The sequence below is a fragment of the Phalacrocorax aristotelis genome, chromosome 21, assembly GCF_949628215.1.
Source record: "Phalacrocorax aristotelis chromosome 21, bGulAri2.1, whole genome shotgun sequence".
NCBI lineage: Eukaryota > Metazoa > Chordata > Aves > Suliformes > Phalacrocoracidae > Phalacrocorax > Phalacrocorax aristotelis.
In genome coordinates, this window is record NC_134296.1 from 8,668,544 (window position 1) to 8,807,577 (window position 139,034).

Here is a 139,034-nt window from a genome sequence, read left to right on the forward strand (position 1 = left end):
GTCGTGCAGGGCGACGGAGGGGAACTGAGGGGACCGATGTAAGCGGGTGAGTCGGTGCGTGGTGTATATAGAGGGAAGATGTGACCGATGCCTCTATGACTCCATTGCTCCTTGCGTTTGTCTTTTGTTTTGGTTTTGAAGTAGCGTAGCAATGAGCAAAGGAGGCAAGTCGAGCAAGGCGAGTGGTGATTGGTGGGCTGAAGTAGCAGCTCTTTTCTGAGGTGTTGTGTTGCTGGTGAAGTTATAAGCAACGCGTGTCGTTTGGGTGTTACGGACGGCGGGCGAGGTGCCGTGTTCAGCTGCAAGTGACGTAGGCCGGGTGGGAGGCTGTCGAGGGAAAGGGGTGCGAGACGGGGATCGGTGCGGGCAGGCTGTGTCATCGGGCAGCATCTCAGGAGGTGCCTTTTCGCTTGGCTTTTTGCAGGTGCCGCTGGCAGGCTCGGAGTGCTGCTGCCGCACGCCTATGAGAGGTCTGAGAAGGTGGGGCAGCGGCCAGCATCTAAGACCAGAGAATGCCGTGGTCCGTCGTCGAGCTCTTCCGTTTTGTAGGTAACACGTGGGCCGTCTTTGGAACGGCGTATGAGCATTAGAAGTGAGCTGGGTAGTAATGAGGAAGTCACGGGGCGGTGATTTCTCACGAGCGTAACGGTAGTTTACTGTGTGTTGATACGTTTGGTGCCACAAGCGATGACGGAAGCGGGGTGTGATGCTGGAATCTGTGCAGAGCAGGTGAGCCGATGGGCATGTTCGTTTTGATGAGGGGGGTGCTCTGGAAGAGATCTGTGTTGACCTGTGTGATACTTATTGCTGGCTCTGGGTTTTTTCCTTTTTTACATGATGAAGAGGCACCTGGCCACTGCAAGAATATCCTGGTTAGCTGGTGTGTTTCTTGTTGTGAAAGGATGCATAATCTGACCCATCTGAAAGCCCCACAGTGTGACTTTTGTTAGGAAGAGATTTTGAAAAATTGAGATATTTCTTATTCAGTGAGGTTGCATTCTATGAACTTGCCATCAGAGTGCATCTTAGAGACAGTGTCTTTGTCAGCAGAACTCATCAGCACAAGACTTGCAAAGTATTGCTTTTTTTTAAAGACAAAAAAATCCATGGTCCTTGCGGAGATCCAAGCACAGCACATACTCCAAAGGTTGATGGCATTGGTAGTGCTTGGGTTCTCAGTTGTAACAGTCGAGATACCATAAAATGCGGTTCGCCTGCATGCTTCGGTACAGCCGAACGCATTAGCAGGTCTGCCGGTCCTTCTTGGTAGCCCCGTGTATTGCAACACTGGGGATTTGATTTGTGTGGTTTTTTGTTGTGGTATTATTTTTTTCCCCCCCCAAAAAAGTAAAACTGTATCGGGGATCTCTTCACTCACCGATTCTTCTGTCATAAATGAAAGTTTAAAAAAAAGCTAACATCGTCTGATTTACGACGTGACTTGCGCTCTTTCAGCTGTAACTGCCAAGCAGATGTAGGGTACGATTTGTTAGGTGTACTTAAGCAGGTAGGTATTTGTTGTAAATATTTAATGAGGGGCGACTGAATGTTGTGGGGGGGTGTTTCCTGCCGGTATTTTGAGGGAGCGCTCTTAAGTACTTTATTTCAGTCTCGCTTTCGACGCGCGTTTCCCTGGCAGTTCAGCAGCATCTCTTGGGCGGGGCAGCCGGGCGGACGTCCCTCCCGACTCCGTAACACGCCAAAACCCCCCAGTCACGTTGCTGCTGTGTATTTTGGAGATAGATAATCTTATGGCGGGCGTGAACGGCTGTGCGAGTTGAATGAACGCAGAAGGAAAATGGAAAGCTTTTAGAGCCTAGACGCTCATATTGGATGTGCGTAAACACGCGCCCGCCTTCTCAGCACAAAGTGAATTACTGAGACTTATTCTTAATTTTTTACGTTACTCTTTCAAGTTTGACACGCTTCACTTCAGGCTTCGTGGAGCCAGGCAGCAAGACGTGCGGCGGCAGGGCGAGGGCTGTAGCTGCTGCGGTGGGTCTGTAAGCGGAGGTTCCGGTTCCGGTACAACTTTGCCCCGCAGCCTCACGGGGTTATCTCCCCGCAGCGGTGCCGTAAGGAAGGGATGAGACGTTTTCCAGCACCAGCCAGAGCGTTCAGTGTTACGCGAAGGATCTGTTCAAAATGGTATCGGTTAGTCTTAATACCGTTTTCAAGCGTTCCAATCACTCTAGCTTTTAAAGGATGTGTTGTGTTTTGACGTGACCCGTTTGCCTGGAATCTTGCTGCGGCTCAATTTCCTTCCTACCCCTTATGCTGACTGAGCTCCTCCATTTTCTTCTGTGCTATTTTATTAACGTGCTGAAATATAGTTTGGGATTTCTGTTTTTCAGATGTCGTCTAAGTGTCTCGTGATGCTCAAGAGATGCCTGCCGGTCGTTAAGCGTGGTGAAGGTAAGGGGCCATCCCTCGGCCTGGAGGCTCCTGGCTCTGTCTCCAGCGGGTGCCCCGCAGGTGCGGCCGCGAGGGCTGCCCGGTGGGGAGAGTCGGGGCCCCCAGGGACCGGGGCTGTTTGTCACCCCGGGGAGCCCGTCCCAGTGCGGGAACATGTCCGAGCGGAGCCCGAGAGAGACGTGACACCGTCCTCTGGCACGCTCCTGCTCTGCCGTGGGGCAGCCGCCAGCCTGCGGACAGGGGCTGGGGGGGCTGCAGCTGTTTGGGGGGCTGCCCCACCTTTTAGATTTTAGCAGAGCTCCCCCTTTTCTGGGGGGTGTGGGAGGGGTGTGCGTGTACCTTTGTAAATGGCACTATTAAAGTAATGAGCTGCAGGTTGGAGCAGGTTCCCTTGTTTAGTGCCCTTCTTGGGGGTGAATAAAATTGGGGGAGTCCTGGGGGGGGTGTGATGATGTCACGTGGAGTGCCCCGGTGTCACTGGGGGAGCTGATAATGCGTCAGAGGAACAGGTGAGTGGGGGCGTCATGTAGGGGTTCCCCCCCAAAAAGGGGGGTTACAGCCCCAAAATGCCTGAAAATTCAGGGGGGCTATTACAAAAACCTCTTATATATATTGACATGTGTAATATTAATTTATAGATGCATAAAGGGATTTTGAGATAAGAACTTATCTCTCCTATATTATATAACGGATTTCGGGATACAAAAATTCTGCATCGAGATGCAGGGTTTTAAAACACAAAAGTAACTCGACCGTCTATATATCTAGATCAAAAAATAAAGGAGTTTAAAGTGAAAAGGATAGATGAAGGAATTCAAAGCAGAAGAAAGTCTGACTAGAGCGAGCATCTACGCTTAGTGTGTGTTACATAGTCTAAGTAGATGTGTAATCTAAATAGAGGTTATATAGAGTGAAATAAGCCGAGGTATAACTGTAAGTAGATGTCTAAATAGAGAAGTCGAAAAAGATTGAAGTGTCAAAGGGTAAGTAAGCAGATAGCTAGCCTAAATAGCTGTTTTATGTACGTGTTAATATGGAAGTCTAAACAGGTATGTGTAAAGAGATATTCTGTGTAAGTGTAAATATAATAGCTAAGTCTAAACAGATGTTGTATGTAAATGTAAAACAGATAGTATATATAAAATATAGATGTACTCCGTAAGGATGTGTAAGTAGACACATAGTGCAAATGTCTATGCTATGTAAGGTTTTAAAATGCAAAGAAACCACGTTGATAGAGATGTTTATAGAGAAGATTTAAAAATTAGACACACAGCCCACCCCCCAATCAACTGAAGGCACAAAAGCGCTTTCAAATGCTGCCCCTTCCCCGTTCTCCTTCTCCCATCCCGATTTGGGGCCGATTCCCCCAAATGGGGACTTTCCCCTCTGGGGCTGCGTAGGCAGCCTGGGAGCTGCTGCCAGGGCAGACACACACTCCAAAGCCCCTGAGTCTGGGTCTGCAATGGGGGGTGAAAAACCCCAAACAGGTTTGGGGGAAAGAAAACAATTTGGGGCTCTTGGGAAAGCCCACTCCTGCTGGGTTTGTGCAGTTGGAAAGGAGGGGGGTAAAAAAAGCGGGGGTGGGGGGGCGGAACCCTGCTAACCATTCTCATGCACAAAAGCAAAAAATCGCCAATTTCAATGTTGTGGAAAGGGTGAAAAAAACCCGGAAGTGAACCGTTTGGAAAAGCAATCCCAACTTTTACCTTATGGAAAAGCAAAAAAAAAAAAAACCCCAAACGGACAAAACCAAAGTAACCCGAACAACAACAAAAAAAGCCAAACCATCCAACCGGAAATCACCAAAACTAAATAAACCCACCGAAAACCCTAAACTGGGGAAAATTTGGGGTGAAACACCGGCAGTTTGAGGGGCATTGCTGGGGCTTATCTGGAATGGATTCGCCGGAGCGGGTCAGTTATCTGGAGCGGATCATCTGCTGCAGGTTAGCCCAGGTGAGTTGCCCGTTGTGGATTATCCTGGGGGGACCCCCTGGTGTCAGTCATCCCCATGCATGTTCCCTGTGGCGTGTCTGCCCAGACATGCCCCTGTCCAGCGGTGTCCGCCTCCTCCCCCGCCCTCCCTCTGCGTGTGTCTGTGCCCTCCCAAACGCTTTCCCCTGACATGGCCCCCCCGCATGACTCTTTTTTCCCCGGTGACGTCCTCCCTCTCCCTGGCCTCCTGTTCTGTGCTCGCTGAAGCCTTGTGCTGACGCAGGATGAGCAGAGCAGGGTGCTGGCAGTGCAGAGGCGAGGCGAGGCGCTGCCAAGCCAACGAAGCCCAAGGCTCAGCAGCGCACAAGTCCTTTGCAGGTCAGCCACTGGCACCTGGTCTGCCTGGCTGCCCCGTGCCCTGACGCACAGCTGCCCCCCTCACCCCAGGCAGCCTGCCTTCGGAAGGGCAGCTGTGTTCCCCTGATTGATTTTCTTCTTTAACCCTCTAGGACCTGTTGACTTGCTGCTCTCCCTGTCACAGCCCTGATGCCGCAGGCCTACAGCAACTGATGGGGCTCACTCCGGGGGGGTGGGGGGTGGGAAAGGGGACCTTTCTCCCCAGGTCGTTTGTGCTGCTTCTCCTCCCTAGGGCGTGGGGTGGGGGTGAGTGGGGCAGGAGGGAGGACGGTAACGGCCACCTGATTTTTAAAGCAGTCGAGACGGAAGGACTAAAATGCTCGAGGCACTTTGGTGGTGGGCGGTGCGGAGGCAACGACTGACACTGCTGGGGCTGCGGGAGTGGGGAAGGTGCAGAGAAACATGAGCTCTGCGCACGCAGTAACAGTTCCGTTATCCCGGCGAACGTGACCCAGAGCCGGCGCGGGTCTTGCCCCAGAGAAGAGTCACGGACGTCGTGCCGCTGCCGCCGTGCTGTGCTACGGCAGCCGGGAATCGCGCATGCGGAGTGGCGATGGTGGACCCTGCTGACACCGTGCGGCCAAAGTGCGGTACCGCACCCGGAACAGACGCATGCGCAGTGGCGACGATGTGTCACTGCTCGCTGCTGCCACCGAGCGACCGAACCGCGGAACAGCGGGGGCCAGCTGCGCTACCCTGCTCGCGGCAGTCACCGAGCGATCAAAACCGGGTACTGCAGACGGGCAGCCGCCCGTTCCCGAGGGTGAAGTTTTTTCGCTGGTCGCTGCTGCCACCGTGCAAGCAGATGCCGGTACTGCAGCCAGGCAGTTCCGTATGCACAGTGGCGCTTTACTTTCTGCCCCTGCTTCCACCGACCGCCCAAACGCTCGCAGTGCAGGTGGGCAGCCGCGCATGCGCAGTGGCGCCTTTTTGTGCTCGCTGCTGCCACCGTGCGACCAAAGAGCGGTACTGCAGTTGGGCAGCCGCGCATGCGCAGTGGCGCCTCTTTCTGCTCTCTGCTCCCACCGTGCGATCAGACCGCGGTACTGCAGCTGGGCAGCCGCGCATGCGCAGTGGCTCCTTTTTGCTCTCTGCTGCCACCGTGCGACCAAACCGCGGTATTGCAGGTCGGCAGCCGCGCATGCGCAGTGGCGCCTCTTTCTGCTCTCTGCTGCCACCGTGCGATCGAACCGCGGTACTGCAGGTGGGCAGCCGCGCATGCGCAGTGGCGCCTTTTCTGCTCTCTGCTGCCACCGTGCGATCAGACCGCGGTACTGCATGTGGGTGGCCGCGCATGCGCAGTGGCGCCTTTGTGCTCTCTGCTACCACCGTGCGACCAGACCGGGGTACTGCAGGTGGGCAGCCGCGCATGCGCACTGGCGCCTTTTTGTGCTCGCTGCTGCCACCGAGCGACCGAACCGCGGAACAGCACGGGGGGGAGCTGCGCTACCCTGCTCGCGGCAGTCACCGAGCGATCAAAACCGGGTACTGCAGACGGGCAGCCGCCCGTTCCCGACGGTGAAGGTTTTCCGCTGGTCGCTGCTGCCACCGTGCAAGCAGATGCCGGTACTGCAGCCAGGCAGTTCTGTATGCACAGTGGCGCTTTACGTTCTGCCCCTGCTTCCACCGACCGCCCAAGCCCTCGTAGTGCAGGTGGGCAGCCGCGCATGCGCAATGGCGTCTCTTCCTGCTCGCTGCTGCCACCGTGCGATCAGACCGCGGTACTGCAGCTGGGCAGCCGCGCATGCGCAGTGGCGCCTTTTCTGCTCTCTGCTGCCACCGTGCGATCAAACCCGGGTACTGCAGGTGGGCAGCCGCGCATGCGCTGTGGCGCCTTTTCTGCTGGTCGCTGCTGCCACCGTGCGATCAAGCCCGGGTACTGCAGGTGGGCAGCCGCGCATGCGCAGTGGCGTCTTTTCTGCTCTCTGCTGCCACCGTGCGATCAGACCGCGGTACTGCAGGTGGGCAGCAGCGCATGCGCAGTGGGCCTTTTTGCTCTCTGGTGCCACCGTGCGACCAAACCGCGGTACTGCAGGTGGACAGGCGCGCATGCGCAGTGGCGCCCTTTTGCTCTCTGCTGCCACCGTGCGACCAGACCGCGGTACTGCAGGTGGGTAGCCGCGCATGCGCAGTGGCGTCTCTTCATGCTCTCTCCTGCCACCGTGCGATCAAACAGCGGTACTGCAGGTGGACAGGCGCGCATGCGCAGTGGCGTCTCTTTCTGCTCTCTGCTGCCACCGTGCGATCAGACCGCGGTACTGCAGATGGGCAGCCGCGCATGCGCAGTGGGCCTTTTTGCTCTCTGCTGCCACCGAGCGACCAAACCGCGGTACTGCAGGTGGGCAGCCGCGCATGCGCAGTGGCGCCTTTTCTGCTCTCTGCTGCCACCGTGCGATCAGGCCGCGGTACTGCAGGTGGGCAGCCGCGCATGCGCAGTGGCGCCTTTCTGCTCTCTGCTGCCACCGTGCGATCAGACCGCGGTACTGCAGGTGGGCAGCCGCGCATGCGCAGTGGCCACCCTTTGTATTCTGCTCGCTGCTTCCACCAAGCGACCGAACCCCGGGACTGCAGGCGGGAGCTGCGCTACCCTGGTAGAGATTTCTACCCGCCCCTTACCCGATCGCGGCAGTCACCGGTCGATCAAAACCGGGTACTGCAGACGGGAAGCTGCCCGTTCCCCAGGCTGAAGTTTTCCTCTGGTCGCTGCTCCCACCGTGCAAGCAGATGCCGGTACTGCAGCCAGGCAGTTCCGTATGCGCGGTGGCGCTTTATTTTCTGCCCCCTACTTCCACCGAGCGCCCAAACCCTCGTACCGCAGGTGGGCAGCCGCGCATGCGCAGTGGCGACCTTTTAGCTCTCTGCTGCCACCGTGCGACCAAACTGCGGTACTGCAGCCAGCAGCCGTGCACGGGCTGTAGCGACATTTTGCCGCGCTCACTTCTCCACGCCACTTAGTGACCCCCCGCACGCTACGTGGTGACGTCACCGTGGGGGCCGGAACCGTGTAGGCACAGCCCCTAGCGACAGGTGTTGACCCCTTGCGATAGCCCGTTGAGGGCGGTCCTGATACCCCTCGCCACGCTCTTAGCAACGGGCCCTGCCCCCGGCGATGGGCAGGCGGGCCGTCTGATGTCCGACCCACCTGGCCCCACCCACCCACTTTGGTGCTGTGCGGTGCACTTTGCTCTCTGCTGCCACCCTGCGAGCCTTCATCCCTCGGGGGGGCTCGGCCCGCCCCTTTTGCGGGGCGCTGTGGGAAGGGCGGGGGCGGGGCCCGGGGGTCGAAGAGCCCCAGCTGGGGCTCGGGCAGCTCTTGCTGCCCCTGGGCTTCTCTGCCGTCGGTGCTCCCGTGTTCCCTCGGGCGGTCGCAGCTTTGGGGCTGTCTCAGCCCCCCGGGCAGGCGTGCTCTGGCGTTTAGAGAAGCGGAGGCGTTGCCTGAGGTAAGGATTCCAGAGCTTGGCACTCTTTGGCAGCATCTGTACTAGAAAGGTCCCTTGTGGCCTGCTTTGCTTTTTTTCTCCCGGGATGTTGTTTTGGGCGCTGAGGGGGCGGTGAGACGGTTTAGTGGTATGGTGTTCTGTTTGGGGTTTGTTTTTTGCTTTGCTGGTTTTCTTCCCCCTTGTGAGATCATTTCATTCATTTATCATTTCATATTATCATTTACCCCGCGCCATTTCCGTCCCCTTTGGGCAGCAGCGGATCTGCTGCCGCTTCAGGCGGCCGCTTTCTCGAGGGCGAGGAGCTGGGACGACAACGGGCCGCTGCAGGCTCTGGTCAGGGTAAGAGGCTGTTCCCTGGGGAGCCGGCGCAGGGGGAGCGGAGGTACGCACGGGCACTTGTCGGTGCCCCTGGCCGGTAAAGGGAAGGTTAAATTGTTAGAGTGCAAATAAATACATTTTATTTAGGGAGGAGTCGTGACTAAATTTAATCGCACCTATTACTGAGCAAACCAGGCAGTCATTATTCCTAATCTGTAATTAAAAAAAAAATAAAGGCAGTCCTTTTTTATGCCATAAATAGAGTTGCGAGTCATTAATAGCTCAATCTAAATACAGCCGTTATTACATCAACTGCAGGCATTAATGACTCCTGATCAGAAACAAAATAAGGACAGTTTTAGAATCTACAATGAAAATTGAACTGGAAAGCTAAATTGGGAGTGGGTAATACTGAAATTGTAACAGGGCTGTTAGAAAGTTCAGAGGCAGCGACAGCTCCTGCTTCCAACCCAAGCAGTAAACGAAGCTTTAGATTCTTAAATGAACAGAAATAAAGGTGAGCTGTTAAACAGTGGCTGGGTTCAAGCGTAGGCATTAAGAAAATTTGCAGGTGCGGGTGATTCCTGACCAGAACTAACAATTCCAGAAGATTTAGATTTAAAATGACAAAGCTAATGGAGTGCCACAACCGCCCGGATGTAACTGCAGCCGCTTTGGGGGAATGCCCCAGCCCTCCCCAACCACTGCTATTAATTACTGCCAAGGAGAGCGAAAGTGAAAGTAGAAGCAGTGCAGGTGAAATGCGAGCAGTACGCTTTTCCTAAGTCATCTCTTCGTGTCAGGAGAGGAAAGAAAATGGAAAGAAGATGTTTGCAGGGGGTCTGTGCTGGGTTGCCTGCGCGTCTCTTCCGTGCGTCCTTGAGGAGACATTTAGCTCCTGTTGGGCGCTCGCAGGTGGAGACAGGGCGAGCTGGAGGCGGGATCGGTGCTGGCCCTGAAAAAGGGATGGGCAACGAGCTGAGAGAAGAGGGGGCAAGGGCTGAAAAAGGGTCTCCAGTTCTGCAGGGAAGGCAGCGGGATGTGACTCGGCAACCGCTCTGAGGAGTGCAGGGTCATTCGCTGCGATGAAGTCAGGGTCTGCGGCTGGCCCGGAGAGGCAGCAGAAATCCCAAACTCTTTGCAGGGGTACCGGCCAGATTAGGGCAACACCTGAACAGTAAAACCATTTAGGGGAAGCAGAGCTGGGCTGTACCGCGTGGCCAACCTCCCTCTTCTCCATGAGTCCCAAAGGGGCAGCTCCAAGAATGTGCTGAGAATTCATCCCTTGCGCTAAAAATGAGACGCAAGTAGCACCCACCCGTGAATTTTATTTTCTCTCTCGCTCTGCGGCTCCTGCCTGCTTGTCTCTCCTCAGTGCTCACCTGCACCCGTGCTCGGATGGGGCAGCTGAGGGAAGGTGCTGCCATCTCCCCAGCCCCGGCGGACCGCCCCTCAGCTGTGTCCTCTGTCAGGGAGCGTTGTCATCTCTCCTGCCTCCCAGAGCGTGTCCTGTAGTGGCAGATGCGCGGGCTTTTCCCTGCACGCGCATACGGGAAGGGAAGCACAGTGAGAGCTGGGCTTGTCAAAGAGTAACGGGGGTGGTGGGAAGCGTAGCTAGAACCGGAGAGCTACAGCGCAAAAGCAAAGCAGACGGGACACAAAAGTAAAATGGTGCACAGGAATGCTGAGGCGAGAACTCCCGCAGCACACAGGAAATCAGTGTCGGAATCTATTTTCTTCTGACTGCCAAATTAAAAATAATGGCACGCTTTGCAACGCTAAGCTCGCTCTGATCGTCTGAACTGTTTCTTTCCAACTCCCCACCGCCCCCAGCACACCGTTCAGCCTCCTCAGCCTGAAATGCCTTGTTTTCCTTCTTTTTTTTTTTTTTTTTTTTTATGACAGGGCAACTTCTGTTCCCGAGGTGGTGCCTACGGTACAGCTATCTCTTCGAAGGCAGTTTGGTTTAGGTCAGAGAATGTTTAGCCTGGACTGAATCAGCCTCTGTTTCTATTTCTGGAAATCATCGGTCCTGTGCATAAAGCCCGGAAAAAAGGAAATATGAACCAAAGGACGTGGGGCCTGCAGGGGTAGGAAAATATTTGAGAAGAGGTTCAGTGGGGAAATGATTGTTTGTCTGTGGGGCGTCCAGGCAAGCAACCCAGCTGCTAGAAAGCGGCGCTGTCCCCAGGATGGCCTCGGCGGTCCCGTCGGAGTCGGGGGAACAAGGACAAGGCAGGGTGAAGCATCTGACCTGCCGTGTGGAACGTGACTGTACAAAGCACGTGTGATGCACTGCAAGTTCATTTGTTTAAACTGTGAGTTAAAGAAGGTGTGCAGTTGCTTTGTAAACAGCCGACGCTCTAAAGCTACACCCGTCTAACTGCTAGCTGTATTAAATCTATCGTATTGCTGTTTCTGCATTAAAAAAAGTAACAAACCAACACACCTATGTAAGCACGTCTAAGTACAATGGAAAACCACTGTTTAACGCGTGGCATGTGTGGGTTGTTTTTTTGGGGTGGGAGGGTGGGGTGTATGACAAAAACCTGCGAGAGACACACGCGCATACGCACATGTCATGTTTAGCGCTCACCTAAACCCAAAAAAGAAAATCCACTCTTTATTTTGCAGCATTAGCATTAGCTTCCAGCGCACAGCCTGAGCGCGTACCTCTGCTCTCACCATCTGCTCCCTCTTCAACCGTGTGTGGCTGTCATCATCAGCTTGCACAGGCTTTCCTCGTGCAAGTTTCCGCGACAGCTTACGAGAAGGCAGGGAAACAAACCCAGCAAGACGCGTAGTGCCTTCCTCTATGGGCTCCGTCCAGCCTTTGTTAAAATGAGCAGAAAAGAAATCTGCTGCTGCCTTTACCCTGACTCGCTCTTACAGAGAGCATCTGACTTGACCCGCAGCAAAGCGATGCCCCAGGCAGCAGCACGTATTGGCGCGGACCGCGGTTTCACCCACCTGTTTTACTGCGCCGGTCCTTTCCCACGGCCGATGCCGCAGATGTGGCGCGCCCCACCCCCAAACCTCTTTACGAGGGTTCCCTGGGCTCTGCAAGTCGCCTGCTGGACGTGTTGCTGATTCAGGCACGGGCAAAGTCAGCTTCTTCGCTGGCCTCGGGCCAGGGCAGCCACATACTCGAGGGAAACTCAGAATATCTCCAGCGAGATCTCACCGGGAGGCTGGGACCTCGTCAGTAGGGGAGAAAGCCAAGCGACTGACACTGAAAGGGAGCTCTTTGCTAGGCTGTAGATCGTAAAGTTAACAAAGAAAACAAACCTGCCTTTTTAAAAATGCCCTCTTTTGAGTCTGCCACGTTTGATACAGATTTTTAAAATTGCAGGGTATATCTCCTACAGGCCTCATGCAAAGGGAAGTGAGTACCTCTGGCTCTCAGGACAAGGGGGTCCCTCAGGAGCCCAGGCGCTCACGCCAGCCGGCATCTGGCACAGCACAGGGCAGGAGCTTTGGCAGTAGTACGTGAGCTGAGAATGAGAGTCAGGCAGCACTGCACGCTTCTCCTGTGAGCCGCCGAGGCTCGCGCGCTGTACCTTCCACAAATAAAAGGCCAGAAGAGTCAGCATTTCTGCTAGTTCCAGCCTCATCCGTACCCTCGTTAGTGTAACTGTAAGCGAGCGTCCCGTAGCGACTGGGAGCGTGGCAGCTGGGCTTCCTGCGCTGCCTTAGGTTGTGCCCTTGGAGAGACCCTTCTCCGAGCCCCGGGCTGGGTGGGCTGCGGTGCCGTTCAACGCTGAATAGGCACGAAGGCCTATAAACAAAATGTATTTATATTGCACCCATACCCGGCAGCCAACCGCCGCTTTATTTACGTATTCTGCACCTCCTGCCGACGCTTTTAAACTTAGCCGATATTGCCGCAGTTTTCTCTGACGGGGCAGGGGACTGCCACGCAGCAGGGGGAGTTTCTGGGTGCCTCCCACGGACACAGACGTCCTCAGCTGGGTAGGGACAGGGTGAGAGCTGGAACAACTCTGCTGACATGTAAGGGCCGTCCCAGGGCAAGGCTCCTCGGTCTGGGGGCTGAAAGGCGAGCCGCGCTGGGTGGTTGGTGTGGGAGTTGTGGAGCAAGTAGGGGAAAAAAAAAACAACAAGAAAAAACCATCCAAATGTTTCACAGCAGGTAGAAAGCTTGGCAGAAAGCAAACTGAATGCTGTAAAGACAAAAGCCGAAAGCCGGCTATGGACTGTACGAAAAGAGTCAGTGCCACGGAAAGAGGTTATTTCTTCAACTGACCATAGGAGGCTTTTTGTGAGATAACACAACACCTCTTCTTTCTGCTACAGCGCGGCACCGCAGCAGTAATGGGCCAGAGCGTGCGAGCGCCTTTGGCAGGATCGGTAACGGCCGGGGCACGGCCGACCGGCCAGCCCACCTTCCGCACAAGGAAAACACCATTCCCCTGGAACGCCACGCAGACCCAGGACGGGTAAGGCGGAGGCCGAGCCCAGGCGCCCCCATTGCCAAGGACCACCTTGGCCTTGCAGCGTCTCACGCTTCGGGGTGTTCTGCTGGCCGTGGCTAAGCTCAGGCCCTCTGCTCGTGGCTGCCCCCGGTCCCCCGGCGCCGGTCGGGCCCCAGCCCCCAGCGCGGTGCGGCGCAGGGCAGTGACCCAGCAGGGCGGCCCCACGGGCCCCAGCCCCCCACCCCCCGCCGTGCCTGCGGCCAGGGCCCCGCGGCCGCCGGCCCCTTCCTCCTCTGCCCGCTCCCGTCGCGGACGGCTCGGTATGTGTCACGAGGGGCAGCCCCGTTGAGCAGCTCTCGGAGGGCGCGCGGCTCTGCCCGGCCGTGACCGGGGCCCGCAGGGGTTTCCCGCTCGCTCGCTCGCCCCGAAAGGAGCTGGCCCCGAGCCGGCGCGTCCCCCCCCGCCCGGCCCACGGCGCCCTCGCGAGCTGAGCGCGGCCCGGCCAGCAGGGGGCGCTGGCGCTCAACGGCTGGGCGCGGGGGCGGTCCGGCGCGGGGGAGGGGCCGGTGGGGGCCGGTCCTTCCGGCCGCCCTCTAAGGGCCGCCCCGCGGGGCTCCGGCTTCCGGTGGCGCAGCGCGGCGGAGCGGAGGTGGGAGCGGTGCGTGGGGCGGCTGCGCCGCGAGGTGTCTCTTTGCGGTGCCGGGGCCCCTCTGCGGCCCGGCGTGGGAAGCCCGTGGCCGGCGGAGACTGCTCGGAGCTGGGCGGGGAGCACCGCGGCAGTCCGACCGCAGGCAGCCATCCCCTGCGGTGGCCGCCAGCTCCTCAGGACTCCTGGAGGCCTGGCAGCGCCCGACCCTCGCCTGCGGCAGCCGCCTGGGAGAGCAGCGCGGCCGTGGCCAGGGGCCGGAGAGCGCTGGTGAGTGAGTTCGGGCAGCGGTGGAGGCTCCGTGCCGGGCCCGACCCCGGGCCGGGGTGGGGGGGGGCGGCTCCGTGCCGGGCCCGACCCCGGGCCGGGGTGGGGGGGGGCGGCTCCGTGCCGGGCCCGACCCCGGGCCGGGGTGGGGGGGGGCGGCTCCGTGCCGGGCCCGACCCCGGGCCGGGGTGGGGGGGGGCGGCTCCGTGCCGGGCCCGACCCCGGGCCGGGGTGGGGGGGGGCGGCTCCGTGCCGGGCCCGACCCCGGGCCGGGGTGGGGGGGGGCGGCTCCGTGCCGGGCCCGACCCCGGGCCCGGGGCCGGGGCCGGGGTGGGGGGGGGCGGCTCCGTGCCGGGCCCGACCCCGGGCCCGGGGCCGGGGCCGGGGTGGGGGGGGGCGGCTCCGTGCCGGGCCCGACCCCGGGCCCGGGGCCGGGGCCGGGGTGGGGGGGGGCGGCTCCGTGCCGGGCCCGACCCCGGGCCCGGGCCCGGGGCCGGGGTGGGGGGGGGGCGGCTCCGTGCCGGGCCCGACCCCGGGCCCGGGGCCGGGGTGGGGGGGGGCGGCTCCGTGCCGGGCCCGACCCCGGGCCGCTCCGGGCCGGGGTGGGGGGGGGGGGCGGCTCCGTGCCGGGCCCGGGCCGCTCCGGGCCGGGGTGGGGGGGGGGGCGGCTCCGTGCCGGGCCCGGGCCGGGGTGGGGGGGGGGGGCGGCTCCGTGCCGGGCCCGGGCCCGGGCCGCTCCGGGCCGGGGTGGGGGGGGGGGCGGCTCCGTGCCGGGCCCGGGCCCGGGCCGCTCCGGGCCGGGGTGGGGGGGGGGGCGGCTCCGTGCCGGGCCCGGGCCCGGGCCGCTCCGGGCCGGGGTGGGGGGGGGGGGCGGCGGCTCCGTGCCGGGCCCGGGCCCGGGCCGCTCCGGGCCGGGGTGGGGGGGGGGGGCGGCTCCGTGCCGGGCCCGGGCCCGGGCCGCTCCGGGCCGGGGTGGGGGGGGGGGCGGCTCCGTGCCGGGCCCGGGCCCGGGCCGCTCCGGGCCGGGGTGGGGGGGGGGGGCGGCTCCGTGCCGGGCCCGGGCCCGGGCCGCTCCGGGCCGGGGTGGGGGGGGGGGGCGGCTCCGTGCCGGGCCCGGGCCGCTCCGGGCCGGGGTGGGGGGGGGGGGGCGGCTCCGTGCCGGGCCCGGGCCGCTCCGGGCCGGGGTGGGGGGGGGGGGCGGCTCCGTGCCGGGCCCGGGCCGCTCCGGGCCGGGGTGGGGGGGGGGGGGCGGCTCCGTGCCGGGCCCGGGCCGCTCCGGGCCGGGGTGGGGGGGGGGGGGCGGCTCCGTGCCGGGCCCGGGCCGCTCCGGGCCGGGGTGGGGGGGGGGGCGGCTCCGTGCCGGGCCCGGGCCGCTCCGGGCCGGGGTGGGGGGGGGGGCGGCTCCGTGCCGGGCCCGGGCCGCTCCGGGGTGGGGTGGGGGGGGGGGGGCGGCTCCGTGCCGGGCCCGGGCCGCTCCGGGGTGGGGTGGGGGGGGGGGGCGGCTCCGTGCCGGGCCCGGGCCCGGGCCCGCGGTGGGGGGGGGGGCGGCTCCGTGCCGGGCCCGGGCCCGACCCCGCGGTGGGGGGGGGGCGGCTCCGTGCCGGGCCCGGGCCCGGGCCCGACCCCGCGGTGGGGGGGGGCGGCTCCGTGCCGGGCCCGGGCCCGGGCCCGACCCCGCGGTGGGGGGGGGCGGCTCCGTGCCGGGCCCGGGCCCGACCCCGCGGTGGGGGGGGGCGGCTCCGTGCCGGGCCCGGGCCCGACCCCGCGGTGGGGGGGGGGCGGCTCCGTGCCGGGCCCGGGCCCCGCAGAGAAGCCCTGGTCGGGCATCGTTCGCTTTTGCACAATGTAGGGCTTTCCCCGTCTATTTTCTGTGTACTGTGTTTTGGGCCACCTGAAACCCTTTGGCCGGGTAGGTTTGGTGCGGGGAGATGGCAGGTCTGGAGCCTGTAAGATCTCGGGTGGGGGGCGGGGGAGGTATTTTTGCCTTAAAACTCTGAGCCCACCTCGTGTGTCATGTCGTGTTATCACGTCGTGAGTCTGGTGACTGTGGCAAATGGCTCAGTTGGGCGTTTTCTGATAAATAACTTCTGAACGTGTGCGTGTGTAGGCACGGGGAGATTTGTGCAGGGTGACAGAGCCCTTTGTGCTTCTGTGCTAATGTCTACCTGTTCTAGACCTCCAGTGTTGGAAAGCCTTTGTTTAGTGCCTAGTTGTGCCTGCGTAACAAATGTTTTAGCTGCTGATGTGTTATACCTCTGCTGTGAACTTTTTCCTGGGTGGCTTGATTGTTTCTGGTTGTCCGTGTAAATCTAGGCAGATATTTTCTGCCCGGTGGTGAAGTCTATCGCTTTGGATAACAAAGGGCAGGAGAGCAATAAAGAAAAAGGTGATTCGTCTGCTGCAGCTCCTTGGAAACGATTCGTTCCTTATTTTCTGCCGTTGGGGAGGTGTTGTGCTTTCCAGATAATGCAGCCTCTCCTGTGCCTGTCCACGCCGTGCATTTTTGTCCTGCCCTTGCTTGAAAAGGCTCTCCTTGCCTTCTTCCTCTGTGCTGCAGTTGGCTTAATCTCTCGCTGCTGCTGCTGGAAGAGGGATAAAGAGAGTGTTGTTGATCGGGTTGTTAAAAGCTTTTTCGCGGGCTGTAACGCGCGGGAAGGGGTGGGCGGGGGGGGGGCGACTCAGTACGGGGGAGGGGGAGGATCAGGCTGCGGGGAAAATGGGAAACCAACATCACCCTTCCCTCCTACGGCGCAGCCCGGCTGCACGGCTCCCCGGGGATGCCCCTGCCCCGCGGGTGTACCGTGTGTGCGCCCCCCGCGTGGGGCGGGGGGGGACGACACCCCCCCACACAGTCGGCGGCACTGGGGCAACCCCTGCCCCAGGGCTCCGCGCTCGTACCCGGCTCTCCCCGCTCCGGCACGGCACGGGGCTGGACGCACCGAGGAGACCCCGGGGCGGCTTCTCGCGGCTGGGCGAGAACAGGGCCTGGCCCCGAGCAGCCGAGCGGGCACCGCCGGTAGCTCGGAGGAGCGGGGCCGGCTCGGCTCGAGGCGTCAGAGCGAAAAGGGACGAGAACCGTCCCGGAGCGTTGGGGGGGCGGCGGATGGTCCGGTGGCCGGGTTCGGCTCCGTGCCGGGCCGTGGGGCAGCCGGAGCCGCGCCGGGGGGCAGGTGAGGAGCCGCGTGGCCGGGCGCGCTGTGGGTCGGCGGGTTTCGGCTGTGGGGTCTCCCGGTCCGCGGAGTCCCCGGGGGGGGTTGCGGGCAGCAGTGGCCCCGGGCCGAGCGCTTTCGTGGGTCGGTGGTTGTGTTTTGGGGCCGAGCCCGTGCCCGGCCGTGGGGAAGTAGGGGCAGCCCCACCCGGCTCTCGGCTGCTCCTCGTCGGGGTCGGGCGGCGGCGGCGACCCCGGCGGGGGCTCCTGTGGTGCCGGGCGGGTCCCCCCTTGCCCGCGAGGCAGGCAAGGACCCTGGCTGCTGCCGCCGCGGTTTGCTGGAGGCGGGCTGGGCCCGGCCCCCTGTGGGGTTGGGGTGCGGGCCCGGCGCTGCCGGGGAAACGCGGCCTGCGAGAGCAGGAAGAAAGCGCTGCCGGGCCGGTGCTGGGCTGCCCCGCCGGGGTGCGGGGCCGGGCCCGCGCAGTTCAGTTCCCAAGGCCTCCCCGACAGTGCGCGCGTGGGCCGTGGGGGTGCAGGGCTGTGGGGTGGCTGCGCTCTCCGCGCCCCTGAGCGTTGCCCGTGGGGACTGCGGAGGGGGCCGGGACGCAGCCAGGCTCAGCTGGTTTGGTCCCTGAACGGGGAGAGCACAGCTCTTCTGTTCCTGGGCCTTGAGAGCAGGCTCCTGTGGCTGATGCCGGGGCCCTGAAACAGATCGAGTCGTGCGTTTTGAGGGCCTGAGCGAGGGGACTAAGTCGTGTGGTTTTGGGCTGAGGAGCAGAGGTCAAGTGCTGCATTTTTGGGACTTGAGAACAGGCTCAGCAGCTGGGCTTTTTGGCTCAGAACCGGTCCCAAAGTGAGCTGGTTTGGGGGCCAAAAGCAGCAGCCGGTTTGGCTGCTTGTGCAGGCTGGGGGGTGGGGGCATTGGGGGCTGCAGGGGAAAGCAGGGGTTGGGCAGGGTACGAGGACCCTCCCCGGAGGTGGGGGTCCGGTCACATCGGACCCCGAAGTTCGGGAGGCCGGCATGCACCAGAGCGAACTCGCCACCTGAGGCGGGTCTCTGGAGGAAGGGTGCTTTTTGGATCCAGCGCAGCGCACCCTCTTTGGGTCCAGCTCTTCTTTCTGCGCTGCTTAGAATAGTTATTAACCAATTAATTAATCATACAAACTAAGTCACAACAGCTCTGTCGGCTCCATCATGGTTCGGAGCTCTGAATCGGTTTCACTTGGTGTCTAACATGTTTTTTCCCCGAGGAGAGGCTAAGTTTCAAAGTTAATTAGTTTTCTCATAAGTGTGTCAGTCAATAAAATTGAGTTACGATTGTTAAAACCACAAAGGTGACAGGAGTCTCACGGATCTGGTCTATTTCTGAAAATGTATTAATCCCATGCAAATGTCATCGGGATACAGATCATCTGCACTTCATGCTCTGACAAGACAAGATGCTGAGACAGGGATGAGCTCCAAAAGGACTGCTGAAAAGAAAAAAAACGCATTCCACAGTCATGGGGTTTTTTTGTTTGCGTTTGGGGGGGCGGGGTGGCTTTAACAAAAGAGTGCAGTGTTGGCCGGCAGCAGCCTGCAGAGCACTTTTGCTGCCTGATCTCTCCTTTTCTTCTCTTCCACTCCTCTTTCAGGGCTGTAATTGTCATTTGGATAGTTTTAGAAGAGCAGTTAAGTTGCTCGCCTGTGTCAATGTGCTGGTAATACCAGGAAGGTGAATGCTTGAACCGGTCGGGCGGGTAGGAATGAATAACTTGGCTGCAGGTAGAACTTCTGAGGGAAGACCAGCAAAACCAGGAAGCAAATAGCAAGTTCCCAAAAAATGTGCGGGTGTCAAACACAAAAGTTTTATTGCCGAATGTTTTTGGGAATATGTTCCCAATGGCTATTTTTAGTAAACATAAATTTTCAGGAGATTCAGGGTTGTGCGTGGCAAAACATGTCCCTCTGTTTTTGTGTCCTGCCGCACAAACGGCCGGCGGCAGGGCTCTTGTTCCCTGCTCTCGCTATTGCCACAGCAGGGCTGCGATATTTAGACCTAAGAGATGGGTTTAGGAATGGAAGGAGAGAGAACGCCTGTGTTCTGTAAGGGCTATGAATGCTGACCCTTTGTCTCCGTCTGCCGCTTTTCCTGTGCGGGTGATGAAGCTGTTTTACTTTTCTCTGTTGTTCCAGGTCTAAATAGCTGCGAAGCTGTCGCCGCTGTGGGTGCGCAATTTGTGTTGCTGTGTTTCTGTGGAGTTCTAGCTACGGCTCGCTTCTAGTGTGGCCAAGCGTCAAGGTAGGGCTTTCAGCTTAAAGCTTCAGAAGCGCTGCGCGCCGAGATGGGTGTAGGTGAAACTGCTGTTGCGCCTGCAGCTGTGCTCGCAGGGATGCTGGGTGGCTCTGCATCAAACCGGCGAGGTGCGCGTGGACCTCCGTTGGGCTGCGCCCTGGGTGCGCGAGCGTGCGGTGTTTTTGCTGTTCCGGCTTGCATGTGCGAGGGCTTAACGTTTGATTTAATGCATTTCCTTTAACGGCAGGCTGTAGTTGGGCTCTAGACGGTATTCCTACGTGGGCACAAGAGCTGTGGAATGGTTAAGCTGTTGCTGTGCCTCCAGGTGACTTGTTCAGTAACGCTGTTTTTCCAGGTGCAGATGGATGAGTCGTGCAGGGCAACGGAGGAGGGCCCAGGGGAGCGCTGTAAGAAGGTGAGTCTGTGTAGTACTGGAGGGAAGATGTGACTGATGGCTATAGGGCTCCATTATGGGTTTTACTCTTTTTTTTTTTGTGATCCGAGGGTGCTAAGCGATGAGCCGAGCGTGATGTGGGCCGTGGAGGTGAGTCAGGCAAGGTGACCGGTGCTTGGTGGGCTGGAGTAGGTGTTCTTTTTCAGGTTATTCAGGGTTTTTTCTCCTTCTCTTCACTTTCCCATCCCAATTTGGGGCCGATTCCCTCAAACGGGGACTTCCCCCTGTGGGGCTGCTTATGCAGCCTGGGAGCTGCTGCCTGGGCACAAAAATACCTCAAACCCCTTACTCTGGGTCTGCAATGGGGGGTGAAAAAACAGAAAGAATTCTGGTGGAAAGAAAACAACTTGGGGCTTCTGGGAAAGCCAACTCCAGCTGGATTTGTGCAGCTGGAAAGGAAAAAAAGGGTGGTGGTGGGGAAGGAACAACCACCTAAAAGCACCCACCAACCATTCTCATGCACAAAACCGAAAGTGAAAATGACCATTTTTTTGTAGGGTAAAAGCACAAAAAGTCCCCACAGAACTCAGTAGTTTGGAAAAGCAACCCCAATTATTACATTATGTAAAGAAGGCGGGGAAAAAAAGAAAACCAAAACAAAACCCTATCACAACCCTGATGCCACATGCCTACCAGCAGTTCCTGGGGCTTATTCTGCGGGGGTGGGGAACCCAACCTTGTTCCCCAGGTTTGCTGTGCTGCTTCTCCTCCCTCGGGCATGCGGGGGGCAGTGGCATGGACAGTAGCAAGCACCAGACGTTTTTAAGCGGTCGAGAGGAAAGGACAAATGCTCGAGACGCTTTGCTGTTTGGTGCAGAGGCAATGAATGGTGCTGCTGGGGCTGCGAGGGGGAAAGGTGCAGAGGAATAGAAGCTCTGTGGATGCAGCCAAGTTATGGTTTCTGGATGGTATTAATCGAGAAGAGTAATTCAGATAATGCTGCTGCCCAGCGACCAGAATTGGGTACTGAGCCCGGGAGCCGCGCACGCGCGGTGGCGTCCCTGTGATCCCCATTGCTCTCTCCGCAGGTAACAGCCCTGCGATGCTGCGGTGCCTGCGAGGTGATGCCGCCGTGCTCGTTGCTGCTTCCTGGTAAGGAAAGGCCTCCTCCGCTCCTGCTGCAGCGTGGTGGTGTGTCGGACACGATTCCCTGTGTCGGGTGAGGCCTAGGGCTGCCGGCGAGGTGAGCGAGCGCCTTTGGTGGGTGCAGGGGTGTCTCCTTGTGTGCCTGCACTACTGGGGCTGGTGGGATGGGAAGCTTCAAACGACCCGCCGAGGCAGGCTTCTGGTATGCTAAAGGCGAGTGGGTGAGGGCAGCCCTAGGAGTTACTCGGGAGCTGATAGAAGGGAAGAGGGAAAGGAGGAGGAGGATGATGACCTTTTCCCCCTGCCCAGGGTGCAGAAGATGGCCGACTCTCCAGCCCACCAGAGCTCCCCCTCAGCCTCCCCTGGCCCCCCTTGCCCAGTGCGCCTGCTCCCAGCTCCAGCACGAGCGAGCTAGGCTACGTGCCGAGGAAGCCTCATCTCGTAAGAGCTGTAAGACACCCATGTGTTCTCTTCAGGTGGAGGACGGCCTAGAGTCTGGAGCTGCAGAAGAGGCAGGGAGGAGAGAAGGGGAAAGAAGCATCTGAACGGCTAAATTGTGCCAGCAGCACTGAGAGCGAGAGTCGCGGTGAGTCCTGGGCCAGTGGGGCCCCGTTGCCTCTCTTGTGCGTCCTGGGCCCTCCCTGTCTCTCCCCCGGCCCCCTCTCTTTCCTTACCTGCTGCAAAATTTTATTTTTTCTTTTGGGCCCCCCCCGCACCTTCTTTCTCCATCTCGCTCTGAGTGGCTCCCTGCCTCCCCGTCTTTTTCAGTCCTCCCTTTCTCTGTCCTGTAGCCTGTGGCTCCTTTTTCTATCTCCGCCTCTCTCTGCCTGGCTCTGGCTCCGTTTTTTTATTCCTCCTGCTCTGTCCTGTAGCCTGTCGGTATTTTGTCTTTCTCTGGCCCTCTTGGTCTGACTCCCTGTGTTACCGAAAAACGCGGTAAAATCGGAAACGACTCCTCAACGCCAATTTAGTATTAAAGAGCAGGCATTCTTTATTCACGGCGCCGGATGCACGGGGGATCGCTCCTCCTGGCGTGCGTACCTCACACACCTTTCCCGTACAATTTGTAGATCAAAATTTTACGTATTCATATATATTCATTATTGCCCTGTCTGCTGATCGGTACAAACTTGCTCGTTCCGTATGTAAATCGCTGCGCAGGCTCGGTTGTCCTCTTCCGTTGTTCTCTTCTGAGTAGGTGGTATTACTTGGGTCGGTGGTGGTCTGTGAGTCGGTGGTCGTGATCTCCCCCTGCCGGAATTACCTTTTTACCTTCTTGGCTAGTTTTCTCAGTCCGCTCCACGAAAGCGCGTTTTGTCATCCTTTTCTGACAGAAGCACGTTGTCTGTTGTTCTGTTGACATTAACGATCGCCTAGGGACTAAAATGCAGATCGACAGACACACCGATTCGTACGCTCCATGTTCCCGTAATGGAACACCGTCTCTGGTTGGTTGATTTCATCGCTTTGGTTACACCTGTTCCTGTTGTTCAGTTTCTTCTTTTTTGGCTTTGTTTGATTCTCTCTGTGATTCTGTTTTTCTCTGCCTCGCTTTTCCCAGCTCCCCGTCCCTCACTTTGAATGCCCGTTATCCTTCAGCAGCTCACTCTCCCTTGGTTGCCATCCCCGTTTCTGAATTCCTCCTGCTTTGCCACGTAGCCCGTGACTTTTTCCTTAATCTCTCTGTCTGCCTCAACGCTCCCGCCGCGCTTTTTAATTCGTCTGCTCTGTACCCTGCTACTGTTCTTGCCTTTCTGAGTTCTTCTCTGTCCAGCTCCCTTTCCCTGTTCATGAATTCCTGTTCTTCCTGCACCCGCCGCTGTTCCCTGTGATCTCCGTCTCTCTCTGTCCAGCTCCCTGTCCCTAGGTTTTAATTCCTGCCTCTGCCCGCTGTAGCCCGTCTAGATTTTTCTCTCGGCCTCTCTCTCTGTCCGGCTCCCTCTGTCTGTGTTCTAATTCCACGTTCTCTGTCACGTAGACCCGTGCTATTTGTTTGTCCTCATCTCTCTCTGTCCAGCTCCTTGCTGCTATGTTTTATTTCTTCCCTCTCTCTCTGTCTTTGTAGCCCATTGCTGTTGTTGTGTTTTTGGTTTTTGGTTTTTTTTTCCCACTTGTTTCTTCGTTTGTCTCTGTCTGCCTCCCAGTGCCTGATCTTTAATTCCTCCTTCCCTGTTGGACCGCTGTTCCTTTTTTCCATTCTACGTTGTGTTCTCTTTGGTCTCCTGTTCTTATTCATCGGTTCCCTCCTCGCCGCCCTGTGGCTTGTCCCCATTTTAGTGTTGCCTCTCTCTCCCTCTCTCTGGCTTCTTGCCCCTGTTTTTAAAATTCCTCCCTCTCTTCTCTCTTCCCTGTTGGCCGTGTGATCGTCAGCCTTTCTCCACCTCTTTCTGCCCAGCTCTCTGTGTCTATCCATTAATTCTTCCCTCTCTGCCCTGTAGCCTGTAGCTTTTGTCCTTTCTCCATCTTGCTGTCTCTGGCTTCCCCGTGACCCTGTTTTAGAATTGTTTCTCTCTTCTTTCTGTACGCATTGCGATTCCTTTTGCTCCCCATCTCCCTTTGTTTTGGGTGTTGTTTTGTTGTTGTTTTTCTGGCTCCCTGTCCCTAATTCTTAATTCTCTGCCTTCTCGTGCTCTGTACCACGTAGCCCCGTGGTTTGTTTTGTGGTGTTCCCTCCCCGGCCCCTTCCCTCCGTCGTTGGCTGTCTCGGCTCCCTGTCCCCGTGGCTTCATTCTTCCCTTTCTGCCCTGTTCTTGTCGCTTATCTTGTCTTTCTCCATCGCGCTCGGTCCAGCTTCCTGCCCCTATTCTTCTTTCCTCCCTCGCTGTCGTGCTGCCTGCCCCAGGTTCTTTGTGCGTCTCCAGCCTGCTCCTCTTCCTTCTTTGTTGGTCTGTGTCCTGCTCTTCCCTCTTTCTGCTGCCTCTCTTCCCCTCTCTCTGCTGCTTTTATCTCCACCTCCGTCAGGCTCCCTGTCCTTCTCTGGCCGTCCTGTTCCCTGCCTCGTGCCTTCTCACTACACGCACACACGTCCCCCCCGCCCCGTCCAGCCGGATGCCGCTCTTCTCTTCTCTCTTCCTACTGTCCCGTGCCCTGCTCCTCACCTTTGGTGGCCTCCCCCTCTGCCCAGCAGCCCGTCGCCCCAGGAGCCAGGCGACGGACGGTCCGTTCCCTGCCAAACCGGGACAAGCGCGTGCCGTGGCTTAGCCCCAGCTGGCTATTCTGCACCAGGGAGCTGCTTGCTCACTCCACCCTCAGTGGGCTGGGGGAGAGAGCTGGAAGGGTAAGAGTGAGAAAAATCATGGGTTGAGATCAAGGCTGTTTAATAGGTAAAGCAAAAGCTGTGCGTGGAAGCAAAGCAAGGAATTAATTCGCTCCTCCTTTTCGGCGGGCAGGTGTTGAGCCACCTCTGGGAAAGCAGGGCTCTGTCATGTGTAACGGTTACTTAGGGAGAGAAATGCTGTAGCCCCTGCCCTCCCCCCCCCCCCCCCCCCCCCCCCAAGGACTCCCCCTTCTTCCCCCAGCTGCGTGTGCTGAGCATGATGTCAAATGGTATGGAATATCCCTTTGGTCAGTTAGCTGGGAAAGCTTTCCCAGCTGTGTCCTCTCCCAGCCTACCTGCTGGTGGGGCACTGAGAGAACCAGAAGAGGCCCTGACTGTGGAAGCAGTGCTCAGCAAGAACCAAAACATCTCTACATTATTAACGGTGTTTTGAGCATAAATCCAAAACGTATCCCTTCCTAGCTACTGTGGAGAAAATGAGCACTATCGCAGCCAACACCAGCTCCGTGCGGCTGCGGCAACGGCGGCCGAGGTGGCGTTGGGGCAGGGGGAGAGCGTTGGGGACCCTGACCCACGAATGGCTCCTGGGACTTGTTACGTGCGCGCCTGCACAAACACCTGCCCTCTCCTTTGCCCTCAGGGCTGCGTTTGCGCTGCCTTTGCGTGGGGCAAGGGGCTGTGATGGAGCCCAGGGGAGGAGGTGGTGCACTGTGGGGGTGAGGGGAGGGGGCCCCCCGTTGCTGCTGCGCCTCAGCTGATGGCGGGGTCTGGATGGAGGAGCCCCAGGTGCGGGCGGTGGGGCTGATGGTGCCGGCTCCTCCCTGGAAAAGGGGTGGTGCCCGGCTCCGGGGGGCCAGTGTGAGCCGAGGGCGGAGTGGAGCTGTGGCCGAGCGTCAGCGGGCTGCGACTGTAGCGAGGGAGGAGGTGAGCGGGGGCTGGGTGGTGGAGCGCTGCGTCCCGGGTCAAGCCCCGAGGAGGGCTGCGGCGGGGCAGCGCCGGGTCGGAGCGGGCGGTGGGGAGAGCGAGGCTGTGCTGAGGGCTCGGTGGGGCTTCCGGGTGCATCGGCGGCCGGGACGGTGGCCCGCAGGGTCCGAGAGCGGGGAGGGAGCGGGCTGGCGGCGTGCCGGGAGCTGTGGTGGTGCGCCTGGCGGCTGGCCGTGCGGCCGTGTTGTGGCGCAGAGCATGCCGGGAGGTGTAGTCCTTGCGGCGCGCGGCTGCCGGGCGGCCGTGTTGTGGCGCAGAGCATGCCGGGAGGTGTAGTCCTTGCGGCGCGCGGCTGCCGGGCGGCCGTGTTGTGGCGCAGAGCGTGCCGGGAGGTGTAGTCCTTGCGGCGCGCGGCTGCCGGGCGGCCGTGCCGCGTACGGTAGGCGCGGTGTATTTTTGGGGTTGGATTCGTGTTGATTTCTGGGGGCTTGCAGGTGCGGCCGCTCCCCGAGAAGCGGTGAGTTCCCCGGGAGCTGACAGAAGGGAAGAGGGAAAGGAGGAGGACCTTTTCCCCCTGCCCAGGGCGCAGATGATGGCCGCCTCCCCGGCTCGCCGGAGCTCCCGCTCAGCCTCCCCTGGCCCCCCCTTGCCCCGTGCGCCTGCCCCCAGCCCCGGCACCTCCCCTGAAGCGTGCTGCGTAGCCCTTGGCCGCCCCCAGGCCCTGTCGTGAAGGCAGCGAGCCGGCCCTCAAGCGCACTGGATTCCCCCTCGGCGCAGGGGCCCGTAGCAGTAGCGCGGGCAAGGGGCGCTGTGTCCGGAAGCCCCTGCGCAAGGAGGGGCTTTGGTCAGGGTCGATCGACGGTAATGACGGTCGCTGTTTCTTCTTTCCCTCTCCCAGAGACCGTGCTGAGGACGTGGTTGTCTGTCCTTCCCCCGGGGACGCCGTCGACTGTGGCCGTCTCAGGCTTGCGTGGCTTCTCTCTGCCCGGCTTTGCCATCCTCGCGGCGCCGGGGCGAAAAGGGACACACAGAGCCCTTCCCGGCTGTGGACAGGAGCTGCCTCGGCTGAAGCTGGAGACGCCAACGAAAGGTAAAGCAGAAGAAACTGAAGGCGCTCTGGCTGCCAGCTGCCTTCCTGCTGCAGGCAAGAGAGAGCCTGTCCCTGCAGGTGAGGGAGGAAGGATCCCCCTTCATAGTCCGCAGCGGGCCGGGCCACCAACGTGCACCGCAGGGTCCGTACGCGTAACCCGGAGTTGGGTACGGGCGTGTAGGGCACGAGCGAGCTAGGCTACGTGCCGAGGAAGCCTCATCTCGTAAGAGCGGTGAGACACCCACGTATCCTCTTTAGGTGGAGGTCGGCCTAGAGTCTGGAGCTGCAGAAGAGGCAGGGAGGAGAGGAGGGGAAAGAAGCATCTGAACGGCTAAATTGTGCCAGCAGCGCTGAGAGCGAGAGTCGCGGTGAGTCCTGGGCCAGTGGGGCCCCGTTGCCTCTCTTGTGCGTCCTGGGCCCTCCCTGTCTCTCCCCCGGCCCCGTCTCTTTCCTTACCTGCTGCAAATTTTTTTTTTGTTTGGTTTTTTTTTTTTTGCGCCCCCCCGCACCTTCTTTCTCCATCTCGCTCTGAGTGGCTCCCTGCCTCCCTGTCTTTTCAGTCCTCCCTCTCTCTGTCCTGTAGCCTGTGGCTACTTTTCTCTGCCTCTCTCTGCCTGCACTGGATTCCCCCTCGGCGCAGGGGCCCGTAGCAGTAGCGCGGGGAAGGAGCGGTGTGTCCAGAAGCCCCTGTGGAAGGAGGCTTTGGTCAGGGTTGATCTGCGGTAATAACGGTTGCTGTTTCCTCTTTCCCTCTCCCAGAGGCTGTGCTCAGGATGGGGTTGTCTGTCCTTCCTGTTCGTCTCTTCCTCTCTCTATTCCTTTGCGCTGGTCCCTCTCCCTATTGTTTATTGTTTTGCTTCTCTGAACCTTTTTTTATTCCCAGCGTTTTCCCGTGACAGGAGCAGCAAAGAAGGGAGCGGAGCATCGGGGTATCCATGGAGAGAGCATTGGGCGTTCTCCTGTCTTTGTGGGGCTGACCCTGAGGAAGTGTGGTACGTGGGTCGGTAGCATGAATATATATATTTTGTGGGTGCACAAACCCGTTTCAGAGTGTCAGAGGGTAAGGGTTTTGTTCTGTTCAGTGTAAACATTGTTCTGTTTGGTGAATTTGTCGAAGATGAGAGTTCAGTGGGGGAGGAAGTCAGCTCTCTGGCTGGTTTGAGGGTAAGGTGGGCTGTACGTGTTTGTCGGTCATCTCTCACCTGCCAGATGTTTTGAACTAGTTGTATCTGGTTTTCGTAGGGAGTCACGAAGGGGTTTGGGGCTCCCCAGTGGCGGGTGCTGTGGCCAAAAGAGAAAGCAGGGTCACAGAGTGCTTCATTTACGGGGCTGGCCTCGGCCATCTACTGCACAAACTTCTGGTATGTAGCAATCGGGACTCGATTTCCTGAAGGAGGAGAGGATGATGGAGCTCGTTATAAGAGCATAATCGTTTTGTCTTCTTTTGGCAGTACGGGCACCCGAGGACCAGCTTGCTTTTGAGGAACGGCACGAGGATGTTGGTGTCGACGCTCAGCAGAGGAAGGAAGCTTCTTTTGGAGGCCAAGAAGATGAAGTAGACTGCTTATTTGTTGTGTTTGATTTTCATTGCGGGGATGGGGAGGGGTGGAACATGCAAAACGCGGTCCTGGGCAGGGGAGGTTTCTGACGTGGGAGGCCGTGAGAGAGATCATGGACGCTGCTGGACAGGCGTTAGAACCCGTTGCTCAGGTTGGACGGACCCGGCAGAACCACCGCACCATCTTAAGTAATGCCTGCTTACGTACTGAGATTTTAGTAGTTGCCCCCGCATCAGCTTTGGCTTTTCCTCGTCGAGCTTGTGTTTTGGCAAGAAGCGTCTTTCGTTAAGCGTTTGGGTCTAAGGGGTGTCCGTGAGGCTACGTGGTGCCCATCGCCATGAGATTTTGTGACCATCAAGTGATATTCAGCATCCATCTTGTGCCCGTCTCCTGTAACTACTCTGCAGTTTTCGCTTAAGGCTTGATAGCGCAGCGTTAGCTGAGGGCGGCATTTCCCCCGCTGGCCCCTCCACGCCGACGGCGTTTCCCCTGCCGGCCGCTGTCCGTTCCCTGTAACTGTGACTCTTGTCCCGGCAGAACCTTTGCCAAAGCCACCTTTGTGCTCCACAGCAGTCTGTTTTCTGTCTCGAGTATGTTTCTTTTCGGTATCCGATACCCCAGAGCTGTGTACCGTTGGCTCAGGTCTCTTCTTGAGCTTCTGCGAGAAGAGAGAGCCTTCATCTGTTTTAATCCATGTGTCTCCTGGGGTGTTTTTTTGTTGTCCTTTACAATTTAGTTTTGCCCCAGCTACTGAGGTGTTAATTTAGCTGCTTCATACGGTTCCCGATACGCTTGTGTATTTCCACGTTTCTTTTCGTGTTTTTTGTCCTTTGAGACTGATCTAGTTCTGTTAAGGGACTGAGCGAGAGAGAGCGTTGAGGTGACTCCGAATGGTTGATGGCTTTACAATAAATGATTTACTTTATAACCAGAGATATTTTTTGAGAAGGGGTTCTTAAAAGATTTCGTTCTGCTTTGCCATTCCGCTGGGGTAGATGAGCCCCAGCCTTTTTTCAGGAGGCTCATTCTGCTCCTGGGCTTCTCTGGTACTGTTCCTTGAGTTGGTTGCAGGTTTTGAGCTGTCTAAGCTCTTTGGGTAGGTGTGTTTTGACATTCAGAGATGGGGAGGTTTCTGGTTGAGGTAAGAGATTAAGGAGCAGTCAAAGTTGAGCAGCAGATATATATTAGGAAGTACACTTGTACGAGCTTTTGTTTTCCCTTGGGTCAGTAAGTTTGTGTTGGGTGTTCAGGGGTAGCAAGATGGTCTAATAGTGTGTTTTGGATTATTTGGTTTTGTGGGGGTGTTATGGTTTTGTCTGGGTTTTTTTGTTTGTGGTTTGTTGGGTTTTTTTGTGTGTGGTAGGTTTTTTGTTTGTTTTGTCTTGTTTTCCAGGAATTTTGACTTGACTGAAGGTAGAACCTTATATTTTTTCCACCAGTTTTGCCTGTGTTGTGCAAGTTGTTGACGTTATCTCTCAATAGGACTGATGGTGAGATGCTGCGGTAGGGGTTAGGGTGAGTGTGTTGTACACATCTGTATATGGAGCTCTAGCCTTCCTTCAGAAAGCAGCAGGGACGTAACGCATAGTGTGTGTCGGTGTACGGGACTGCTCGTCGCCTTTCCCGATCGCCCGCAGAGTACCACGTTGTCCCGAGAACCTTTGCAGCTTGCGGCAGGTCCCTTGTAGATTATAAGCATCAGGGCTTCTGTTATTTTGTGGGCCTGTAGAGAGCACGGAGTCTGCGGGAAGCCGGAAGGTGGGAGGTGCTCGCAGAACGCGGGGCAGAGGTGGGAAGGGCGGCTCCCGAGGAGCGGCTGACAGAGGGGCTTTAGGGGTGCAAATACAGGGCAGGAGCTGTCGGGAAGGAGTGAGGTTCCTTCCCTGACAGTTCAGGAGGAGAGGAGGGGTTTTTGAAGTCTTGGTACCGGGGAATGGTTGGGAAAGGGGTGTTTAAGTGTTAGCTAATGGTCGTGTTCTGTGTGCAAGCAGCCTCCGGTAGCCCAGTCTCCTTCCCCGTATGTGTCAGCACGGCCACTCGAGCGTGCTGTCTGCCGAGAGGTTCTCCACGCGGCTGTTCATGGAGTCGCTCAGGAGTGAGTTACCTACAAAAGGAGAGTGTGTCGCTACACCAGCCACGCCTGTTTGCTTCCCGTATTGCTTTTGGCATTTGCCCTATCGGTGTCCGCCTGTGCTTGAGTCATCTGACACGAACTGTGATTTTTGTGTGTTGCGTGGTTTGACTTTTTCTTGCAGTTTAAGTAACAGGTCGAGGGTTAAGCAGGACAGTCGAGCGAGGCGTGACGGCAAAGGCGAGCAGATGGCGTCGTGTGCTGTGACGGGGCGGGCTGTGAGGTCACTCGTCTGGGATTTCTGCCTTTGGGGTCTCTGTGTTGCCGAGCAAGTCGGTCAAAAGGATTTGTTAGTTTGTTTTGCGTGGTGAGCTCTTGCTTTTGGAAAGCAGTGTCCAACATCTGTGTGCCTCTCCGTATTTCCCCAGAAGTGGGCCCGGCATTGAAGGTGACGGTTCCCCAGCCATCGGGGACGGACCGAGAATGCGAGCAGGCACCTGACGTGGCCACTGACCCGGGAGGCACGGATTGGGAGGTGAGCGGAGCCGTGTTGGCACGGTAGGGGAAAGGATGAGTCTGGAATGTGGCTGTTGGTGCAGATGCGCGGTAGGGAGCCGGACACGGAAGGGAGGGGGCGAACAGAGCATCGTGAGAAGGTAGGTCAGCACGTGACAACGGAGGGGTCGTGCAGTGTGAGCACCTATGTGACTAGTTAATGAAGGGACTCACAAAACTATGCAAAGCGGGATGTCTGCCCCGAGCTCGTTGGGCAAGGTGAGCGATGAACAGGGAGCCGTAGCAGCTGTTATTTTTGAGGTGTGGAATTGTTTGTGAGCGGGCGGCCGCTTCCAGGCGCAGGGGTCGCCTTGTCTCTCTGGTTCTCTAGGCACCGTAGGTGGCGGCGGCCACGACATCCAGCCTCATTAGAGCGTGGGGGAGCGGAAGTTCACGGCGCTTCCGAGGAGGCTGTTGTTGCGGAAGTGGCCGGCGTTGAGTGGTGCGATGCTGAGTGATGGCACCGCACGTTTGGAGATGAAGAGTATCCGTGTGACCGCAGCCCCATCCTACGTAGCCTGTGTGGCCTTTTTAAAGGATGGCTTTTGAGCCCCCAGATTTGGAAGGGAAGCTGAGGGGCCGATGCGGTCTTTGTGCGGGTGGCCGGTCGGTTGGGGGAAGCGCAGGTGGGGCAGGCAGGGGTTGTAAAATCAGCGGAGGGTACCGTTCAGAGACCGGACACGTTTGGGCCGAGAGAGATTGTGGTGTCCTTTCTGCAAAACAGAAGCATCTGCCAGGCAGGGGAGTTCCTGCCTGTGCTTGTGCTGTTGTGTGGATTTTGTAGTCTGTCTTTGTTCCTTACTGTACTCGGGTCTCGATGTGTCTGTTGTTCTCCGTGCTGAGCAGGCACCTAGGTAGCAATATTGAGGGTTTTGCAAGCCCTGGCTCATCGGCATAATGGTAACCGAGAGCTTCCTTTCTCGCATTTTAAGTCTACTGCATAGATTTGTCTTGTGTCTGAAATATTAGACCTTTATAGAAGGTCATCTTTTTGCAGCGGTGATTAAGGCGGCCTCGATACTGCTGCTGAGGAGCAGTCTGAATACGCAGAGCCCTTTTCTGGGACCTGTTCCCTGCACCTGAACGTTCTGAGGTCTTTAAGAGTGGCTTGTCGCTCGTACGTCGTCCTAGTTGTGGGTATATGGTTTTATTGCAGGTGATGATGGTACGTGACTTCTCTGCGGATGCTATAGCTTCTTCCTCGCTGCCGTATAGATCTTCTCGCCCGGTGGCATCTCTGGGCCGGAAGTCCGTCGTCTCGGTGAGAGTTTTCTTAGGTGCCTCGATCGCGTCGCTTGTAGTATTTGTGAGCGGTGTCGGTCCGTGCATGTCGATGCCTGTGTCAGAGCTGCTCCGCCTGGGGGTGTAGCAATGGTAGAGCGGAGGAAAGAATAGCAATAAGAGTATATGGTTAATGTTAATATGCATAGACTGTTTTGGCAACGCCCGTACAACCCTCGTCGGAGCGAGTGGCCGTTGGCAGCGGGCGAGGATGGTAATTTCCGGGGTGTTTTGTGGGTGCCGAGGGGATGACCGTAGCTGCCTGGGAGAGGCAGCTAGAGTGCTAGCTGAGCAGAGGGCACCTCTCAGCTGTTCAAGCTTGTACGTGCGTGGGGCTTAACATTTGATTGAAGGTATTTCCTTTAATGGCATGCAGTAGTTGGGCTCTAGATGGTATTCCTACGTGGAAGCAAGACCTGTGGAATGGTTAAGCTGTTGCTGTGCGTCCAGGTGACTTGTTCTATCATGCTGTTCTTGCAGAGGATGAAGATGGAGCTGTGCAGGGTGATGGAGCAGAGCTGAGTAGAGCACACTAAGGCAGCGGGTCCGTGTGCGGGATTAAAGGGAGGATGCGACCGAAGGCTATTTGAGGAGCATTTCAGGCGAGCTGGGTCGCAGTGAGGGGGCGCATGGGGCTGGTGACTGTTCTCTTTGCTCTCAGGAGCACAGCGCTATCCCTAGGGGCTGGCAAGGTTCTAATTGTGGGGCCGGCGCCCATCGGGTGCTTCTTTTTGCGTTACAGTTTAAAGCGTGGATCGCTCTGATGTTTGAGGAGTTTCTGGGCAGTTGTCGTCTGCGGCGTCGTTCCCAGATGCGTGAACAGCTCTGCTCTGTCGCTGTCTGTTTTCAGGGAGCGTGATTTCTTCCCTGCATCCTTACGTTCTTAGGTCTTGTAGCTGGGCTTCTTGTGCCTCCTCCCTCTCAGTTTTGAGAGGAACTTCTTGTCACGGGCCCTGACGCTCTTCTAATCATTTTGGATCTCGTTAGGGCCTCCTTGCATCCCTGTCAGGGTTCTGCAGGTCTTGTTGCTGGACGAGCTCTTCCGTCCAGTTGTCTCTGTGTTTGCCGAGAGCGTTCTCTCGTCTTGGAGGCGCGCAGTTTGTAGTGTTTCTCATAGCGTTGGTGTGTGCGTTTTGTGAGTTTGGCTCGGAGCCGCCTTGCTGGCCGTGTAGAGTCGGGTAGGTGGCACAGCAATGAGAGCTTAGGGTTCATCTGTTGCTGTGCTAAGGCTGTTGGGGGAAAGGTGGTACCGTCATCTCGGATGGAGTGGCCCTCCTCAGCAGGCAAGGACCGTAATCACCGTGACGTTTTGTGGGCTCGGAGGCCGTGACCGTGGCTATCTGGGAGAGGCAGCTAGAGTTCAGCTGAGCAGATTACCTCTGCAGGGTGTTCAAGCTTGTACGTGCGTAGGGCTTCATGTTTGATGTCATATGTTTGTTTTTAATGGCAGGTTATAGTCGGTGTTCAGGAACAGTTAAGGTACTGCTGTGCAACCAGGCGACTTGTTTCGTATTGGTTTTGGAGATGCCGAGGGACGAGTCGTGCAGGGCGACGGAGGGGAACTGAGGGGACCGATGTAAGCGGGTGAGTCGGTGCGTGGTGTATATAGAGGGAAGATGTGACCGATGCCTCTATGACTCCATTGCTCCTTGCGTTTGTCTTTTGTTTTGGTTTTGAAGTAGCGTAGCAATGAGCAAAGGAGGCAAGTCGAGCAAGGCGAGTGGTGATTGGTGGGCTGAAGTAGCAGCTCTTTTCTGAGGTGTTGTGTTGCTGGTGAAGTTATAAGCAACGCGTGTCGTTTGGGTGTTACGGACGGCGGGCGAGGTGCCGTGTTCAGCTGCAAGTGACGTAGGCCGGGTGGGAGGCTGTCGAGGGAAAGGGGTGCGAGACGGGGATCGGTGCGGGCAGGCTGTGTCATCGGGCAGCATCTCAGGAGGTGCCTTTTCGCTTGGCTTTTTGCAGGTGCCGCTGGCAGGCTCGGAGTGCTGCTGCCGCACGCCTATGAGAGGTCTGAGAAGGTGGGGCAGCGGCCAGCATCTAAGACCAGAGAATGCCGTGGTCCGTCGTCGAGCTCTTCAGTTTTGTAGGTAACACGTGGGCCGTCTTTGGAACGGCGTATGAGCATTAGAAGTGAGCTGGGTAGTAATGAGGAAGTCACGGGGCGGTGATTTCTCACGAGCGTAACGGTAGTTTACTGTGTGTTGATACGTTTGGTGCCACAAGCGATGACGGAAGCGGGGTGTGATGCTGGAATCTGTGCAGAGCAGGTGAGCCGATGGGCATGTTCGTTTTGATGAGGGGGGTGCTCTGGAAGAGATCTGTGTTGACCTGTGTGATACTTATTGCTGGCTCTGGGTTTTTTCCTTTTTTACATGATGAAGAGGCACCTGGCCACTGCAAGAATATCCTGGTTAGCTGGTGTGTTTCTTGTTGTGAAAGGATGCATAATCTGACCCATCTGAAAGCCCCACAGTGTGACTTTTGTTAGGAAGAGATTTTGAAAAATTGAGATATTTCTTATTCAGTGAGGTTGCATTCTATGAACTTGCCATCAGAGTGCATCTTAGAGACAGTGTCTTTGTCAGCAGAACTCATCAGCACAAGACTTGCAAAGTATTGCTTTTTTTTAAAGACAAAAAAATCCATGGTCCTTGCGGAGATCCAAGCACAGCACATACTCCAAAGGTTGATGGCATTGGTAGTGCTTGGGTTCTCAGTTGTAACAGTCGAGATACCATAAAATGCGGTTCGCCTGCATGCTTCGGTACAGCCGAACGCATTAGCAGGTCTGCCGGTCCTTCTTGGTAGCCCCGTGTATTGCAACACTGGGGATTTGATTTGTGTGGTTTTTTGTTGTGGTATTATTTTTTTCCCCCCCCAAAAAAGTAAAACTGTATCGGGGATCTCTTCACTCACCGATTCTTCTGTCATAAATGAAAGTTTAAAAAAAAGCTAACATCGTCTGATTTACGACGTGACTTGCGCTCTTTCAGCTGTAACTGCCAAGCAGATGTAGGGTACGATTTGTTAGGTGTACTTAAGCAGGTAGGTATTTGTTGTAAATATTTAATGAGGGGCGACTGAATGTTGTGGGGGGGTGTTTCCTGCCGGTATTTTGAGGGAGCGCTCTTAAGTACTTTATTTCAGTCTCGCTTTCGACGCGCGTTTCCCTGGCAGTTCAGCAGCATCTCTTGGGCGGGGCAGCCGGGCGGACGTCCCTCCCGACTCCGTAACACGCCAAAACCCCCCAGTCACGTTGCTGCTGTGTATTTTGGAGATAGATAATCTTATGGCGGGCGTGAACGGCTGTGCGAGTTGAATGAACGCAGAAGGAAAATGGAAAGCTTTTAGAGCCTAGACGCTCATATTGGATGTGCGTAAACACGCGCCCGCCTTCTCAGCACAAAGTGAATTACTGAGATTTATTCTTAATTTTTTACGTTACTCTTTCAAGTTTGACACGCTTCACTTCAGGCTTCGTGGAGCCAGGCAGCAAGACGTGCGGCGGCAGGGCGAGGGCTGTAGCTGCTGCGGTGGGTCTGTAAGCGGAGGTTCCGGTTCCGGTACAACTTTGCCCCGCAGCCTCACGGGGTTATCTCCCCGCAGCGGTGCCGTAAGGAAGGGATGAGACGTTTTCCAGCACCAGCCAGAGCGTTCAGTGTTACGCGAAGGATCTGTTCAAAATGGTATCGGTTAGTCTTAATACCGTTTTCAAGCGTTCCAATCACTCTAGCTTTTAAAGGATGTGTTGTGTTTTGACGTGACCCGTTTGCCTGGAATCTTGCTGCGGCTCAATTTCCTTCCTACCCCTTATGCTGACTGAGCTCCTCCATTTTCTTCTGTGCTATTTTATTAACGTGCTGAAATATAGTTTGGGATTTCTGTTTTTCAGATGTCGTCTAAGTGTCTCGTGATGCTCAAGAGATGCCTGCCGGTCGTTAAGCGTGGTGAAGGTAAGGGGCCATCCCTCGGCCTGGAGGCTCCTGGCTCTGTCTCCAGCGGGTGCCCCGCAGGTGCGGCCGCGAGGGCTGCCCGGTGGGGAGAGTCGGGGCCCCCAGGGACCGGGGCTGTTTGTCACCCCGGGGAGCCCGTCCCAGTGCGGGAACATGTCCGAGCGGAGCCCGAGAGAGACGTGACACCGTCCTCTGGCACGCTCCTGCTCTGCCGTGGGGCAGCCGCCAGCCTGCGGACAGGGGCTGGGGGGGCTGCAGCTGTTTGGGGGGCTGCCCCACCTTTTAGGTTTTAGCAGAGCTCCCCCTTTTCTGGGGGGTGTGGGAGGGGTGTGCGTGTACCTTTGTAAATGGCACTATTAAAGTAATGAGCTGCAGGTTGGAGCAGGTTCCCTTGTTTAGTGCCCTTCTTGGGGGTGAATAAAATTGGGGGAGTCCTGGGGGGGGTGTGATGATGTCACGTGGAGTGCCCCGGTGTCACTGGGGGAGCTGATAATGCGTCAGAGGAACAGGTGAGTGGGGGCGTCATGTAGGGGTTCCCCCCCAAAAAGGGGGGTTACAGCCCCAAAATGCCTGAAAATTCAGGGGGGCTATTACAAAAACCTCTTATATATATTGACATGTGTAATATTAATTTATAGATGCATAAAGGGATTTTGAGATAAGAACTTATCTCTCCTATATTATATAACGGATTTCGGGATACAAAAATTCTGCATCGAGATGCAGGGTTTTAAAACACAAAAGTAACTCGACCGTCTATATATCTAGATCAAAAAATAAAGGAGTTTAAAGTGAAAAGGATAGATGAAGGAATTCAAAGCAGAAGAAAGTCTGACTAGAGCGAGCATCTACGCTTAGTGTGTGTTACATAGTCTAAGTAGATGTGTAATCTAAATAGAGGTTATATAGAGTGAAATAAGCCGAGGTATAACTGTAAGTAGATGTCTAAATAGAGAAGTCGAAAAAGATTGAAGTGTCAAAGGGTAAGTAAGCAGATAGCTAGCCTAAATAGCTGTTTTATGTACGTGTTAATATGGAAGTCTAAACAGGTATGTGTAAAGAGATATTCTGTGTAAGTGTAAATATAATAGCTAAGTCTAAACAGATGTTGTATGTAAATGTAAAACAGATAGTATATATAAAATATAGATGTACTCCGTAAGGATGTGTAAGTAGACACATAGTGCAAATGTCTATGCTATGTAAGGTTTTAAAATGCAAAGAAACCACGTTGATAGAGATGTTTATAGAGAAGATTTAAAAATTAGACACACAGCCCACCCCCCAATCAACTGAAGGCACAAAAGCGCTTTCAAATGCTGCCCCTTCCCCGTTCTCCTTCTCCCATCCCGATTTGGGGCCGATTCCCCCAAATGGGGACTTTCCCCTCTGGGGCTGCGTAGGCAGCCTGGGAGCTGCTGCCAGGGCAGACACACACTCCAAAGCCCCTGAGTCTGGGTCTGCAATGGGGGGTGAAAAACCCCAAACAGGTTTGGGGGAAAGAAAACAATTTGGGGCTCTTGGGAAAGCCCACTCCTGCTGGGTTTGTGCAGTTGGAAAGGAGGGGGGTAAAAAAAGCGGGGGTGGGGGGGCGGAACCCTGCTAACCATTCTCATGCACAAAAGCAAAAAATCGCCAATTTCAATGTTGTGGAAAGGGTGAAAAAAACCCGGAAGTGAACCGTTTGGAAAAGCAATCCCAACTTTTACCTTATGGAAAAGCAAAAAAAAAAAAAAAACCCCAAACGGACAAAACCAAAGTAACCCGAACAACAACAAAAAAAGCCAAACCATCCAACCGGAAATCACCAAAACTAAATAAACCCACCGAAAACCCTAAACTGGGGAAAATTTGGGGTGAAACACCGGCAGTTTGAGGGGCATTGCTGGGGCTTATCTGGAATGGATTCGCCGGAGCGGGTCAGTTATCTGGAGCGGATCATCTGCTGCAGGTTAGCCCAGGTGAGTTGCCCGTTGTGGATTATCCTGGGGGGACCCCCTGGTGTCAGTCATCCCCATGCATGTTCCCTGTGGCGTGTCTGCCCAGACATGCCCCTGTCCAGCGGTGTCCGCCTCCTCCCCCGCCCTCCCTCTGCGTGTGTCTGTGCCCTCCCAAACGCTTTCCCCTGACATGGCCCCCCCGCATGACTCTTTTTTCCCCGGTGACGTCCTCCCTCTCCCTGGCCTCCTGTTCTGTGCTCGCTGAAGCCTTATGCTTACGCAGGATGAGCAGAGCAGGGTGCTGGCGGTGCAGAGGCGAGGCGAGGCGCTGCCAAGCCAATGAAGCCCAAGGCTCAGCAGCGCACAAGTCCTTTGCAGGTCAGCCACTGGCACCTGGTCTGCCTGGCTGCCCCGTGCCCTGACGCACAGCTGCCCCCCTCACCCCAGGCAGCCTGCCTTCGGAAGGGCAGCTGTGTTCCCCTGATTGATTTTCTTCTTTAACCCTCTAGGACCTGTTGACTTGCTGCTCTCCCTGTCACAGCCCTGATGCCGCAGGCCTACAGCAACTGATGGGGCTCACTCCGGGGGGGTGGGGGGTGGGAAAGGGGACCTTTCTCCCCAGGTCGTTTGTGCTGCTTCTCCTCCCTAGGGCGTGGGGTGGGGGTGAGTGGGGCAGGAGGGAGGACGGTAACGGCCACCTGATTTTTAAAGCAGTCGAGACGGAAGGACTAAAATGCTCGAGGCACTTTGGTGGTGGGCGGTGCGGAGGCAACGACTGACACTGCTGGGGCTGCGGGAGTGGGGAAGGTGCAGAGAAACATGAGCTCTGCGCACGCAGTAACAGTTCCGTTATCCCGGCGAACGTGACCCAGAGCCGGCGCGGGTCTTGCCCCAGAGAAGAGTCACGGACGTCGTGCCGCTGCCGCCGTGCTGTGCTACGGCAGCCGGGAATCGCGCATGCGGAGTGGCGATGGTGGACCCTGCTGACACCGTGCGGCCAAAGTGCGGTACCGCACCCGGAACAGACGCATGCGCAGTGGCGACGATGTGTCACTGCTCGCTGCTGCCACCGAGCGACCGAACCGCGGAACAGCGGGGGCCAGCTGCGCTACCCTGCTCGCGGCAGTCACCGAGCGATCAAAACCGGGTACTGCAGACGGGCAGCCGCCCGTTCCCGAGGGTGAAGTTTTTTCGCTGGTCGCTGCTGCCACCGTGCAAGCAGATGCCGGTACTGCAGCCAGGCAGTTCTGTATGCACAGTGGCGCTTTACTTTCTGCCCCTGCTTCCACCGACCGCCCAAACGCTCGCAGTGCAGGTGGGCAGCCGCGCATGCGCAGTGGCGCCTTTTTGTGCTCGCTGCTGCCACCGAGCGATCAAACCGCGGTACTGCAGGTGGGCAGCCGCCCGTTCCCGACGGTGAAGTTTTTCCGCTGGTCGCTGCTGCCACCGTGCAAGCAGATGCCGGTACTGCAGCCAGGCAGTTCCGTATGCACAGTGGCGCTTTACTTTCTGCCCCTGCTTCCACCGACCGCCCAAACGCTCGCAGTGCAGGTGGGCAGCCGCGCATGCGCAGTGGCGTCTTTTCTGCTCTCTGCTGCCACCGTGCGATCAGACCGCGGTACTGCAGTTGGGCAGCCGCGCATGCGCAGTGGCGCCTCTTTCTGCTCTCTGCTGCCACCGTGCGATCAGACCGCGGTACTGCAGCTGGGCAGCTGCGCATGCGCAGTGGCTCCTTTTTGCTCTCTGCTGCCACCGTGCGACCAAACCGCGGTACTGCAGGTGGGCAGCCGCGCATGCGCAGTGGCGCCTCTTTCCGCTCTCTGCTGCCACCGTGCGATCAGACCGCGGTACTGCAGGTGAGCAGCCGCGCATGCGCAGTGGCGCCTTTTTGCTCTCTGCTGCCACCGTGCGATCGAACCGCAGTACTGCAGGTGGGCAGCCGCGCATGCGCAGTGGCGCCTTTTCTTCTCTGCTGCCACCGTGCGACCAGACCGGGGTACTGCAGGTGGGCAGACGCGCATGCGCAGTAGCGCCTTTTGTGCTCGCTGCTGCCACCTTGCGATCAAACCGCGGTACTGCATGTGGGTGGCCGCGCATGCGCAGTGGCGCCTTTGTGCTCTCTGCTACCACCGTGCGACCAGACCGGGGTACTGCAGGTGGGCAGCCGCGCATGCGCAGTGGCGCCTTTTCTTCTCTCTGCTGCCACGGAGCGACCAGACCGCGGTACTGCAGGTGGGCAGCCGCGCATGCGCACTGGCGCCTTTTTGTGCTCGCTGCTGCCACCGAGCGACCGAACCGCGGAACAGCACGGGGGGGAGCTGCGCTACCCTGCTCGCGGCAGTCACCGAGCGATCAAAACCGGGTACTGCAGACGGGCAGCCGCCCGTTCCCGACGGTGAAGGTTTTCCGCTGGTCGCTGCTGCCACCGTGCAAGCAGATGCCGGTACTGCAGCCAGGCAGTTCTGTATGCACAGTGGCGCTTTACGTTCTGCCCCTGCTTCCACCGACCGCCCAAGCCCTCGTAGTGCAGGTGGACAGGCGCGCATGCGCAGTGGCGTCTCTTTCTGCTCTCTGCTGCCACCGTGCGATCAGACCGCGGTACTGCAGATGGGCAGCCGCGCATGCGCAGTGGGCCTTTTTGCTCTCTGCTGCCACCGAGCGACCAAACCGCGGTACTGCAGGTGGGCAGCCGCGCATGCGCAGTGGCGCCTTTTCTGCTCTCTGCTGCCACCGTGCGATCAGGCCGCGGTACTGCAGGTGGGCAGCCGCGCATGCGCAGTGGCGCCTTTCTGCTCTCTGCTGCCACCGTGCGATCAGACCGCGGTACTGCAGGTGGGCAGCCGCGCATGCGCAGTGGCCACCCTTTGTATTCTGCTCGCTGCTTCCACCAAGCGACCGAACCCCGGGACTGCAGGCGGGAGCTGCGCTACCCTGGTAGAGATTTCTACCCGCCCCTTACCCGATCGCGGCAGTCACCGGTCGATCAAAACCGGGTACTGCAGACGGGAAGCTGCCCGTTCCCCAGGCTGAAGTTTTCCTCTGGTCGCTGCTCCCACCGTGCAAGCAGATGCCGGTACTGCAGCCAGGCAGTTCCGTATGCGCGGTGGCGCTTTATTTTCTGCCCCCTACTTCCACCGAGCGCCCAAACCCTCGTACCGCAGGTGGGCAGCCGCGCATGCGCAGTGGCGACCTTTTAGCTCTCTGCTGCCACCGTGCGACCAAACTGCGGTACTGCAGCCAGCAGCCGTGCACGGGCTGTAGCGACATTTTGCCGCGCTCACTTCTCCACGCCACTTAGTGACCCCCCGCACGCTACGTGGTGACGTCACCGTGGGGGCCGGAACCGTGTAGGCACAGCCCCTAGCGACAGGTGTTGACCCCTTGCGATAGCCCGTTGAGGGCGGTCCTGATACCCCTCGCCACGCTCTTAGCAACGGGCCCTGCCCCCGGCGATGGGCAGGCGGGCCGTCTGATGTCCGACCCACCTGGCCCCACCCACCCACTTTGGTGCTGTGCGGTGCACTTTGCTCTCTGCTGCCACCCTGCGAGCCTTCATCCCTCGGGGGGGCTCGGCCCGCCCCTTTTGCGGGGCGCTGTGGGAAGGGCGGGGGCGGGGCCCGGGGGTCGAAGAGCCCCAGCCGGGGCTCGGGCAGCTCTTGCTGCCCCTGGGCTTCTCTGCCGTCGGTGCTCCCGTGTTCCCTCGGGCGGTCGCAGCTTTGGGGCTGTCTCAGCCCCCCGGGCAGGCGTGCTCTGGCGTTTAGAGAAGCGGAGGCGTTGCCTGAGGTAAGGATTCCAGAGCTTGGCACTCTTTGGCAGCATCTGTACTAGAAAGGTCCCTTGTGGCCTGCTTTGCTTTTTTTCTCCCGGGATGCTGTTTCGGGCGCTGAGGGGGCGGTGAGACGGTTTAGTGGTATGGTGTTCTGTTTGGGGTTTGGTTTTTGCTTTGCTGGTTTTCTTCCCCCTTGTGAGATCATTTCATTCATTTATCATTTCATATTATCATTTACCCCGCGCCATTTCCGTCCCCTTTGGGCAGCAGCGGATCTGCTGCCGCTTCAGGCGGCCGCTTTCTCGAGGGCGAGGAGCTGGGACGACAACGGGCCGCTGCAGGCTCTGGTCAGGGTAAGAGGCTGTTCCCTGGGGAGCCGGCGCAGGGGGAGCGGAGGTACGCACGGGCACTTGTCGGTGCCCCTGGCCGGTAAAGGGAAGGTTAAATTGTTAGAGTGCAAATAAATACATTTTATTTAGGGAGGAGTCGTGACTAAATTTAATCGCACCTATTACTGAGCAAACCAGGCAGTCATTATTCCTAATCTGTAATTAAAAAAAAAATAAAGGCAGTCCTTTTTTATGCCATAAATAGAGTTGCGAGTCATTAATAGCTCAATCTAAATACAGCCGTTATTACATCAACTGCAGGCATTAATGACTCCTGATCAGAAACAAAATAAGGACAGTTTTAGAATCTACAATGAAAATTGAACTGGAAAGCTAAATTGGGAGTGGGTAATACTGAAATTGTAACAGGGCTGTTAGAAAGTTCAGAGGCAGCGACAGCTCCTGCTTCCAACCCAAGCAGTAAACGAAGCTTTAGATTCTTAAATGAACAGAAATAAAGGTGAGCTGTTAAACAGTGGCTGGGTTCAAGCGTAGGCATTAAGAAAATTTGCAGGTGCGGGTGATTCCTGACCAGAACTAACAATTCCAGAAGATTTAGATTTAAAATGACAAAGCTAATGGAGTGCCACAACCGCCCGGATGTAACTGCAGCCGCTTTGGGGGAATGCCCCAGCCCTCCCCAACCACTGCTATTAATTACTGCCAAGGAGAGCGAAAGTGAAAGTAGAAGCAGTGCAGGTGAAATGCGAGCAGTACGCTTTTCCTAAGTCATCTCTTCGTGTCAGGAGAGGAAAGAAAATGGAAAGAAGATGTTTGCAGGGGGTCTGTGCTGGGTTGCCTGCGCGTCTCTTCCGTGCGTCCTTGAGGAGACATTTAGCTCCTGTTGGGTGCTCGCAGGTGGAGACAGGGCGAGCTGGAGGCGGGATCGGTGCTGGCCCTGAAAAAGGGATGGGCAACGAGCTGAGAGAAGAGGGGGCAAGGGCTGAAAAAGGGTCTCCAGTTCTGCAGGGAAGGCAGCGGGATGTGACTCGGCAACCGCTCTGAGGAGTGCAGGGTCATTCGCTGCGATGAAGTCAGGGTCTGCGGCTGGCCCGGAGAGGCAGCAGAAATCCCAAACTCTTTGCAGGGGTACCGGCCAGATTAGGGCAACACCTGAACAGTAAAACCATTTAGGGGAAGCAGAGCTGGGCTGTACCGCGTGGCCAACCTCCCTCTTCTCCATGAGTCCCAAAGGGGCAGCTCCAAGAATGTGCTGAGAATTCATCCCTTGCGCTAAAAATGAGACGCAAGTAGCACCCACCCGTGAATTTTATTTTCTCTCTCGCTCTGCGGCTCCTGCCTGCTTGTCTCTCCTCAGTGCTCACCTGCACCCGTGCTCGGATGGGGCAGCTGAGGGAAGGTGCTGCCATCTCCCCAGCCCCGGCGGACCGCCCCTCAGCTGTGTCCTCTGTCAGGGAGCGTCGTCATCTCTCCTGCCTCCCAGAGCGTGTCCTGTAGTGGCAGACGCGCGGGCTTTTCCCTGCACGCGCATACGGGAAGGGAAGCGCAGTGAGAGCTGGGCTTGTCAAAGAGTAACGGGGGTGGTGGGAAGCGTAGCTAGAACCGGAGAGCTACAGCGCAAAAGCAAAGCAGACGGGACACAAAAGTAAAATGGTGCACAGGAATGCTGAGGCGAGAACTCCCGCAGCACACAGGAAATCAGTGTCGGAATCTATTTTCTTCTGACTGCCAAATTAAAAATAATGGCACGCTTTGCAACGCTAAGCTCGCTCTGATCGTCTGAACTGTTTCTTTCCAACTCCCCACCGCCCCCAGCACACCGTTCAGCCTCCTCAGCCTGAAATGCCTTGTTTTCCTTCTTTTTTTTTTTTTTTTTTTTTTATGACAGGGCAACTTCTGTTCCCGAGGTGGTGCCCACAGTACAGCTATCTCTTCGAAGGCAGTTTGGTTTAGGTCAGAGAATGTTTAGCCTGGACTGAATCAGCCTCTGTTTCTATTTCTGGAAATCATCGGTCCTGTGCATAAAGCCCGGAAAAAAGGAAATATGAACCAAAGGACGTGGGGCCTGCAGGGGTAGGAAAATATTTGAGAAGAGGTTCAGTGGGGAAATGATTGTTTGTCTGTGGGGCGTCCAGGCAAGCAACCCAGCTGCTAGAAAGCGGCGCTGTCCCCAGGATGGCCTCGGCGGTCCCGTCGGAGTCGGGGGAACAAGGACAAGGCAGGGTGAAGCATCTGACCTGCCGTGTGGAACGTGACTGTACAAAGCACGTGTGATGCACTGCAAGTTCATTTGTTTAAACTGTGAGTTAAAGAAGGTGTGCAGTTGCTTTGTAAACAGCCGACGCTCTAAAGCTACACCCGTCTAACTGCTAGCTGTATTAAATCTATCGTATTGCTGTTTCTGCATTAAAAAAAGTAACAAACCAACACACCTATGTAAGCACGTCTAAGTACAATGGAAAACCACTATTTAACGCGTGGCATGTGTGGGTTGTTTTTTTGGGGTGGGAGGGTGGGGTGTATGACAAAAACCTGCGAGAGACACACGCGCATACGCACATGTCATGTTTAGCGCTCACCTAAACCCAAAAAAGAAAATCCACTCTTTATTTTGCAGCATTAGCATTAGCTTCCAGCGCACAGCCTGAGCGCGTACCTCTGCTCTCACCATCTGCTCCCTCTTCAACCGTGTGTGGCTGTCATCATCAGCTTGCACAGGCTTTCCTCGTGCAAGTTTCCGCGACAGCTTACGAGAAGGCAGGGAAACAAACCCAGCAAGACGCGTAGTGCCTTCCTCTATGGGCTCCGTCCAGCCTTTGTTAAAATGAGCAGAAAAGAAATCTGCTGCTGCCTTTACCCTGACTCGCTCTTACAGAGAGCATCTGACTTGACCCGCAGCAAAGCGATGCCCCAGGCAGCAGCACGTATTGGCGCGGACCGCGGTTTCACCCACCTGTTTTACTGCGCCGGTCCTTTCCCACGGCCGATGCCGCAGATGTGGCGCGCCCCACCCCCAAACCTCTTTACGAGGGTTCCCTGGGCTCTGCAAGTCGCCTGCTGGACGTGTTGCTGATTCAGGCACGGGCAAAGTCAGCTTCTTCGCTGGCCTCGGGCCAGGGCAGCCACGTACTCGAGGGAAACTCAGAATATCTCCAGCGAGATCTCACCGGGAGGCTGGGACCTCGTCAGTAGGGGAGAAAGCCAAGCGACTGACACTGAAAGGGAGCTCTTTGCTAGGCTGTAGATCGTAAAGTTAACAAAGAAAACAAACCTGCCTTTTTAAAAATGCCCTCTTTTGAGTCTGCCACGTTTGATACAGATTTTTAAAATTGCAGGGTATATCTCCTACAGGCCTCATGCAAAGGGAAGTGAGTACCTCTGGCTCTCAGGACAAGGGGGTCCCTCAGGAGCCCAGGCGCTCACGCCAGCCGGCATCTGGCACAGCACAGGGCAGGAGCTTTGGCAGTAGTACGTGAGCTGAGAATGAGAGTCAGGCAGCACTGCACGCTTCTCCTGTGAGCCGCCGAGGCTCGCGCGCTGTACCTTCCACAAATAAAAGGCCAGAAGAGTCAGCATTTCTGCTAGTTCCAGCCTCATCCGTACCCTCGTTAGTGTAACTGTAAGCGAGCGTCCCGTAGCGACTGGGAGCGTGGCAGCTGGGCTTCCTGCGCTGCCTTAGGTTGTGCCCTTGGAGAGACCCTTCTCCGAGCCCCGGGCTGGGTGGGCTGCGGTGCCGTTCAACGCTGAATAGGCACGAAGGCCTATAAACAAAATGTATTTATATTGCACCCATACCCGGCAGCCAACCGCCGCTTTATTTACGTATTCTGCACCTCCTGCCGACGCTTTTAAACTTAGCCGATATTGCCGCAGTTTTCTCTGACGGGGCAGGGGACTGCCACGCAGCAGGGGGAGTTTCTGGGTGCCTCCCACGGACACAGACGTCCTCAGCTGGGTAGGGACAGGGTGAGAGCTGGAACAACTCTGCTGACATGTAAGGGCCGTCCCAGGGCAAGGCTCCTCGGTCTGGGGGCTGAAAGGCGAGCCGCGCTGGGTGGTTGGTGTGGGAGTTGTGGAGCAAGTAGGGGAAAAAAAAAACAACAAGAAAAAACCATCCAAATGTTTCACAGCAGGTAGAAAGCTTGGCAGAAAGCAAACTGAATGCTGTAAAGACAAAAGCCGAAAGCCGGCTATGGACTGTACGAAAAGAGTCAGTGCCACGGAAAGAGGTTATTTCTTCAACTGACCATAGGAGGCTTTTTGTGAGATAACACAACACCTCTTCTTTCTGCTACAGCGCGGCACCGCAGCAGTAATGGGCCAGAGCGTGCGAGCGCCTTTGGCAGGATCGGTAACGGCCGGGGCACGGCCGACCGGCCAGCCCACCTTCCGCACAAGGAAAACACCATTCCCCTGGAACGCCACGCAGACCCAGGACGGGTAAGGCGGAGGCCGAGCCCAGGCGCCCCCATTGCCAAGGACCACCTTGGCCTTGCAGCGTCTCACGCTTCGGGGTGTTCTGCTGGCCGTGGCTAAGCTCAGGCCCTCTGCTCGTGGCTGCCCCCGGTCCCCCGGCGCCGGTCGGGCCCCAGCCCCCAGCGCGGTGCGGCGCAGGGCAGTGACCCAGCAGGGCGGCCCCACGGGCCCCAGCCCCCCACCCCCCGCCGTGCCTGCGGCCAGGGCCCCGCGGCCGCCGGCCCCTTCCTCCTCTGCCCGCTCCCGTCGCGGACGGCTCGGTATGTGTCACGAGGGGCAGCCCCGTTGAGCAGCTCTCGGAGGGCGCGCGGCTCTGCCCGGCCGTGACCGGGGCCCGCAGGGGTTTCCCGCTCGCTCGCTCGCCCCGAAAGGAGCTGGCCCCGAGCCGGCGCGTCCCCCCCCGCCCGGCCCACGGCGCCCTCGCGAGCTGAGCGCGGCCCGGCCAGCAGGGGGCGCTGGCGCTCAACGGCTGGGCGCGGGGGCGGTCCGGCGCGGGGGAGGGGCCGGTGGGGGCCGGTCCTTCCGGCCGCCCTCTAAGGGCCGCCCCGCGGGGCTCCGGCTTCCGGTGGCGCAGCGCGGCGGAGCGGAGGTGGGAGCGGTGCGTGGGGCGGCTGCGCCGCGAGGTGTCTCTTTGCGGTGCCGGGGCCCCTCTGCGGCCCGGCGTGGGAAGCCCGTGGCCGGCGGAGACTGCTCGGAGCTGGGCGGGGAGCACCGCGGCAGTCCGACCGCAGGCAGCCATCCCCTGCGGTGGCCGCCAGCTCCTCAGGACTCCTGGAGGCCTGGCAGCGCCCGACCCTCGCCTGCGGCAGCCGCCTGGGAGAGCAGCGCGGCCGTGGCCAGGGGCCGGAGAGCGCTGGTGAGTGAGTTCGGGCAGCGGTGGAGGCTCCGTGCCGGGCCCGACCCCGGGCCGGGGTGGGGGGGGGGCGGCTCCGTGCCGGGCCCGACCCCGGGCCGGGGTGGGGGGGGGCGGCTCCGTGCCGGGCCCGACCCCGGGCCGGGGTGGGGGGGGGCGGCTCCGTGCCGGGCCCGACCCCGGGCCGGGGTGGGGGGGGGGCGGCTCCGTGCCGGGCCCGACCCCGGGCCGGGGTGGGGGGGGGGCGGCTCCGTGCCGGGCCCGACCCCGGGCCGGGGTGGGGGGGGGGCGGCTCCGTGCCGGGCCCGGCCCCGGGCCGCTCGGGGCCGGGGTGGGGGGGGGGCGGCTCCGTGCCGGGCCCGACCCCGGGCCGCTCGGGGCCGGGGTGGGGGGGGGGGGCGGCTCCGTGCCGGGCCCGACCCCGGGCCGCTCGGGGCCGGGGTGGGGGGGGGGGGCGGCTCCGTGCCGGGCCCGACCCCGGGCCGCTCGGGGCCGGGGTGGGGGGGGGGGGCGGCTCCGTGCCGGGCCCGACCCCGGGCCGCTCCGGGCCGGGGTGGGGGGGGGGGGCGGCTCCGTGCCGGGCCCGACCCCGGGCCGCTCCGGGCCGGGGTGGGGGGGGGGGGCGGCTCCGTGCCGGGCCCGACCCCGGGCCGCTCCGGGCCGGGGTGGGGGGGGGGGGCGGCTCCGTGCCGGGCCCGACCCCGGGCCGCTCCGGGCCGGGGTGGGGGGGGGGGGCGGCTCCGTGCCGGGCCCGACCCCGGGCCGCTCCGGGCCGGGGTGGGGGGGGGGGGCGGCTCCGTGCCGGGCCCGGGCCCGGGCCGCTCCGGGCCGGGGTGGGGGGGGGGGCGGCTCCGTGCCGGGCCCGGGCCCGGGCCGCTCCGGGCCGGGGTGGGGGGGGGGGGCGGCTCCGTGCCGGGCCCGGGCCCGGGCCGCTCCGGGCCGGGGTGGGGGGGGGGGGCGGCTCCGTGCCGGGCCCGGGCCGCTCCGGGCCGGGGTGGGGGGGGGGGGGCGGCTCCGTGCCGGGCCCGGGCCGCTCCGGGCCGGGGTGGGGGGGGGGGGCGGCTCCGTGCCGGGCCCGGGCCGCTCCGGGCCGGGGTGGGGGGGGGGGCGGCTCCGTGCCGGGCCCGGGCCGCTCCGGGCCGGGGTGGGGGGGGGGGGGCGGCTCCGTGCCGGGCCCGGGCCGCTCCGGGCCGGGGTGGGGGGGGGGGGCGGCTCCGTGCCGGGCCCGGGCCGCTCCGGGCCGGGGTGGGGGGGGGGGGCGGCTCCGGGCCGGGCCCGGGCCGCTCCGGGCCGGGCCGGGGTGGGGGGCGGCTCCGGGCCGGGCCCGGGCCGCTCCGGGCCGGGGTGGGGGGGGGGGCGGCTCCGTGCCGGGCCCGGGCCGCTCCGGGCCGGGGTGGGGGGTGGGGCGGCTCCGGGCCGGGCCCGGGCCGCTCCGGGCCGGGGTGGGGGGGGGGGCGGCTCCGGGCCGGGCCCGGGCCGCTCCGGGCCGGGGTGGGGGGGGGGGGCGGCTCCGGGCCGGGGTGGGGGGGGGGGCGGCTCCGTGCCGGGCCGGGCCGCTCCGGGCCGGGGTGGGGGGGGGGGGCGGCTCCGTGCCGGGCCCGGGCCGCTCCGGGCCGGGGTGGGGGGGGGGGGGCGGCTCCGTGCCGGGCCCGGGCCGCTCCGGGCCGGGGTGGGGGGGGGGGGGCGGCTCCCTGCCGGGCCCGGGCCCGACCCCGCGGTGGGGGGGGGCGGCTCCGTGCCGGGCCCGGGCCCGGGCCCGACCCCGCGGTGGGGGGGGGCGGCTCCGTGCCGGGCCCGGGCCCGGGCCCGACCCCGCGGTGGGGGGGGGCGGCTCCGTGCCGGGCCCGGGCCCCGCAGAGAAGCCCTGGTCGGGCATCGTTCGCTTTTGCACAATGTAGGGCTTTCCCCGTCTATTTTCTGTGTACTGTGTTTTGGGCCACCTGAAACCCTTTGGCCGGGTAGGTTTGGTGCGGGGAGATGGCAGGTCTGGAGCCTGTAAGATCTCGGGTGGGGGGCGGGGGAGGTATTTTTGCCTTAAAACTCTGAGCCCACCTCGTGTGTCATGTCGTGTTATCACGTCGTGAGTCTGGTGACTGTGGCAAATGGCTCAGTTGGGCGTTTTCTGATAAATAACTTCTGAACGTGTGCGTGTGTAGGCACGGGGAGATTTGTGCAGGGTGACAGAGCCCTTTGTGCTTCTGTGCTAATGTCTACCTGTTCTAGACCTCCAGTGTTGGAAAGCCTTTGTTTAGTGCCTAGTTGTGCCTGCGTAACAAATGTTTTAGCTGCTGATGTGTTATACGTCTGCTGTGAACTTTTTCCTGGGTGGCTTGATTGTTTCTGGTTGTCCGTGTAAATCTAGGCAGATATTTTCTGCCCGGTGGTGAAGTCTATCGCTTTGGATAACAAAGGGCAGGAGAGCAATAAAGAAAAAGGTGATTCGTCTGCTGCAGCTCCTTGGAAACGATTCGTTCCTTATTTTCTGCCGTTGGGGAGGTGTTGTGCTTTCCAGATAATGCAGCCTCTCCTGTGCCTGTCCACGCCGTGCATTTTTGTCCTGCCCTTGCTTGAAAAGGCTCTCCTTGCCTTCTTCCTCTGTGCTGCAGTTGGCTTAATCTCTCGCTGCTGCTGCTGGAAGAGGGATAAAGGGAGTGTTGTTGATCGGGTTGTTAAAAGCTTTTTCGCGGGCTGTAACGCGCGGGAAGGGGTGGGCGGGGGGGGGGCGACTCAGTACGGGGGAGGGGGAGGATCAGGCTGCGGGGAAAATGGGAAACCAACATCACCCTTCCCGGCTGCACGGCTCCCCGGGGATGCCCCTGCCCCGCGGGTGTACCGTGTGTGCGCCCCCCGCGTGGGGCGGGGGGGGACGACACCCCCCCACACAGTCGGCGGCACTGGGGCAACCCCTGCCCCAGGGCTCCGCGCTCGTACCCGGCTCTCCCCGCTCCGGCACGGCACGGGGCTGGACGCACCGAGGAGACCCCGGGGCGGCTTCTCGCGGCTGGGCGAGAACAGGGCCTGGCCCCGAGCAGCCGAGCGGGCACCGCCGGTAGCTCGGAGGAGCGGGGCCGGCTCGGCTCGAGGCGTCAGAGCGAAAAGGGACGAGAACCGTCCCGGAGCGTTGGGGGGGCGGCGGATGGTCCGGTGGCCGGGTTCGGCTCCGTGCCGGGCCGTGGGGCAGCCGGAGCCGCGCCGGGGGGCAGGTGAGGAGCCGCGTGGCCGGGCGCGCTGTGGGTCGGCGGGTTTCGGCTGTGGGGTCTCCCGGTCCGCGGAGTCCCCGGGGGGGGTTGCGGGCAGCAGTGGCCCCGGGCCGAGCGCTTTCGTGGGTCGGTGGTTGTGTTTTGGGGCCGAGCCCGTGCCCGGCCGTGGGGAAGTAGGGGCAGCCCCACCCGGCTCTCGGCTGCTCCTCGTCGGGGTCGGGCGGCGGCGGCGACCCCGGCGGGGGCTCCTGTGGTGCCGGGCGGGTCCCCCCTTGCCCGCGAGGCAGGCAAGGACCCTGGCTGCTGCCGCCGCGGTTTGCTGGAGGCGGGCTGGGCCCGGCCCCCTGTGGGGTTGGGGTGCGGGCCCGGCGCTGCCGGGGAAACGCGGCCTGCGAGAGCAGGAAGAAAGCGCTGCCGGGCCGGTGCTGGGCTGCCCCGCCGGGGTGCGGGGCCGGGCCCGCGCAGTTCAGTTCCCAAGGCCTCCCCGACAGTGCGCGCGTGGGCCGTGGGGGTGCAGGGCTGTGGGGTGGCTGCGCTCTCCGCGCCCCTGAGCGTTGCCCGTGGGGACTGCGGAGGGGGCCGGGACGCAGCCAGGCTCAGCTGGTTTGGTCCCTGAACGGGGAGAGCACAGCTCTTCTGTTCCTGGGCCTTGAGAGCAGGCTCCTGTGGCTGATGCCGGGGCCCTGAAACAGATCGAGTCGTGCGTTTTGAGGGCCTGAGCGAGGGGACTAAGTCGTGTGGTTTTGGGCTGAGGAGCAGAGGTCAAGTGCTGCATTTTTGGGACTTGAGAACAGGCTCAGCAGCTGGGCTTTTTGGCTCAGAACCGGTCCCAAAGTGAGCTGGTTTGGGGGCCAAAAGCAGCAGCCGGTTTGGCTGCTTGTGCAGGCTGGGGGGTGGGGGCATTGGGGGCTGCAGGGGAAAGCAGGGGTTGGGCAGGGTACGAGGACCCTCCCCGGAGGTGGGGGTCCGGTCACATCGGACCCCGAAGTTCGGGAGGCCGGCATGCACCAGAGCGAACTCGCCACCTGAGGCGGGTCTCTGGAGGAAGGGTGCTTTTTGGATCCAGCGCAGCGCACCCTCTTTGGGTCCAGCTCTTCTTTCTGCGCTGCTTAGAATAGTTATTAACCAATTAATTAATCATACAAACTAAGTCACAACAGCTCTGTCGGCTCCATCATGGTTCGGAGCTCTGAATCGGTTTCACTTGGTGTCTAACATGTTTTTTCCCCGAGGAGAGGCTAAGTTTCAAAGTTAATTAGTTTTCTCATAAGTGTGTCAGTCAATAAAATTGAGTTACGATTGTTAAAACCACAAAGGTGACAGGAGTCTCACGGATCTGGTCTATTTCTGAAAATGTATTAATCCCATGCAAATGTCATCGGGATACAGATCATCTGCACTTCATGCTCTGACAAGACAAGATGCTGAGACAGGGATGAGCTCCAAAAGGACTGCTGAAAAGAAAAAAAACGCATTCCACAGTCATGGGGTTTTTTTGTTTGCGTTTGGGGGGGCGGGGTGGCTTTAACAAAAGAGTGCAGTGTTGGCCGGCAGCAGCCTGCAGAGCACTTTTGCTGCCTGATCTCTCCTTTTCTTCTCTTCCACTCCTCTTTCAGGGCTGTAATTGTCATTTGGATAGTTTTAGAAGAGCAGTTAAGTTGCTCGCCTGTGTCAATGTGCTGGTAATACCAGGAAGGTGAATGCTTGAACCGGTCGGGCGGGTAGGAATGAATAACTTGGCTGCAGGTAGAACTTCTGAGGGAAGACCAGCAAAACCAGGAAGCAAATAGCAAGTTCCCAAAAAATGTGCGGGTGTCAAACACAAAAGTTTTATTGCCGAATGTTTTTGGGAATATGTTCCCAATGGCTATTTTTAGTAAACATAAATTTTCAGGAGATTCAGGGTTGTGCGTGGCAAAACATGTCCCTCTGTTTTTGTGTCCTGCCGCACAAACGGCCGGCGGCAGGGCTCTTGTTCCCTGCTCTCGCTATTGCCACAGCAGGGCTGCGATATTTAGACCTAAGAGATGGGTTTAGGAATGGAAGGAGAGAGAACGCCTGTGTTCTGTAAGGGCTATGAATGCTGACCCTTTGTCTCCGTCTGCCGCTTTTCCTGTGCGGGTGATGAAGCTGTTTTACTTTTCTCTGTTGTTCCAGGTCTAAATAGCTGCGAAGCTGTCGCCGCTGTGGGTGCGCAATTTGTGTTGCTGTGTTTCTGTGGAGTTCTAGCTACGGCTCGCTTCTAGTGTGGCCAAGCGTCAAGGTAGGGCTTTCAGCTTAAAGCTTCAGAAGCGCTGCGCGCCGAGATGGGTGTAGGTGAAACTGCTGTTGCGCCTGCAGCTGTGCTCGCAGGGATGCTGGGTGGCTCTGCATCAAACCGGCGAGGTGCGCGTGGACCTCCGTCGGGCTGCGCCCTGGGTGCGCGAGCGTGCGGTGTTTTTGCTGTTCCGGCTTGCATGTGCGAGGGCTTAACGTTTGATTTAATGCATTTCCTTTAACGGCAGGCTGTAGTTGGGCTCTAGACGGTATTCCTACGTGGGCACAAGAGCTGTGGAATGGTTAAGCTGTTGCTGTGCCTCCAGGTGACTTGTTCAGTAACGCTGTTTTTCCAGGTGCAGATGGATGAGTCGTGCAGGGCAACGGAGGAGGGCCCAGGGGAGCGCTGTAAGAAGGTGAGTCTGTGTAGTACTGGAGGGAAGATGTGACTGATGGCTATAGGGCTCCATTATGGGTTTTACTCTTTTTTTTTTTGTGATCCGAGGGTGCTAAGCGATGAGCCGAGCGTGATGTGGGCCCTGGAGGTGAGTCAGGCAAGGTGACCGGTGCTTGGTGGGCTGGAGTAGGTGTTCTTTTTCAGGTTATTCAGGGTTTTTTCTCCTTCTCTTCACTTTCCCATCCCAATTTGGGGCCGATTCCCTCAAACGGGGACTTCCCCCTGTGGGGCTGCTTATGCAGCCTGGGAGCTGCTGCCTGGGCACAAAAATACCTCAAACCCCTTACTCTGGGTCTGCAATGGGGGGTGAAAAAACAGAAAGAATTCTGGTGGAAAGAAAACAACTTGGGGCTTCTGGGAAAGCCAACTCCAGCTGGATTTGTGCAGCTGGAAAGGAAAAAAAGGGTGGTGGTGGGGAAGGAACAACCACCTAAAAGCACCCACCAACCATTCTCATGCACAAAACCGAAAGTGAAAATGACCATTTTTTTGTAGGGTAAAAGCACAAAAAGTCCCCACAGAACTCAGTAGTTTGGAAAAGCAACCCCAATTATTACATTATGTAAAGAAGGCGGGGAAAAAAAGAAAACCAAAACAAAACCCTATCACAACCCTGATGCCACATGCCTACCAGCAGTTCCTGGGGCTTATTCTGCGGGGGTGGGGAACCCAACCTTGTTCCCCAGGTTTGCTGTGCTGCTTCTCCTCCCTCGGGCATGCGGGGGGCAGTGGCATGGACAGTAGCAAGCACCAGACGTTTTTAAGCGGTCGAGAGGAAAGGACAAATGCTCGAGACGCTTTGCTGTTTGGTGCAGAGGCAATGAATGGTGCTGCTGGGGCTGCGAGGGGGAAAGGTGCAGAGGAATAGAAGCTCTGTGGATGCAGCCAAGTTATGGTTTCTGGATGGTATTAATCGAGAAGAGTAATTCAGATAATGCTGCTGCCCAGCGACCAGAATTGGGTACTGAGCCCGGGAGCCGCGCACGCGCGGTGGCGTCCCTGTGATCCCCATTGCTCTCTCCGCAGGTAACAGCCCTGCGATGCTGCGGTGCCTGCGAGGTGATGCCGCCGTGCTCGTTGCTGCTTCCTGGTAAGGAAAGGCCTCCTCCGCTCCTGCTGCAGCGTGGTGGTGTGTCGGACACGATTCCCTGTGTCGGGTGAGGCCTAGGGCTGCCGGCGAGGTGAGCGAGCGCCTTTGGTGGGTGCAGGGGTGTCTCCTTGTGTGCCTGCACTACTGGGGCTGGTGGGATGGGAAGCTTCAAACGACCCGCCGAGGCAGGCTTCTGGTATGCTAAAGGCGAGTGGGTGAGGGCAGCCCTAGGAGTTACTCGGGAGCTGATAGAAGGGAAGAGGGAAAGGAGGAGGAGGATGATGACCTTTTCCCCCTGCCCAGGGTGCAGAAGATGGCCGACTCTCCAGCCCACCAGAGCTCCCCCTCAGCCTCCCCTGGCCCCCCTTGCCCAGTGCGCCTGCTCCCAGCTCCAGCACGAGCGAGCTAGGCTACGTGCCGAGGAAGCCTCATCTCGTAAGAGCTGTAAGACACCCATGTGTTCTCTTCAGGTGGAGGACGGCCTAGAGTCTGGAGCTGCAGAAGAGGCAGGGAGGAGAGAAGGGGAAAGAAGCATCTGAACGGCTAAATTGTGCCAGCAGCGCTGAGAGCGAGAGTCGCGGTGAGTCCTGGGCCAGTGGGGCCCCGTTGCCTCTCTTGTGCGTCCTGGGCCCTCCCTGTCTCTCCCCCGGCCCCCTCTCTTTCCTTACCTGCTGCAAAATTTTATTTTTTCTTTTGGGCCCCCCCCGCACCTTCTTTCTCCATCTCGCTCTGAGTGGCTCCCTGCCTCCCCGTCTTTTTCAGTCCTCCCTTTCTCTGTCCTGTAGCCTGTGGCTCCTTTTTCTATCTCCGCCTCTCTCTGCCTGGCTCTGGCTCCGTTTTTTTATTCCTCCTGCTCTGTCCTGTAGCCTGTCGGTATTTTGTCTTTCTCTGGCCCTCTTGGTCTGACTCCCTGTGTTACCGAAAAACGTGGTAAAATCGGAAACGACTCCTCAACGCCAATTTAGTATTAAAGAGCAGGCATTCTTTATTCACGGCGCCGGATGCACGGGGGATCGCTCCTCCTGGCGTGCGTACCTCACACACCTTTCCCGTACAATTTGTAGATCAAAATTTTAGGTATTCATACATATTCATTATTGCCCTGTCTACTGATCGGTACAAACTTGCTCGTTCCGTATGTAAATCGCTGCGCAGGCTCGGTTGTCCTCTTCCGTTGTTCTCTTCTGAGTAGGTGGTATTACTTGGGTCGGTGGTGGTCTGTGAGTCGGTGGTCGCGATCTCCCCCTGCGTAAAGGAATTACCTTTTTACCTTCTTGGCTAGTTTTCTCAGTCCGCTCCACGAAACCGCGTTTTGTCATCCTTTTCTGACAGAAGCACATTGTCTGTTCTGTTCGCATTAACGATCGCCTAGGGACTAAAATGCAGATCGACGGATGCGCTGATTCGTACGCTCCATGTTCCCGTAATGGAACACTGTCTCTGGTTGGTTGATTTCATCGCTTTGGTTACATTTCCCCCGTATGGAAGTTCTGAAATAATAATTTTCTCAATACTTCCATCCTAGATCAATAATATTCCACTATGTCAGTTCGGTGTTTGGTTCATCTTCTCAAAGTTTTCACTTGATTGTGGTCTCCAGGGTGTATGCAGGTCCCATTTTCTACGCAAAATTTTATTAATTTGTTGAACTACCTCTGCAAAAAAATGTGTTGCTCTATCAGAGGACATTCCCATTGGCACTCTAAATCTTGGTATTATTTCTTTCAGCAACGTTTTAACTACTACTCTAGCTTTGTTGGTGCAGCACGAGAAAGCTTCTGGCCATCTAGAAAATTTGTCAATCAGCACTAACAAATACTGCTCTATCTATTTTGTCTGGGTAACTCAGAGAACTTAATTTGCTAATAATTTCCGGGAGAATTTTTTGTTTTGTTACTCCTAAAGGTGGTTTCCTTTGGTTCAGGGGATTATTTCTAGGACAGATTGGACACTTAGCTACTATGGGTTTAACTATTCTTGTCATGCCTACACACGCTACAGATGTTTTTAAACTCAAAACCGTAGCATCTACACCCCAATGTGTTTGCTCATGCTTTTCTTTTCAAGTTCTGTCATAACTTGTGGGGTTGTTATTATTATTACTTGTTTTTCTGGTGTTATCTACCACCTCTCTGTGTTTTGTGATGTTTCCAATTGTTCTGCTAATTGCTCATCCAATTTATTATATCTCGGTTTCAACTTTGGAATTCTGATCTGTTTTACTGGTACTAGTGCAAGGATACCTTGCTCTGCAGTCCTCTTTGCAGCTTTATCTGTCAATCGTTTGCTTATGTTTACAGCCGTCTGGCCGAATTGATGAGCTTTGCAACGCTTTACCGCCACTTCTTTTGGTTTCTGCACATCTTCCGGAAGTTGGAGAGTGTCGTCTTTATGCTGTATCGATGATTTTTGGGCTGATGGCAGTCCTTTCTCCTTCCCAATAGCTCCATGATCGTGGATCACACCAAATGCACGTTTGGAATCAGTCTAGATATTTATCCTTTGTCCTTCTGCCATTCGCAGAGCTCGCTTCAATGCTACCAATGCTGCTTTCTGTGCTGAGGTGTTTGCAGGCAGCACCCCTGACTCCGTTCCCTCGGCGGCGATAACGACAGCATATCCGGCCATTCGCTTCTCTTCTCGCCCAGAGCTTCTTCCATCTGTAAACAACTCCAGATCAGGATTTTCCCAGAGGTTTGTGTCTCAGGTCTGGTCTGCTGGAATAGACTTGTTCAATAGTTAGCAAGCGATCGTGTTCGAAATTGTCCGTAAGGTTTTCCGTTGTTAAAAACGTAGCAGGATTCAGTATAGCAGTAGTCTTCGATTCCACATCGTCTTGTTCTAACAGAACAACTTGATATTTCAACATTCTGCTAAGGGATAGCCAACGACCCCCCTTTTGTCCTAAAACAGTCACCGCTATGTGCGGGACACATACTGTCATCTTCTGTCCCATTGTTAACTTTGGGGCTTCCTGGATCGGCAGCGCTGTTGTTGCTACTGCCCGTAAACACCTAGGCCGTCTTTTACTCACGTGGTCGAGTTGTTTGGAGAAGTAGCCCACAGGTCTCTTCCAGGTTCCCAGTCGCTGTGTCAGCACTCCAAGGGCTAAATGTTGTCTTTCGTGGACAAACAACTCAAAAGGTTTAGCGAAATCAGGTAGGCCTAATGCAGGGGCCATCATCGAGGCTCTTTTCAGTTCTTTGAATGCCGCTTGGCATTCGGGCGTCCGGGTTAAATATTTATCCTTTGATTCTTTCAATGCCTCATATAATGGTTTTACATAGAGTCTGTAGTTCAGAATCCAGAGCTGACGCCATTTCACTATTTTCAGAAAAGCTCTCAATTCCTTCGGGCCGCTAGGTTTGGGAATTTGACAAATAGTTTCTTTCTTTTCACTTTCTAATTGTCTTTGAGATATTTCAAATCCTAAATAAATGGCTGCTGCTTCTCCTATTTGGGTTTTGTTTCTGGAAACTCTGCATCTTCCTTGGCCCAGAAAATTTAAAAATTTCAAAACATTATTCTTTACTTTCTGCCACTATCAGAATGTCACCTGCATTCTGTAACAATATGCCTCTCCCTGGGTTCTGTTTTTTCTATACATTTCTACATTTCTAATTTTTTTCTTGCCAGCTGAGTCCCAAATATCATAGGACTAATTTTAAATCCTTGTGTAAGTACGGTCCATGTTAGCTGTGTCTTTCATTCTGTGGTGGGGCTTTCCCATTCCAAAGCAAATAGGCTTTGACTTTTTATGCCTGGAGGTCTGCAAAAGAAGGCATCCTTCAAATCTAGTACAGTAAACCATTTATGCTCCTCCTTTAAAAGAGGTCAGTAAAGTGTATGGATTAGCTACTACCGGATGTATGTCTTGGGCCACCTGATATATAGCCCTTAAATGGTGAACTAGCTAATACTCTTTGCCTCTAGATTTCTTTACTGGCGACACAGGAGTACTATATTCTGATTCACATTCCACTAAAAGCTCATATTCTGAAAAATTTTATAATTAACTTCTCTAATCCTTCTTGAGCCTCTCGCTTAATAGGGTATTGTTTTTGTCTTACCGGCTTGGCTCCAGGCTTTAAGGTTACTTTTACCGGCTCTGCCCACTTAGATCGCTCCGGAGCTCCGCTCGCTCAAACCAAAGGATAATTACTACGTTTTCCACTTCTTCGGGAACCTGTTCCTCCCTGGAGGAATCCTGTAACATAAACGCTCTCGCCTCTGTGGCTTTTGATTCTGGTATTAGTAATTTAATCTCTCCATCTTTAAAAGTTACTTGAGCATCTAATTTACTTAATAGATCTCATCATAACAGAGGCAGTGGACATTCAGGCATATACAGAAATTGGTGAGTTGCCCATTGCTTCTCCAATTTAAACTTTAATGGCTCTGAGAGGGGCTAATTTTTCTTTGCCCTGTCGCACTAACAACACCTACGGATTTATGATTAAATTTCTCTTTACGTGTATTCAGTACCAAAGAAGTGGCTCCCGTATCTACCAAAAATTCTATTTCTTCATTCCCTAGCTTCAGTGTAACCAGGTGTTCAGCTAGGCTTGATTCCCCTGGTCTCCTTCATGCCAAGCTACCTCAAGCATTTTACCCAGATCTCTGGATTCAGGTTCTTCTAGCTTCTGAAGGTTTCTTCTCCCCCCCCCCCCCCCCCACTATCTGGGGCTGATTGTCTTATGAATATAGAGACCAACTGAATTGCTTTTTCTGGTTTTTCTGCGTTCAAATGAGTATATTTTCTGGCAGTCACCTTCAGTCTTTCCATAAAGGCTGAAGGGGACTCCTTTAATTCTTGTCTCGCTTCATAAATTTTGACCCATTTATTGCTTTTGGCATTGCATGTCTTACTCAAAATAAAATCTCTCTCTGACATCTAGTCAACATTCCCCTGGGTCCTGGCTGATTCGGGTCCCACTCGGGATTTGTAGATGGAAAATTCTTATTAATTGTTCTCTGTAAATTCCTGTTAGCATGTGCTCCCTGCACCTGCCTTCTGGCTGTATTCAATACTATTTTCTTGTCAGTTCCATCAAGTGAAGTATCCAGTATCACAAGTAGAGCAACACTTCAAGTTCTCACCACATTTTCCTCTCTCCAAAAACATTGCCGTAGAATCCTGTGGACGTATCTCACGCTGTTTCTGCCACGCTGGATGATTCCACAGTGTAAAGAACAAATCAACATATGCCACTTCTTCCCATTTGCCTTCCCTTTTTACAAAACAACATTAATTGCAAGGTGGTACGATATTGCAATGTCTCATGTTCTGGCCATTTGTGCCCACCTTCCAATTGATACGTTGGCCACCAATGATTGCAATATTCAATTAATGGTTTCCGAGTTAGTAGGTTATCACCCCCGATGTCTTTCCAGTGCTTCAAAATACATCCCAAAGGTGTTCTCTGTGGGATAGGTTTCTTACTCAGAAATGCTCCCATCTCCCAGTCAACTAGTAGTTGTGATTGTGCGCTATCGCAAATAGTAGTCAGAGGGACTCCAACCCCCGTTAGAGGTCTCACTGGAAATCCGCCACTGGGATCTGTAGCGCCCTGCTAGGTATCCCTGGAGACTTCAACCCCCTGTTGAAGACCCCCCTACCCTCGGGTCCCGCTCCACAGGCTTTCGCCTAGCAGAGACTTACCAACCGAGGTACCTCTTGGCCCCAACCCTGCGTGGCTTTTGCCGCGCCTTACGGGCAGGCCCGTGGGACTCAAACCCACTATCCTATCCTATGTGGGAAGCTAACCCCACGTATTATTCTACCTAAGTTTCTTCTTAAAAGAATGCCTTGTTTACTTCAGTCCAAGGGATCTTGCTCAGAATTCTCTGGCCTGGGGATCGGAAGCTCTCCCCGAGAATTCCTTGGGGCTGGCTGCAGGTCCCACGGTCCCGCGGATCCGTCGAGATTCAAAAGCAGGGTCCCATCTGGGGTGCCAAAACTGTTACCGAAAAACGCGGTAAAATCAGAAATATCTATTCAACACAAATCTAGTATTAAAGAGCAGGCATTCTTTATTCACAGCGCCAGACGCACGGGGGATCGCTCCTCCTGGCGTGCGTACCTCACGCACCTTTCCCGTACAATTTGTAGATCAAAATTTTAGGTATTCATACATAGTCATTATTGCCCTGTCTACTGATCGGTACAAACTTGCTCGTTCCGTATGTAAATCGCTGCGCAGGCTCGGTGGTGGTCCGTGAGTCGGTGGTCGCGATCTCCCCCTGCCAGAATTGCCTTTTGCCTTCTTGGCTCTTAATCTTGGGGGTCTTGGCTAGTTTTCTCAGTCCGCTCCACGAAAGCGCGTTTTGTCATCCTTTTCTGACAGAAGCACGTTGTCTGTTGTTCTGTTGACATTAACGATCGCCTAGGGACTAAAATGCAGATCGACGGATACACCGATTCGTACGCTCCACGTTCCCGTAATGGAACACCGTCTCTGGTTGGTTGATTTCATCGCTTTGGTTACACCTGTTCCTGTTGTTCAGTTTCTTCTTTTTTGGCTTTGTTTGATTCTCTCTGTGATTCTGTTTTTCTCTGCCTCGCTTTTCCCAGCTCCCCGTCCCTCACTTTGAATGCCCGTTATCCTTCAGCAGCTCACTCTCCCTTGGTTGCCATCCCCGTTTCTGAATTCCTTCTGCTTTGCCACGTAGCCCGTGGCTTTTTTCTTAATCTCTCTGTCTGCCTCAACGCTCCCGCCGCGCTTTTTAATTCGTCTGCTCTGTACCCTGCTACTGTTCTTGCCTTTCTGAGTTCTTCTCTGTCCAGCTCCCTTTCCCTGTTCATGAATTCCTGTTCTTCCTGCACCCGCCGCTGTTCCCTGTGATCTCCGTCTCTCTCTGTCCAGCTCCCTGTCCCTAGGTTTTAATTCCTGCCTCTGCCCGCTGTAGCCCGTCTAGATTTTTCTCTCGGCCTCTCTCTCTGTCCGGCTCCCTCTGTCTGTGTTCTAATTCCACGTTCTCTGTCACGTGGACCCGTGCTATTTGTTTGTCCTCATCTCTCTCTGTCCAGCTCCTTGCTGCTATGTTTTATTTCTTCCCTCTCTCTCTGTCTTTGTAGCCCATTGCTGTTGTTGTGTTTTTGGTTTTGTTTTTTTTTTCCCCACTTGTTTCTTCGTTTGTCTCTGTCTGCCTCCCAGTGCCTGATCTTTAATTCCTCCTTCCCTGTTGGGCCGCTGTTCCTTTTTTCCATTCTACGTTGTGTTCTCTTTGGTCTCCTGTTCTTATTCATCGGTTCCCTCCTCGCCGCCCTGTGGCTTGTCCCCATTTTAGTGTTGCCTCTCTCTCCCTCTCTCTGGCTTCTTGCCCCTGTGTTTAAAATTCCTCCCTCTCTTCTCTCTTCCCTGTTGGCCGTGTGATCGTCAGCCTTTCTCCACCTCTTTCTGCCCAGCTCTCTGTGTCTATCCATTAATTCTTCCCTCTCTGCCCTGTAGCCTGTAGCTTTTGTCCTTTCTCCATCTTGCTGTCTCTGGCTTCCCCGTGACCCTGTTTTAGAATTGTTTCTCTCTTCTTTCTGTACGCATTGCGATTCCTTTTGCTCCCCATCTCCCTTTGTTTTGGGTGTTGTTTTGTTGTTGTTTTTCTGGCTCCCTGTCCCTAATTCTTAATTCTCTGCCTTCTCGTGCTCTGTACCACGTAGCCCCGTGGTTTGTTTTGTGGTGTTCCCTCCCCGGCCCCTTCCCTCCGTCGTTGGCTGTCTCGGCTCCCTGTCCCCGTGGCTTCATTCTTCCCTTTCTGCCCTGTTCTTGTCGCTTATCTTGTCTTTCTCCATCGCGCTCGGTCCAGCTTCCTGCCCCTATTCTTCTTTCCTCCCTCGCTGTCGTGCTGCCTGCCCCAGGTTCTTTGTGCGTCTCCAGCCTGCTCCTCTTCCTTCTTTGTTGGTCTGTGTCCTGCTCTTCCCTCTTTCTGCTGCCTCTCTTCCCCTCTCTCTGCTGCTTTTATCTCCACCTCCGTCAGGCTCCCTGTCCTTCTCTGGCCGTCCTGTTCCCTTCCTCGTGCCTTCTCACTACACGCACACACGTCCCCCCCGCCCCGTCCAGCCGGATGCCGCTCTTCTCTTCTCTCTTCCTACTGTCCCGTGCCCTGCTCCTCACCTTTGGTGGCCTCCCCCTCTGCCCAGCAGCCCGTCGCCCCAGGAGCCAGGCGACGGACGGTCCGTTCCCTGCCAAACCGGGACAAGCGTGTGCCGTGGCTTAGCCCCAGCTGGCTATTCTGCACCAGGGAGCTGCTTGCTCACTCCACCCTCAGTGGGCTGGGGGAGAGAGCTGGAAGGGTAAGAGTGAGAAAAATCATGGGTTGAGATCAAGGCTGTTTAATAGGTAAAGCAAAAGCTGTGCGTGGAAGCAAAGCAAGGAATTAATTCACTCCTCCTTTTCGGCGGGCAGGTGTTGAGCCACCTCTGGGAAAGCAGGGCTGTCATGTGTAACGGTTACTTAGGGAGAGAAATGCCGTAGCCCCTGCCCCCTCCCCCCCCCAAGGACTCCCCGTTCTTCCCCCAGCTGCGTGTGCTGAGCATGATGTCAAATGGTATGGAATATCCCTTTGGTCAGTTAGCTGGGAAAGCTTTCCCAGCTGTGTCCTCTCCCAGCCTACCTGCTGGTGGGGCACTGAGAGAACCAGAAGAGGCCCTGACTGTGGAAGCAGTGTTCAGCAAGAACCAAAACATCTCTACATTATTAACGGTGTTTTGAGCATAAATCCAAAACGTATCCCTTCCTAGCTACTGTGGAGAAAATGAGCACTATCGCAGCCAACACCAGCTCCGTGCGGCTGCGGCAACGGTGGCCAAGGTGGCCTTGGGGCAGGGGGGGAGCGTTGGGGACCCTGACCCACGAATGGCTCCTGGGACTTGTTACGTGCGCGCCTGCACAAACACCTGCCCTCTCCTTTGCCCTCAGGGCTGCGTTTGCGCTGCCTTTGCGTGGGGCAAGGGGCTGTGATGGAGCCCAGGGGAGGAGGTGGTGCACTGTGGGGGTGAGGGGAGGGGGCCCCCCGTTGCTGCTGCGCCTCAGCTGATGGCGGGGTCTGGATGGAGGAGCCCCAGGTGCGGGCGGTGGGGCTGATGGTGCCGGCTCCTCCCTGGAAAAGGGGTGGTGCCCGGCTCCGGGGGGCCAGTGTGAGCCGAGGGCGGAGCGGAGCTGTGGCCGAGCGTCAGCGGGCTGCGACTGTAGCGAGGGAGGAGGTGAGCGGGGGCTGGGTGGTGGAGCGCTGCGTCCCGGGTCAAGCCCCGAGGAGGGCTGCGGCGGGGCAGCGCCGGGTCGGAGCGGGCGGTGGGGAGAGCGAGGCTGTGCTGAGGGCTCGGTGGGGCTTCCGGGTGCATCGGCGGGAGGGACGGTGGCCCGCAGGGTCCGAGAGCGGGGAGGGCGGGCTGGCGGCGTGCCGGGAGCTGTGGTGGTGCGCCTGGAGGCTGGCCGTGCGGCCGTGTTGTGCCGCAGAGCGTGCCGGGAGGTGTAGTCCTTGCGGCGCGCGGCTGCCGGGCGGCCGTGTTGTGGCGCAGAGCGTGCCGGGAGGTGTAGTCCTTGCGGCGCGCGGCTGCTGGGCGGCCGTGTTGTGGCGCAGAGCGTGCCGGGAGGTGTAGTCCTTGCGGCGCGCGGCTGCTGGGCGGCCGTGTTGTGGCGCAGAGCATGCCGGGAGGTGTAGTCCTTGCGGCGCGCGGCTGCCGGGCGGCCGTGTTGTGGCGCAGAGCGTGCCGGGAGGTGTAGTCCTTGCGGCGCGCGGCTGCCGGGCGGCCGTGTTGTGCCGCAGAGCGTGCCGGGAGGTGTAGTCCTTGCGGCGCGCGGCTGCCGGGCGGCCGTGTTGTGGCGCAGAGCGTGCCGGGAGGTGTAGTCCTGGCGCAGTGGCTGCTGGCCCTGTCACGTGGTTCGCCGGGGCGTGGCAGGAGGCGCGGTCTTCCGGCGCTCGGGTGCCGGGCGGCCGTGCCGCGTACGGTAGGCGCGGTGTATTTTTGGGGTTGGATTCGTGTTGATTTCTGGGGGCTTGCAGGTGCGGCCGCTCCCCGAGAAGCGGTGAGTTCCCCGGGAGCTGACAGAAGGGAAGAGGGAAAGGAGGAGGACCTTTTCCCCCTGCCCAGGGCGCAGATGATGGCCGCCTCCCCGGCTCGCCGGAGCTCCCGCTCAGCCTCCCCTGGCCCCCCCTTGCCCCGTGCGCCTGCCCCCAGCCCCGGCACCTCCCCTGAAGCGTGCCACGTAGCCCTTGGCCGCCCCCAGGCCCTGTCGTGAAGGCAGCGAGCCGGCCCTCAAGCGCACTGGATTCCCCCTCGGCGCAGGGGCCCGTAGCAGTAGCGCGGGCAAGGGGCGGTGTGTCCGGAAGCCCCTGCGCAAGGAGAGGCTTTGGTCAGGGTCGATCGACGGTAATGACGGTCGCTGTTTCTTCTTTCCCTCTCCCAGAGACCGTGCTGAGGACGTGGTTGTCTGTCCTTCCCCCGGGGACGCCGTCGACTGCGGCCGTCTCAGGCTTGCGTGGCTTCTCTCTGCCCGGCTTTGCCATCCTCGCGGCGCCGGGGCGAAAAGGGACACACAGAGCCCTTCCCGGCTGTGGACAGGAGCTGCCTCGGCTGAAGCTGGAGACGCCAACGAAAGGTAAAGCAGAAGAAACTGAAGGCGCTCTGGCTGCCAGCTGCCTTCCTGCTGCAGGCAAGAGAGAGCCTGTCCCTGCAGGTGAGGGAGGAAGGATCCCCCTTCATAGTCCGCAGCGGGACAGGCCACCAACGTGCACCGCAGGGTCCGTACGCGTAACCCGGAGTTGGGTACGGGCGTGTAGGGCACGAGCGAGCTAGGCTACGTGCCGAGGAAGCCTCATCTCGTAAGAGCGGTGAGACACCCACGTATCCTCTTTAGGTGGAGGTCGGCCTAGAGTCTGGAGCTGCAGAAGAGGCAGGGAGGAGAGGAGGGGAAAGAAGCATCTGAACGGCTAAATTGTGCCAGCAGCGCTGAGAGCGAGAGTCGCGGTGAGTCCTGGGCCAGTGGGGCCCCGTTGCCTCTCTTGTGCGTCCTGGGCCCTCCCTGTCTCTCCCCCGGCCCCCTCTCTTTCCTTACCTGCTGCAAAATTTTATTTTTTCTTTTTGGCCCCCCCCGCACCTTCTTTCTCCATCTCGCTCTGAGTGGCTCCCTGCCTCCCCGTCTTTTTCAGTCCTCCCTCTCTCTGTCCTGTAGCCTGTGGCTCCTTTTTCTATCTCCGCCTCTCTCTGCCTGGCTCTGGCTCCGTTTTTTTATTCCTCCTGCTCTGTCCTGTAGCCTGTCGGTATTTTGTCTTTCTCTGGCCCTCTTGGTCTGACTCCCTGTGTTACCGAAAAACGTGGTAAAATCGGAAACGACTCCTCAACGCCAATTTAGTATTAAAGAGCAGGCATTCTTTATTCACGGCGCCGGATGCACGGGGGATCGCTCCTCCTGGCGTGCGTACCTCACACACCTTTCCCGTACAATTTGTAGATCAAAATTTTAGGTATTCATACATATTCATTATTGCCCTGTCTACTGATCGGTACAAACTTGCTCGTTCCGTATGTAAATCGCTGCGCAGGCTCGGTTGTCCTCTTCCGTTGTTCTCTTCTGAGTAGGTGGTATTACTTGGGTCGGTGGTGGTCTGTGAGTCGGTGGTCGCGATCTCCCCCTGCGTAAAGGAATTACCTTTTTACCTTCTTGGCTAGTTTTCTCAGTCCGCTCCACGAAACCGCGTTTTGTCATCCTTTTCTGACAGAAGCACATTGTCTGTTCTGTTCGCATTAACGATCGCCTAGGGACTAAAATGCAGATCGACGGATGCGCTGATTCGTACGCTCCATGTTCCCGTAATGGAACACTGTCTCTGGTTGGTTGATTTCATCGCTTTGGTTACATTTCCCCCGTATGGAAGTTCTGAAATAATAATTTTCTCAATACTTCCATCCTAGATCAATAATATTCCACTATGTCAGTTCGGTGTTTGGTTCATCTTCTCAAAGTTTTCACTTGATTGTGGTCTCCAGGGTGTATGCAGGTCCCATTTTCTACGCAAAATTTTATTAATTTGTTGAACTACCTCTGCAAAAAAATGTGTTGCTCTATCAGAGGACATTCCCATTGGCACTCTAAATCTTGGTATTATTTCTTTCAGCAACGTTTTAACTACTACTCTAGCTTTGTTGGTGCAGCACGAGAAAGCTTCTGGCCATCTAGAAAATTTGTCAATCAGCACTAACAAATACTGCTCTATCTATTTTGTCTGGGTAACTCAGAGAACTTAATTTGCTAATAATTTCCGGGAGAATTTTTTGTTTTGTTACTCCTAAAGGTGGTTTCCTTTGGTTCAGGGGATTATTTCTAGGACAGATTGGACACTTAGCTACTATGGGTTTAACTATTCTTGTCATGCCTACACACGCTACAGATGTTTTTAAACTCAAAACCGTAGCATCTACACCCCAATGTGTTTGCTCATGCTTTTCTTTTCAAGTTCTGTCATAACTTGTGGGGTTGTTATTATTATTACTTGTTTTTCTGGTGTTATCTACCACCTCTCTGTGTTTTGTGATGTTTCCAATTGTTCTGCTAATTGCTCATCCAATTTATTATATCTCGGTTTCAACTTTGGAATTCTGATCTGTTTTACTGGTACTAGTGCAAGGATACCTTGCTCTGCAGTCCTCTTTGCAGCTTTATCTGTCAATCGTTTGCTTATGTTTACAGCCGTCTGGCCGAATTGATGAGCTTTGCAACGCTTTACCGCCACTTCTTTTGGTTTCTGCACATCTTCCGGAAGTTGGAGAGTGTCGTCTTTATGCTGTATCGATGATTTTTGGGCTGATGGCAGTCCTTTCTCCTTCCCAATAGCTCCATGATCGTGGATCACACCAAATGCACGTTTGGAATCAGTCTAGATATTTATCCTTTGTCCTTCTGCCATTCGCAGAGCTCGCTTCAATGCTACCAATGCTGCTTTCTGTGCTGAGGTGTTTGCAGGCAGCACCCCTGACTCCGTTCCCTCGGCGGCGATAACGACAGCATATCCGGCCATTCGCTTCTCTTCTCGCCCAGAGCTTCTTCCATCTGTAAACAACTCCAGATCAGGATTTTCCCAGAGGTTTGTGTCTCAGGTCTGGTCTGCTGGAATAGACTTGTTCAATAGTTAGCAAGCGATCGTGTTCGAAATTGTCCGTAAGGTTTTCCGTTGTTAAAAACGTAGCAGGATTCAGTATAGCAGTAGTCTTCGATTCCACATCGTCTTGTTCTAACAGAACAACTTGATATTTCAACATTCTGCTAAGGGATAGCCAACGACCCCCCTTTTGTCCTAAAACAGTCACCGCTATGTGCGGGACACATACTGTCATCTTCTGTCCCATTGTTAACTTTGGGGCTTCCTGGATCGGCAGCGCTGTTGTTGCTACTGCCCGTAAACACCTAGGCCGTCTTTTACTCACGTGGTCGAGTTGTTTGGAGAAGTAGCCCACAGGTCTCTTCCAGGTTCCCAGTCGCTGTGTCAGCACTCCAAGGGCTAAATGTTGTCTTTCGTGGACAAACAACTCAAAAGGTTTAGCGAAATCAGGTAGGCCTAATGCAGGGGCCATCATCGAGGCTCTTTTCAGTTCTTTGAATGCCGCTTGGCATTCGGGCGTCCGGGTTAAATATTTATCCTTTGATTCTTTCAATGCCTCATATAATGGTTTTACATAGAGTCTGTAGTTCAGAATCCAGAGCTGACGCCATTTCACTATTTTCAGAAAAGCTCTCAATTCCTTCGGGCCGCTAGGTTTGGGAATTTGACAAATAGTTTCTTTCTTTTCACTTTCTAATTGTCTTTGAGATATTTCAAATCCTAAATAAATGGCTGCTGCTTCTCCTATTTGGGTTTTGTTTCTGGAAACTCTGCATCTTCCTTGGCCCAGAAAATTTAAAAATTTCAAAACATTATTCTTTACTTTCTGCCACTATCAGAATGTCACCTGCATTCTGTAACAATATGCCTCTCCCTGGGTTCTGTTTTTTCTATACATTTCTACATTTCTAATTTTTTTCTTGCCAGCTGAGTCCCAAATATCATAGGACTAATTTTAAATCCTTGTGTAAGTACGGTCCATGTTAGCTGTGTCTTTCATTCTGTGGTGGGGCTTTCCCATTCCAAAGCAAATAGGCTTTGACTTTTTATGCCTGGAGGTCTGCAAAAGAAGGCATCCTTCAAATCTAGTACAGTAAACCATTTATGCTCCTCCTTTAAAAGAGGTCAGTAAAGTGTATGGATTAGCTACTACCGGATGTATGTCTTGGGCCACCTGATATATAGCCCTTAAATGGTGAACTAGCTAATACTCTTTGCCTCTAGATTTCTTTACTGGCGACACAGGAGTACTATATTCTGATTCACATTCCACTAAAAGCTCATATTCTGAAAAATTTTATAATTAACTTCTCTAATCCTTCTTGAGCCTCTCGCTTAATAGGGTATTGTTTTTGTCTTACCGGCTTGGCTCCAGGCTTTAAGGTTACTTTTACCGGCTCTGCCCACTTAGATCGCTCCGGAGCTCCGCTCGCTCAAACCAAAGGATAATTACTACGTTTTCCACTTCTTCGGGAACCTGTTCCTCCCTGGAGGAATCCTGTAACATAAACGCTCTCGCCTCTGTGGCTTTTGATTCTGGTATTAGTAATTTAATCTCTCCATCTTTAAAAGTTACTTGAGCATCTAATTTACTTAATAGATCTCATCATAACAGAGGCAGTGGACATTCAGGCATATACAGAAATTGGTGAGTTGCCCATTGCTTCTCCAATTTAAACTTTAATGGCTCTGAGAGGGGCTAATTTTTCTTTGCCCTGTCGCACTAACAACACCTACGGATTTATGATTAAATTTCTCTTTACGTGTATTCAGTACCAAAGAAGTGGCTCCCGTATCTACCAAAAATTCTATTTCTTCATTCCCTAGCTTCAGTGTAACCAGGTGTTCAGCTAGGCTTGATTCCCCTGGTCTCCTTCATGCCAAGCTACCTCAAGCATTTTACCCAGATCTCTGGATTCAGGTTCTTCTAGCTTCTGAAGGTTTCTTCTCCCCCCCCCCCCCCCCCCCCCCCCCCCACTATCTGGGGCTGATTGTCTTATGAATATAGAGACCAACTGAATTGCTTTTTCTGGTTTTTCTGCGTTCAAATGAGTATATTTTCTGGCAGTCACCTTCAGTCTTTCCATAAAGGCTGAAGGGGACTCCTTTAATTCTTGTCTCGCTTCATAAATTTTGACCCATTTATTGCTTTTGGCATTGCATGTCTTACTCAAAATAAAATCTCTCTCTGACATCTAGTCAACATTCCCCTGGGTCCTGGCTGATTCGGGTCCCACTCGGGATTTGTAGATGGAAAATTCTTATTAATTGTTCTCTGTAAATTCCTGTTAGCATGTGCTCCCTGCACCTGCCTTCTGGCTGTATTCAATACTATTTTCTTGTCAGTTCCATCAAGTGAAGTATCCAGTATCACAAGTAGAGCAACACTTCAAGTTCTCACCACATTTTCCTCTCTCCAAAAACATTGCCGTAGAATCCTGTGGACGTATCTCACGCTGTTTCTGCCACGCTGGATGATTCCACAGTGTAAAGAACAAATCAACATATGCCACTTCTTCCCATTTGCCTTCCCTTTTTACAAAACAACATTAATTGCAAGGTGGTACGATATTGCAATGTCTCATGTTCTGGCCATTTGTGCCCACCTTCCAATTGATACGTTGGCCACCAATGATTGCAATATTCAATTAATGGTTTCCGAGTTAGTAGGTTATCACCCCCGATGTCTTTCCAGTGCTTCAAAATACATCCCAAAGGTGTTCTCTGTGGGATAGGTTTCTTACTCAGAAATGCTCCCATCTCCCAGTCAACTAGTAGTTGTGATTGTGCGCTATCGCAAATAGTAGTCAGAGGGACTCCAACCCCCGTTAGAGGTCTCACTGGAAATCCGCCACTGGGATCTGTAGCGCCCTGCTAGGTATCCCTGGAGACTTCAACCCCCTGTTGAAGACCCCCCTACCCTCGGGTCCCGCTCCACAGGCTTTCGCCTAGCAGAGACTTACCAACCGAGGTACCTCTTGGCCCCAACCCTGCGTGGCTTTTGCCGCGCCTTACGGGCAGGCCCGTGGGACTCAAACCCACTATCCTATCCTATGTGGGAAGCTAACCCCACGTATTATTCTACCTAAGTTTCTTCTTAAAAGAATGCCTTGTTTACTTCAGTCCAAGGGATCTTGCTCAGAATTCTCTGGCCTGGGGATCGGAAGCTCTCCCCGAGAATTCCTTGGGGCTGGCTGCAGGTCCCACGGTCCCGCGGATCCGTCGAGATTCAAAAGCAGGGTCCCATCTGGGGTGCCAAAACTGTTACCGAAAAATGCGGTAAAATCAGAAATATCTATTCAACACAAATCTAGTATTAAAGAGCAGGCATTCTTTATTCACAGCGCCAGACGCACGGGGGATCGCTCCTCCTGGCGTGCGTACCTCACGCACCTTTCCCGTACAATTTGTAGATCAAAATTTTAGGTATTCATACATAGTCATTATTGCCCTGTCTACTGATCGGTACAAACTTGCTCGTTCCGTATGTAAATCGCTGCGCAGGCTCGGTGGTGGTCCGTGAGTCGGTGGTCGCGATCTCCCCCTGCCAGAATTGCCTTTTGCCTTCTTGGCTCTTAATCTTGGGGGTCTTGGCTAGTTTTCTCAGTCCGCTCCACGAAACCGCGTTTTGTCATCCTTTTCTGACAGAAGCACGTTGTCTGTTGTTCTGTTGACGTTAACGATCGCCTAGTGACTAAAATGCAGATCGACGGATACGCCGATTCGTACGCTCCACGTTCCCGTAATGGAACACCGTCTCTGGTTGGTTGATTTCATCGCTTTGGTTACACCTGTTCCTGTTGTTCAGTTTCTTCTTTTTTGGCTTTGTTTGATTCTCTCTGTGATTCTGTTTTTCTCTGCCTCGCTTTTCCCAGCTCCCCGTCCCTCACTTTGAATGCCCGTTATCCTTCAGCAGCTCACTCTCCCTTGGTTGCCATCCCCGTTTCTGAATTCCTTCTGCTTTGCCACGTAGCCCGTGGCTTTTTTCTTAATCTCTCTGTCTGCCTCAACGCTCCCGCCGCGCTTTTTAATTCGTCTGCTCTGTACCCTGCTACTGTTCTTGCCTTTCTGAGTTCTTCTCTGTCCAGCTCCCTTTCCCTGTTCATGAATTCCTGTTCTTCCTGCACCCGCCGCTGTTCCCTGTGATCTCCGTCTCTCTCTGTCCAGCTCCCTGTCCCTAGGTTTTAATTCCTGCCTCTGCCCGCTGTAGCCCGTCTAGATTTTTCTCTCGGCCTCTCTCTCTGTCCGGCTCCCTCTGTCTGTGTTCTAATTCCACGTTCTCTGTCACGTAGACCCGTGCTATTTGTTTGTCCTCATCTCTCTCTGTCCAGCTCCTTGCTGCTATGTTTTATTTCTTCCCTCTCTCTCTGTCTTTGTAGCCCATTGCTGTTGTTGTGTTTTTGGTTTTGTTTTTTTTTTCCCACTTGTTTCTTCGTTTGTCTCTGTCTGCCTCCCAGTGCCTGATCTTTAATTCCTCCTTCCCTGTTGGGCCGCTGTTCCTTTTTTCCATTCTACGTTGTGTTCTCTTTGGTCTCCTGTTCTTATTCATCGGTTCCCTCCTCGCCGCCCTGTGGCTTGTCCCCATTTTAGTGTTGCCTCTCCCTCCCTCTCTCTGGCTTCTTGCCCCTGTGTTTAAAATTCCTCCCTCTCTTCTCTCTTCCCTGTTGGCCGTGTGATCGTCAGCCTTTCTCCACCTCTTTCTGCCCAGCTCTCTGTGTCTATCCATTAATTCTTCCCTCTCTGCCCTGTAGCCTGTAGCTTTTGTCCTTTCTCCATCTTGCTGTCTCTGGCTTCCCCGTGACCCTGTTTTAGAATTGTTTCTCTCTTCTTTCTGTACGCATTGCGATTCCTTTTGCTCCCCATCTCCCTTTGTTTTGGGTGTTGTTTTGTTGTTGTTTTTCTGGCTCCCTGTCCCTAATTCTTAATTCTCTGCCTTCTCGTGCTCTGTACCACGTAGCCCCGTGGTTTGTTTTGTGGTGTTCCCTCCCCGGCCCCTTCCCTCCGTCGTTGGCTGTCTCGGCTCCCTGTCCCCGTGGCTTCATTCTTCCCTTTCTGCCCTGTTCTTGTCGCTTATCTTGTCTTTCTCCATCGCGCTCGGTCCAGCTTCCTGCCCCTATTCTTCTTTCCTCCCTCGCTGTCGTGCTGCCTGCCCCAGGTTCTTTGTGCGTCTCCAGCCTGCTCCTCTTCCTTCTTTGTTGGTCTGTGTCCTGCTCTTCCCTCTTTCTGCTGCCTCTCTTCCCCTCTCTCTGCTGCTTTTATCTCCACCTCCGTCAGGCTCCCTGTCCTTCTCTGGCCGTCCTGTTCCCTGCCTCGTGCCTTCTCACTACACGCACACACGTCCCCCCCGCCCCGTCCAGCCGGATGCCGCTCTTCTCTTCTCTCTTCCTACTGTCCCGTGCCCTGCTCCTCACCTTTGGTGGCCTCCCCCTCTGCCCAGCAGCCCGTCGCCCCAGGAGCCAGGCGACGGACGGTCCGTTCCCTGCCAAACCGGGACAAGCGTGTGCCGTGGCTTAGCCCCAGCTGGCTATTCTGCACCAGGGAGCTGCTTGCTCACTCCACCCTCAGTGGGCTGGGGGAGAGAGCTGGAAGGGTAAGAGTGAGAAAAATCATGGGTTGAGATCAAGGCTGTTTAATAGGTAAAGCAAAAGCTGTGCGTGGAAGCAAAGCAAGGAATTAATTCACTCCTCCTTTTCGGTGGGCAGGTGTTGAGCCACCTCTGGGAAAGCAGGGCTGTCATGTGTAACGGTTACTTAGGGAGAGAAATGCCGTAGCCCCTGCCCCCTCCCCCCCCCAAGGACTCCCCGTTCTTCCCCCAGCTGCGTGTGCTGAGCATGATGTCAAATGGTATGGAATATCCCTTTGGTCAGTTAGCTGGGAAAGCTTTCCCAGCTGTGTCCTCTCCCAGCCTACCTGCTGGTGGGGCACTGAGAGAACCAGAAGAGGCCCTGACTGTGGAAGCAGTGCTCAGCAAGAACCAAAACATCTCTACATTATTAACGGTGTTTTGAGCATAAATCCAAAACGTATCCCTTCCTAGCTACTGTGGAGAAAATGAGCACTATCGCAGCCAACACCAGCTCCGTGCGGCTGCGGCAACGGCGGCCAAGGTGGCCTTGGGGCAGGGGGGGAGCGTTGGGGACCCTGACCCACGAATGGCTCCTGGGACTTGTTACGTGCGCGCCTGCACAAACACCTGCCCTCTCCTTTGCCCTCAGGGCTGCGTTTGCGCTGCCTTTGCTTGGGGCAAGGGGCTGTGATGGAGCCCAGGGGAGGAGGTGGTGCACTGTGGGGGTGAGGGGAGGGGGCCCCCCGTTGCTGCTGTGCCTCAGCTGATGGCGGGGTCTGGATGGAGGAGCCCCAGGTGCGGGCGGTGGGGCTGACAGTGCCGGCTCCTCCCTGGAAAAGGGGTGGTGCCCGGCTCCGGGGGGCCAGTGTGAGCCGAGGGCGGAGCGGAGCTGTGGCCGAGCGTCAGCGGGCTGCGACTGTAGCGAGGGAGGAGGTGAGCGGGGGCTGGGTGGTGGAGCGCTGCGTCCCGGGTCAAGCCCCGAGGAGGGCTGCGGCGGGGCAGCGCCGGGTCGGAGCGGGCGGTGGGGAGAGCGAGGCTGTGCTGAGGGCTCGGTGGGGCTTCCGGGTGCATCGGCGGGAGGGACGGTGGCCCGCAGGGTCCGAGAGCGGGGAGGGCGGGCTGGCGGCGTGCCGGGAGCTGTGGTGGTGCGCCTGGAGGCTGGCCGTGCGGCCGTGTTGTGCCGCAGAGCGTGCCGGGAGGTGTAGTCCTTGCGGCGCGCGGCTGCCGGGCGGCCGTGTTGTGGCGCAGAGCATGCCGGGAGGTGTAGTCCTGGCGCAGTGGCTGCCGGCCCTGTCACGTGGTTCGCCGGGGCGTGGCAGGAGGCGCGGTCTTCCGGCGCTCGGGTGCCGGGCGGCCGTGCCGCGTACGGTAGGCGCGGTGTATTTTTGGGGTTGGATTCGTGTTGATTTCTGGGGGCTTGCAGGTGCGGCTGCTCCCCGAGAAGCGGTGAGTTCCCCGGGAGCTGACAGAAGGGAAGAGGGAAAGGAGGAGGACCTTTTCCCCCTGCCCAGGGCGCAGATGATGGCCGCCTCCCCGGCTCGCCGGAGCTCCCGCTCAGCCTCCCCTGGCCCCCCCTTGCCCCGTGCGCCTGCCCCCAGCCCCGGCACCTCCCCTGAAGCGTGCTGCGTAGCCCTTGGCCGCCCCCAGGCCCTGTCGTGAAGGCAGCGAGCCGGCCCTCAAGCGCACTGGATTCCCCCTCGGCGCAGGGGCCCGTAGCAGTAGCGCGGGCAAGGGGCGGTGTGTCCGGAAGCCCCTGCGCAAGGAGGGGCTTTGGTCAGGGTCGATGGACGGTAATGACGGTCGCTGTTTCTTCTTTCCCTCTCCCAGAGACCGTGCTGAGGACGTGGTTGTCTGTCCTTCCCCCGGGGACGCCGTCGACTGTGGCCGTCTCAGGCTTGCGTGGCTTCTCTCTGCCCGGCTTTGCCATCCTCGCGGCGCCGGGGCGAAAAGGGACACACAGAGCCCTTCCCGGCTGTGGACAGGAGCTGCCTCGGCTGAAGCTGGAGACGCCAACGAAAGGTAAAGCAGAAGAAACTGAAGGCGCTCTGGCTGCCAGCTGCCTTCCTGCTGCAGGCAAGAGAGAGCCTGTCCCTGCAGGTGAGGGAGGAAGGATCCCCCTTCATAGTCCGCAGCGGGACAGGCCACCAACGTGCACCGCAGGGTCCGTACGCGTAACCCGGAGTTGGGTACGGGCGTGTAGTGCACGAGTGAGCTAGGCTACGTGCCGAGGAAGCCTCATCTCGTAAGAGCAGTAAGACACCCACGTATCCTCTTTAGGTGGAGGTCGGCCTAGAGTCTGGAGCTGCAGAAGAGGCAGGGAGGAGAGGAGGGGAAAGAAGCATCTGAACGGCTAAATTGTGCCAGCAGCGCTGAGAGCGAGAGTCGCGGTGAGTCCTGGGCCACTGGGGCCCCGTTGCCTCTCTTGTGCGTCCTGGGCCCTCCCTGTCTCTCCCCCGGCCCCGTCTCTTTCCTTACCTGCTGCAAATTTTTTTTTTGTTTGGGTTTTTTTTTTTTTTTGCGCCCCCCCGCACCTTCTTTCTCCATCTCGCTCTGAGTGGCTCCCTGCCTCCCTGTCTTTTCAGTCCTCCCTCTCTGTCCTGTAGCCTGTGGCTACTTTTCTCTGCCTCTCTCTGCCTGCACTGGATTCCCCCTCGGCGCAGGGGCCCGTAGCAGTAGCGCGGGGAAGGAGCGGTGTGTCCAGAAGCCCCTGTGGAAGGAGGCTTTGGTCAGGGTTGATCTGCGGTAATAACGGTTGCTGTTTCCTCTTTCCCTCTCCCAGAGGCTGTGCTCAGGATGGGGTTGTCTGTCCTTCCTGTTCGTCTCTTCCTCTCTCTATTCCTTTGCGCTGGTCCCTCTCCCTATTGTTTATTGTTTTGCTTCTCTGAACCTTTTTTTATTCCCAGCGTTTTCCCGTGACAGGAGCAGCAAAGAAGGGAGCGGAGCATCGGGGTATCCATGGAGAGAGCATTGGGCGTTCTCCTGTCTTTGTGGGGCTGACCCTGAGGAAGTGTGGTACGTGGGTCGGTAGCATGAATATATATATTTTGTGGGTGCACAAACCCGTTTCAGAGTGTCAGAGGGTAAGGGTTTTGTTCTGTTCAGTGTAAACATTGTTCTGTTTGGTGAATTTGTCGAAGATGAGAGTTCAGTGGGGGAGGAAGTCAGCTCTCTGGCTGGTTTGAGGGTAAGGTGGGCTGTACGTGTTTGTCGGTCATCTCTCACCTGCCAGATGTTTTGAACTAGTTGTATCTGGTTTTCGTAGGGAGTCACGAAGGGGTTTGGGGCTCCCCAGTGGCGGGTGCTGTGGCCAAAAGAGAAAGCAGGGTCACAGAGTGCTTCATTTACGGGGCTGGCCTCGGCCATCTACTGCACAAACTTCTGGTATGTAGCAATCGGGACTCGATTTCCTGAAGGAGGAGAGGATGATGGAGCTCGTTATAAGAGCATAATCGTTTTGTCTTCTTTTGGCAGTACGGGCACCCGAGGACCAGCTTGCTTTTGAGGAACGGCACGAGGATGTTGGTGTCGACGCTCAGCAGAGGAAGGAAGCTTCTTTTGGAGGCCAAGAAGATGAAGTAGACTGCTTATTTGTTGTGTTTGATTTTCATTGCGGGGATGGGGAGGGGTGGAACATGCAAAACGCGGTCCTGGGCAGGGGAGGTTTCTGACGTGGGAGGCCGTGAGAGAGATCATGGACGCTGCTGGACAGGCGTTAGAACCCGTTGCTCAGGTTGGACGGACCCGGCAGAACCACCGCACCATCTTAAGTAATGCCTGCTTACGTACTGAGATTTTAGTAGTTGCCCCTGCATCAGCTTTGGCTTTTCCTCGTCGAGCTTGTGTTTTGGCAAGAAGCGTCTTTCGTTAAGCGTTTGGGTCTAAGGGGTGTCCGTGAGGCTACGTGGTGCCCATCCCCATGAGATTTTGTGACCATCAAGTGATATTCAGCATCCATCTTGTGCCCGTCTCCTGTAACTACTCTGCAGTTTTCGCTTAAGGCTTGATAGCGCAGCGTTAGCTGAGGGCGGCATTTCCCCCGCTGGCCCCTCCACGCCGACGGCGTTTCCCCTGCCGGCCGCTGTCCGTTCCCTGTAACTGTGACTCTTGTCCCGGCAGAACCTTTGCCAAAGCCACCTTTGTGCTCCACAGCAGTCTGTTTTCTGTCTCGAGTATGTTTCTTTTCGGTATCCGATACCCCAGAGCTGTGTACCGTTGGCTCAGGTCTCTTCTTGAGCTTCTGCGAGAAGAGAGAGCCTTCATCTGTTTTAATCCATGTGTCTCCTGGGGTGTTTTTTTGTTGTCCTTTACAATTTAGTTTTGCCCCAGCTACTGAGGTGTTAATTTAGCTGCTTCATACGGTTCCCGATACGCTTGTGTATTTCCACGTTTCTTTTCGTGTTTTTTGTCCTTTGAGACTGATCTAGTTCTGTTAAGGGACTGAGCGAGAGAGAGCGTTGAGGTGACTCCGAATGGTTGATGGCTTTACAATAAATGATTTACTTTATAACCAGAGATATTTTTTGAGAAGGGGTTCTTAAAAGATTTCGTTCTGCTTTGCCATTCCGCTGGGGTAGATGAGCCCCAGCCTTTTTTCAGGAGGCTCATTCTGCTCCTGGGCTTCTCTGGTACTGTTCCTTGAGTTGGTTGCAGGTTTTGAGCTGTCTAAGCTCTTTGGGTAGGTGTGTTTTGACATTCAGAGATGGGGAGGTTTCTGGTTGAGGTAAGAGATTAAGGAGCAGTCAAAGTTGAGCAGCAGATATATATTAGGAAGTACACTTGTACGAGCTTTTGTTTTCCCTTGGGTCAGTAAGTTTGTGTTGGGTGTTCAGGGGTAGCAAGATGGTCTAATAGTGTGTTTTGGATTATTTGGTTTTGTGGGGGTGTTATGGTTTTGTCTGGGTTTTTTTGTTTGTGGTTTGTTGGGTTTTTTTGTGTGTGGTAGGTTTTTTGTTTGTTTTGTCTTGTTTTCCAGGAATTTTGACTTGACTGAAGGTAGAACCTTATATTTTTTCCACCAGTTTTGCCTGTGTTGTGCAAGTTGTTGACGTTATCTCTCAATAGGACTGATGGTGAGATGCTGCGGTAGGGGTTAGGGTGAGTGTGTTGTACACATCTGTATATGGAGCTCTAGCCTTCCTTCAGAAAGCAGCAGGGACGTAACGCATAGTGTGTGTCGGTGTACGGGACTGCTCGTCGCCTTTCCCGATCGCCCGCAGAGTACCACGTTGTCCCGAGAACCTTTGCAGCTTGCGGCAGGTCCCTTGTAGATTATAAGCATCAGGGCTTCTGTTATTTTGTGGGCCTGTAGAGAGCACGGAGTCTGCGGGAAGCCGGAAGGTGGGAGGTGCTCGCAGAACGCGGGGCAGAGGTGGGAAGGGCGGCTCCCGAGGAGCGGCTGACAGAGGGGCTTTAGGGGTGCAAATACAGGGCAGGAGCTGTCGGGAAGGAGTGAGGTTCCTTCCCTGACAGTTCAGGAGGAGAGGAGGGGTTTTTGAAGTCTTGGTACCGGGGAATGGTTGGGAAAGGGGTGTTTAAGTGTTAGCTAATGGTCGTGTTCTGTGTGCAAGCAGCCTCCGGTAGCCCAGTCTCCTTCCCCGTATGTGTCAGCACGGCCACTCGAGCGTGCTGTCTGCCGAGAGGTTCTCCACGCGGCTGTTCATGGAGTCGCTCAGGAGTGAGTTACCTACAAAAGGAGAGTGTGTCGCTACACCAGCCACGCCTGTTTGCTTCCCGTATTGCTTTTGGCATTTGCCCTATCGGTGTCCGCCTGTGCTTGAGTCATCTGACACGAACTGTGATTTTTGTGTGTTGCGTGGTTTGACTTTTTCTTGCAGTTTAAGTAACAGGTCGAGGGTTAAGCAGGACAGTCGAGCGAGGCGTGACGGCAAAGGCGAGCAGATGGCGTCGTGTGCTGTGACGGGGCGGGCTGTGAGGTCACTCGTCTGGGATTTCTGCCTTTGGGGTCTCTGTGTTGCCGAACAAGTCGGTCAAAAGGATTTGTTAGTTTGTTTTGCGTGGTGAGCTCTTGCTTTTGGAAAGCAGTGTCCAACATCTGTGTGCCTCTCTGTATTTCCCCAGAAGTGGGCCCGGCATTGAAGGTGACGGTTCCCCAGCCATCGGGGACGGACCGAGAATGCGAGCAGGCACCTGACGTGGCCACTGACCCGGGAGGCACGGATTGGGAGGTGAGCGGAGCCGTGTTGGCACGGTAGGGGAAAGGATGAGTCTGGAATGTGGCTGTTGGTGCAGATGCGCGGTAGGGAGCCGGACACGGAAGGGAGGGGGCGAACAGAGCATCGTGAGAAGGTAGGTCAGCACGTGACAACGGAGGGGTCGTGCAGTGTGAGCACCTATGTGACTAGTTAATGAAGGGACTCACAAAACTATGCAAAGCGGGATGTCTGCCCCGAGCTCGTTGGGCAAGGTGAGCGATGAACAGGGAGCCGTAGCAGCTGTTATTTTTGAGGTGTGGAATTGTTTGTGAGCGGGCGGCCGCTTCCAGGCGCAGGGGTCGCCTTGTCTCTCTGGTTCTCTAGGCACCGTAGGTGGCGGCGGCCACGACATCCAGCCTCATTAGAGCGTGGGGGAGCGGAAGTTCACGGCGCTTCCGAGGAGGCTGTTGTTGCGGAAGTGGCCGGCGTTGAGTGGTGCGATGCTGAGTGATGGCACCGCACGTTTGGAGATGAAGAGTATCCGTGTGACCGCAGCCCCATCCTACGTAGCCTGTGTGGCCTTTTTAAAGGATGGCTTTTGAGCCCCCAGATTTGGAAGGGAAGCTGAGGGGCCGATGCGGTCTTTGTGCGGGTGGCCGGTCGGTTGGGGGAAGCGCAGGTGGGGCAGGCAGGGGTTGTAAAATCAGCGGAGGGTACCGTTCAGAGACCGGACACGTTTGGGCCGAGAGAGATTGTGGTGTCCTTTCTGCAAAACAGAAGCATCTGCCAGGCAGGGGAGTTCCTGCCTGTGCTTGTGCTGTTGTGTGGATTTTGTAGTCTGTCTTTGTTCCTTACTGTACTCGGGTCTCGATGTGTCTGTTGTTCTCCGTGCTGAGCAGGCACCTAGGTAGCAATATTGAGGGTTTTGCAAGCCCTGGCTCATCGGCATAATGGTAACCGAGAGCTTCCTTTCTCGCATTTTAAGTCTACTGCATAGATTTGTCTTGTGTCTGAAATATTAGACCTTTATAGAAGGTCATCTTTTTGCAGCGGTGATTAAGGCGGCCTCGATACTGCTGCTGAGGAGCAGTCTGAATACGCAGAGCCCTTTTCTGGGACCTGTTCCCTGCACCTGAACGTTCTGAGGTCTTTAAGAGTGGCTTGTCGCTCGTACGTCGTCCTAGTTGTGGGTATATGGTTTTATTGCAGGTGATGATGGTACGTGACTTCTCTGCGGATGCTATAGCTTCTTCCTCGCTGCCGTATAGATCTTCTCGCCCGGTGGCATCTCTGGGCCGGAAGTCCGTCGTCTCGGTGAGAGTTTTCTTAGGTGCCTCGATCGCGTCGCTTGTAGTATTTGTGAGCGGTGTCGGTCCGTGCATGTCGATGCCTGTGTCAGAGCTGCTCCGCCTGGGGGTGTAGCAATGGTAGAGCGGAGGAAAGAATAGCAATAAGAGTATATGGTTAATGTTAATATGCATAGACTGTTTTGGCAACGCCCGTACAACCCTCGTCGGAGCGAGTGGCCGTTGGCAGCGGGCGAGGATGGTAATTTCCGGGGTGTTTTGTGGGTGCCGAGGGGATGACCGTAGCTGCCTGGGAGAGGCAGCTAGAGTGCTAGCTGAGCAGAGGGCACCTCTCAGCTGTTCAAGCTTGTACGTGCGTGGGGCTTAACATTTGATTGAAGGTATTTCCTTTAATGGCATGCAGTAGTTGGGCTCTAGATGGTATTCCTACGTGGAAGCAAGACCTGTGGAATGGTTAAGCTGTTGCTGTGCGTCCAGGTGACTTGTTCTATCATGCTGTTCTTGCAGAGGATGAAGATGGAGCTGTGCAGGGTGATGGAGCAGAGCTGAGTAGAGCACACTAAGGCAGCGGGTCCGTGTGCGGGATTAAAGGGAGGATGCGACCGAAGGCTATTTGAGGAGCATTTCAGGCGAGCTGGGTCGCAGTGAGGGGGCGCATGGGGCTGGTGACTGTTCTCTTTGCTCTCAGGAGCACAGCGCTATCCCTAGGGGCTGGCAAGGTTCTAATTGTGGGGCCGGCGCCCATCGGGTGCTTCTTTTTGCGTTACAGTTTAAAGCGTGGATCGCTCTGATGTTTGAGGAGTTTCTGGGCAGTTGTCGTCTGCGGCGTCGTTCCCAGATGCGTGAACAGCTCTGCTCTGTCGCTGTCTGTTTTCAGGGAGCGTGATTTCTTCCCTGCATCCTTACGTTCTTAGGTCTTGTAGCTGGGCTTCTTGTGCCTCCTCCCTCTCAGTTTTGAGAGGAACTTCTTGTCACGGGCCCTGACGCTCTCCTAATCATTTTGGATCTCGTTAGGGCCTCCTTGCATCCCTGTCAGGGTTCTGCAGGTCTTGTTGCTGGACGAGCTCTTCCGTCCAGTTGTCTCTGTGTTTGCCGAGAGCGTTCTCTCGTCTTGGAGGCGCGCAGTTTGTAGTGTTTCTCATAGCATTGGTGTGTGCGTTTTGTGAGTTTGGCTCGGAGCCGCCTTGCTGGCCGTGTAGAGTCGGGTAGGTGGCACAGCAATGAGAGCTTAGGGTTCATCTGTTGCTGTGCTAAGGCTGTTGGGGGAAAGGTGGTACCGTCATCTCGGATGGAGTGGCCCTCCTCAGCAGGCAAGGACCGTAATCACCGTGACGTTTTGTGGGCTCGGAGGCCGTGACCGTGGCTATCTGGGAGAGGCAGCTAGAGTTCAGCTGAGCAGATTACCTCTGCAGGGTGTTCAAGCTTGTACGTGCGTAGGGCTTCATGTTTGATGTCATATGTTTGTTTTTAATGGCAGGTTATAGTCGGTGTTCAGGAACAGTTAAGGTACTGCTGTGCAACCAGGCGACTTGTTTCGTATTGGTTTTGGAGATGCCGAGGGACGAGTCGTGCAGGGCGACGGAGGGGAACTGAGGGGACCGATGTAAGCGGGTGAGTCGGTGCGTGGTGTATATAGAGGGAAGATGTGACCGATGCCTCTATGACTCCATTGCTCCTTGCGTTTGTCTTTTGTTTTGGTTTTGAAGTAGCGTAGCAATGAGCAAAGGAGGCAAGTCGAGCAAGGCGAGTGGTGATTGGTGGGCTGAAGTAGCAGCTCTTTTCTGAGGTGTTGTGTTGCTGGTGAAGTTATAAGCAACGCGTGTCGTTTGGGTGTTACGGACGGCGGGCGAGGTGCCGTGTTCAGCTGCAAGTGACGTAGGCCGGGTGGGAGGCTGTCGAGGGAAAGGGGTGCGAGACGGGGATCGGTGCGGGCAGGCTGTGTCATCGGGCAGCATCTCAGGAGGTGCCTTTTCGCTTGGCTTTTTGCAGGTGCCGCTGGCAGGCTCGGAGTGCTGCTGCCGCACGCCTATGAGAGGTCTGAGAAGGTGGGGCAGCGGCCAGCATCTAAGACCAGAGAATGCCGTGGTCCGTCGTCGAGCTCTTCAGTTTTGTAGGTAACACGTGGGCCGTCTTTGGAACGGCGTATGAGCATTAGAAGTGAGCTGGGTAGTAATGAGGAAGTCACGGGGTGGTGATTTCTCACGAGCGTAACGGTAGTTTACTGTGTGTTGATACGTTTGGTGCCACAAGCGATGACGGAAGCGGGGTGTGATGCTGGAATCTGTGCAGAGCAGGTGAGCCGATGGGCATGTTCGTTTTGATGAGGGGGGTGCTCTGGAAGAGATCTGTGTTGACCTGTGTGATACTTATTGCTGGCTCTGGGTTTTTTCCTTTTTTACATGATGAAGAGGCACCTGGCCACTGCAAGAATATCCTGGTTAGCTGGTGTGTTTCTTGTTGTGAAAGGATGCATAATCTGACCCATCTGAAAGCCCCACAGTGTGACTTTTGTTAGGAAGAGATTTTGAAAAATTGAGATATTTCTTATTCAGTGAGGTTGCATTCTATGAACTTGCCATCAGAGTGCATCTTAGAGACAGTGTCTTTGTCAGCAGAACTCATCAGCACAAGACTTGCAAAGTATTGCTTTTTTTTAAAGACAAAAAAATCCATGGTCCTTGCGGAGATCCAAGCACAGCACATACTCCAAAGGTTGATGGCATTGGTAGTGCTTGGGTTCTCAGTTGTAACAGTCGAGATACCATAAAATGCGGTTCGCCTGCATGCTTCGGTACAGCCGAACGCATTAGCAGGTCTGCCGGTCCTTCTTGGTAGCCCCGTGTATTGCAACACTGGGGATTTGATTTGTGTGGTTTTTTGTTGTGGTATTATTTTTTTCCCCCCCCAAAAAAGTAAAACTGTATCGGGGATCTCTTCACTCACCGATTCTTCTGTCATAAATGAAAGTTTAAAAAAAAGCTAACATCGTCTGATTTACGACGTGACTTGCGCTCTTTCAGCTGTAACTGCCAAGCAGATGTAGGGTACGATTTGTTAGGTGTACTTAAGCAGGTAGGTATTTGTTGTAAATATTTAATGAGGGGCGACTGAATGTTGTGGGGGGGTGTTTCCTGCCGGTATTTTGAGGGAGCGCTCTTAAGTACTTTATTTCAGTCTCGCTTTCGACGCGCGTTTCCCTGGCAGTTCAGCAGCATCTCTTGGGCGGGGCAGCCGGGCGGACGTCCCTCCCGACTCCGTAACACGCCAAAACCCCCCAGTCACGTTGCTGCTGTGTATTTTGGAGATAGATAATCTTATGGCGGGCGTGAACGGCTGTGCGAGTTGAATGAACGCAGAAGGAAAATGGAAAGCTTTTAGAGCCTAGACGCTCATATTGGATGTGCGTAAACACGCGCCCGCCTTCTCAGCACAAAGTGAATTACTGAGATTTATTCTTAATTTTTTACGTTACTCTTTCAAGTTTGACACGCTTCACTTCAGGCTTCGTGGAGCCAGGCAGCAAGACGTGCGGCGGCAGGGCGAGGGCTGTAGCTGCTGCGGTGGGTCTGTAAGCGGAGGTTCCGGTTCCGGTACAACTTTGCCCCGCAGCCTCACGGGGTTATCTCCCCGCAGCGGTGCCGTAAGGAAGGGATGAGACGTTTTCCAGCACCAGCCAGAGCGTTCAGTGTTACGCGAAGGATCTGTTCAAAATGGTATCGGTTAGTCTTAATACCGTTTTCAAGCGTTCCAATCACTCTAGCTTTTAAAGGATGTGTTGTGTTTTGACGTGACCCGTTTGCCTGGAATCTTGCTGCGGCTCAATTTCCTTCCTACCCCTTATGCTGACTGAGCTCCTCCATTTTCTTCTGTGCTATTTTATTAACGTGCTGAAATATAGTTTGGGATTTCTGTTTTTCAGATGTCGTCTAAGTGTCTCGTGATGCTCAAGAGATGCCTGCCGGTCGTTAAGCGTGGTGAAGGTAAGGGGCCATCCCTCGGCCTGGAGGCTCCTGGCTCTGTCTCCAGCGGGTGCCCCGCAGGTGCGGCCGCGAGGGCTGCCCGGTGGGGAGAGTCGGGGCCCCCAGGGACCGGGGCTGTTTGTCACCCCGGGGAGCCCGTCCCAGTGCGGGAACATGTCCGAGCGGAGCCCGAGAGAGACGTGACACCGTCCTCTGGCACGCTCCTGCTCTGCCGTGGGGCAGCCGCCAGCCTGCGGACAGGGGCTGGGGGGGCTGCAGCTGTTTGGGGGGCTGCCCCACCTTTTAGGTTTTAGCAGAGCTCCCCCTTTTCTGGGGGGTGTGGGAGGGGTGTGCGTGTACCTTTGTAAATGGCACTATTAAAGTAATGAGCTGCAGGTTGGAGCAGGTTCCCTTGTTTAGTGCCCTTCTTGGGGGTGAATAAAATTGGGGGAGTCCTGGGGGGGGTGTGATGATGTCACGTGGAGTGCCCCGGTGTCACTGGGGGAGCTGATAATGCGTCAGAGGAACAGGTGAGTGGGGGCGTCATGTAGGGGTTCCCCCCCAAAAAGGGGGGTTACAGCCCCAAAATGCCTGAAAATTCAGGGGGGCTATTACAAAAACCTCTTATATATATTGACATGTGTAATATTAATTTATAGATGCATAAAGGGATTTTGAGATAAGAACTTATCTCTCCTATATTATATAACGGATTTCGGGATACAAAAATTCTGCATCGAGATGCAGGGTTTTAAAACACAAAAGTAACTCGACCGTCTATATATCTAGATCAAAAAATAAAGGAGTTTAAAGTGAAAAGGATAGATGAAGGAATTCAAAGCAGAAGAAAGTCTGACTAGAGCGAGCATCTACGCTTAGTGTGTGTTACATAGTCTAAGTAGATGTGTAATCTAAATAGAGGTTATATAGAGTGAAATAAGCCGAGGTATAACTGTAAGTAGATGTCTAAATAGAGAAGTCGAAAAAGATTGAAGTGTCAAAGGGTAAGTAAGCAGATAGCTAGCCTAAATAGCTGTTTTATGTACGTGTTAATATGGAAGTCTAAACAGGTATGTGTAAAGAGATATTCTGTGTAAGTGTAAATATAATAGCTAAGTCTAAACAGATGTTGTATGTAAATGTAAAACAGATAGTATATATAAAATATAGATGTACTCCGTAAGGATGTGTAAGTAGACACATAGTGCAAATGTCTATGCTATGTAAGGTTTTAAAATGCAAAGAAACCACGTTGATAGAGATGTTTATAGAGAAGATTTAAAAATTAGACACACAGCCCACCCCCCAATCAACTGAAGGCACAAAAGCGCTTTCAAATGCTGCCCCTTCCCCGTTCTCCTTCTCCCATCCCGATTTGGGGCCGATTCCCCCAAATGGGGACTTTCCCCTCTGGGGCTGCGTAGGCAGCCTGGGAGCTGCTGCCAGGGCAGACACACACTCCAAAGCCCCTGAGTCTGGGTCTGCAATGGGGGGTGAAAAACCCCAAACAGGTTTGGGGGAAAGAAAACAATTTGGGGCTCTTGGGAAAGCCCACTCCTGCTGGGTTTGTGCAGTTGGAAAGGAGGGGGGTAAAAAAAGCGGGGGTGGGGGGGCGGAACCCTGCTAACCATTCTCATGCACAAAAGCAAAAAATCGCCAATTTCAATGTTGTGGAAAGGGTGAAAAAAACCCGGAAGTGAACCGTTTGGAAAAGCAATCCCAACTTTTACCTTATGGAAAAGCAAAAAAAAAAAAAAACCCCAAACGGACAAAACCAAAGTAACCCGAACAACAACAAAAAAAGCCAAACCATCCAACCGGAAATCACCAAAACTAAATAAACCCACCGAAAACCCTAAACTGGGGAAAATTTGGGGTGAAACACCGGCAGTTTGAGGGGCATTGCTGGGGCTTATCTGGAATGGATTCGCCGGAGCGGGTCAGTTATCTGGAGCGGATCATCTGCTGCAGGTTAGCCCAGGTGAGTTGCCCGTTGTGGATTATCCTGGGGGGACCCCCTGGTGTCAGTCATCCCCATGCATGTTCCCTGTGGCGTGTCTGCCCAGACATGCCCCTGTCCAGCGGTGTCCGCCTCCTCCCCCGCCCTCCCTCTGCGTGTGTCTGTGCCCTCCCAAACGCTTTCCCCTGACATGGCCCCCCCGCATGACTCTTTTTTTCCCCGGTGACGTCCTCCCTCTCCCTGGCCTCCTGTCCTGTGCTCGCTGAAGCCTTATGCTTACGCAGGATGAGCAGAGCAGGGTGCTGGCGGTGCAGAGGCGAGGCGAGGCGCTGCCAAGCCAACGAAGCCCAAGGCTCAGCAGCGCACAAGTCCTTTGCAGGTCAGCCACTGGCACCTGGTCTGCCTGGCTGCCCCGTGCCCTGACGCACAGCTGCCCCCCTCACCCCAGGCAGCCTGCCTTCGGAAGGGCAGCTGTGTTCCCCTGATTGATTTTCTTCTTTAACCCTCTAGGACCTGTTGACTTGCTGCTCTCCCTGTCACAGCCCTGATGCCGCAGGCCTACAGCAACTGATGGGGCTCACTCCGGGGGGGTGGGGGGTGGGAAAGGGGACCTTTCTCCCCAGGTCGTTTGTGCTGCTTCTCCTCCCTAGGGCGTGGGGTGGGGGTGAGTGGGGCAGGAGGGAGGACGGTAACGGCCACCTGATTTTTAAAGCAGTCGAGACGGAAGGACTAAAATGCTCGAGGCACTTTGGTGGTGGGCGGTGCGGAGGCAACGACTGACACTGCTGGGGCTGCGGGAGTGGGGAAGGTGCAGAGAAACATGAGCTCTGCGCACGCAGTAACAGTTCCGTTATCCCGGCGAACGTGACCCAGAGCCGGCGCGGGTCTTGCCCCAGAGAAGAGTCACGGACGTCGTGCCGCTGCCGCCGTGCTGTGCTACGGCAGCCGGGAATCGCGCATGCGGAGTGGCGATGGTGGACCCTGCTGACACCGTGCGGCCAAAGTGCGGTACCGCACCCGGAACAGACGCATGCGCAGTGGCGACGATGTGTCACTGCTCGCTGCTGCCACCGAGCGACCGAACCGCGGAACAGCGGGGGTCAGCTGCGCTACCCTGCTCGCGGCAGTCACCGAGCGATCAAAACCGGGTACTGCAGACGGGCAGCCGCCCGTTCCCGAGGGTGAAGTTTTTTCGCTGGTCGCTGCTGCCACCGTGCAAGCAGATGCCGGTACTGCAGCCAGGCAGTTCCGTATGCACAGTGGCGCTTTACTTTCTGCCCCTGCTTCCACCGACCGCCCAAACGCTCGCAGTGCAGGTGGGCAGCCGCGCATGCGCAGTGGCGCCTTTTTGTGCTCGCTGCTGCCACCGAGCGATCAAACCGCGGTACTGCAGGTGGGCGGCCGCGCATGCGCAGTGGCGCCTTTTTGTGCTCTCTGCTGCCACCGTGCGACCAAACAGCGGTGCTGCAGGTGGGCGGCCGCGCATGCGCACTGGCGCCTCTTTGTGCTCGCTGCTGCCACCGAGCGACCGAACCGCGGAACAGCACGGGGGGAGCTGCGCTACCCTGCTCGCGGCAGTCACCGAGCGATCAAAACCGGGTACTGCAGACGGGCAGCCGCCCGTTCCCGACGGTGAAGGTTTTCCGCTGGTCGCTGCTGCCACCGTGCAAGCAGATGCCGGTACTGCAGCCAGGCAGTTCTGTATGCACAGTGGCGCTTTACGTTCTGCCCCTGCTTCCACCGACCGCCCAAGCCCTCGTAGTGCAGGTGGGCAGCCGCGCATGCGCAATGGCGTCTCTTCCTGCTCGCTGCTGCCACCGTGCGATCAGACCGCGGTACTGCAGCTGGGCAGCCGCGCATGCGCAGTGGCGCCTTTTCTGCTCTCTGCTGCCACCGTGCGATCAAACCCGGGTACTGCAGGTGGGCAGCCGCGCATGCGCACTGGCGCCTTTTCTGCTGGTCGCTGCTGCCACCGTGCGATCAAGCCCGGGTACTGCAGGTGGGCAGCCGCGCATGCGCAGTGGCGCCTCTTTCTGCTCTCTGCTGCCACCGTGCGATCAGACCGCGGTACTGCAGGTGGGCAGCAGCGCATGCGCAGTGGGCCTTCATGCTCTCTGCTACCACCGTGCGATCAAACAGCGGTACTGCAGGTGGACAGGCGCGCATGCGCAGTGGCGTCTCTTTCTGCTCTCTGCTGCCACCGTGCGATCAGACCGCGGTACTGCAGGTGGGCAGCCGCGCATGCGCAGTGGGCCTTTTTGCTCTCTGCTGCCACCGAGCGACCAAACCGCGGTACTGCAGGTGGGCAGCCGCGCATGCGCAGTGGCGCCTTTTCTGCTCTCTGCTGCCACCGTGCGATTAGGCCGCGGTACTGCAGGTGGGCAGCCGCGCATGCGCAGTGGCGCCTTTCTGCTCTCTGCTGCCACCGTGCGATCAGACCGCGGTACTGCAGGTGGGCAGCCGCGCATGCGCAGTGGCCACCCTTTGTATTCTGCTCGCTGCTTCCAGCAAGCGACCGAACCCCGGGACTGCAGGCGGGAGCTGCGCTACCCTGGTAGAGATTTCTACCCGCCCCTTACCCGATCGCGGCAGTCACCGGTCGATCAAAACCGGGTACTGCAGACGGGAAGCTGCCCGTTCCCCAGGCTGAAGTTTTCCTCTGGTCGCTGCTCCCACCGTGCAAGCAGATGCCGGTACTGCAGCCAGGCAGTTCCGTATGCGCGGTGGCGCTTTATTTTCTGCCCCTGCTTCCACCGAGCGCCCAAACCCTCGTACCGCAGGTGGGCAGCCGCGCATGCGCAGTGGCGACCTTTTAGCTCTCTGCTGCCACCGTGCGACCAAACTGCGGTACTGCAGCCAGCAGCCGTGCACGGGCTGTAGCGACATTTTGCCGCGCTCACTTCTCCACGCCACTTAGTGACCCCCCGCACGCTACGTGGTGACGTCACCGTGGGGGCCGGAACCGTGTAGGCACAGCCCCTAGCGACAGGTGTTGACCCCTTGCGATAGCCCGTTGAGGGCGGTCCTGATACCCCTCGCCACGCTCTTAGCAACGGGCCCTGCCCCCGGCGATGGGCAGGCGGGCCGTCTGATGTCCGACCCACCTGGCCCCACCCACCCACTTTGGTGCTGTGCGGTGCACTCTGCTCTCTGCTGCCACCCTGCGAGCCTTCATCCCTCGGGGGGGCTCGGCCCGCCCCTTTTGCGGGGCGCTGTGGGAAGGGCGGGGGCGGGGCCCGGGGGTCGAAGAGCCCCAGCCGGGGCTCGGGCAGCTCTTGCTGCCCCTGGGCTTCTCTGCCGTCGGTGCTCCCGTGTTCCCTCGGGCGGTCGCAGCTTTGGGGCTGTCTCAGCCCCCCGGGCAGGCGTGCTCTGGCGTTTAGAGAAGCGGAGGCGTTGCCTGAGGTAAGGATTCCAGAGCTTGGCACTCTTTGGCAGCATCTGTACTAGAAAGGTCCCTTGTGGCCTGCTTTGCTTTTTTTCTCCCGGGATGTTGTTTCGGGCGCTGAGGGGGCGGTGAGACGGTTTAGTGGTATGGTGTTCTGTTTGGGGTTTGTTTTTTGCTTTGCTGGTTTTCTTCCCCCTTGTGAGATCATTTCATTCATTTATCATTTCATATTATCATTTACCCCGCGCCATTTCCGTCCCCTTTGGGCAGCAGCGGATCTGCTGCCGCTTCAGGCGGCCGCTTTCTCGAGGGCGAGGAGCTGGGACGACAACGGGCCGCTGCAGGCTCTGGTCAGGGTAAGAGGCTGTTCCCTGGGGAGCCGGCGCAGGGGGAGCGGAGGTACGCACGGGCACTTGTCGGTGCCCCTGGCCGGTAAAGGGAAGGTTAAATTGTTAGAGTGCAAATAAATACATTTTATTTAGGGAGGAGTCGTGACTAAATTTAATCGCACCTATTACTGAGCAAACCAGGCAGTCATTATTCCTAATCTGTAATTAAAAAAAAAATAAAGGCAGTCCTTTTTTATGCCATAAATAGAGTTGCGAGTCATTAATAGCTCAATCTAAATACAGCCGTTATTACATCAACTGCAGGCATTAATGACTCCTGATCAGAAACAAAATAAGGACAGTTTTAGAATCTACAATGAAAATTGAACTGGAAAGCTAAATTGGGAGTGGGTAATACTGAAATTGTAACAGGGCTGTTAGAAAGTTCAGAGGCAGCGACAGCTCCTGCTTCCAACCCAAGCAGTAAACGAAGCTTTAGATTCTTAAATGAACAGAAATAAAGGTGAGCTGTTAAACAGTGGCTGGGTTCAAGCGTAGGCATTAAGAAAATTTGCAGGTGCGGGTGATTCCTGACGAGAACTAACAATTCCAGAAGATTTAGATTTAAAATGACAAAGCTAATGGAGTGCCACAACCGCCCGGATGTAACTGCAGCCGCTTTGGGGGAATGCCCCAGCCCTCCCCAACCACCGCTATTAATTACTGCCAAGGAGAGCGAAAGTGAAAGTAGAAGCAGTGCAGGTGAAATGCGAGCAGTACGCTTTTCCTAAGTCATCTCTTCGTGTCAGGAGAGGAAAGAAAATGGAAAGAAGATGTTTGCAGGGGGTCTGTGCTGGGTTGCCTGCGCGTCTCTTCCGTGCGTCCTTGAGGAGACATTTAGCTCCTGTTGGGTGCTCGCAGGTGGAGACAGGGCGAGCTGGAGGCAGGATCGGTGCCGGCACTGATAAAGGGATGGGCAACGAGCGGAGAGAAGAGGGGGCAAGGGCTGAAAAAGGGTCTCCAGTTCTGCAGGGAAGGCAGCGGGATGTGACTCGGCAACCGCTCTGAGGAGTGCAGGGTCATTCGCTGCGATGAAGTCAGGGTCTGCGGCTGGCCCGGAGAGGCAGCAGAAATCCCAAACTCTTTGCAGGGGTACCGGCCAGATTAGGGCAACACCTGAACAGTAAAACCATTTAGGGGAAGCAGAGCTGGGCTGCACCGCGTGGCCAACCTCCCTCTTCTCCATGAGTCCCAAAGGGGCAGCTCCAAGAATGTGCTGAGAATTCATCCCTTGCGCTAAAAATGAGACGTAAGTAGCACCCACCCGTGAATTTTATTTTCTCTCTCGCTCTGCGGCTCCTGCCTGCTTGTCTCTCCTCAGTGCTCACCTGCACCCGTGCTCGGATGGGGCAGCTGAGGGAAGGTGCTGCCATCTCCCCAGCCCCGGCGGACCGCCCCTCAGCTGTGTCCTCTGTCAGGGAGCGTCGTCATCTCTCCTGCCTCCCAGAGCGTGTCCTGTAGTGGCAGACGCGCGGGCTTTTCCCTGCACGCGCATACGGGAAGGGAAGCACAGTGAGAGCTGGGCTTGTCAAAGAGTAACGGGGGTGGTGGGAAGCGTAGCTAGAACCGGAGAGCTACAGCGCAAAAGCGAAGCGGACGGGACACAAAAGTAAAATGGTGCACAGGAATGCTGAGGCGAGAACTCCCGCAGCACACAGGAAATCAGTGTCGGAATCTATTTTCTTCTGACTGCCAAATTAAAAATAATGGCACGCTTTGCAACGCTAAGCTCGCTCTGATCGTCTGAACTGTTTCTTTCCAACTCCCCACCGCCCCCAGCACACCGTTCAGCCTCCTCAGCCTGAAATGCCTTGTTTTCCTTCTTTTTTTTTTTTTTTTTTTTATGACAGGGCAACTTCTGTTCCCGAGGTGGTGCCCACAGTACAGCTATCTCTTTGAAGGCAGTTTGGTTTAGGTCAGAGAATGTTTAGCCTGGACTGAATCAGCCTCTGTTTCTATTTCTGGAAATCATCGGTCCTGTGCATAAAGCCCGGAAAAAAGGAAATATGAACCAAAGGACGTGGGGCCTGCAGGGGTAGGAAAATATTTGAGAAGAGGTTCAGTGGGGAAATGATTGTTTGTCTGTGGGGCGTCCAGGCAAGCAACCCAGCTGCTAGAAAGCGGCGCTGTCCCCAGGATGGCCTCGGCGGTCCCGTCGGAGTCGGGGGAACAAGGACAAGGCAGGGTGAAGCATCTGACCTGCCGTGTGGAACGTGACTGTACAAAGCACGTGTGATGCACTGCAAGTTCATTTGTTTAAACTGTGAGTTAAAGAAGGTGTGCAGTTGCTTTGTAAACAGCCGACGCTCTAAAGCTACACCCGTCTAACTGCTAGCTGTATTAAATCTATCGTATTGCTGTTTCTGCATTAAAAAAAGTAACAAACCAACACACCTATGTAAGCACGTCTAAGTACAATGGAAAACCACTGTTTAACGCGTGGCATGTGTGGGTTGTTTTTTTGGGGTGGGAGGGTGGGGTGTATGACAAAAACCTGCGAGAGACACACGCGCATACGCACATGTCATGTTTAGCGCTCACCTAAACCCAAAAAAGAAAATCCACTCTTTATTTTGCAGCATTAGCATTAGCTTCCAGCGCACAGCCTGAGCGCGTACCTCTGCTCTCACCATCTGCTCCCTCTTCAACCGTGTGTGGCTGTCATCATCAGCTTGCACAGGCTTTCCTCGTGCAAGTTTCCGCAACAGCTTACGAGAAGGCAGGGAAACAAACCCAGCAAGACGCGTAGTGCCTTCCTCTATGGGCTCCGTCCAGCCTTTGTTAAAATGAGCAGAAAAGAAATCTGCTGCTGCCTTTACCCTGACTCGCTCTTACAGAGAGCATCTGACTTGACCCGCAGCAAAGCGATGCCCCAGGCAGCAGCACGTATTGGCGCGGACCGCGGTTTCACCCACCTGTTTTACTGCGCCGGTCCTTTCCCACGGCCGATGCCGCAGATGTGGCGCGCCCCACCCCCAAACCTCTTTACGAGGGTTCCCTGGGCTCTGCAAGTCGCCTGCTGGACGTGTTGCTGATTCAGGCACGGGCAAAGTCAGCTTCTTCGCTGGCCTCGGGCCAGGGCAGCCACGTACTCGAGGGAAACTCAGAATATCTCCAGCGAGATCTCACCGGGAGGCTGGGACCTCGTCAGTAGGGGAGAAAGCCAAGCGACTGACACTGAAAGGGAGCTCTTTGCTAGGCTGTAGATCGTAAAGTTAACAAAGAAAACAAACCTGCCTTTTTAAAAATGCCCTCTTTTGAGTCTGCCACGTTTGATACAGATTTTTAAAATTGCAGGGTATATCTCCTACAGGCCTCATGCAAAGGGAAGTGAGTACCTCTGGCTCTCAGGACAAGGGGGTCCCTCAGGAGCCCAGGCGCTCACGCCAGCCGGCATCTGGCACAGCACAGGGCAGGAGCTTTGGCAGTAGTACGTGAGCTGAGAATGAGAGTCAGGCAGCACTGCACGCTTCTCCTGTGAGCCGCCGAGGCTCGCGCGCTGTACCTTCCACAAATAAAAGGCCAGAAGAGTCAGCATTTCTGCTAGTTCCAGCCTCATCCGTACCCTCGTTAGTGTAACTGTAAGCGAGCGTCCCGTAGCGACTGGGAGCGTGGCAGCTGGGCTTCCTGCGCTGCCTTAGGTTGTGCCCTTGGAGAGACCCTTCTCCGAGCCCCGGGCTGGGTGGGCTGCGGTGCCGTTCAACGCTGAATAGGCACGAAGGCCTATAAACAAAATGTATTTATATTGCACCCATACCCGGCAGCCAACCGCCGCTTTATTTACGTATTCTGCACCTCCTGCCGACGCTTTTAAACTTAGCCGATATTGCCGCAGTTTTCTCTGACGGGGCAGGGGACTGCCACGCAGCAGGGGGAGTTTCTGGGTGCCTCCCACGGACACAGACGTCCTCAGCTGGGTAGGGACAGGGTGAGAGCTGGAACAACTCTGCTGACATGTAAGGGCCGTCCCAGGGCAAGGCTCCTCGGTCTGGGGGCTGAAAGGCGAGCCGCGCTGGGTGGTTGGTGTGGGAGTTGTGGAGCAAGTAGGGGAAAAAAAAAACAACAAGAAAAAACCATCCAAATGTTTCACAGCAGGTAGAAAGCTTGGCAGAAAGCAAACTGAATGCTGTAAAGACAAAAGCCGAAAGCCGGCTATGGACTGTACGAAAAGAGTCAGTGCCACGGAAAGAGGTTATTTCTTCAACTGACCATAGGAGGCTTTTTGTGAGATAACACAACACCTCTTCTTTCTGCTACAGCGCGGCACCGCAGCAGTAATGGGCCAGAGCGTGCGAGCGCCTTTGGCAGGATCGGTAACGGCCGGGGCACGGCCGACCGGCCAGCCCACCTTCCGCACAAGGAAAACACCATTCCCCTGGAACGCCACGCAGACCCAGGACGGGTAAGGCGGAGGCCGAGCCCAGGCGCCCCCATTGCCAAGGACCACCTTGGCCTTGCAGCGTCTCACGCTTCGGGGTGTTCTGCTGGCCGTGGCTAAGCTCAGGCCCTCTGCTCGTGGCTGCCCCCGGTCCCCCGGCGCCGGTCGGGCCCCAGCCCCCAGCGCGGTGCGGCGCAGGGCAGTGACCCAGCAGGGCGGCCCCACGGGCCCCAGCCCCCCACCCCCCGCCGTGCCTGCGGCCAGGGCCCCGCGGCCGCCGGCCCCTTCCTCCTCTGCCCGCTCCCGTCGCGGACGGCTCGGTATGTGTCACGAGGGGCAGCCCCGTTGAGCAGCTCTCGGAGGGCGCGCGGCTCTGCCCGGCCGTGACCGGGGCCCGCAGGGGTTTCCCGCTCGCTCGCTCGCCCCGAAAGGAGCTGGCCCCGAGCCGGCGCGTCCCCCCCCGCCCGGCCCACGGCGCCCTCGCGAGCTGAGCGCGGCCCGGCCAGCAGGGGGCGCTGGCGCTCAACGGCTGGGCGCGGGGGCGGTCCGGCGCGGGGGAGGGGCCGGTGGGGGCCGGTCCTTCCGGCCGCCCTCTAAGGGCCGCCCCGCGGGGCTCCGGCTTCCGGTGGCGCAGCGCGGCGGAGCGGAGGTGGGAGCGGTGCGTGGGGCGGCTGCGCCGCGAGGTGTCTCTTTGCGGTGCCGGGGCCCCTCTGCGGCCCGGCGTGGGAAGCCCGTGGCCGGCGGAGACTGCTCGGAGCTGGGCGGGGAGCACCGCGGCAGTCCGACCGCAGGCAGCCATCCCCTGCGGTGGCCGCCAGCTCCTCAGGACTCCTGGAGGCCTGGCAGCGCCCGACCCTCGCCTGCGGCAGCCGCCTGGGAGAGCAGCGCGGCCGTGGCCAGGGGCCGGAGAGCGCTGGTGAGTGAGTTCGGGCAGCGGTGGAGGCTCCGTGCCGGGCCCGACCCCGGGCCGGGGTGGGGGGGGGGCGGCTCCGTGCCGGGCCCGACCCCGGGCCGGGGTGGGGGGGGGGCGGCTCCGTGCCGGGCCCGACCCCGGGGCCGGGGCCGGGGTGGGGGGGGGCGGCTCCGTGCCGGGCCCGACCCCGGGCCCGGGGCCGGGGTGGGGGGGGGGCGGCTCCGGGCCGGGCCCGACCCCGGGCCCGGGGCCGGGGTGGGGGGGGGCGGCTCCGTGCCGGGCCCGACCCCGGGCCGCTCCGGGCCGGGGTGGGGTGGGGGGCGGCTCCGTGCCGGGCCCGACCCCGGGCCGCTCCGGGCCGGGGTGGGGTGGGGGGCGGCTCCGTGCCGGGCCCGACCCCGGGCCGCTCCGGGCCGGGGTGGGGTGGGGGGGCGGCTCCGTGCCGGGCCCGGGCCCGGGCCGGGGTGGGGTGGGGGGCGGCTCCGTGCCGGGCCCGGGCCCGGGCCGGGGTGGGGGGGGGGGGCGGCTCCGTGCCGGGCCCGGGCCCGGGCCGGGGTGGGGGGGGGGGCGGCTCCGTGCCGGGCCCGGGCCCGGGCCGCTCCGGGCCGGGGTGGGGGGGGGGGCGGCTCCGTGCCGGGCCCGGGCCGGGGTGGGGGGGGGGGGCGGCTCCGTGCCGGGCCCGGGCCGCTCCGGGCCGGGGTGGGGGGGGGGGGCGGCTCCGTGCCGGGCCCGGGCCCGGGCCGGGGTGGGGGGGGGGGGCGGCTCCGTGCCGGGCCCGGGCCGGGGTGGGGGGGGGGGCGGCTCCGTGCCGGGCCCGTCCCCGGGGTGGGGGTGGGGCGGCTCCGTGCCGGGCCCGGGCCCGTCCCCGTCCCCGGGGTGGGGGGGGGGCGGCTCCGTGCCGGGCCCGGGCCCGTCCCCGGGCCGGGGTGGGGGTGGGGCGGCTCCGTGCCGGGCCCGGGCCCGTCCCCGGACCGGGGTGGGGGGGGGGGGCGGCTCCGGGCCGGGGTGGGGGGGGGGCGGCTCCGTGCCGGGCCCGGGCCCGTCCCCGGGCCGGGGTGGGGGGGGGGGCGGCTCCGTGCCGGGCCCGGGCCCGTCCCCGGGCCGGGGTGGGGGGGGGGGCGGCTCCGTGCCGGGCCCGGGCCCGGGCCGGGGTGGGGGGGGGGGCGGCTCCGTGCCGGGCCCGGTCCCGGGCCGGGGTGGGGGTGGGGCGGCTCCGTGCCGGGCCCGGGCCCGTCCCCGGGCCGGGGTGGGGGGGGGGGCGGCTCCGTGCCGGGCCCGGGCCGGGGTGGGGGGGGGGGGCGGCTCCGTGCCGGGCCCGGGCCCCGCAGAGAAGCCCTGGTCGGGCATCGTTCGCTTTTGCACAATGTAGGGCTTTCCCCGTCTATTTTCTGTGTCCTGTGTTTTGGGCCACCTGAAGCCCTTTGGCCGGGTAGGTTTGGTGCGGGGAGATGGCAGGTCTGGAGCCTGAAAGATCTCGGGTGGGGGGCGGGGGAGGTATTTTTGCCTTAAAACTCTGAGCCCACCTCGTGTGTCATGTCGTGTTATCACGTCGTGAGTCTGGTGACTGTGGCAAATGGCTCAGTTGGGCGTTTTCTGATAAATAACTTCTGAACGTGTGCGTGTGTAGGCACGGGGAGATTTGTGCAGGGTGACAGAGCCTCTTGTGCTTCTGTGCTAATGTCTACCTGTTCTAGACCTCCAGTGTTGGAAAGCCTTTGTTTAGTGCCTAGTTGTGCCTGCGTAACAAATGTTTTAGCTGCTGATGTGTTATACCTCTGCTGTGAACTTTTTCCTGGGTGGCTTGATTGTTTCTGGTTGTCCGTGTAAATCTAGGCAGATATTTTCTGCCCGGTGGTGAAGCCTATCGCTTTGGATAACAAAGGGCAGGAGAGCAATAAAGAAAAAGGTGATTCGTCTGCTGCAGCTCCTTGGAAACGATTCGTTCCTTATTTTCTGCCGTTGGGGAGGTGTTGTGCTTTCCAGATAATGCAGCCTCTCCTGTGCCTGTCCACGCCGTGCATTTTTGTCCTGCCCTTGCTTGAAAAGGCTCTCCTTGCCTTCTTCCTCTCTGCTGCAGTTGGCTTAATCTCTCGCTGCTGCTGCTGGAAGAGGGATAAAGGGAGTGTTGTCGATCGGGTTGTTAAAAGCTTTTTCGCGGGCTGTAACGCGCGGGAAGGGGTGGGCGGGGGGGGGGCGACTCAGTACGGGGGAGGGGGAGGATCAGGCTGCGGGGAAAATAGGAAACCAACATCACCCTTCCCTCCTACGGCGCAGCCCAGCTGCACGGCTCCCCGGGGATGCCCCTGCCCCGCGGGTGTACCGTGTGTGCGCCCCCCGCGTGGGGCGGGGGGGACGACACACCCCCACACAGTCGGCGGCACTGGGGCAACCCCTGCCCCAGGGCTCCGCGCTCGTACCCGGCTCTCCCCGCTCCGGCACGGCACGGGGCTGGACGCACCGAGGAGACCCCGGGGCGGCTTCTCGCGGCTGGGCGAGAACAGGGCCTGGCCCCGAGCAGCCGAGCGGGCACCGCCAGTAGCTCGGAGGAGCGGGGCCGGCTCGGCTCGAGGCGTCAGAGCGAAAAGGGACGAGAACCATCCCGGAGCGTTGGGGGGGCGGCGGATGGTCCGGTGGCCGGGTTCGGCTCCGTGCCGGGCCGTGGGGCAGCCGGAGCCGCGCCGGGGGGCAGGTGAGGAGCCGCGTGGCCGGGCGCGCTGTGGGTCGGCGGGTTTCGGCTGTGGGGTCTCCCGGTCCGCGGAGTCCCCTGGGGGGGGTTGCGGGCAGCAGTGGCCCCGGGCCGAGCGCTTTCGTGGGTCGGTGGTTGTGTTTTGGGGCCGAGCCCGTGCCCGGCCGTGGGGAAGTAGGGGCAGCCCCACCCGGCTCTCGGCTGCTCCTCGTCGGGGTCGGGCGGCGGCGGCGACCCCGGCGGGGGCTCCTGTGGTGCCGGGCGGGTCCCCCCTTGCCCGCGAGGCAGGCAAGGACCCTGGCTGCTGCCGCCGCGGTTTGCTGGAGGCGGGCTGGGCCCGGCCCCCTGTGGGGTTGGGGTGCGGGCCCGGCGCTGCCGGGGAAACGCGGCCTGCGAGAGCAGGAAGAAAGTGCTGCCGGGCCGGTGCTGGGCTGCCCCGCCGGGGTGCGGGGCCGGGCCCGCGCAGTTCAGTTCCCAAGGCCTCCCCGACAGTGCGCGCGTGGGCCGTGGGGGTGCAGGGCTGTGGGGTGGCTGCGCTCTCCGCGCCCCTGAGCGTTGCCCGTGGGGACTGCGGAGGGGGCCGGGACGCAGCCAGGCTCAGCTGGTTTGGTCCCTGAACGGGGAGAGCACAGCTCTTCTGTTCCTGGGCCTTGAGAGCAGGCTCCTGTGGCTGACGCCGGGGCCCTGAAACAGATCGAGTCGTGCGTTTTGAGGGCCTGAGCGAGGGGACTAAGTCGTGTGGTTTTGGGCTGAGGAGCAGAGGTCAAGTGCTGCGCCTTTGGGACTTGAGAACAGGCTCAGCAGCTGGGCTTTTTGGCTCAGAACCGGTCCCAAAGTGAGCTGGTTTGGGGGCCAAAAGCAGCAGCCGGTTTGGCTGCTTGTGCAGGCTGGGGGGTGGGGGCATTGGGGGCTGCAGGGGAAAGCAGGGGTTGGGCAGGGTACGAGGACCCTCCCCGGAGGTGGGGGTCCGGTCACATCGGACCCCGAAGTTCGGGAGGCCGGCATGCACCAGAGCGAACTCGCCACCTGAGGCGGGTCTCTGGAGGAAGGGTGCTTTTTGGATCCAGCGCAGCGCACCCTCTTTGGGTCCAGCTCTTCTTTCTGTGCTGCTTAGGATAGTTATTAACCAATTAATTAATCATACAAACTAAGTCACAACAGCTCTATCGGCTCCATCGTGGTTCGGAGCTCTGAATCAGTTTCTTTTGGTGTCTAACACGTTTTTTCCCCAAGGAGAGGCTAAGTTTCAAAGTTAATTAGTTCTCACAAGTGTGTCAGTCGATAAAATTGAGTTACGATTGTTAAAACCACAAAGGTGACAGGAGTCTCACGGATCTGGTCTATTTCTGAAAATGTATTAATCCCATGCAAATGTCATCGGGATACAGATCATCTGCACTTCATGCTCTGACAAGACAAGATGCTGAGACAGGGATGAGCTCCAAAAGGACTGCTGAAAAGAAAAAAAACGCACTCCACGAAGTCATGGGGTTTTTTTGTTTGCGTTTGGGGGGGCGGGGTGGCTTTAACAAAAGAGTGCAGTGTTGGCCGGCAGCAGCCTGCAGAGCACTTTTGCTGCCTGATCTCTCCTTTTCTTTTCTTCCACTCCTCTTTCAGGGCTGTAATTGTCATTTGGATAGTTTTAGAAGAGCAGTTAAGTTGCTCGCCTGTGTCAATGTGCTGGTAATACCAGGAAGGTGAATGCTTGAACCGGTCGGGCGGGTGGGAATAACTTGGCTGCAGGTAGAATTTCTGAGGGAAGACCAGCAAAACCAGGAAGCAAATAGCAAGTTCCCAAAAAATGTGCGGGTGTCAAACACATAAAAGTTTCATTGCCGAATGTTTTTGGGAATATGTTCCCAATGGCTATTTTTAGTAAACATAAATTTTCAGGAGATTCAGGGTTGTGCGTGGCAAAACATGTCCCTCTGTTTTTGTGTCCTGCCGCACAAACGGCCGGCGGCAGGGCTCTTGTTCCCCGCTCTCGCTATTGCCACAGCAGGGCTGCGATATTTAGACCTAAGTGGGGATGGGTTTAGGAATGGAAGGAGAGAGAACGCCTGTGTTCTGTAAGGGCTATGAATGCTGACCCTTTGCCTCCGTCTGCCGCTTTTCCTGTGCGGGTGATGAAGCTGTTTTACTTTTCTCTGTTGTTCCAGGTCTAAATAGCTGCGAAGCTGTCGCCGCTGTGGGTGCGCAATTTGTGTTGCTGTGTTTCTGTGGAGTTCTAGCTACGGCTCGCTTCTAGTGTGGCCAAGCGTCAAGGTAGGGCTTTCAGCTTAAAGCTTCAGAAGCGCTGCGCGCCGAGATGGGTGTAGGTGAAACTGCTGTTGCGCCTGCAGCTGTGCTCGCAGGGATGCTGGGTGGCTCCGCATCAAACCGGCGAGGTGCGCGTGGACCTCCGTCGGGCTGCGCCCTGGGTGCGCGAGCGTGCCGTGTTTTTGCTGTTCCGGCTTGTACGTGCGAGGGCTTAACGTTTGATTTAATGCATTTCCTTTAACGGCAGGCTGTAGTTGGGCTCTAGACGGTATTCCTACGTGGGCACAAGAGCTGTGGAATGGTTAAGCTGTTGCTGTGCCTCCAGGTGACTTGTTCAGTAACGCTGTTTTTCCAGGTGCAGATGGATGAGTCGTGCAGGGCAATGGAGGAGGGCCCAGGGGAGCGCTGTAAGAAGGTGAGTCTGTGTAGTACTGGAGGGAAGATGTGACTGATGGCTATAGGGCTCCATTATGGGTTTTACTCTTTTTTTTTTTTTGTGATCCGAGGGTGCTAAGCGATGAGCCGAGCGTGATGTGGGCCCTGGAGGTGAGTCAGGCAAGGTGACCGGTGCTTGGTGGGCTGGAGTAGGTGTTCTTTTTCAGGTTATTCAGGGTTTTTTCTCCTTCTCTTCACTTTCCCATCCCAATTTGGGGCCGATTCCCTCAAACGGGGACTTCCCCCTGTGGGGCTGCTTATGCAGCCTGGGAGCTGCTGCCTGGGCACAAAAATACCTCAAACCCCTTACTCTGGGTCTGCAATGGGGGGTGAAAAAACAGAAAGAATTCTGGTGGAAAGAAAACAACTTGGGGCTTCTGGGAAAGCCAACTCCAGCTGGATTTGTGCAGCTGGAAAGGAAAAAAAGGGTGGTGGTGGGGAAGGAACAACCACCTAAAAGCACCCACCAACCATTCTCATGCACAAAACCGAAAGTGAAAATGACCATTTTTTGTAGGGTAAAAGCACAAAAAGTCCCCACAGAACTCAGTAGTTTGGAAAAGCAACCCCAATTATTACATTATGTAAAGAAGGCGGGGAAAAAAAGAAAACCAAAACAAAACCCTATCACAACCCTGATGCCACATGCCTACCAGCAGTTCCTGGGGCTTATTCTGCGGGGGTGGGGAACCCAACCTTGTTCCCCAGGTTTGCTGTGCTGCTTCTCCTCCCTCGGGCATGGGGGGGGCAGTGGCATGGACAGTAGCAAGCACCAGATGTTTTTAAGCGGTCGAGAGGAAAGGACAAATGCTCGAGACGCTTTGCTGTTTGGTGCAGAGGCAATGAATGGTGCTGCTGGGGCTGCGAGGGGGAAAGGTGCAGAGGAATAGAAGCTCTGTGGATGCAGCCAAGTTATGGTTTCTGGATGGTATTAATCGAGAAGAGTAATTCAGATAATGCTGCTGCCCAGCGACCAGAATTGGGTACTGAGCCCGGGAGCCGCGCACGCGCGGTGGCGTCCCTGTGATCCCCATTGCTCTCTCCGCAGGTAACAGCCCTGCGATGCTGCGGTGCCTGCGAGGTGATGCCGCCGTGCTCGTTGCTGCTTCCTGGTAAGGAAAGGCCTCCTCCGCTCCTGCTGCAGCGTGGTGGTGTGTCGGACACGATTCCCTGTGTCGGGTGAGGCCTAGGGCTGCCGGCGAGGTGAGCGAGCGCCTTTGGTGGGTGCAGGGGTGTCTCCTTGTGTGCCTGCACTACTGGGGCTGGTGGGATGGGAAGCTTCAAACGACCCGCCGAGGCAGGCTTCTGGTATGCTAAAGGCGAGTGGGTGAGGGCAGCCCTAGGAGTTACTCGGGAGCTGATAGAAGGGAAGAGGGAAAGGAGGAGGAGGATGATGACCTTTTCCCCCTGCCCAGGGTGCAGAAGATGGCCGACTCTCCAGCTCACCAGAGCTCCCCCTCAGCCTCCCCTGGCCCCCCTTGCCCAGTGCGCCTGCTCCCAGCTCCAGCACGAGCGAGCTAGGCTACGTGCCGAGGAAGCCTCATCTCGTAAGAGCTGTAAGACACCCATGTGTTCTCTTCAGGTGGAGGACGGCCTAGAGTCTGGAGCTGCAGAAGAGGCAGGGAGGAGAGAAGGGGAAAGAAGCATCTGAACGGCTAAATTGTGCCAGCAGCGCTGAGAGCGAGAGTCGCGGTGAGTCCTGGGCCAGTGGGGCCCCGTTGCCTCTCTTGTGCGTCCTGGGCCCTCCCTGTCTCTCCCCCGGCCCCCTCTCTTTCCTTACCTGCTGCAAAATTTTATTTTTTCTTTTGGGCCCCCCCCGCACCTTCTCTCTCCATCTCGCTCTGAGTGGCTCCCTGCCTCCCCGTCTTTTTCAGTCCTCCCTCTCTCTGTCCTGTAGCCTGTGGCTCCTTTTTCTATCTCCGCCTCTCTCTGCCTGGCTCTGGCTCCGTTTTTTTATTCCTCCTGCTCTGTCCTGTAGCCTGTCGGTATTTTGTCTTTCTCTGGCCCTCTCGGTCTGACTCCCTGTATTACCGAAAAACGCGGTAAAATCGGAAACGACTCCTCAACGCCAATTTAGTATTAAAGAGCAGGCATTCTTTATTCACGGCGCCGGATGCACGGGGGATCGCTCCTGCTGGCATGCGTACCTCACGCACCTTTCCCATACAATTTGTAGATCAAAATTTTAGGTATTCATACATAGTCATTATTGCCCTGTCTACTGATCGGTACAAACTTGCTCGTTCCGTATGTAAATCGCTGCGCAGGCTCGGTTGTCCTCTTCCGTTGTTTTCTTCTGAGTAGGTGGTATTACTTGGGTCGGTGGTGGTCTGTGAGTCGGTGGTCGCAATCTCCCCCTGCCGGAATTACCTTTTTACCTTCTTGGCTAGTTTTCTCAGTCCGCTCCACGAAACCGCGTTTTGTCATCCTTTTCTGACAGAAGCACATTGTCTGTTCTGTTCGCATTAACGATCGCCTAGGGACTAAAATGCAGATCGACGGATGCGCTGATTCGTACGCTCCATGTTCCCGTAATGGAACACTGTCTCTGGTTGGTTGATTTCATCGCTTTGGTTACATTTCCCCCGTATGGAAGTTCTGAAATAATAATTTTCTCAATACTTCCATCCTAGATCAATAATATTCCACTATGTCAGTTCGGTGTTTGGTTCATCTTCTCAAAGTTTTCACTTGATGGTGGTCTCCAGGGTGTATGCAGGTCCCATTTTCTACCCAAAATTTTATTAATTTGTTGAACTACCTCTGCAAAAAAATGTGGTGCTCTATCAGAGGACATTCCCGTTGGCACTCTAAATCTTGGTATTATTTCTTTCAGCAACGTTTTAACTACTACTCTAGCTTTGTTGGTGCAGCACGAGAAAGCTTCTGGCCATCTAGAAAATTTGTCAATCAGCACTAAGAAATACTGCTCTATCTATTTTGTCTGGGTAACTCAGAGAACTTAATTTGCTAATAATTTCCGGGAGAATTTTTTGTTTTGTTACTCCTAAAGGTGGTTTCCTTTGGTTCAGGGGATTATTTCTAGGACAGATTGGACACTTAGCTACTATGGGTTTAACTATTCTTGTCATGCCTACACACGCTACAGATGTTTTTAAACTCAAAACCGTAGCATCTACACCCCAATGTGTTTGCTCATGCTTTTCTTTTCAAGTTCTGTCATAACTTGTGGGGTTGTTATTATTATTACTTGTTTTTCTGGTGTTATCTACCACCTCTCTGTGTTTTGTGATGTTTCCAATTGTTCTGCTAATTGCTCATCCAATTTATTATATCTCGGTTTCAACTTTGGAATTCTGATCTGTTTTACTGGTACTAGCGCAAGGATACCTTGCTCTGCAGTCCTCTTTGCAGCTTTATCTGTCAATCGTTTGCTTATGTTTACAGCCGTCTGGCCGAATTGATGAGCTTTGCAACGCTTTACCGCCACTTCTTTTGGTTTCTGCACATCTTCCGAAAGTTGGAGAATGTCTTCTTTATGCTGTATCGATGATTTTTGGGCTGATGGCAGTCCTTTCTCCTTCCCAATAGCTCCATGATCGTGGATCACACCAAATGCACGTTTGGAATCAGTCTAGATATTTATCCTTTGTCCTTCTGCCATTCGCAGAGCTCGCTTCAATGCTACCAATGCTGCTTTCTGTGCTGAGGTGTTTGCAGGCAGCACCCCTGACTCCGTTCCCTCGGCGGCGATAACGACAGCATATCCGGCCATTCGCTTCTCTTCTCGCCCAGAGCTTCTTCCATCTGTAAACAACTCCAGATCAGGATTTTCCCAGAGGTTTGTGTCTCAGGTCTGGTCTGCTGGAATAGACTTGTTCAATAGTTAGCAAGCGATCGTGTTCGAAATTGTCCGTAAGGTTTTCTGTTGTTAAAAACGTAGCAGGATTCAGTATAGCAGTAGTCTTCGATTCCACATCGTCTTGTTCTAACAGAACAACTTGATATTTCAACATTCTGCTAAGGGATAGCCAACGACCCCCCTTTTGTCCTAAAACAGTCACCGCTATGTGCGGGACACATACTGTCATCTTCTGTCCCATTGTTAACTTTGGGGCTTCCCGGATCGGCAGCGCTGTTGTTGCTACTGCCCGTAAACACCTAGGCCGTCTTTTACTCGCGTGGTCGAGTTGTTTGGAGAAGTAGCCCACAGGTCTCTTCCAGGTTCCCAGTCGCTGTGTCAGCACTCCAAGGGCTAAATGTTGTCTTTCGTGGACAAACAACTCAAAAGGTTTAGCGAAATCAGGTAGGCCTAATGCAGGGGCCATCATCGAGGCTCTTTTCAGTTCTTTGAATGCCGTTTGGCATTCGGGCGTCCGGGTTAAATATTTATCCTTTGATTCTTTCAATGCCTCATATAATGGTTTTACATAGAGTCTGTAGTTCAGAATCCAGAGCTGACGCCATTTCACTATTTTCAGAAAAGCTCTCAATTCCTTCGGGCCGCTAGGTTTGGGAATTTGACAAATAGTTTCTTTCTTTTCACTTTCTAATTGTCTTTGTCTTTGAGATATTTCAAATCCTAAATAAATGGCTGCTGCTTCTCCTATTTGGGTTTTGTTTCTGGAAACTCTGCATCTTCCTTGGCCCAGAAAATTTAAAAATTTCAAAACATTATTCTTTACTTTCTGCCACTATCAGAATGTCACCTGCATTCTGTAACAATATGCCTCTCCCTGGGTTCTGTTTTTTCTATACATTTCTACATTTCTAATTTTTTTCTTGCCAGCTGAGTCCCAAATATCGTAGGACTAATTTTAAATCCTTGTGTAAGTACGGTCCATGTTAGCTGTGTCTTTCATTCTGTGGTGGGGCTTTCCCATTCCAAAGCAAATAGGCTTTGACTTTTTATGCCTGGAGGTATGCAAAAGAAGGCATCCTTCAAATCTAGTACAGTAAACCATTTATGCTCCTCCTTTAAAAGAGGTCAGTAAAGTGTATGGATTAGCTACTACCGGATGTATGTCTTGGGCCACCTGATATATAGCCCTTAAATGGTGAACTAGCTAATACTCTTTGCCTCTAGATTTCTTTACTGGCGACACAGGAGTACTATATTCTGATTCACATTCCACTAAAAGCTCATATTCTGAAAAATTCTATAATTAACTTCTCTAATCCTTCTTGAGCCTCTCGCTTAATAGGGCATTGTTTTTGTCTTACCGGCTTGGCTCCAGGCTTTAAGGTTACTTTTACCGGCTCTGCCCACTTAGATCGCTCCGGAGCTCCGCTCGCTCAAACCAAAGGATAATTACTACGTTTTCCACTTCTTCGGGAACCTGTTCCTCCCTGGAGGAATCCTGTAACATAAACGCTCTCGCCTCTGTGGCTTTTGATTCTGGTATTAGTAATTTAATCTCTCCATCTTTAAAAGTTACTTGAGCATCTAATTTACTTAATAGATCTCATCATAACAGAGGCAGTGGACATTCAGGCATATACAGAAATTGGTGAGTTGCCCATTGCTTCTCCAATTTAAACTTTAATGGCTCTGAGAGGGGCTAATTTTTCTTTGCCCTGTCGCACTAACAACACCTACGGATTTATGATTAAATTTCTCTTTACGTGTATTCAGTACCAAAGAAGTGGCTCCCGTATCTACCAAAAATTCTATTTCTTCATTCCCTAGCTTCAGTGTAACCAGGTGTTCAGCTAGGCTTGATTCCCCTGGTCTCCTTCATGCCAAGCTACTTCAAGCATTTTACCCAGATCTCTGGATTCAGGTTCTTCTAGCTTCTGAAGGTTTCTTCTCCCCCCCCCCCCCCCCCCCACTATCTGGGGCTGATTGTCTTATGAATATAGAGACCAACTGAATTGCTTTTTCTGGTTTTTCTGCGTTCAAATGAGTATATTTTCTGGCAGTCACCTTCAGTCTTTCCATAAAGGCTGAAGGGGACTCCTTTAATTCTTGTCTCGCTTCATAAATTTTGACCCATTTATTGCTTTTGGCATTGCATGTCTTACTCCAAATAAAATCTCTCTCTGACATCTAGTCAACATTCCCCTGGGTCCTGGCTGATTAGGGTCCCACTCGGGATTTGTAGATGGAAAATTCTTATTAATTGTTCTCTGTAAATTCCTGTTAGCATGTGCTCCCTGCACCTGCCTTCTGGCTGTATTCAATACTATTTTCTTGTCAGTTCCATCAAGTGAAGTATCCAGTATCACAAGTAGAGCAACACTTCAAGTTCTCACCACATTTTCCTCTCTCCAAAAACATTGCCGTAGAATCCTGTGGACGTATCTCACGCTGTTTCTGCCACGCTGGATGATTCCACAGTGTAAAGAACAAATCAACATATGCCACTTCTTCCCATTTGCCTTCCCTTTTTACAAAACAACATTAATTGCAAGGTGGTACGATATTGCAATGTCTCATGTTCTGGCCATTTGTGCCCACCTTCCAATTGATACGTTGGCCACCAATGATTGCAATATTCAATTAATGGTTTCCGAGTTAGTAGGTCATCACCCCCGATGTCTTTCCAGTGCTTCAAAATACATCCCAAAGGTGTTCTCTGTGGGATAGGTTTCTTACTCAGAAATGCTCCCATCTCCCAGTCAACTAGCAGTTGTGATTGTGCGCTATCGCAAATAGTAGTCAGAGGGACTCCAACCCCCGTTAGAGGTCTCACTGGAAATCCGCCACTGGGATCTGTAGCGCCCTGCTAGGTATCCCTGGAGACTTCAACCCCCTGTTGAAGACCCCCCTACCCTCGGGTCCCGCTCCACAGGCGCCTAGCAGAGACTTACCAACCGAGGCACCTCTTGGCCCCAACCCTGCGTGGCTTTTGCCGCGCCTTACGGGCAGGCCCGTGGGACTCAAACCCTCTATCCTATCCTATGTGGGAAGCTAACCCCACGTATTATTCTACCTAAGTTTCTTCTTAAAAGAATGCCTTGTTTACTTCAGTCCAAGGGATCTTGCTCAGAATTCTCTGGCCTGGGGATCGGAAGCTCTCCCCGAGAATTCCTTGGGGCTGGCTGCAGGTCCCACGGTCCCGCGGATCCGTCGAGATTCAAAAGCAGGGTCCCATCTGGGGTGCCAAAACTGTTACCGAAAAATGCGGTAAAATCAGAAATATCTATTCAACACAAATCTAGTATTAAAGAGCAGGCATTCTTTATTCACAGCGCCAGACGCACGGGGGATCGCTCCTCCTGGCGTGCGTACCTCACGCACCTTTCCCGTACAATTTGTAGATCAAAATTTTAGGTATTCATACATAGTCATTATTGCCCTGTCTACTGATCGGTACAAACTTGCTCGTTCCGTATGTAAATTACTGCGCAGGCTCGGTGGTGGTCCGTGAGTCGGTGGTCGCGATCTCCCCCTGCCAGAATTGCCTTTTGCCTTCTTGGCTCTTAATCTTGGCGGTCTTGGCTAGTTTTCTCAGTCCGCTCCACGAAAGCGCGTTTTGTCATCCTTTTCTGACAGAAGCACGTTGTCTGTTGTTCTGTTGACATTAACGATCGCCTAGGGACTAAAATGCAGATCGACGGATACGCCGATTCGTACGCTCCATGTTCCCGTAATGGAACACCGTCTCTGGTTGGTTGATTTCATCGCTTTGGTTACACCTGGCTTTGTTTGATTCTCTCTGTGATTCTGTTTTTCTCTGCCTCGCTTTTCCCAGCTCCCCGTCCCTCACTTTGAATGCCCGTTATCCTTCAGCAGCTCACTCTCCCTTGGTTGCCATCCCCGTTTCTGAATTCCTCCTGCTTTGCCACGTAGCCCGTGACTTTTTTCTTAATCTCTCTGTCTGCCTCAACGCTCCCGCCGCGCTTTTTAATTCATCTGCTCTGTACCCTGGCTACTGTTCTTGCCTTTCTGAGTTCTTCTCTGTCCAGCTCCCTTTCCCTGTTCATGAATTCCTGTTCTTCCTGCACCCGCCGCTGTTCCCTGTGATCTCCGTCTCTCTCTGTCCAGCTCCCTGTCCCTAGGTTTTAATTCCTGCCTCTGCCCGCTGTAGCCCGTCTAGATTTTTCTCTCGGCCTCTCTCTCTGTCCCGCTCCCTCTCTCTGTGTTCTAATTCCACGTTCTCTGTCACGTAGACCCGTGCTATTTGTTTGTCCTCATCTCTCTCTGTGCAGCTCCTTGCTGCTATGTTTTATTTCTTCCCTCTCTCTCTGTCTTTGTAGCCCATTGCTGTTGTTGTGTTTTTGGTTTTGTTTTTTTTTTTTCCACTTGTTTCTTCGTTTGTCTCTGTCTGCCTCCCAGTGCCTGATCTTTAATTCCTCCTTCCCTGTTGGGCCGCTGTTCCTTTTTTCCATTCTACGTTGTGTTCTCTTTGGTCTCCTGTTCTTATTCATCGGTTCCCTCCTCGCCGCCCTGTGGCTTGTCTCCATTTTAGTGTTGCCTCTCTCTCCCTCTCTCTGGCTTCTTGCCCTGTTTTTAAAATTCCTCCCTCTCTTCTCTCTTCCCTGTTGGCCGTGTGATCGTCAGCCTTTCTCCACCTCTTTCTGCCCAGCTCTCTGTGTCTATCCATTAATTCTTCCCTCTCTGCCCTGTAGCCTGTAGCTTTTGTCCTTTCTCCATCTTGCTGTCTCTGGCTTCCCTGTGACCCTGTTTTAGAATTGTTTCTCTCTTCTTTCTGTACGCATTGCGATTCCTTTTGCTCCCCATCTCCCTTTGTTTTGGGTGTTGTTTTGTTGTTGTTTTTCTGGCTCCCTGTCCCTAATTCTTAATTCTCTGCCTTCTCGTGCTCTGTACCACGTAGCCCCGTGGTTTGTTTTGTGGTGTTCCCTCCCTGGCCCCTTCCCTCTGTCGTTGGCTGTCTCGGCTCCCTGTCCCCGTGGCTTCATTCTTCCCTTTCTGCCCTGTTCTTGTCGCTTATCTTGTCTTTCTCCATCGCGCTCGGTCCAGCTTCCTGCCCCTATTCTTCTTTCCTCCCTCGCTGTCGTGCTGCCTGCCCCAGGTTCTTTGTGCGTCTCCAGCCTGCTCCTCTTCCTTCTTTGTTGGTCTGTGTCCTGCTCTTCCCTCTTTCTGCTGCCTCTCTTCCCCTCTCTCTGCTGCCTCTCTTCCCCTCTCTCTGCTGCTTTTATCTCCACCTCCGTCAGGCTCCCTGTCCTTCTCTGGCCGTCCTGTTCACTGCCTCGTGCCTTCTCACTACACGCACACACGTCCCCCCCGCCCCGTCCAGCCGGATGCCGCTCTTCTCTTCTCTCTTCCTACTGTCCCGTGCCCTGCTCCTCACCTTTGGTGGCCTCCCCCTCTGCCCAGCAGCCCGTCGCCCCAGGAGCCAGGCGACGGACGGTCCGTTCCCTGCCAAACCGGGACAAGCGTGTGCCGTGGCTTAGCCCCAGCTGGCTATTCTGCACCAGGGAGCTGCTTGCTCACTCCACCCTCAGTGGGCTGGGGGAGAGAGCTGGAAGGGTAAGAGTGAGAAAAATCATGGGTTGAGATCAAGGCTGTTTAATAGGTAAAGCAAAAGCTGTGCGTGGAAGCAAAGCAAGGAATTAATTCACTCCTCCTTTTCGGCGGGCAGGTGTTGAGCCACCTCTGGGAAAGCAGGGCTGTCATGTGTAACGGTTACTTAGGGAGAGAAATGCCGTAGCCCCTGCCCCCTCCCCCCCCCAAGGACTCCCCGTTCTTCCCCCAGCTGCGTGTGCTGAGCATGATGTCAAATGGTATGGAATATCCCTTTGGTCAGTTAGCTGGGAAAGCTTTCCCAGCTGTGTCCTCTCCCAGCCTACTTGCTGGTGGGGCACTGAGAGAACCAGAAGAGGCTCTGACTGTGGAAGCAGTGCTCAGCAAGAACGAAAACATCTCTACATTATTAACGGTGTTTTGAGCATAAATCCAAAACGTATCCCTTCCTAGCTACTGTGGAGAAAATGAGCACTATCCCAGCCAACACCAGCTCCGTGCGGCTGCGGCAACGGCGGCCGAGGTGGCCTTGGGGCAGGGGGAGCGTTGGGGACCCTGACCCACGAATGGCTCCTGGGACTTGTTACGTGCGCGCCTGCACAAACACCTGCCCTCTCCTTTGCCCTCAGGGCTGCGTTTGCGCTGCCTTTGCGTGGGGCAAGGGGCTGTGATGGAGCCCAGGGGAGGAGGTGGTGCACTGTGGGGGTGAGGGGAGGGGGCCCCCCGTTGCTGCTGCGCCTCAGCTGTGGGCGGGGTCTGGATGGAGGAGCCCCAGGTGCGGGCGGTGGGGCTGACGGTGCCGGCTCCTCCCTGGAAAAGGGGTGGTGCCCGGCTCCGGGGGGCCAGTGTGAGCCGAGGGCGGAGCGGAGCGGAGCTGTGGCCGAGCGTCAGCGGGCTGCGACTGTAGCGAGGGAGGAGGTGAGCGGGGGCTGGGTGGTGGAGCGCTGCGTCCCGGGTCAAGCCCCGAGGAGGGCTGCGGCGGGGCAGCGCCGGGTCGGAGCGGGCGGTGGGGAGAGCGAGGCTGTGCTGAGGGCTCGGTGGGGCTTCCGGGTGCATCGGCGGGAGGGACGGTGGCCCGTAGGGTCCGAGAGCGGGGAGGGCGGGCTGGCGGCGTGCCGGGAGCTGTGGTGGTGCGCCTGGCGGCTGGCCGTGCGGCCGTGTTGTGGCGCAGAGCATGCCGGGAGGTGTAGTCCTTGCGGCGCGCGGCTGCCGGGCGGCCGTGTTGAGGCGCAGAGCATGCCGGGAGGTGTAGTCCTTGCGGCGCGCGGCTGCCGGGCGGCCGTGTTGTGGCGCAGAGCTTGCCGGGAGGTGTAGTCCTGGCGCAGTGGCTGCCGGCCCTGTCACGTGGTTCGCCGGGGCGTGGCAGGAGGCGCGGTCTTCCGGCGCTCGGGTGCCGGGCGGCCGTGCCGCGTACGGTAGGCGCGGTGTATTTTTGGGGTTGGATTCGTGTTGATTTCTGGGGGCTTGCAGGTGCGGCCGCTCCCCGAGAAGCGGTGAGTTCCCCGGGAGCTGACAGAAGGGAAGAGGGAAAGGAGGAGGACCTTTTCCCCCTGCCCAGGGCGCAGATGATGGCCGCCTCCCCGGCTCGCCGGAGCTCCCGCTCAGCCTCCCCTGGCCCCCCTTTGCCCCGTGCGCCTGCCCCCAGCCCCGGCACCTCCCCTGAAGCGTGCTGCGTAGCCCTTGGCCGCCCCCAGGCCCTGTCGTGAAGGCAGCGAGCCGGCCCTCAAGCGCACTGGATTCCCCCTCGGCGCAGGGGCCCGTAGCAGTAGCGCGGGCAAGGGGCGGTGTGTCCGGAAGCCCCTGCGCAAGGAGGGGCTTTGGTCAGGGTCGATGGACGGTAATGACGGTCGCTGTTTCTTCTTTCCCTCTCCCAGAGACCGTGCTGAGGACGTGGTTGTCTGTCCTTCCCCCGGGGACGCCGTCGACTGCGGCCGTCTCAGGCTTGCGTGGCTTCTCTCTGCCCGGCTTTGCCATCCTCGCAGCGCCGGGGCGAAAAGGGACACACAGAGCCCTTCCCGGCTGTGGACAGGAGCTGCCTCGGCTGAAGCTGGAGACGCCAACGAAAGGTAAAGCAGAAGAAACTGAAGGCGCTCTGGCTGCCAGCTGCCTTCCTGCTGCAGGCAAGAGAGAGCCTGTCCCTGCAGGTGAGGGAGGAAGGATCCCCCTTCATAGTCCGCAGCGGGCCGGGCCACCAACGTGCACCGCAGGGTCCGTACGCGTAACCCGGAGTTGGGTACGGGCGTGTAGGGCACGAGCGAGCTAGGCTACGTGCCGAGGAAGCCTCATCTCGTAAGAGCGGTGAGACACCCACGTATCCTCTTTAGGTGGAGGTCGGCCTAGAGTCTGGAGCTGCAGAAGAGGCAGGGAGGAGAGGAGGGGAAAGAAGCATCTGAACGGCTAAATTGTGCCAGCAGCGCTGAGAGCGAGAGTCGCGGTGAGTCCTGGGCCAGTGGGGCCCGTTGCCTCTCTTGTGCGTCCTGGGCCCTCCCTGTCTCTCCCCCGGCCCCCTCTCTTTCCTTACCTGCTGCAAAATTTTATTTTTTCTTTTGGGCCCCCCCCGCACCTTCTCTCTCCATCTCGCTCTGAGTGGCTCCCTGCCTCCCCGTCTTTTTCAGTCCTCCCTCTCTCTGTCCTGTAGCCTGTGGCTCCTTTTTCTATCTCCGCCTCTCTCTGCCTGGCTCTGGCTCCGTTTTTTTATTCCTCCTGCTCTGTCCTGTAGCCTGTCGGTATTTTGTCTTTCTCTGGCCCTCTCGGTCTGACTCCCTGTGTTACCGAAAAACGCGGTAAAATCGGAAACGACTCCTCAATGCCAATTTAGTATTAAAGAGCAGGCATTCTTTATTCACGGCGCCGGATGCACGGGGGATCGCTCCTGCTGGCGTGCGTACCTCACACACCTTTCCCGTACAATTTGTAGATCAAAATTTTAGGTATTCATACATATTCATTATTGCCCTGTCTACTGATCGGTACAAACTTGCTCGTTCCGTATGTAAATCGCTGCGCAGGCTCGGTTGTCCTCTTCCGTTGTTCTCTTCTGAGTAGGTGGTATTACTTGGGTCGGTGGTGGTCTGTGAGTCGGTGGTCGCGATCTCCCCCTGCGTAAAGGAATTACCTTTTTACCTTCTTGGCTAGTTTTCTCAGTCCGCTCCACGAAAGCGCGTTTTGTCATCCTCTTCTGACAGAAGCACATTGTCTGTTCTGTTCGCATTAACGATCGCCTAGGGACTAAAATGCAGATCGACGGATGCGCTGATTCGTACGCTCCATGTTCCCGTAATGGAACACTGTCTCTGGTTGGTTGATTTCATCGCTTTGGTTACATTTCCCCCGTATGGAAGTTCTGAAATAATAATTTTCTCAATACTTCCATCCTAGATCAATAATATTCCACTATGTCAGTTCGGTGTTTGGTTCATCTTCTCAAAGTTTTCACTTGATGGTGGTCTCCAGGGTGTATGCAGGTCCCATTTTCTACCCAAAATTTTATTAATTTGTTGAACTACCTCTGCAAAAAAATGTGGTGCTCTATCAGAGGACATTCCCGTTGGCACTCTAAATCTTGGTATTATTTCTTTCAGCAACGTTTTAACTACTACTCTAGCTTTGTTGGTGCAGCACGAGAAAGCTTCTGGCCATCTAGAAAATTTGTCAATCAGCACTAACAAATACTGCTCTATCTATTTTGTCTGGGTAACTCAGAGAACTTAATTTGCTAATAATTTCCGGGAGAATTTTTTGTTTTGTTACTCCTAAAGGTGGTTTCCTTTGGTTCAGGGGATTATTTCTAGGACAGATTGGACACTTAGCTACTATGGGTTGAACTATTCTTGTCATGCCTACACACGCTACAGATGTTTTTAAACTCAAAACCGTAGCATCTACACCCCAATGTGTTTGCTCATGCTTTTCTTTTCAAGTTCTGTCATAACTTGTGGGGTTGTTATTATTATTACTTGTTTTTCTGGTGTTATCTACCACCTCTCTGTGTTTTGTGATGTTTCCAATTGTTCTGCTAATTGCTCATCCAATTTATTATATCTCGGTTTCAACTTTGGAATTCTGATCTGTTTTACTGGTACTAGCGCAAGGATACCTTGCTCTGCAGTCCTCTTTGCAGCTTTATCTGTCAATCGTTTGCTTATGTTTACAGCCGTCTGGCCGAATTGATGAGCTTTGCAACGCTTTACCGCCACTTCTTTTGGTTTCTGCACATCTTCCGAAAGTTGGAGAGTGTCGTCTTTATGCTGTATCGATGATTTTTGGGCTGATGGCAGTCCTTTCTCCTTCCCAATAGCTCCATGATCGTGGATCACACCAAATGCATGTTGCCATTCGCAGAGCTCGCTTCAATGCTACCAATGCTGCTTTCTGTGCTGAGGTGTTTGCAGGCAGCACCCCTGACTCCGTTCCCTCGGCGGCGATAACGACAGCATATCCGGCCGTTCGCTTCTCTTCTCGCCCAGAGCTTCTTCCATCTGTAAACAACTCCAGATCAGGATTTTCCCAGAGGTTTGTGTCTCAGGTCTGGTCTGCTGGAATAGACTTGTTCAATAGTTAGCAAGCGATCGTGTTCGAAATTGTCCGTAAGGTTTTCCGTTGTTAAAAACGTAGCAGGATTCAGTATAGCAGTAGTCTTCGATTCCACATCGTCTTGTTCTAACAGAACAACTTGATATTTCAACATTCTGCTAAGGGATAGCCAACGACCCCCCTTTTGTCCTAAAACAGTCACCGCTATGTGCGGGACACATACTGTCATCTTCTGTCCCATTGTTAACTTTGGGGCTTCCCGGATCGGCAGCGCTGTTGTTGCTACTGCCCGTAAACACCTAGGCCGTCTTTTACTCGCGTGGTCGAGTTGTTTGGAGAAGTAGCCCACAGGTCTCTTCCAGGTTCCCAGTCGCTGTGTCAGCACTCCAAGGGCTAAATGTTGTCTTTCGTGGACAAACAACTCAAAAGGTTTAGCGAAATCAGGTAGGCCTAATGCAGGGGCCATCATCGAGGCTCTTTTCAGTTCTTTGAATGCCGTTTGGCATTCGGGCGTCCGGGTTAAATATTTATCCTTTGATTCTTTCAATGCCTCATATAATGGTTTTACATAGAGTCTGTAGTTCAGAATCCAGAGCTGACGCCATTTCACTATTTTCAGAAAAGCTCTCAATTCCTTCGGGCCGCTAGGTTTGGGAATTTGACAAATAGTTTCTTTCTTTTCACTTTCTAATTGTCTTTGTCTTTGAGATATTTCAAATCCTAAATAAATGGCTGCTGCTTCTCCTATTTGGGTTTTGTTTCTGGAAACTCTGCATCTTCCTTGGCCCAGAAAATTTAAAAATTTCAAAACATTATTCTTTACTTTCTGCCACTATCAGAATGTCACCTGCATTCTGTAACAATATGCCTCTCCCTGGGTTCTGTTTTTTCTATACATTTCTACATTTCTAATTTTTTTCTTGCCAGCTGAGTCCCAAATATCGTAGGACTAATTTTAAATCCTTGTGTAAGTACGGTCCATGTTAGCTGTGTCTTTCATTCTGTGGTGGGGCTTTCCCATTCCAAAGCAAATAGGCTTTGACTTTTTATGCCTGGAGGTCTGCAAAAGAAGGCATCCTTCAAATCTAGTACAGTAAACCATTTATGCTCCTCCTTTAAAAGAGGTCAGTAAAGTGTATGGATTAGCTACTACCGGATGTATGTCTTGGGCCACCTGATATATAGCCCTTAAATGGTGAACTAGCTAATACTCTTTGCCTCTAGATTTCTTTACTGGCGACACAGGAGTACTATATTCTGATTCACATTCCACTAAAAGCTCATATTCTGAAAAATTCTATAATTAACTTCTCTAATCCTTCTTGAGCCTCTCGCTTAATAGGGCATTGTTTTTGTCTTACCGGCTTGGCTCCAGGCTTTAAGGTTACTTTTACCGGCTCTGCCCACTTAGATCGCTCCGGAGCTCCGCTCGCTCAAACCAAAGGATAATTACTACGTTTTCCACTTCTTCGGGAACCTGTTCCTCCCTGGAGGAATCCTGTAACATAAACGCTCTCGCCTCTGTGGCTTTTGATTCTGGTATTAGTAATTTAATCTCTCCATCTTTAAAAGTTACTTGAGCATCTAATTTACTTAATAGATCTCATCATAACAGAGGCAGTGGACATTCAGGCATATACAGAAATTGGTGAGTTGCCCATTGCTTCTCCAATTTAAACTTTAATGGCTCTGAGAGGGGCTAATTTTTCTTTGCCCTGTCGCACTAACAACACCTACGGATTTATGATTAAATTTCTCTTTACGTGTATTCAGTACCAAAGAAGTGGCTCCCGTATCTACCAAAAATTCTATTTCTTCATTCCCTAGCTTCAGTGTAACCAGGTGTTCAGCTAGGGTTGATTCCCCTGGTCTCCTTCATGCCAAGCTACTTCAAGCATTTTACCCAGATCTCTGGATTCAGGTTCTTCTAGCTTCTGAAGGTTTCTTCTCCCCCCCCCCCCCCCCCCCCCCCCCCACTATCTGGGGCTGATTGTCTTATGAATATAGAGACCAACTGAATTGCTTTTTCTGGTTTTTCTGCGTTCAAATGAGTATATTTTCTGGCAGTCACCTTCAGTCTTTCCATAAAGGCTGAAGGGGACTCCTTTAATTCTTGTCTCGCTTCATAAATTTTGACCCATTTATTGCTTTTGGCATTGCATGTCTTACTCCAAATAAAATCTCTCTCTGACATCTAGTCAACATTCCCCTGGGTCCTGGCTGATTCGGGTCCCACTCGGGATTTGTAGATGGAAAATTCTTATTAATTGTTCTCTGTAAATTCCTGTTAGCATGTGCTCCCTGCACCTGCCTTCTGGCTGTATTCAATACTATTTTCTTGTCAGTTCCATCAAGTGAAGTATCCAGTATCACAAGTAGAGCAACACTTCAAGTTCTCACCACATTTTCCTCTCTCCAAAAACATTGCCGTAGAATCCTGTGGACGTATCTCACGCTGTTTCTGCCACGCTGGATGATTCCACAGTGTAAAGAACAAATCAACATATGCCACTTCTTCCCATTTGCCTTCCCTTTTTACAAAACAACATTAATTGCAAGGTGGTACGATATTGCAATGTCTCATGTTCTGGCCATTTGTGCCCACCTTCCAATTGATACGTTGGCCACCAATGATTGCAATATTCAATTAATGGTTTCCGAGTTAGTAGGTCATCACCCCCGATGTCTTTCCAGTGCTTCAAAATACATCCCAAAGGTGTTCTCTGTGGGATAGGTTTCTTACTCAGAAATGCTCCCATCTCCCAGTCAACTAGCAGTTGTGATTGTGCGCTATCGCAAATAGTAGTCAGAGGGACTCCAACCCCCGTTAGAGGTCTCACTGGAAATCCGCCACTGGGATCTGTAGCGCCCTGCTAGGTATCCCTGGAGACTTCAACCCCCTGTTGAAGACCCCCCTACCCTCGGGTCCCGCTCCACAGGCTTTCGCCTAGCAGAGACTTACCAACCGAGGTACCTCTTGGCCCCAACCCTGCGTGGCTTTTGCCGCGCCTTACGGGCAGGCCCGTGGGACTCAAACCCACTATCCTATCCTATGTGGGAAGCTAACCCCACGTATTATTCTACCTAAGTTTCTTCTTAAAAGAATGCCTTGTTTACTTCAGTCCAAGGGATCTTGCTCAGAATTCTCTGGCCTGGGGATCGGAAGCTCTCCCCGAGAATTCCTTGGGGCTGGCTGCAGGTCCCACGGTCCCGCGGATCCGTCGAGATTCAAAAGCAGGGTCCCATCTGGGGTGCCAAAACTGTTACCGAAAAATGCGGTAAAATCAGAAATATCTATTCAACACAAATCTAGTATTAAAGAGCAGGCATTCTTTATTCACAGCGCCAGACGCACGGGGGATCGCTCCTCCTGGCGTGCGTACCTCACGCACCTTTCCCGTACAATTTGTAGATCAAAATTTTAGGTATTCATACATAGTCATTATTGCCCTGTCTACTGATCGGTACAAACTTGCTCGTTCCGTATGTAAATTACTGCGCAGGCTCGGTGGTGGTCTGTGAGTCGGTGGTCGCGATCTCCCCCTGCCAGAATTGCCTTTTGCCTTCTTGGCTCTTAATCTTGGCGGTCTTGGCTAGTTTTCTCAGTCCGCTCCACGAAAGCGCGTTTTGTCATCCTTTTCTGACAGAAGCACGTTGTCTGTTGTTCTGTTGACATTAACGATCGCCTAGGGACTAAAATGCAGATCGACGGATACGCCGATTCGTACGCTCCATGTTCCCGTAATGGAACACCGTCTCTGGTTGGTTGATTTCATCGCTTTGGTTACACCTGTTCCTGTTGTTCAGTTTCTTCTTTTTTGGCTTTGTTTGATTCTCTCTGTGATTCTGTTTTTCTCTGCCTCGCTTTTCCCAGCTCCCCGTCCCTCACTTTGAATGCCCGTTATCCTTCAGCAGCTCACTCTCCCTTGGTTGCCATCCCCGTTTCTGAATTCCTCCTGCTTTGCCACGTAGCCCGTGACTTTTTTCTTAATCTCTCTGTCTGCCTCAACGCTCCCGCCGCGCTTTTTAATTCGTCTGCTCTGTACCCTGGCTACTGTTCTTGCCTTTCTGAGTTCTTCTCTGTCCAGCTCCCTTTCCCTGTTCATGAATTCCTGTTCTTCCTGCACCCGCCGCTGTTCCCTGTGATCTCCGTCTCTCTCTGTCCAGCTCCCTGTCCCTAGGTTTTAATTCCTGCCTCTGCCCGCTGTAGCCCGTCTAGATTTTTCTCTCGGCCTCTCTCTCTGTCCCGCTCCCTCTCTCTGTGTTCTAATTCCACGTTCTCTGTCACGTAGACCCGTGCTATTTGTTTGTCCTCATCTCTCTCTGTGCAGCTCCTTGCTGCTATGTTTTATTTCTTCCCTCTCTCTCTGTCTTTGTAGCCCATTGCTGTTGTTGTGTTTTTGGTTTTGTTTTTTTTTTTCCACTTGTTTCTTCGTTTGTCTCTGTCTGCCTCCCAGTGCCTGATCTTTAATTCCTCCTTCCCTGTTGGGCCGCTGTTCCTTTTTTCCATTCTACGTTGTGTTCTCTTTGGTCTCCTGTTCTTATTCATCGGTTCCCTCCTCGCCGCCCTGTGGCTTGTCTCCATTTTAGTGTTGCCTCTCTCTCCCTCTCTCTGGCTTCTTGCCCTGTTTTTAAAATTCCTCCCTCTCTTCTCTCTTCCCTGTTGGCCGTGTGATCGTCAGCCTTTCTCCACCTCTTTCTGCCCAGCTCTCTGTGTCTATCCATTAATTCTTCCCTCTCTGCCCTGTAGCCTGTAGCTTTTGTCCTTTCTCCATCTTGCTGTCTCTGGCTTCCCTGTGACCCTGTTTTAGAATTGTTTCTCTCTTCTTTCTGTACGCATTGCGATTCCTTTTGCTCCCCATCTCCCTTTGTTTTGGGTGTTGTTTTGTTGTTGTTTTTCTGGCTCCCTGTCCCTAATTCTTAATTCTCTGCCTTCTCGTGCTCTGTACCACGTAGCCCCGTGGTTTGTTTTGTGGTGTTCCCTCCCTGGCCCCTTCCCTCTGTCGTTGGCTGTCTCGGCTCCCTGTCCCCGTGGCTTCATTCTTCCCTTTCTGCCCTGTTCTTGTCGCTTATCTTGTCTTTCTCCATCGCGCTCGGTCCAGCTTCCTGCCCCTATTCTTCTTTCCTCCCTCGCTGTCGTGCTGCCTGCCCCAGGTTCTTTGTGCGTCTCCAGCCTGCTCCTCTTCCTTCTTTGTTGGTCTGTGTCCTGCTCTTCCCTCTCTCTGCTGCCTCTCTTCCCCTCTCTCTGCTGCTTTTATCTCCACCTCCGTCAGGCTCCCTGTCCTTCTCTGGCCGTCCTGTTCCCTGCCTCGTGCCTTCTCACTACACGCACACACGTCCCCCCCGCCCCGTCCAGCCGGATGCCGCTCTTCTCTTCTCTCTTCCTACTGTCCCGTGCCCTGCTCCTCACCTTTGGTGGCCTCCCCCTCTGCCCAGCAGCCCGTCGCCCCAGGAGCCAGGCGACGGACGGTCCGTTCCCTGCCAAACCGGGACAAGCGTGTGCCGTGGCTTAGCCCCAGCTGGCTATTCTGCACCAGGGAGCTGCTTGCTCACTCCACCCTCAGTGGGCTGGGGGAGAGAGCTGGAAGGGTAAGAGTGAGAAAAATCATGGGTTGAGATCAAGGCTGTTTAATAGGTAAAGCAAAAGCTGTGCGTGGAAGCAAAGCAAGGAATTAATTCACTCCTCCTTTTCGGCGGGCAGGTGTTGAGCCACCTCTGGGAAAGCAGGGCTGTCATGTGTAACGGTTACTTAGGGAGAGAAATGCCGTAGCCCCTGCCCCCTCCCCCCCCCAAGGACTCCCCGTTCTTCCCCCAGCTGCGTGTGCTGAGCATGATGTCAAATGGTATGGAATATCCCTTTGGTCAGTTAGCTGGGAAAGCTTTCCCAGCTGTGTCCTCTCCCAGCCTACTTGCTGGTGGGGCACTGAGAGAACCAGAAGAGGCTCTGACTGTGGAAGCAGTGCTCAGCAAGAACGAAAACATCTCTACATTATTAACGGTGTTTTGAGCATAAATCCAAAACGTATCCCTTCCTAGCTACTGTGGAGAAAATGAGCACTATCCCAGCCAACACCAGCTCCGTGCGGCTGCGGCAACGGCGGCCGAGGTGGCCTTGGGGCAGGGGGAGCGTTGGGGACCCTGACCCACGAATGGCTCCTGGGACTTGTTACGTGCGCGCCTGCACAAACACCTGCCCTCTCCTTTGCCCTCAGGGCTGCGTTTGCGCTGCCTTTGCGTGGGGCAAGGGGCTGTGATGGAGCCCAGGGGAGGAGGTGGTGCACTGTGGGGGTGAGGGGAGGGGGCCCCCCGTTGCTGCTGCGCCTCAGCTGTGGGCGGGGTCTGGATGGAGGAGCCCCAGGTGCGGGCGGTGGGGCTGACGGTGCCGGCTCCTCCCTGGAAAAGGGGTGGTGCCCGGCTCCGGGGGGCCAGTGTGAGCCGAGGGCGGAGCGGAGCGGAGCTGTGGCCGAGCGTCAGCGGGCTGCGACTGTAGCGAGGGAGGAGGTGAGCGGGGGCTGGGTGGTGGAGCGCTGCGTCCCGGGTCAAGCCCCGAGGAGGGCTGCGGCGGGGCAGCGCCGGGTCGGAGCGGGCGGTGGGGAGAGCGAGGCTGTGCTGAGGGCTCGGTGGGGCTTCCGGGTGCATCGGCGGGAGGGACGGTGGCCCGTAGGGTCCGAGAGCGGGGAGGGCGGGCTGGCGGCGTGCCGGGAGCTGTGGTGGTGCGCCTGGCGGCTGGCCGTGCGGCCGTGTTGTGGCGCAGAGCATGCCGGGAGGTGTAGTCCTTGCGGCGCGCGGCTGCCGGGCGGCCGTGTTGTGGCGCAGAGCTTGCCGGGAGGTGTAGTCCTTGCGGCGCGCGGCTGCCGGGCGGCCGTGTTGTGGCGCAGAGCTTGCCGGGAGGTGTAGTCCTTGCGGCGCGCGGCTGCCGGGCGGCCGTGTTGTGGCGCAGAGCTTGCCGGGAGGTGTAGTCCTGGCGCAGTGGCTGCCGGCCCTGTCACGTGGTTCGCCGGGGCGTGGCAGGAGGCGCGGTCTTCCGGCGCTCGGGTGCCGGGCGGCCGTGCCGCGTACGGTAGGCGCGGTGTATTTTTGGGGTTGGATTCGTGTTGATTTCTGGGGGCTTGCAGGTGCGGCCGCTCCCCGAGAAGCGGTGAGTTCCCCGGGAGCTGACAGAAGGGAAGAGGGAAAGGAGGAGGACCTTTTCCCCCTGCCCAGGGCGCAGATGATGGCCGCCTCCCCGGCTCGCCGGAGCTCCCGCTCAGCCTCCCCTGGCCCCCCCTTGCCCCGTGCGCCTGCCCCCAGCCCCGGCACCTCCCCTGAAGCGTGCTGCGTAGCCCTTGGCCGCCCCCAGGCCCTGTCGTGAAGGCAGCGAGCCGGCCCTCAAGCGCACTGGATTCCCCCTTGGCGCAGGGGCCCGTAGCAGTAGCGCGGGCAAGGGGCGGTGTGTCCGGAAGCCCCTGCGCAAGGAGGGGCTTTGGTCAGGGTCGATGGACGGTAATGACGGTCGCTGTTTCTTCTTTCCCTCTCCCAGAGACCGTGCTGAGGACGTGGTTGTCTGTCCTTCCCCCGGGGACGCCGTCGACTGCGGCCGTCTCAGGCTTGCGTGGCTTCTCTCTGCCCGGCTTTGCCATCCTCGCAGCGCCGGGGCGAAAAGGGACACACAGAGCCCTTCCCGGCTGTGGACAGGAGCTGCCTCGGCTGAAGCTGGAGACGCCAACGAAAGGTAAAGCAGAAGAAACTGAAGGCGCTCTGGCTGCCAGCTGCCTTCCTGCTGCAGGCAAGAGAGAGCCTGTCCCTGCAGGTGAGGGAGGAAGGATCCCCCTTCATAGTCCGCAGCGGGCCGGGCCACCAACGTGCACCGCAGGGTCCGTACGCGTAACCCGGAGTTGGGTACGGGCGTGTAGGGCACGAGCGAGCTAGGCTACGTGCCTAGGAAGCCTCATCTCGTAAGAGCGGTAAGACACCCACGTATCCTCTTTAGGTGGAGGTCGGCCTAGAGTCTGGAGCTGCAGAAGAGGCAGGGAGGAGAGGAGGGGAAAGAAGCATCTGAACGGCTAAATTGTGCCAGCAGCGCTGAGAGCGAGAGTCGCGGTGAGTCCTGGGCCACTGGGGCCCCGCTGCCTCTCTTGTGCGTCCTGGGCCCTCCCTGTCTCTCCCCCGGCCCCCTCTCTTTCCTTACCTGCTGCAAAATTTTATTTTTTCTTTTGGGCCCCCCCCGCACCTTCTCTCTCCATCTCGCTCTGAGTGGCTCCCTGCCTCCCCGTCTTTTTCAGTCCTCCCTCTCTCTGTCCTGTAGCCTGTGGCTCCTTTTTCTATCTCCGCCTCTCTCTGCCTGGCTCTGGCTCCGTTTTTTTATTCCTCCTGCTCTGTCCTGTAGCCCGTCGGTATTTTGTCTTTCTCTGGCCCTCTCGGTCTGACTCCCTGTGTTACCGAAAAACGCGGTAAAATCGGAAACGACTCCTCAACGCCAATTTAGTATTAAAGAGCAGGCATTCTTTATTCACGGCGCCGGATGCACGGGGGATCGCTCCTGCTGGCGTGCGTACCTCACACACCTTTCCCGTACAATTTGTAGATCAAAATTTTACGTATTCATACATATTCATTATTGTCCTGTCTACTGATCGGTACAAACTTGCTCGTTCCGTATGTAAATCGCTGCGCAGGCTCGGTTGTCCTCTTCCGTTGTTCTCTTCTGAGTAGGTGGTATTACTTGGGTCGGTGGTGGTCTGTGAGTCGGTGGTCGCGATCTCCCCCTGCGTAAAGGAATTACCTTTTTACCTTCTTGGCTAGTTTTCTCAGTCCGCTCCACGAAAGCGCGTTTTGTCATCCTCTTCTGACAGAAGCACATTGTCTGTTCTGTTCGCATTAACGATCGCCTAGGGACTAAAATGCAGATCGACGGATGCGCTGATTCGTACGCTCCATGTTCCCGTAATGGAACACTGTCTCTGGTTGGTTGATTTCATCGCTTTGGTTACATTTCCCCCGTATGGAAGTTCTGAAATAATAATTTTCTCAATACTTCCATCCTAGATCAATAATATTCCACTATGTCAGTTCGGTGTTTGGTTCATCTTCTCAAAGTTTTCACTTGATTGTGGTCTCCAGGGTGTATGCAGGTCCCATTTTCTACCCAAAATTTTATTAATTTGTTGAACTACCTCTGCAAAAAAATGTGGTGCTCTATCAGAGGACATTCCCGTTGGCACTCTAAATCTTGGTATTATTTCTTTCAGCAACGTTTTAACTACTACTCTAGCTTTGTTGGTGCAGCACGAGAAAGCTTCTGGCCATCTAGAAAATTTGTCAATCAGCACTAAGAAATACTGCTCTATCTATTTTGTCTGGGTAACTCAGAGAACTTAATTTGCTAATAATTTCCGGGAGAATTTTTTGTTTTGTTACTCCTAAAGGTGGTTTCCTTTGGTTCAGGGGATTATTTCTAGGACAGATTGGACACTTAGCTACTATGGGTTTAACTATTCTTGTCATGCCTACACACGCTACAGATGTTTTTAAACTCAAAACCGTAGCATCTACACCCCAATGTGTTTGCTCATGCTTTTCTTTTCAAGTTCTGTCATAACTTGTGGGGTTGTTATTATTATTACTTGTTTTTCTGGTGTTATCTACCACCTCTCTGTGTTTTGTGATGTTTCCAATTGTTCTGCTAATTGCTCATCCAATTTATTATATCTCGGTTTCAACTTTGGAATTCTGATCTGTTTTACTGGTACTAGCGCAAGGATACCTTGCTCTGCAGTCCTCTTTGCAGCTTTATCTGTCAATCGTTTGCTTATGTTTACAGCCGTCTGGCCGAATTGATGAGCTTTGCAACGCTTTACCGCCACTTCTTTTGGTTTCTGCACATCTTCCGAAAGTTGGAGAATGTCTTCTTTATGCTGTATCGATGATTTTTGGGCTGATGGCAGTCCTTTCTCCTTCCCAATAGCTCCATGATCGTGGATCACACCAAATGCATGTTTGGAATCAGTCTAGATATTTATCCTTTGTCCTTCTGCCATTCGCAGAGCTCGCTTCAATGCTACCAATGCTGCTTTCTGTGCTGAGGTGTTTGCAGGCAGCACCCCTGACTCCGTTCCCTCGGCGGCGATAACGACAGCATATCCGGCCATTCGCTTCTCTTCTCGCCCAGAGCTTCTTCCATCTGTAAACAACTCCAGATCAGGATTTTCCCAGAGGTTTGTGTCTCAGGTCTGGTCTGCTGGAATAGACTTGTTCAATAGTTAGCAAGCGATCGTGTTCGAAATTGTCCGTAAGGTTTTCTGTTGTTAAAAACGTAGCAGGATTCAGTATAGCAGTAGTCTTCGATTCCACATCGTCTTGTTCTAACAGAACAACTTGATATTTCAACATTCTGCTAAGGGATAGCCAGCGACCCCCCTTTTGTCCTAAAACAGTCACCGCTATGTGCGGGACACATACTGTCATCTTCTGTCCCATTGTTAACTTTGGGGCTTCCCGGATCGGCAGCGCTGTTGTTGCTACTGCCCGTAAACACCTAGGCCGTCTTTTACTCGCGTGGTCGAGTTGTTTGGAGAAGTAGCCCACAGGTCTCTTCCAGGTTCCCAGTCGCTGTGTCAGCACTCCAAGGGCTAAATGTTGTCTTTCGTGGACAAACAACTCAAAAGGTTTAGCGAAATCAGGTAGGCCTAATGCAGGGGCCATCATCGAGGCTCTTTTCAGTTCTTTGAATGCCGTTTGGCATTCGGGCGTCCGGGTTAAATATTTATCCTTTGATTCTTTCAATGCCTCATATAATGGTTTTACATAGAGTCTGTAGTTCAGAATCCAGAGCTGACGCCATTTCACTATTTTCAGAAAAGCTCTCAATTCCTTCGGGCCGCTAGGTTTGGGAATTTGACAAATAGTTTCTTTCTTTTCACTTTCTAATTGTCTTTGTCTTTGAGATATTTCAAATCCTAAATAAATGGCTGCTGCTTCTCCTATTTGGGTTTTGTTTCTGGAAACTCTGCATCTTCCTTGGCCCAGAAAATTTAAAAATTTCAAAACATTATTCTTTACTTTCTGCCACTATCAGAATGTCACCTGCATTCTGTAACAATATGCCTCTCCCTGGGTTCTGTTTTTTCTATACATTTCTACATTTCTAATTTTTTTCTTGCCAGCTGAGTCCCAAATATCGTAGGACTAATTTTAAATCCTTGTGTAAGTACGGTCCATGTTAGCTGTGTCTTTCATTCTGTGGTGGGGCTTTCCCATTCCAAAGCAAATAGGCTTTGACTTTTTATGCCTGGAGGTATGCAAAAGAAGGCATCCTTCAAATCTAGTACAGTAAACCATTTATGCTCCTCCTTTAAAAGAGGTCAGTAAAGTGTATGGATTAGCTACTACCGGATGTATGTCTTGGGCCACCTGATATATAGCCCTTAAATGGTGAACTAGCTAATACTCTTTGCCTCTAGATTTCTTTACTGGCGACACAGGAGTACTATATTCTGATTCACATTCCACTAAAAGCTCATATTCTGAAAAATTCTATAATTAACTTCTCTAATCCTTCTTGAGCCTCTCGCTTAATAGGGCATTGTTTTTGTCTTACCGGCTTGGCTCCAGGCTTTAAGGTTACTTTTACCGGCTCTGCCCACTTAGATCGCTCCGGAGCTCCGCTCGCTCAAACCAAAGGATAATTACTACGTTTTCCACTTCTTCGGGAACCTGTTCCTCCCTGGAGGAATCCTGTAACATAAACGCTCTCGCCTCTGTGGCTTTTGATTCTGGTATTAGTAATTTAATCTCTCCATCTTTAAAAGTTACTTGAGCATCTAATTTACTTAATAGATCTCATCATAACAGAGGCAGTGGACATTCAGGCATATACAGAAATTGGTGAGTTGCCCATTGCTTCTCCAATTTAAACTTTAATGGCTCTGAGAGGGGCTAATTTTTCTTTGCCCTGTCGCACTAACAACACCTACGGATTTATGATTAAATTTCTCTTTACGTGTATTCAGTACCAAAGAAGTGGCTCCCGTATCTACCAAAAATTCTATTTCTTCATTCCCTAGCTTCAGTGTAACCAGGTGTTCAGCTAGGCTTGATTCCCCTGGTCTCCTTCATGCCAAGCTACTTCAAGCATTTTACCCAGATCTCTGGATTCAGGTTCTTCTAGCTTCTGAAGGTTTCTTCTCCCCCCCCCCCCCCCACTATCTGGGGCTGATTGTCTTATGAATATAGAGACCAACTGAATTGCTTTTTCTGGTTTTTCTGCGTTCAAATGAGTATATTTTCTGGCAGTCACCTTCAGTCTTTCCATAAAGGCTGAAGGGGACTCCTTTAATTCTTGTCTCGCTTCATAAATTTTGACCCATTTATTGCTTTTGGCATTGCATGTCTTACTCCAAATAAAATCTCTCTCTGACATCTAGTCAACATTCCCCTGGGTCCTGGCTGATTCGGGTCCCACTCGGGATTTGTAGATGGAAAATTCTTATTAATTGTTCTCTGTAAATTCCTGTTAGCATGTGCTCCCTGCACCTGCCTTCTGGCTGTATTCAATACTATTTTCTTGTCAGTTCCATCAAGTGAAGTATCCAGTATCACAAGTAGAGCAACACTTCAAGTTCTCACCACATTTTCCTCTCTCCAAAAACATTGCCGTAGAATCCTGTGGACGTATCTCACGCTGTTTCTGCCACGCTGGATGATTCCACAGTGTAAAGAACAAATCAACATATGCCACTTCTTCCCATTTGCCTTCCCTTTTTACAAAACAACATTAATTGCAAGGTGGTACGATATTGCAATGTCTCATGTTCTGGCCATTTGTGCCCACCTTCCAATTGATACGTTGGCCACCAATGATTGCAATATTCAATTAATGGTTTCCGAGTTAGTAGGTCATCACCCCCGATGTCTTTCCAGTGCTTCAAAATACATCCCAAAGGTGTTCTCTGTGGGATAGGTTTCTTACTCAGAAATGCTCCCATCTCCCAGTCAACTAGCAGTTGTGATTGTGCGCTATCGCAAATAGTAGTCAGAGGGACTCCAACCCCCGTTAGAGGTCTCACTGGAAATCCGCCACTGGGATCTGTAGCGCCCTGCTAGATATCCCTGGAGACTTCAACCCCCTGTTGAAGACCCCCCTACCCTCGGGTCCCGCTCCACAGGCTTTCGCCTAGCAGAGACTTACCAACCGAGGCACCTCTTGGCCCCAACCCTGCGTGGCTTTTGCCGCGCCTTACGGGCAGGCCCGTGGGACTCAAACCCTCTATCCTATCCTATGTGGGAAGCTAACCCCACGTATTATTCTACCTAAGTTTCTTCTTAAAAGAATGCCTTGTTTACTTCAGTCCAAGGGATCTTGCTCAGAATTCTCTGGCCTGGGGATCGGAAGCTCTCCCCGAGAATTCCTTGGGGCTGGCTGCAGGTCCCGCGGATCCGTCGAGATTCAAAAGCAGGGTCCCATCTGGGGTGCCAAAACTGTTACCGAAAAATGCGGTAAAATCAGAAATATCTATTCAACACAAATCTAGTATTAAAGAGCAGGCATTCTTTATTCACAGCGCCAGACGCACGGGGGATCGCTCCTCCTGGCGTGCGTACCTCACGCACCTTTCCCGTACAATTTGTAGATCAAAATTTTAGGTATTCATACATAGTCATTATTGTCCTGTCTACTGATCGGTACAAACTTGCTCGTTCCGTATGTAAATTACTGCGCAGGCTCGGTGGTGGTCCGTGAGTCGGTGGTCGCGATCTCCCCCTGCCAGAATTGCCTTTTGCCTTCTTGGCTCTTAATCTTGGCGGTCTTGGCTAGTTTTCTCAGTCCGCTCCACGAAAGCGCGTTTTGTCATCCTTTTCTGACAGAAGCACGTTGTCTGTTGTTCTGTTGACATTAACGATCGCCTAGGGACTAAAATGCAGATCGACGGATACGCCGATTCGTACGCTCCATGTTCCCGTAATGGAACACCGTCTCTGGTTGGTTGATTTCATCGCTTTGGTTACACCTGTTCCTGTTGTTCAGTTTCTTCTTTTTTGGCTTTGTTTGATTCTCTCTGTGATTCTGTTTTTCTCTGCCTCGCTTTTCCCAGCTCCCCGTCCCTCACTTTGAATGCCCGTTATCCTTCAGCAGCTCACTCTCCCTTGGTTGCCATCCCCGTTTCTGAATTCCTCCTGCTTTGCCACGTAGCCCGTGACTTTTTTCTTAATCTCTCTGTCTGCCTCAACGCTCCCGCCGCGCTTTTTAATTCGTCTGCTCTGTACCCTGGCTACTGTTCTTGCCTTTCTGAGCTCTTCTCTGTCCAGCTCCCTTTCCCTGTTCATGAATTCCTGTTCTTCCTGCACCCGCCGCTGTTCCCTGTGATCTCCGTCTCTCTCTGTCCAGCTCCCTGTCCCTAGGTTTTAATTCCTGCCTCTGCCCGCTGTAGCCCGTCTAGATTTTTCTCTCGGCCTCTCTCTCTGTCCCGCTCCCTCTCTCTGTGTTCTAATTCCACGTTCTCTGTCACGTAGACCCGTGCTATTTGTTTGTCCTCATCTCTCTCTGTGCAGCTCCTTGCTGCTATGTTTTATTTCTTCCCTCTCTCTCTGTCTTTGTAGCCCATTGCTGTTGTTGTGTTTTTGGTTTTGTTTTTTTTTTTCCACTTGTTTCTTCGTTTGTCTCTGTCTGCCTCCCAGTGCCTGATCTTTAATTCCTCCTTCCCTGTTGGGCCGCTGTTCCTTTTTTCCATTCTACGTTGTGTTCTCTTTGGTCTCCTGTTCTTATTCATCGGTTCCCTCCTCGCCGCCCTGTGGCTTGTCTCCATTTTAGTGTTGCCTCTCTCTCCCTCTCTCTGGCTTCTTGCCCTGTTTTTAAAATTCCTCCCTCTCTTCTCTCTTCCCTGTTGGCCGTGTGATCGTCAGCCTTTCTCCACCTCTTTCTGCCCAGCTCTCTGTGTCTATCCATTAATTCTTCCCTCTCTGCCCTGTAGCCTGTAGCTTTTGTCCTTTCTCCATCTTGCTGTCTCTGGCTTCCCCGTGACCCTGTTTTAGAATTGTTTCTCTCTTCTTTCTGTACGCATTGCGATTCCTTTTGCTCCCCATCTCCCTTTGTTTTGGGTGTTGTTTTGTTGTTGTTTTTCTGGCTCCCCGTCCCTAATTCTTAATTCTCTGCCTTCTCGTGCTCTGTACCACGTAGCCCCGTGGTTTGTTTTGTGGTGTTCCCTCCCTGGCCCCTTCCCTCTGTCGTTGGCTGTCTCGGCTCCCTGTCCCCGTGGCTTCATTCTTCCCTTTCTGCCCTGTTCTTGTCGCTTACCTTGTCTTTCTCCATCGCGCTCGGTCCAGCTTCCTGCCCCTATTCTTCTTTCCTCCCTCGCTGTCGTGCTGCCTGCCCCAGGTTCTTTGTGCGTCTCCAGCCTGCTCCTCTTCCTTCTTTGTTGGTCTGTGTCCTGCTCTTCCCTCTTTCTGCTGCCTCTCTTCCCCTCTCTCTGCTGCTTTTATCTCCACCTCCGTCAGGCTCCCTGTCCTTCTCTGGCCGTCCTGTTCACTGCCTCGTGCCTTCTCACTACACGCACACACGTCCCCCCCGCCCCGTCCAGCCGGATGCCGCTCTTCTCTTCTCTCTTCCTACTGTCCCGTGCCCTGCTCCTCACCTTTGGTGGCCTCCCCCTCTGCCCAGCAGCCCGTCGCCCCAGGAGCCAGGCGACGGACGGTCCGTTCCCTGCCAAACCGGGACAAGCGTGTGCCGTGGCTTAGCCCCAGCTGGCTATTCTGCACCAGGGAGCTGCTTGCTCACTCCACCCTCAGTGGGCTGGGGGAGAGAGCTGGAAGGGTAAGAGTGAGAAAAATCATGGGTTGAGATCAAGGCTGTTTAATAGGTAAAGCAAAAGCTGTGCGTGGAAGCAAAGCAAGGAATTAATTCACTCCTCCTTTTCGGCGGGCAGGTGTTGAGCCACCTCTGGGAAAGCAGGGCTGTCATGTGTAACGGTTACTTAGGGAGAGAAATGCCGTAGCCCCTGCCCCCTCCCCCCCCCAAGGACTCCCCGTTCTTCCCCCAGCTGCGTGTGCTGAGCATGATGTCAAATGGTATGGAATATCCCTTTGGTCAGTTAGCTGGGAAAGCTTTCCCAGCTGTGTCCTCTCCCAGCCTACTTGCTGGTGGGGCACTGAGAGAACCAGAAGAGGCTCTGACTGTGGAAGCAGTGCTCAGCAAGAACGAAAACATCTCTACATTATTAACGGTGTTTTGAGCATAAATCCAAAACGTATCCCTTCCTAGCTACTGTGGAGAAAATGAGCACTATCCCAGCCAACACCAGCTCCGTGCGGCTGCAGCAACGGCGGCCGAGGTGGCCTTGGGGCAGGGGGAGCGTTGGGGACCCTGACCCACGAATGGCTCCTGGGACTTGTTACGTGCGCGCCTGCACAAACACCTGCCCTCTCCTTTGCCCTCAGGGCTGCGTTTGCGCTGCCTTTGCGTGGGGCAAGGGGCTGTGATGGAGCCCAGGGGAGGAGGTGGTGCACTGTGGGGGTGAGGGGAGGGGGCCCCCCGTTGCTGCTGCGCCTCAGCTGTGGGCGGGGTCTGGATGGAGGAGCCCCAGGTGCGGGCGGTGGGGCTGACGGTGCCGGCTCCTCCCTGGAAAAGGGGTGGTGCCCGGCTCCGGGGGGCCAGTGTGAGCCGAGGGCGGAGCGGAGCGGAGCTGTGGCCGAGCGTCAGCGGGCTGCGACTGTAGCGAGGGAGGAGGTGAGCGGGGGCTGGGTGGTGGAGCGCTGCGTCCCGGGTCAAGCCCCGAGGAGGGCTGCGGCGGGGCAGCGCCGGGTCGGAGCGGGCGGTGGGGAGAGCGAGGCTGTGCTGAGGGCTCGGTGGGGCTTCCGGGTGCATCGGCGGGAGGGACGGTGGCCCGTAGGGTCCGAGAGCGGGGAGGGCGGGCTGGCGGCGTGCCGGGAGCTGTGGTGGTGCGCCTGGCGGCTGGCCGTGCGGCCGTGTTGTGGCGCAGAGCATGCCGGGAGGTGTAGTCCTTGCGGCGCGCGGCTGCCGGGCGGCCGTGTTGTGGCGCAGAGCATGCCGGGAGGTGTAGTCCTTGCGGCGCGCGGCTGCCGGGCGGCCGTGTTGTGGCGCAGAGCATGCCGGGAGGTGTAGTCCTTGCGGCGCGCGGCTGCCGGGCGGCCGTGTTGTGGCGCAGAGCATGCCGGGAGGTGTAGTCCTTGCGGCGCGCGGCTGCCGGGCGGCCGTGTTGTGGCGCAGAGCGTGCCGGGAGGTGTAGTCCTGGCGCAGTGGCTGCCGGCCCTGTCACGTGGTTCGCCGGGGCGTGGCAGGAGGCGCGGTCTTCCGGCGCTCGGGTGCCGGGCGGCCGTGCCGCGTACGGTAGGCGCGGTGTATTTTTGGGGTTGGATTCGTGTTGATTTCTGGGGGCTTGCAGGTGCGGCCGCTCCCCGAGAAGCGGTGAGTTTCCCGGGAGCTGACAGAAGGGAAGAGGGAAAGGAGGAGGACCTTTTCCCCCTGCCCAGGGCGCAGATGATGGCCGCCTCCCCGGCTCGCCGGAGCTCCCGCTCAGCCTCCCCTGGCCCCCCCTTGCCCCGTGCGCCTGCCCCCAGCCCCGGCACCTCCCCTGAAGCGTGCTGCGTAGCCCTTGGCCGCCCCCAGGCCCTGTCGTGAAGGCAGCGAGCCGGCCCTCAAGCGCACTGGATTCCCCCTCGGCGCAGGGGCCCGTAGCAGTAGCGCGGGCAAGGGGCGGTGTGTCCGGAAGCCCCTGCGCAAGGAGGGGCTTTGGTCAGGGTCGATGGACGGTAATGACGGTCGCTGTTTCTTCTTTCCCTCTCCCAGAGACCGTGCTGAGGACGTGGTTGTCTGTCCTTCCCCCGGGGACGCCGTCGACTGCGGCCGTCTCAGGCTTGCGTGGCTTCTCTCTGCCCGGCTTTGCCATCCTCGCAGCGCCGGGGCGAAAAGGGACACACAGAGCCCTTCCCGGCTGTGGACAGGAGCTGCCTCGGCTGAAGCTGGAGACGCCAACGAAAGGTAAAGCAGAAGAAACTGAAGGCGCTCTGGCTGCCAGCTGCCTTCCTGCTGCAGGCAAGAGAGAGCCTGTCCCTGCAGGTGAGGGAGGAAGGATCCCCCTTCATAGTCCGCAGCGGGCCAGGCCACCAACGTGCACCGCAGGGTCCGTACGCGTAACCCGGAGTTGGGTACGGGCGTGTAGGGCACGAGCGAGCTAGGCTACGTGCCGAGGAAGCCTCATCTCGTAAGAGCGGTGAGACACCCACGTATCCTCTTTAGGTGGAGGTCGGCCTAGAGTCTGGAGCTGCAGAAGAGGCAGGGAGGAGAGGAGGGGAAAGAAGCATCTGAACGGCTAAATTGTGCCAGCAGCGCTGAGAGCGAGAGTCGCGGTGAGTCCTGGGCCAGTGGGGCCCCGTTGCCTCTCTTGTGCGTCCTGGGCCCTCCCTGTCTCTCCCCCGGCCCCCTCTCTTTCCTTACCTGCTGCAAAATTTTATTTTTTCTTTTGGGCCCCCCCCGCACCTTCTCTCTCCATCTCGCTCTGAGTGGCTCCCTGCCTCCCCGTCTTTTTCAGTCCTCCCTCTCTCTGTCCTGTAGCCTGTAGCTCCTTTTTCTATCTCCGCCTCTCTCTGCCTGGCTCTGGCTCCGTTTTTTTATTCCTCCTGCTCTGTCCTGTAGCCTGTCGGTATTTTGTCTTTCTCTGGCCCTCTCGGTCTGACTCCCTGTGTTACCGAAAAACGTGGTAAAATCGGAAACGACTCCTCAACGCCAATTTAGTATTAAAGAGCAGGCATTCTTTATTCACGGCGCCGGATGCACGGGGGATCGCTCCTCCTGGCGTGCGTACCTCACACACCTTTCCCGTACAATTTGTAGATCAAAATTTTAGGTATTCATACATATTCATTATTGCCCTGTCTACTGATCGGTACAAACTTGCTCGTTCTGTATGTAAATCGCTGCGCAGGCTCGGTTGTCCTCTTCCGTTGTTCTCTTCTGAGTAGGTGGTATTACTTGGGTCGGTGGTGGTCTGTGAGTCGGTGGTCGCGATCTCCCCCTGCGTAAAGGAATTACCTTTTTACCTTCTTGGCTAGTTTTCTCAGTCCGCTCCACGAAACCGCGTTTTGTCATCCTCTTCTGACAGAAGCACATTGTCTGTTCTGTTCGCATTAACGATCGCCTAGGGACTAAAATGCAGATCGACGGATGCGCTGATTCGTACGCTCCATGTTCCCGTAATGGAACACTGTCTCTGGTTGGTTGATTTCATCGCTTTGGTTACATTTCCCCCGTATGGAAGTTCTGAAATAATAATTTTCTCAATACTTCCATCCTAGATCAATAATATTCCACTATGTCAGTTCGGTGTTTGGTTCATCTTCTCAAAGTTTTCACTTGATGGTGGTCTCCAGGGTGTATGCAGGTCCCATTTTCTACCCAAAATTTTATTAATTTGTTGAACTACCTCTGCAAAAAAATGTGGTGCTCTATCAGAGGACATTCCCGTTGGCACTCTAAATCTTGGTATTATTTCTTTCAGCAACGTTTTAACTACTACTCTAGCTTTGTTGGTGCAGCACGAGAAAGCTTCTGGCCATCTAGAAAATTTGTCAATCAGCACTAAGAAATACTGCTCTATCTATTTTGTCTGGGTAACTCAGAGAACTTAATTTGCTAATAATTTCCGGGAGAATTTTTTGTTTTGTTACTCCTAAAGGTGGTTTCCTTTGGTTCAGGGGATTATTTCTAGGACAGATTGGACACTTAGCTACTATGGGTTTAACTATTCTTGTCATGCCTACACACGCTACAGATGTTTTTAAACTCAAAACCGTAGCATCTACACCCCAATGTGTTTGCTTATGCTTTTCTTTTCAAGTTCTGTCATAACTTGTGGGGTTGTTATTATTATTACTTGTTTTTCTGGTGTTATCTACCACCTCTCTGTGTTTTGTGATGTTTCCAATTGTTCTGCTAATTGCTCATCCAATTTATTATATCTCGGTGTCAACTTTGGAATTCTGATCTGTTTTACTGGTACTAGCGCAAGGATACCTTGCTCTGCAGTCCTCTTTGCAGCTTTATCTGTCAATCGTTTGCTTATGTTTACAGCCGTCTGGCCGAATTGATGAGCTTTGCAACGCTTTACCGCCACTTCTTTTGGTTTCTGCACATCTTCCGAAAGTTGGAGAATGTCTTCTTTATGCTGTATCGATGATTTTTGGGCTGATGGCAGTCCTTTCTCCTTCCCAATAGCTCCATGATCGTGGATCACACCAAATGCACGTTTGGAATCAGTCTAGATATTTATCCTTTGTCCTTCTGCCATTCGCAGAGCTCGCTTCAATGCTACCAATGCTGCTTTCTGTGCTGAGGTGTTTGCAGGCAGCACCCCTGACTCCGTTCCCTCGGCGGCGATAACGACAGCATATCCGGCCGTTCGCTTCTCTTCTCGCCCAGAGCTTCTTCCATCTGTAAACAACTCCAGATCAGGATTTTCCCAGAGGTTTGTGTCTCAGGTCTGGTCTGCTGGAATAGACTTGTTCAATAGTTAGCAAGCGATCGTGTTCGAAATTGTCCGTAAGGTTTTCCGTTGTTAAAAACGTAGCAGGATTCAGTATAGCAGTAGTCTTCGATTCCACATCGTCTTGTTCTAACAGAACAACTTGATATTTCAACATTCTGCTAAGGGATAGCCAACGACCCCCCTTTTGTCCTAAAACAGTCACCGCTATGTGCGGGACACATACTGTCATCTTCTGTCCCATTGTTAACTTTGGGGCTTCCTGGATCGGCAGCGCTGTTGTTGCTACTGCCCGTAAACACCTAGGCCGTCTTTTACTCACGTGGTCGAGTTGTTTGGAGAAGTAGCCCACAGGTCTCTTCCAGGTTCCCAGTCGCTGTGTCAGCACTCCAAGGGCTAAATGTTGTCTTTTGTGGACAAACAACTCAAAAGGTTTAGCGAAATCAGGTAGGCCTAATGCAGGGGCCATCATCGAGGCTCTTTTCAGTTCTTTGAATGCCGCTTGGCATTCGGGCGTCCGGGTTAAATATTTATCCTTTGATTCTTTCAATGCCTCATATAATGGTTTTACATAGAGTCTGTAGTTCAGAATCCAGAGCTGACGCCATTTCACTATTTTCAGAAAAGCTCTCAATTCCTTCGGGCCGCTAGGTTTGGGAATTTGACAAATAGTTTCTTTCTTTTCACTTTCTAATTGTCTTTGAGATATTTCAAATCCTAAATAAATGGCTGCTGCTTCTCCTATTTGGGTTTTGTTTCTGGAAACTCTGCATCTTCCTTGGCCCAGAAAATTTAAAAATTTCAAAACATTATTCTTTACTTTCTGCCACTATCAGAATGTCACCTGCATTCTGTAACAATATGCCTCTCCCTGGGTTCTGTTTTTTCTATACATTTCTACATTTCTAATTTTTTTCTTGCCAGCTGAGTCCCAAATATCGTAGGACTAATTTTAAATCCTTGTGTAAGTACGGTCCATGTTAGCTGTGTCTTTCATTCTGTGGTGGGGCTTTCCCATTCCAAAGCAAATAGGCTTTGACTTTTTATGCCTGGAGGTATGCAAAAGAAGGCATCCTTCAAATCTAGTACAGTAAACCATTTATGCTCCTCCTTTAAAAGAGGTCAGTAAAGTGTATGGATTAGCTACTACCGGATGTATGTCTTGGGCCACCTGATATATAGCCCTTAAATGGTGAACTAGCTAATACTCTTTGCCTCTAGATTTCTTTACTGGCGACACAGGAGTACTATATTCTGATTCACATTCCACTAAAAGCTCATATTCTGAAAAATTCTATAATTAACTTCTCTAATCCTTCTTGAGCCTCTCGCTTAATAGGGCATTGTTTTTGTCTTACCGGCTTGGCTCCAGGCTTTAAGGTTACTTTTACCGGCTCTGCCCACTTAGATCGCTCCGGAGCTCCGCTCGCTCAAACCAAAGGATAATTACTACGTTTTCCACTTCTTCGGGAACCTGTTCCTCCCTGGAGGAATCCTGTAACATAAACGCTCTCGCCTCTGTGGCTTTTGATTCTGGTATTAGTAATTTAATCTCTCCATCTTTAAAAGTTACTTGAGCATCTAATTTACTTAATAGATCTCATCATAACAGAGGCAGTGGACATTCAGGCATATACAGAAATTGGTGAGTTGCCCATTGCTTCTCCAATTTAAACTTTAATGGCTCTGAGAGGGGCTAATTTTTCTTTGCCCTGTCGCACTAACAACACCTACGGATTTATGATTAAATTTCTCTTTACGTGTATTCAGTACCAAAGAAGTGGCTCCCGTATCTACCAAAAATTCTATTTCTTCATTCCCTAGCTTCAGTGTAACCAGGTGTTCAGCTAGGCTTGATTCCCCTGGTCTCCTTCATGCCAAGCTACTTCAAGCATTTTACCCAGATCTCTGGATTCAGGTTCTTCTAGCTTCTGAAGGTTTCTTCTCCCCCCCCCCCCCCCCCCCCCCCCCCACTATCTGGGGCTGATTGTCTTATGAATATAGAGACCAACTGAATTGCTTTTTCTGGTTTTTCTGCGTTCAAATGAGTATATTTTCTGGCAGTCACCTTCAGTCTTTCCATAAAGGCTGAAGGGGACTCCTTTAATTCTTGTCTCGCTTCATAAATTTTGACCCATTTATTGCTTTTGGCATTGCATGTCTTACTCCAAATAAAATCTCTCTCTGACATCTAGTCAACATTCCCCTGGGTCCTGGCTGATTCGGGTCCCACTCGGGATTTGTAGATGGAAAATTCTTATTAATTGTTCTCTGTAAATTCCTGTTAGCATGTGCTCCCTGCACCTGCCTTCTGGCTGTATTCAATACTATTTTCTTGTCAGTTCCATCAAGTGAAGTATCCAGTATCACAAGTAGAGCAACACTTCAAGTTCTCACCACATTTTCCTCTCTCCAAAAACATTGCCGTAGAATCCTGTGGACGTATCTCACGCTGTTTCTGCCACGCTGGATGATTCCACAGTGTAAAGAACAAATCAACATATGCCACTTCTTCCCATTTGCCTTCCCTTTTTACAAAACAACATTAATTGCAAGGTGGTACGATATTGCAATGTCTCATGTTCTGGCCATTTGTGCCCACCTTCCAATTGATACGTTGGCCACCAATGATTGCAATATTCAATTAATGGTTTCCGAGTTAGTAGGTCATCACCCCCGATGTCTTTCCAGTGCTTCAAAATACATCCCAAAGGTGTTCTCTGTGGGATAGGTTTCTTACTCAGAAATGCTCCCATCTCCCAGTCAACTAGCAGTTGTGATTGTGCGCTATCGCAAATAGTAGTCAGAGGGACTCCAACCCCCGTTAGAGGTCTCACTGGAAATCCGCCACTGGGATCTGTAGCGCCCTGCTAGATATCCCTGGAGACTTCAGCCCCCTGTTGAAGACCCCCCTACCCTCGGGTCCCGCTCCACAGGCTTTTGCCTAGCAGAGACTTACCAACCGAGGCACCTCTTGGCCCCAACCCTGCGTGGCTTTTGCCGCGCCTTACGGGCAGGCCCGTGGGACTCAAACCCTCTATCCTATCCTATGTGGGAAGCTAACCCCACGTATTATTCTACCTAAGTTTCTTCTTAAAAGAATGCCTTGTTTACTTCAGTCCAAGGGATCTTGCTCAGAATTCTCTGGCCTGGGGATCGGAAGCTCTCCCCGAGAATTCCTTGGGGCTGGCTGCAGGTCCCACGGTCCCGCGGATCCGTCGAGATTCAAAAGCAGGGTCCCATCTGGGGTGCCAAAACTGTTACCGAAAAATGCGGTAAAATCAGAAATATCTATTCAACACAAATCTAGTATTAAAGAGCAGGCATTCTTTATTCACAGCGCCAGACGCACGGGGGATCGCTCCTCCTGGCGTGCGTACCTCACGCACCTTTCCCGTACAATTTGTAGATCAAAATTTTAGGTATTCATACATAGTCATTATTGCCCTGTCTACTGATCGGTACAAACTTGCTCGTTCCGTATGTAAATTACTGCGCAGGCTCGGTGGTGGTCCGTGAGTCGGTGGTCGCGATCTCCCCCTGCCAGAATTGCCTTTTGCCTTCTTGGCTCTTAATCTTGGCGGTCTTGGCTAGTTTTCTCAGTCCGCTCCACGAAAGCGCGTTTTGTCATCCTTTTCTGACAGAAGCACGTTGTCTGTTGTTCTGTTGACATTAACGATCGCCTAGGGACTAAAATGCAGATCGACGGATACGCCGATTCGTACGCTCCATGTTCCCGTAATGGAACACCGTCTCTGGTTGGTTGATTTCATCGCTTTGGTTACACCTGTTCCTGTTGTTCAGTTTCTTCTTTTTTGGCTTTGTTTGATTCTCTCTGTGATTCTGTTTTTCTCTGCCTCGCTTTTCCCAGCTCCCCGTCCCTCACTTTGAATGCCCGTTATCCTTCAGCAGCTCACTCTCCCTTGGTTGCCATCCCCGTTTCTGAATTCCTCCTGCTTTGCCACGTAGCCCGTGACTTTTTTCTTAATCTCTCTGTCTGCCTCAACGCTCCCGCCGCGCTTTTTAATTCGTCTGCTCTGTACCCTGGCTACTGTTCTTGCCTTTCTGAGTTCTTCTCTGTCCAGCTCCCTTTCCCTGTTCATGAATTCCTGTTCTTCCTGCACCCGCCGCTGTTCCCTGTGATCTCCGTCTCTCTCTGTCCAGCTCCCTGTCCCTAGGTTTTAATTCCTGCCTCTGCCCGCTGTAGCCCGTCTAGATTTTT

The 139,034-nt window shown here is 55.3% G+C and overlaps 1 long non-coding RNA gene across 1 annotated transcript; it reads left to right on the plus strand.

Moving 5' to 3' along the window:
• Positions 1–19,477: 19,477 nt before the first annotated feature.
• LOC142067309 (uncharacterized) lies at positions 19,478–102,133 on the plus strand. Its single transcript, XR_012663980.1, has 10 exons — positions 19,478–19,713; positions 20,781–20,935; positions 21,315–21,424; positions 26,388–26,497; positions 52,749–52,808; positions 53,876–54,030; positions 54,410–54,519; positions 100,341–100,400; positions 101,469–101,623; positions 102,003–102,133. It is a non-coding gene; the product is annotated as an uncharacterized LOC142067309 (long non-coding RNA).
• Positions 102,134–139,034: the final 36,901 nt, after the last annotated feature.